We start from the raw sequence: 121,896 nt of genomic DNA on the forward strand, positions 1-121,896 counted from the left end.
ACAGCACATACTCAGGAAACCATAGCTGTCTACACTGGAAGCTATGATATCCCCAACAGGTGGTTCTCTGCCTGAGTACTCGGAAAGAAGTCCTATATCAAAGGTACCCCATTCCATTTTAGGTAGTAATACTTGTTAGAATCTGCCTTCTTAAACTGAACTAGGACCTATCCTCCAGTAGCTTCCATCCATGACCTGCCTTTGGCCCTCTTCAGGGCCAACCAGTCTTCTCTTCAACATGACATTCACCTGTCTGGACTCTCTAAAATCTTCTATTTTCTGGTCTATATGTTCCAATTCCTTCAACTAGTCTTCCCTCACAGGTTTTCTAGTTCTGGCCCTTGCTTTTCAGTCTATTCATATTCCTCTTAAAATGTGACACACAGAACCATAATGGCCAGCACAGAAAACAGGAGACCCTCATTGTCTCTCTACATCCAGACTGCAAAGGTGCCCAGCTTTTTTTAGCAGATCATTTCACAGCTGGCTTGAAGTATATGTGTGGCCCCATCTTCTACTTATACCACTGATGTTAAAATTTTTATTTTGGGGGTGCCCAGGTGGCTCAGTCAGTTAAACGTCCAGCTTTGGCTCAGGTCATGATTTCATGGTTCCTGAGTTCGAGCCCCACATCAGGCTCTGTGCTGGCAGTGTGGAGCCTGCTTGGGATTCTCTCTTTCTCCCTCTCTCTCCTTCATGCTCCCCCCTGTCTCAAAATAAATAAATAAAAACTTAAAAAAACAAAGCATTTATTATTTAGTTACAATTCTGTACTATAAAATGTGCAGATCTCAAGTGTCAATAGATAAGTCCTAAAAATGAATACACTCCTGTAATCAACACAACAGTCATAATATAAAACATTGCCTTCACCCTGGAAAGTTCTCTCATGTCTCTCTCCCATCAGTTTCCATCCTAAAACCCTAGAGGTGACCACTATTCTGATTCCTAGCCCCACAGATATGTTTTGCAAAAACAAAACTTGTTTTTGAAATTCATATAAATGGAATAGTACAGTATTGTAAGATTGTATTTTTACCTTAATGCACGGCTTTATTCCTATTAATCACATTGATTTCGATCTTTACAGCTTATGGTGAGCGTTTTCATCTTGATTCCATCACACCCATATCTGCTAATTTCCCCAACTTCATGCCATCTACAGATTTGACTATGATTCCTTCTGTCCTTAATCCAAAATAAAACTAGAACACAGACGGAGAGTGCAGCAGTACTAAACTAGAAACCCTTCAATTTTCAAGCTTAGGAGATGGAAAGCATTATAGAAGCACTGGCCAACAGGAGGCACTGGGAGATGATCCATGTTGGTGGAAAGGACTGTTCTGCTTGGAATACACTGACGGAGGTGGCAATGGGACATTCTAGTGGGGTGTGTCCTGGGAGGGGGCAGGGCTGCAGGGGAGTTCTGAGGTCACATGCATAGCTGAGAACGCTGAAATGGAAGGGGGAAAAGAGCTCCCAGGGGGGGAGACCCCAGGACCAGTCAGTCACCTGGAGCGAGAGGACCATGAAGTTTTCCATGGGCGTCTCGGGAGTCCTGAGCTCAAGTTATTGGTAGTTCTGGTTTTCAGTTTCGGTATGTTTGTTTTGTTAAATCCTAAGTGGAGTCTGGCGGCTTACAAGGAGAATTATTTTCCTGGATTTGGAATCTGCTGAAATTGTTAAATCACAGAGGGCTCTTGGTCTCTTCTCCCACTCCCTCAACTGGAAAACAGTGAGTGAGGCTTGGGGGACAGGCTGTGCAGGCTGAGGGTGGGCCTGGGGGGAAGGACAGAGGAATGTGTTGGTTCTTTTCATCTTTCAGTCAGGCGACAACTCTCCCACAGTGAAGCTCCCCTTACCAAAATGTTGCTTGCCTTTTTACTTTTTCATTCTTTGGGTTCAGCATTATAAGCCTCCTGTTTCTTTGACACACAACATGTGGGCTTAGAAATGCAGATAAGCACAGACCTGTGACTGAGGAAACCTGCACCCCATTCACTCTGCCATCCCTGGCCATGGGACCCTGAGTCTGAGGGGAGCCTCCCCACCTCATGCTCATCTATAAATGGGCAGAGGTGGGTCAGAAATCTCTCTGGGTCTCAGAATCACCCAGTCAGCGTAAAAAAATAGATGGTGGGGTTCAGGAAATTGCACTTTTTTAAAACTGTAATTCTGATATTGGTTCATTGGGTTAGTATTCTAGAAGTCTGTGGTAGGATATCTTAGCTAATCCCAAATAGAATTGGTCCTTTCTGATCCATGCATTTATTTCATGTATTTGCTTGAATCAATAAGAATGTTGATCAAAGATTGGAAAGGCTTTTTTTTTTTTTTTTTTTAATAGAGAAGCTTGAGAGAACATAGAGGGGTAGAAATAAAGACACGGGTGACTGACCATCAGGCATGGTAGAGTGACACTTGATGGAAATTTCTATGGCAAGCAAATGAAGAGATTAAAAAAGGCATTGCCAATGCCCCCATCAGGCACATAATTCAGTGTAAGCAAGGTGCTGACACATCGTCACCAATGGACCGGACTGTGTAAACTTCGAGGTAACTCAGGGCTCTTGGGCAACATCAGAGCTAACCCTGAGCTTGTAGAAGGGCAAAATTCCTTAGCTTCCTCCATTTCCCTTCCACTCCTTGTGACCACAGCTTCCTTTTGAGCCACTAAGCCCCGCTGTCCTGGCCTGGGTCTCATCTTGCTCCTGCTTGGGTTTGCACCAGCTTCTAGTTAAAAGAACCTGAGGTCTTAGTTGAATCATGTCCTGAGATCCAGAAGAAGGAAGACAGGAGCTGAGAGCTGTTCATTGAGCTCTTTTTGTCAATCATGTTGATCATTTTGCAGGTGAGAAACTGAGGCACAGAGCAGGGGTGTGTCCTAGCAAGAACACTGCCTACTTGGCCTTTGCTCCTCCAGGGATTCGCTGCATGGAGACCTCAAGGTTTCCCTTCAGGGTTGCTGGAGGTTGACTGAATTGATTTCCTGTGTTCCCTGGCAGGTGGCAATAGGTGAATTTTAAATAAGACTATTAATAGAAGTTATCCATGAGGGAATGTCTAATGAATCCACTAATAGAGAAATTGTGTCTAGTGATTTTTTAAAAAGCTCATACTGAATACTGCTGATGTTAACTTGTGCATAGATGCCAAGGCAGGAATGTTTGATATGTCAAGGCATATTGGTGGTATGGTGACCTCTTGCTGTTGGTCTATATAGAAAGACTTCATTTAAAGATGAACCCACTAAAGCATAAAGTTAATTTAAGTTTAAAAGGTAATCTGGTTCAGGGTGCCTGGGTGGGTCAGCCGGTTAAGCGTCCGGCTTCGGACGCTTAGGTCATGATCTCACGGCTCATGAGCTCGAGCCCCGCAACAGGCTCTGACAGAGTCTGGAGCTTGCTTTGGATTCTATGTCTTCCTCTCTCTCTGACCCTCCCCTGCTCGTTCTCTGTCTCTCTCTCTCTCCAAACTAAATAAATATTTTAAAAAATCATAAAATGTAATCTGGGCCTTAGCATCACATCCTGTCACAAAGAGTTTAAAAGTCCCAGCAGCTCACATATCCCCCCGAGAACAGCTTGGGACAGAAATGGGTGATTGCGAACATTAGTGCTTCTCATGCTGTAATGTGCCCACAGATCACCTGGGGATCTTGCTAAAAGGCAGATTCTGACTCAGTAGGTCTGGAGCAGGGCCCCAGATTCTGCCGTTCTAACAAGATTGCAGGTGATGCTACGAAGCCAGTGTGTGGACCACACTCTGAGTAGGGAGAGAACAGAGGAACCTCACTCCTGAGCAGAGGCAGCCAGTTTCCTACCCTGTATCCAGATACTTCCTCTGACCATATCTTTATCTAGCCATATATTATTTATTAAAAAAACTACTGTATTCTTGAGTGCCACTGAGACTTTTGAGTATTCCCTCTACTCCGAGCATCTTGGGAATCAGGTGAAGAACCCCACACCCCACCTCTACTTCCAACCCCTTCTGCTAACCCCTAGGTCCTTCTTTGCACAGGCACCCCAATCCACCCCTTATAATTTATACTTCTAAACCTATTCACTCCCCATTTTCCTCCCTCCAGAATAAGCCAACCCAATAACAGGTTGACTTCTATACACCAGAACTGTGTTTTGCGATCCGTACTGGGTTTGTAACCCAGTTATGAGGTAGTTATGATTATAACAACATCCATTTTATTAATGAGGAATTTGAGACCCAGAAAAGTCTCAGGTTAAATCAATTGCCAAGGTCATGCAATTCATAAGCGCCAAGATGTGAACCTGGACCATCTGACTCCAAAGCCCAAGTTCTTGGCCACCGTGATGTGGGAGGTTATCCTGGAAGGGTGAACAGTCCATTCTCCCTGGAATCTCAAGGGCTTTCACATCTTCTTCTCTGCCTGATTGTATCTGGTCCTAACCCACTTTGGTACTTTCATCCTGCCTTAGCCTGGAATGAAATGGCATTAGGTGCTGAATATCCAGGATAAAGGTCTGGCCTAACCTTCAAGCATCTTCAGCACATAAGAAGTTGGCTAGAGTGATCTCTGAGACCTGTAGCCTCCCCTTACTGAGCCTCCCCACTATCCTCCAAGGGACCGTCTTGTGGCCCCTCCTCCACTCTTTTCAGGAGCTTCTGTCTTCCTTTGTTCTCTACCCTCCTTTCCTTCCACTTCAAACGTGACTTTTAGAGAAAGATGTGAAAACACTTATTAGTGACTCCACATGTATGAGTTGTTTGAGGCATTCTGCATTTTAAGCCTTATCATTTAATGAAGGGAGAAAACTCTTAGGGAGCTTAGGTCTAAAGGATAAATGATCATCCCTTATGCCCTGGCTGGAAAGGAAAATGGAAGAAGGGAAGGCATTCTAGACAGGATGATCTATTCTTGCATATTGTCATTACTCAATAAATGTCTGTTGTGTGGCTCGTTTTTCTTTCTTTCCTTTAAAAAAAATTTACATTTATTTATTTTTGAGAAACAGAGTGAGACAAAGCGTGAGAGGGGGAGGGGCAGAGAGAGAAGGAGACACAGAATCTGAAGCAGGCTCCAGGCTCTGAGCAAGAGGTCAGCACAGAGCCCGACGCGGGGCTCGAACCCACGAACTGGGAGATTATGACCTGAGCTGAAGTCAGACACTCAACCGACTGAGCCACCCAGGCACCCCCTCATTTTTCTTGGCTTCACTGTCCAACCCCTTGACTTATCTGAGTTATGGGGGACCTATGGCTGCTCCTCTAAGAGAGAAGCAAGCAAGAAGACAGTAGCAAAGTCAGCCCTGGGGTGCCTTTCAGGCAGCTAGAGGGATCCAGGATTAGTTAATGCCTTTTCACCCCTGAGTAGAAGTGTGTTAAGCTAGAATAGAATGGAAGATAGAAATGTAAGGAATGGGAATTGGGGGCTGCCCTAGGATCATATGTATGGGCCAAGGAATAAGGGCTCAGACAAATAGCCAGCTCCCTTCTTATCATCCTCTGAAACATCTCCACCATCTCTTGGGTTGGGAACCAGGGCCACTTGACCAGTAAAAGTCTATGTATGAGAACAAAGGGCAAGATGAATGTGTTAGCATGGACATTTCGAAGGAAAGGTCTGAACAAGTATAAGACAAGAGCATCGTAAGTACTTGAACCAAGTCTTTTAACCACTAGAGCATCTTGCTAGAAAAACAAAAGACAGGTTCTCATTCACAGGATGTTTGGACAGTGACCTGGAAAAGAACTAGCTTATTCTAGACACAGCCAGGTTGAATATCTTAAAGCAATCTCCAGCTATTTAGTGAAATGATCATCGAGATATTAGTCTCCATGCTTACCTCTCCTATTAGACACAAGTTCCTTAAGAGTAAAGACCATGAGCCTGGCTTACTTTTGCATTCTTGATGGTAGGCATGTAATAGTGTTGGTAACCCACTGGCCTCTCAGCGATTAATAGCCAGGGGGAAACAGTCTACAGTAAAGATCAAGGACAAGAAAAAGAAGTTAAATAGAACTACTTCTGTGATACCTACTTCTGCACAAAGTTTAAGGCAAGGGAAGACCTTAAGGGAAGACCTATGCCTTACATTTGCCCTGATGAAAATCCAGCTTTTCCTCAGCCTCTGCTGCTCTTGCTTTGCATTTTACCCATCTCATTGTTGCCTAGCATTGCAGCTTTTGCATCCAAAGCAAAAAATTCCCAAGTGAGCTATAATTCTCAACACAGTTTGGTCACTGAGTCTCAGTTGGGACAAACCAACTGTACGATGTATGACTCCCTGATAACTCCACAGAGCAAATCAGTGTCACTTGTTCAGGGGTCATTTAGGAAACATAGTCTTAAGGGTGATGCCGACCAGTTCAGGAAGATCATTGGGAGAATTTGGGCTTTCACATCACTGGCTTGAAGGAGTAGCTCCCAGGCTGGCAGACCCTATGTTGCCACAAAACAGAGATTCCCCCTGTCCAAAGCAAGGAGAGCTTAAATTCTTTCTCTACAGCCCCTCCTGAAATGCTGATGACCCCCAACAGAGCTAGTGAGGGCATGGTGACACCCCAGAAATGGATGGGTCTGCTTCTTGGCAAGAAAAAGTTACCCTTTTGTCACCTATATGTCATCCATATAGCCCTGGAGCTTACAGAGAAGTTTCATTTGCTTTCTGAAAGACAACTCACAGGAAACATGAGAATAAAAACAACTGGGAACAAGGAAACTAAACTCTGCAGGTGTCACCTTCTCTTACCCCTCATTTCTGCTGACTCACTCCTTCGCCCTTCAGAGCCGAGCATCTTTAGCTCAGGCTCTTGAATGAGGCCCATTGACAGAAGGGTGATGAGCTTTCCAGGCCTGGGCCAGGTCCTCTAGCTCAAAGGCATCCTCTCTGTCATCAGGCCATTTTTCAAAAATGTAATTCACCTATCTCTCTTGACTTATAGTTAAATGGAAAAGGTTAAATTTAAGGTTAAATTTAAAAGGATGAGGACACTGAAGAAGCTAAATCCACAGAAGTAAGTATCTCAGGCAAACAAAATGCACAAACTTCATGGGCCCTTAGAGCTTGAAAGGAGCTCATGTAACGGAACCCCCTTATAAAGAGACTGAGGCCCATAGTGACAGGGTTGGGACTCAAATCCATTTCCTTTGGAGTTCAAGTTCAGTACTTCTGAATGGCACTAATTCTTCCATGCCTTGCTCAAGTGGCAATTTGTTTCCAGTGTTGGAAACTCAATTCTGGGATCCCTAAAAGTGTACCTCAAAACTAACAAGAGAAGGAAGAAGACTTTTGGGACTTCACTGTCACGTCACTAAAGAAAGAAAGTTGCCACCACAATAAAAATTCTTCATGCCTCCTCTTTGAGGACTTGGGTTTAGAGCTTTCTGACCTTAGGAGCCATGGTTGTGACCGTAGAGGTCTTAATAGGTCCTCTAAGCCTTGGGTCTCCATGGAAATGGGTGACCCATGAACATGTCTGCAGAGACATGCCCTGCAAGGATTGGCTGTCAGGAAGAAGGACCATGTGCTAAGTTACATTTGGGGGCTCAGACCTGGAATTTACGTCACTGCAGAACAAAGCAGTAGTTAAGCTGGGTAAATCCCATCAGTGTTACTTTCAAAATATATCTGGAATCTGACCACTTCTTTCCACTCCTACTGTGACCACTCTAGTCTAAGATATCAGCTCTAGCTCTCCTAGCAATACTCTAACTAGATTCACTACTTCTATCCTAGACCTCCTCAGTCTTTTCCAAAGTGATTCTGCTAAAACTTGATTATGATCATGTTACTCCTCTGCTTAAATCCCTCTGATGGCTTCCCTCTCACTCGGAGTAAAAGCTAAAGTCCTTCCTATGAACTACATGATCGACAAGATCTGGTCCTGTAATACTTTCATTAAAGTATTAATTACAGTATAAATATAGCAGGCAGACTCCCACCTCAGGGCCTTTGCACTGGCTGTTCCCTCTATCTGGGATCCTCTCCCCCATCCCATAACATGGCTAGCTCTATCACTTCTCTCAAGGTCTTTAATCAAAAGATACCTTCTGAGTGAGGCCCTCCCTGACTACTTCCATTTAAAACGTTAACACTCACTCCACCTACCTGACATTTCACATATCTCTTTCCCATTTTATTACTTCTCTTTAACACTTGCCCATAACATTTATCTTCTTTACTGTCTTCTCCCACTAGAACACAAACACCGTGAGGGATCACTGCTATATCTCCAGCAGACAGAACAGTACCTGGCACACAGTAGGTATTCAGCTAACATCGGTTAAATGAGAGAATGAATGAAAGCGTGGTTTGAGAGCTTAAGCTCATGACATGGTAGTGCTGACTTGCCCTCCAGCTGGGAATTAGGAGTCGGGCCTCCTGAAACAAGAACATTTGAGCATCCGCCTCCTCAGCTTTTTGCAACTCTGTCTCCCCAAATAGAGGATGAACGGTGATACATTCCCCATACTCACTCCTCCTCAGCCTGTCCCTTCTGAGCGTCCTTCCCCATCCAGGCCTATCCCAGCTCAGAGACCCTCCTGCCAAGTCCAGAGAACCTACCTTGAATAAGAGCAATTGTTCAACAAGTGACAGAACTTACCATGTGTCAGCCATGATGCTAAGTGTTTTATGTAGAGCACTTCATCCTTAGGAGGTTGGCAATATTATTTCCATTTTCACATGAGAAAAATGAAGCTGAGAGACTGCACACCCTCCCTTTTTCTCTTCTTTGAGAGCCTTCTACCTACCCACAAGGGTGGACTCCTACCGGCATGTTGATACCAAGAAAACCCCAGCAACTCCTTGGGCAAGGGTAGAAACTTGACCCTAGTGGGGCAGGTTCGTTTCTTTTCCCTAGAAATGAGGATTCGATATTTGTCCTCACTCCCAGGCCCTTCTAAAGCCAGGACCGGGGAATCAGTGTGCATTCACAGGTACCATGAAAGCCAATGAAGAATGAAGAAGGAGGAACGCTGGGCTGCCTCAGTCAGTAGAGCATGCAACTCTTGATCTCAGGGTTGGTAAGTTCAAGCCCCATTTGGGTGTAGAGATTACTTAAAAAAAAAAAAGCAAGAAAGAGAAAGGAAGGGAAGGGAAAGAGAAAGAGAAAGAAAGAGAAAGAGAGGAAGGAAGGAAGGAAGGAAGGAAGGAAGGAAGGAAGGAAGGGGGATGGAAAGGAAGGAGAGAGGGAGGGAGGGAGGAAGGAAGGAAGGAAGGGAGGGAGGGAGGGAGGAAGGGAGGGAGGGAGGGAGGGAGGGAGGGAGGGAGGGAGGGAGGGAGGAAGGAAGGAAGGAAGGAAGGAAGGAAGGAAGGAAGGAAGGAAAGAAGGAAGGAAGGGATCAGATGTGCTGAGAAAAGCAGGAGCAGAGAACTTTGCAACTCCAGAGAAGGAGAAAGAGGAAGAGAGAGGTCACGCCGTGGTCCCACAGTGGCTCTTCCATCAGCGCCCAGGTTTTCTGGGACTCTCTCCTGTTCTTCCCACTGAGTACTCCATTTTGATGAAGACAAACTGACTGGTTTTCAATTATTTATAGCCAAAGGGACTTGACTCAGAGAAGGTAAATAACTTACTGATGCTACATAGCCCCAGAAGGATGCAGCTGGAGCTCCAAAGCCTGCACATCTCTGCCAAACTACCCAGACGTCATCTTCCTCCCAGAGTCAGGCAGGGAAGAGGTAGGGCACTCCCTACCAGATCACGCTGTGTCCTTGTCCCTCCTTTCACACCCGGTACACTTGCCCACGGAAAACTGAGGTCACAGTAACCTCCAGGGCAGCCTCCAATGGGAAAAGAAGCAGCTCAGTGATGAGAATGTGCAGGAAGTAGAGAAAGGCAGCACCATTTTGGTGGGTAGGGATGGGGCATCGTGGCTGAGTTTATGTTTTTGCCAAGCCTCAGGTCTTTGAGGGAGCAGGTGGACCCATGTCCTTCCCTCCATGAGCACCAGCAAAACCAATGGCTGGGGCAAGGAGGGAAGAGGCCAGGAAAGGGTATGGGGACAGCATAGACTCTGGAGCGGGGACTTCGTCCATGAGGCCTCCAGGCTCAAATCCCTCATCAAGGGACTGTTTTTAGACTTGCCCCAAATATGCAATCAAGCCAGGTGAGGCCCAAAGAAAAGTGGGCCAAAAGCTTCTCTGGGCGGATCCATTAGAGGTAGCTGCTCCCTTGGTGCCACTTGAAGTCTGCAGCTCCTGGAGCTCTGTTTATTGACTCTGTTTATTTCTCTAATTTGTCAAGTACTGTCTGCAAGCTCGAGCTCGCCTCCTAACTGCTCAGCTTCTATCCTGCCTCGCAGGCTTCACCAATTTGATTAGCATTCTCTGCACTCCATCGTTTGAGTCGTTAATGAAAACACTGATGAATCCTGGGCCCGAGTCAGACTCTGGGAGGCCTCTCCTCACGGCAGTGTCTTCTTGCCTGGCCAACAACCTGGCTGGGAGGCCCCCTCTCTTCAGACAGCCTTCGCCCGCTGTTCCAGAGCTTGTGTCCCCAGTTTTCATGCACTCGTCTGTTCGATCACCCACTCGCTAATTGTGCTGGGGCTAGAGACTTAGCACAATTCCTGGCAAATGCAAATTCGTGGAAAATGCTTAACAAATGCCATCTATTTCTTCCGGGATGTGCCCCGGAGAAACAAAGACGCACGGACAGACCCAGCCCCCCACGACAGGAATGGGAATGAGAATAACAGCTGCCACTTTGGACACATTTGCCAGGGCTGAGCTAAGAATTATCCAGATATTATCCAGCCTGTGCTGCACAGCGTCCACCCTTGGGAGGCAGTTGTTGGAAATAACGAAGAGTAAGGATCCTGAGGTCAAAGACTTTATTCTGGCTCTTCTGTCTACTGGCTTAAATCTTCTTCGCTTTAGATTCTCCCTCTGTAAACATATCTCATGGGGTTGTTGTAAGGGTTTACATTATTAGATAAGATGATACAGAAAAGGTGCTGGGAGCACTGCCCGGCACATCATAAGCATTCAGTCAATGCTAGCTATAGTCATAGCATTGCATTATTTCATGCAATACAACTACCTGATATGAAGTTCTAATATCTGTGTTTCGCCAACATGAAAGCTGAGAGCTGGAGAGGCAAAGTCATTTGCCCAAAGTCCTACCTCCAGTAACAGAAGGGGTCCAAGCCCAAGTCCAGTTGATGTCAAATCCCACTTACTTTATTATTACAACCTAGAAAGGAAGAACACGTGCATAAATGACTATCTTGCAAGATAGAAAAGCAAATGCTGATGTGAAGCACAGCATATTTTCGTGATGCACAGTAGATTCTCAATAAATGCTACCAGATGAGGAGGAGGAGGATGAAAATTTTTTTTAAATGTTTATTTTTGAGAGAGAGAGAGAGAGAGAATGTGTGCGTGTATAAGCGGAGAAGGGGCAGAGAGAGAGGGGGACGGAGGATCCAAAGTGGGCTCTGGGCTGACAGCAGAGAGCCTGATGCGGGGCTCAAGCTCGGGAACCACGAGATCATGACCTGAGCCGAAGCTGGACGCTTAACCGCCTGAGCCACCCAGGCGCTCCAAGGAGGATGAAATATTAAGTGCCATCCTGAAGTTTCAGAAGAAGTTGCACAACTGAAACTTATCCACTAAACACTAATTCCCCTCTCACCCTCCCCTCAGCCCCTGGCAACCACCTTCCTGCCACCTTACAGGGTGTTTTAGGGTGACAGAGGGGAAGAGAAATCATTTCTGATCAAGGGAATAGTTGGAGCCTTCCATGACGACGGTGCCATTCGAGCAGCCTCAGCAGATGGGTGCAAGTTGAGAAAAGAGAAAAAGGTTCCCTATGTCGAGGAAAGTAGGAGAGCAAAGTCATGAAGATGGGGATATTCAGGTTGTGTTTAGGAAAAAAATAGCATTAAGTTACATTGAGATGGTGTGTGGCATATAAGAGGAAGTACTTGGGAATGAGCTAGAAAGGAAGGAGATACATGGGCTTTGATAAATGAGGCCTTGACCAAAAAAACCGACCCAAGCAGAGAGACTTCTCACACTCTGAGAGTCTCCTGAAACTCACACTAGGAAAAGAACCATAGGAAGGATTTGGGGATGTGGAATGGGATTTCTTTAATATCCAGGCATGAGTAACTTCCAGAACTCCTGCACAATAGGGCCCATGTTTGAGATAGAGGTGAGGCCGGGCCTGACATTCAGCCAACGCAAGTGCATGAATACAGGTTGTTAAAATATTAAAGTGTTTTGAACCTTGAGGACATTGTGCTGAGCGAAATAAGCCAGTCACAAAAGGACAAATACTGGATGATTCCGCTCCTATAAAGCATCTAAAGTAATCAAAATCATACAAGTAGAAAGCAGAAAGGTGGTTGCCAAGGGCTGAGGGGAGGGTAAGAAGGGAATTAGTGTTTAGTGGGAATAGAGTCTCAGTTTTGCAAGATGAGAAAGTTCTAGAGATCTGTTATACAACAATGTGAATAAACTTAACACTACTGAACTGTGCTCTTTTTTTAAAATTTATTTTTAATGTGTATTTATTTTTGAGAGAGACAGAGTCAGAGCGTAAGCGGGGGAGGGGCAGAGAGATGGAGACACAGAATCCGAAGCAGGCTCCAGGCTCCAAGCTGTCAGCACAGAGCCCGATGAGGGGCTCGAACCCGTGGACCGCGAGATCATGACCTGAGCCGAAGTCGGACGCTTCACCAACTGAGACACCCAGGCACCCCTGAACTGTACTCTTAAAAAAGGTTAAGATGGTAAATTTAATGTTACATGTTTTTCATAGTAAAGTAAAAAAAAAAAAAAAAAAAAAGAATATCACCGCCCCCCCCCCCCCCCCCAAATATAATAAAGTGCTTTCCTTCCAGCCGGTAAGTGGCACTGCTCTGAGCCACTCAAGGCTCCTTTCCCTGGACCCCTGAACCTCCCTGACATGCTATAAAAGGACTAATGTCTGGCACTCTTGAAAATCACCCCTGGGGCTGGGGGACTTGGCTCGAAGATGCTCTTGCACAACATTTTTCTTTAGATGGAAAAACACAACAAAATTGTATCAGGGAATGGGGGCGGGGGGGGGGGTGGTAGGCAGGGCGGTTGTTGGAGAGTGTTGAAAAGCCAGCCGACCCGACCACTGGACACTGGCCTAAGATATTCCTCAGGGCAAGATCCCTGCAGAAGAGAGTAAGCATTGCCTGGAACTCTCTTCCTGCTGAGTCATGGGACAGCAGCCCTGCCCAGCCACGCGGCTGTGTGTGATTTGGGAGTCTGGAGGTACTGACCCTATAAGAGCCCCTTCCTGAGTTCAGGGAGACCACAGGGGACCGCATCGGGACATAGGACACTGCCACCACACAGGCACACACATGTCCGTTGGCCTTGCGGGCTCCCAGTTTTCCTGTGGCTCCCAGCATCGGATATCCCTGATCCCTCCATGAGTTTGGCAATGCCGTGGAAGGTGCCAGAAAAAACAATTCTAAAGAGTTGCCTCTTGGCAGCTTTGGCTCAGTCATTTCTCTTCCTAATGAACCAACGGATGCTTAACTGACTGAGCCACCCAGGCGCCCCTGATATTTTTTCTTTAATAAAAGTCAGGGCCTGCCACATAGACAACCTTAACTCATTCACCCTCAGGGGTGGCTGCTATCAGAAGCTTTTTCCAAGGGGCCTCTCCCAGGAGAGAAAGGAGAGACCACGAATGGCACCGAGGACTGAAACAAGGGAGAAAGGGCACAGGAAATGGAGCGAGGGGCTCTTTACTGGCCATCAGACCTCAACCTTCCCCATGCAGTGGGTCCCACCTACTTGTCCCCAGAGAGATCCTAGGGAAACATTTCCATTTGAGCCATTTGAGTCTCCCTGCTGCAGTGGCAGATGCTCCCTGTTCTGACCACTGCTGGCCTGATGCTTACCCCCAAGTCCAGTGACTGTTAGCATGATGTAATCCCACCATTTTCCATTCCCTCCCTCCTCTCCTCTTCTCCATAAGGCCTGCCAAGTCTCAAGCCCACTGTGCTGACAGGGGATGTGGCTCAGCCCATCCTGGGCATCACCAGTGTTGGCCTGGCCATTCCAGTAAGCCCGGTCACCCCATGATGGCCCTGGATTCAGCTTGTCATGGCTGGAAGGGGGCCTGACCTATACATACAGCTTTTACTGAGCTATAGATCATCAATCTGTATTTGTGAAGAGAACACCTAATTTTTAAAAAAAATATTTATTTTTGAGAGAGACAGGGAGAGAGAGAGCGCACATGTGAGGGGAGGAGGGGCAGAAAGAGAGGGAGAGAGAGAATCCCAAGCAGGCTCCACACTGTCAGCAGAGCCTGATGTGGGGCTCGAACTCAGAAACCTCAAGATCATGACCTGAGCCGAAGAACTGACTGAGCCACCTCGGCATCCCCAAAGCATCTAATTTTTATAGAACTTCTCAGGTGCCAGGCGCCGTCCAAAGTGTTTACACACATCGCTTATTGAACCCTCACAACGGCTCGAGGTCAGTGCTACCGTTATCCCTGACTTCTGGACTGAAGAAATGGGAAGAAATGGGAAGAAATGGGAACATAAAGGTTTGGTCACATACCCTGCATGTGGGGAACAGAACCTGAGTTCCAGCCCACATGTCCAACTGCGGGGTGGACGCATGATCAAAACCGTCATGCCATGAGGCCATCAATGGTATGGACAACCAACATCCAGTCCTTTCCTCAGAGGGTCACGCAGTGATGTGATGGGTGGGTAGGAGGAGAGGGGATTGGGGCCGAAGGCCACAGAAGAAAGGGGCTTCCCTCTCCCTGTTTTCTGACCTGGTTCTCCTGGCAGAAGGTACTGTGTGGGGTGGGAGCAAGAAGGAGAGGAAACCCAGGAAGCGGAAGGCGAGTGAGCAGAGGGGGCCTAAGGGCGAGGGATGTACGCAGGCTGAACCAAGGGTAGTCCCACAGAAGCATGATGGGAGCGGGGGCTGGGGTCTGGCATCCCCCTAGGTGCTGACCCCTCTGGACGATGCCTGATTCAGGGCCACCCCGTGCAGCCTCTGACTTTAGCTGTAAGGTGTGAAAGCATTCTGTTTGTCATGGCAGCCTTCTCATTGACCAAGTTTTTCCAAAGGCATGAGATGTCCGTGGCCTCTCCCTAGGGCTCCCCAAGTGCTGGGGAAGAAAGGGCCAGGGAAGCAGACCCGGAGGCCAAACACTAAAGCTTCTGCCAGCAGGGCTCAGGGCATGCCAGGCGATGCCATGACAGGCACGGGCCAGGGGTGAGGTAAAGGAGGAAGATCACCCAGGTCCCTCAAAAGATCTTGTCAGCAGGCCAGTTGTTTTTGGAAACCACTCCAGAAAAAACAGCAAAAATGAGACAAAGGATTTCCTTCCTCCTCTGGCATGTCAGAAATTCCCTCGGGGCATCTTTCAGGAGCCATGTGTCTGTCCTTACAACAATCCTAGACACTGGTCAAAGTTTTTAATCCTCCCTGCAAACAGGAAATGGTGAAGGAAGCAAGACTGAAAAGACATGTCAGAATCTGTTGCTGTCACTGCGGGAGCTTGCCGGTTCTGGTCAAGGGGAGAAGCTGAGGAAATACAGATCTTTCCGCATTGCACTGGATAGGGGGAGCTTAGACCCACGGCTTAGAACTGGGCTTCAGAGGAAAACAGAGTACATCCGTAGAGAAAGGGGTTAGTAGGAAGGAAGGTGGAGAGAAGCAGAGGCAGACGGGGGAGGAGACTGCAGGGAAAAGAGAGAAGAGGGTGAGATGGGTAAGGAAGCAGGAGACGGGGAGGGGAGGGTGTGGGGAGAGGGAAAGAGATGGGGAGAAATGGAATCATCCGTTGACTAGTCTGTCTTCACTTCTCCCTGACTCTTCCATTCTCTAGATACTCCCGGTCAACAAGTTCTTGCCCTGACACTTCAATTCTCTTCCCTTTGTTGGCCACCGCCCCCCCCATCCCAGCCCCTCAAGCCCTCCCTCTCATCTGGACCATGTCAGTGGTGTCCATTAGTCTCTTAGCTTCAGTTTCTCCCATCTCAGGTGTTCTCAGTTTTTCCAACTCCTCTTTTTACCACTCTAGGTTTACATCCCCAAAACAATGTTTTCATGACATGCTTCATAAACCCGTCTTCAACCTCCCCTCCCCTCCCCACCTCCCCAGTTTGGTGTAATGGAAGGAATGTGAGCCTTTGTAGAATAGACCTCCGGGGTTCTCAACCTCAGCACTATCAACATTTGAGGCAGATAATTCTTTCTTTGGAGGGGGAGGACCTGTCCTGTGCGTTGTTGGATATTTAGCAGCATTCCTGCTACCCAGTATCACATCCCTACCCGCCCTCCTCCACCACTTGTGACAAACATTTCTGCAGCCAAATGTCTCCTGAGGGACAAAATTGCCTCTGGTTAAGAACCACTGACCCAGATTCAAATCCTGACTCTGTCACTTACTATGTTCCCTTGGGTCATTGATGTAGCTTCTCTGAAACTTAATTTCCTTGACATTTAAGAGAGGGCTAATAGGGGCGCCTGGGTGGCTCAGTCGGTTAAACGTCTGACTTTGGCTCAGGTCATGATCTCACAGTTTGTGGGTTTGAGCCCCGCGTCGGGCTCTGTGCTGTCGGTTCAGAGCCTGGAGCCTGCTTTGGATTCTGTGTCTCCTTCTCTCTACACCCCGCCCCACTCACACTCTGTCTCTCAAAAAATAAATAAACGTTAAAAAAAATGTAAGAGAAGGCCAATAATACTACCTTAAAGAGCCATTATAAGAATCAGAACATAATTCCAACACAGAACATATACTTAACACAATACCTAGTGCATGAAAAGCACTCAGCAAATATTTGCTCCTTTCCCTAATCTCTATTTTTGCATCCAAAGGACTTTGGTAATTATCATTACATATAGTACAAACTTGAGGTGCCACCACCATTTAGCACTATCTTGTATGCATTAGTTAGATTATCTGTTTGTCAGTATAAGGGATAAAATAACAGTGGGTTAAACAAGATGGGAACATTTCCCAAATAACAGGCCATATAAAAGCGGCCCAGTGTTGAGGCAGTGGCCATGTGTTGTCTGTGTCCAGGAGAGAAGGAAAGAAGGGTGACAGGGGAGACATGCCTCTTTCCTTACATGGGAACAACTGAAAGTCGTCCACGTCACTTCCACTCACATTCTACTGGCCAGAACCTACCCACACGACCACACCTGGAGAGCGAAGGAAACATCTTTGGGCTGGTGGCCAAGTGGTCAGCTGAACCTGTTATTCCCCTGGATGAGAGAACAGACATCAGGACATACAGGAGTGCTGGTCTTTGCATGCCACTCCATCTTCCATAATTCCACTCAAGTCACCCTGCCAATCCCAATCTTTAGCTTTCAAAGCTGAGCTCAATCCCACCTCCTCCTCAAGACCTTTCCTGATTGCCACCAGCCCAGAGCAACGTGCTTGCTTCTTCAACCTCATACAGTATTTATTAACAATCGAATTGCCCAAGCTGGAGGGTTATACAGGCTAGAATGGCCAGTCACTAATCTATGTGCTTCTTTTTTTTTCCTAAAAAAAATTGCTAACTTCCTTGAGGGCCCTAGCCCATGTTGTTTGCTTTTTCAAATGCCTACCTAAAACATAATGTAGCCCTACATTAGTTGCTAGGGATGCCATAAAGAAGAACCACAGAATGGGTGGCTTACACACAAGAAATCTATTTTCTTATAATTCTGGAGGCTGGAAGTCTGCCAAGAAGGTGTCAGCAGGGTGGATTCCTCTGGAGGCCTCTCTCCTTGGTTTGTAGATGGCTGTCTTCCCCCCATGTCTTCATATAGTCTGCTCTCTGTGTCTCAATCTCCTCTTCCTTTTTTTTTTTTTAATGTTTATTTATTTCTGAGACAGAGAATAGATGGGGGAAGGGCAAAGAGAGAGGGAGAGAGAGAGAGAGAGAGAGAGCGCTAAGCAGTCTCCACACTGTCAGCATGCACCCCAATGTGGGCTCGAACACACGAATGGTGAGATCATCACCTGAGTCGAAACCAAGAGTCAGACGCTTAACCGACTGAGCCAGCCAGGCGCCCCCTCAATCTCCTCTTCTTATAAGGGCACCAGTTATATTGGATTAGAGCCTATACTTATGATCTCATTTGAATTTAATTACCCCTTTAAATGCCCCATCTCCAAATACAGTCACATTCTGAGGTACTAGGGGTTAGGACTGTAATGTGTCTTTTGGGGGGACACGATTCAGCCCACAGCAACCACACTGTAGATGCTCAGGAAGTTAACTTCTGTGCCTAGGACCTTTCTGCAGTGTTTGACGATTGCTTTTCCTCGTGTCCCTCTTAGAAGTCAATACAGTTTTCTCCTCTTATCCGTGGTTTCACTTTCTAGGGTTTCAGTTATCTGAGATCAACTGCGGTCCAGACGCGATGATCCTCCTTCTGACCTGTCATCAGAAGGTCAGTAGTAGCCTAACACTGTGTCACAATGCCTACTGCCATTCACCTCACTTCATCTCATCACATAGGCTTCTTTTTAAATTTTGTTAACGTTCATTCATTTTTTGAGAGACAGAGCACTGGCAGGGGAGGGGCAGAGAGAGAGGGAGACACAGAAGCAGGTTCCAGGCTCCAGGCTGTTAGCACAGAACCTGATGCGGGGCTTGAACCCATGAACCATGAGATCATGACCTGAGCCAAAGTAGGACACTCAACTGAGGGAGCCACCCAGGTGCCCCATATCACATAGGCTTTTTATCATCTCCCATCATCACAAGAAGAAGAATGAGTATAGCACAAAAAGATATTTTGATAGATCACATTTACATAACTTTTATTACAGTATATTATTATAATTGTTCTATATTGTTATTGTTGTTAATCTCTTACTGTGCCCAATTTATAAATTACATTTTATCATAGATGTGTGTACATAGAAAACATAGTAGGGGCACCTGGGTGGCTCGGTGGGTTAGGTGGCTGACTCTTGATTTTGACTCAGGTCGTGATCTCACAGTTTGTGGGTGTGAGCCCCGAGTTGGGCTTTGTGCTGATGGCACAGAGCCTGCTTGGGATTCTACCTCTTCCCTTCTCTCTGCCTCTCCCCCACTCAAGCTTGCCCTCTTTCTCTCTCAAAGTGAATACATAAACTTAAAAAAAAATTATATATAGGGTTCAGAACTATCCATGATTTCAGGCATCCACTGGGGGTCTGGGAGCATATCTATCACACATAAGGGGGAACTTCTGTATTCTCTTTGGCTTCCATGACTGCACTCATTCAGTTCTCCTCCCTTTCAGGCTGCTCCTTCTCCACTCCTTAGTGAGTTCCTCTACCTCCACTACCCTTCAAAAAGTCTGTGTTTCCCAAAAAACAAATAATCCAGTGACAAAAATGGGCAAAAGACATGAATAGACGTTTCTCCAAAGAAGACATCCAGATGGCTAAGAGCCATGTGAAAAGATGCTCAACATCACTCATCATCAGGGAAACACAAATCAAAACCACACTGAGATACCACTTCACAACAGTCAGAGTGGCTAAAATTAACTCAGGAAATAACAGATGTTGGCGACGATGTGGAAAAGGAGGAACCCTCTTGCGCTGTTGGTGGGAATGCAAATTGGTGCAGCCACTCTGGAAAAGAGCATGGAAGTTCCTCAACAAATTAAAAATAGGGCGCCTGGGTGGCTCAGTCAGGTAAGCAGCAGACTTCAGCTCAGGTCATGATCTCACAGTTTGTGAGTTTAAGTCCCGCATCAGGCTCTGTGCTGACCGCTCAGAGCCTGGAGCCTGCTTCGGATTCTGTGTTTCTCTCTCTCTCTCTGCCCCTCCCTTGTCCACAGTCGCTCTCTGTCTCCCAAAAAATGAATAAAAACGTTAAAAAAAAACTAAAAAAAATCAAAAATAGAATTACCCTATGACCCAGCACTACTAGAAATTTATCCAGAGGATACAGGAGTGCTGACCCAAAGGGGCACATACACTCCAATGTTTATAGCAGCACTATCAACAATAGCCAAAATATGGAAGGAACCCAAATATCCGTCAACAGATGAATGGATAAAGAAGATGCGGTATATATACACAACAGAATACTACTTAGCGATGAAAAAGAATGAAATCTTGCCATTTCCAACATGGATGGAACTGGAGGGTTATTATGCTAAGCGAAATAAGTCAGCCAGAGAAAGACAGATATCATGATTTCACTTATATGTGGAATTTGAAAAACTTAACAGATGACCATAGGAAAAGGGACGGAAACATAAAATACAAACAGACTGGGAGGCAAACCATAAGAGACTCTTAAATACAGAGAACAAACTGAGGGTTGATGGCATTGGGGAATATGGGTGATGGGCATTGAGGAGGGCACTTGTTGGGATGAGCACTGGATGATGTATGTAAGTGATGAAGCATGGGAATCTACTCCTGAAGCCAAAACTACATTGTGTGTTAGCTAACTGGACAATAAATTTTTAAAAAATAATAATAATCTGCTTCAGAATTAATTAATAAACTATAATGCTTAATCTTCTTCATTAAAGAAAAAAAAAGTCTGTGTTTGTCAGCATTCTTTTCTCCTCGCTCCAAGCTCTTTCCATGGTGATCTCATGTGCTCCATTGCGGCCATCATCAATTGCATTCTGGTGGTTCTCAAATCCATAGCTTCCACCAAGACCTCTTCTTGACCATTTATTCAAAGCACCAAGAATTCTTTTTGGACATCCTACTGGGCCATCACCTCAATGTGCCCTAACTAGACTATCAATCCCCTCCATCATTTTCATCATGGTACACTTTCCTCCCCTACATACACACACACACACACACACACACACACACACACACACACACGCAGTCTTCCTTCTCTAAAGATCTTTATCTCAGTGAACTATGTCACTATATCTCCAGGACTAAACTCTCTCTCCTCTCTCCAACCCCCAAATCCCACCAGGATTTCCCTTCTTGAGAGCTTGTTTGGAGGTTCTAGCAGGGGAGCGCAGCTACTCATATACCCTTGACTGAAGAACGGTCCTCCTCTATCAGGGAAGGTCATCCTTTGGGATGCACATGGAGTGGTGAGGGAAGAAGGGGACACCCGCCTAGCCAGCCAGATCAGCCGAATCAACCCTGGCGATCAATGGGGTGACTGATGTTGTAGCCAGATCACCCTCACATGCCAGGATTTCCCTTCTTAATGCTTCTTTCCTTCTGCCCTTCTACCAGTTGGCTTTGGGGCACTATAACCTCTCATGTAAACTACAAAAACAACTTTCTTTCTAATCCCCCTACCTTTAATGCACTCTCTTCAACCAAAGTGATTTTCTAAGACAGAGACAATGACATCACCCCCCCGATTAAAACCTTTTAAGGCCTTAGACAAAATCCCAAATTCCTTCATCTAGCAAAAGGATTCTTCACACTCTGTGCTCTGCTGTATTCAGCTTCACCCGCCACCTGTCCTCCTATACACTATTATGTTACATTGCTTTATTCTATCATGTTACTTACAGTTTCCCAAGGAGTCCTACACTCTCTTTCAGTCTTTGGCTTTCATGCCTGTGTTTCACTCTGCCTAGACTCCTTTACTTCCTCCTCTTCTCCTGGCTAATTCTTATTCACATTTCAGGTCTCATTTTAGACATTACTTCCTCTGAGAAGCCTGATCTGCGTTTGAGATACAATTCCCCTGCACTTCCTTCCCAGGAACCAATTCCCTCCCCCAACTTACAAACACATTAACACTTTCTCTGGCAGAGATCATTTCCTATTTCCTAAACCCTGAACTCCTCTTGTACTTTGTTCATATCTTTACTAAAGCGTTTATCATGCTGTAACCTACTTTTGCACTCCTATCCACACCCCACCCTACCCCCGCTAGCATGGAAGCTCCTTGAGGACTCAGGACTGTGTCTGATTTCTGTGCTAGAAATCTGTTTGTCCTCTGCCCTACTGTGAGCCCCTAAGAGGCTGGACCATCCCAACTACATCAGTGGAGTTCAATAGGAAGAAGAGAGGAAGGTCAAGGTGTTCATTCACAAGCTAGATGAGTTCCTCAACCAAAGGTCTGGGTGACCTTTGGCTCCTGCCAAATGGCCCTATCCACATGCTCTCTCCTGCATTCTGGGAATTTTCTCTCTTATCCTTGCAGCCTAGGTCTGATAATCTCTTTCTGATGTTACCAGCTTCAGGGTACCACACTATCCCTCGTTTTCCTGTACTCTGTCCTCACTGTGGACAATAGTCTCTTCATTAAACTCTCCTCAAATTACCAATTACCCAATTTAAGTGTGCCACAACCTGACCAATTTACTCTTTGAATCTCTGACAAAGAGTCTAGCACCTAAGTGTTGAATGAAACGAGGAAAATGACCGAAGCCATGGGCTACTTCAGCTTACTCCATTTCACCTCCATTTCACAAGAAAGGGGGAAATCCCTAGTTCAGAAGTCAGAAGTGAAGTGAGGCAGTTTCAGGGTTGGCAAATAAGGGGATTGTGGGGATTCCTTTGACAGGACATGTGATGGGGAATTGGAAGAGGCTGTTGGGCAGATGCCCTCTTACATAAGCAGTCCCCAAGCCCTTCTGCAGAGCTTCCAGAGAACTGAGTAGATGCCCCCCTGTGATCATCCCCACAAGGGAAGTCCATTTACTACAGTGACTCTGTCCCTGGTTGGATGGGAAAGCTCTCAAATCTTTCTTTTCTTCCTCTTGGTCTTGACCCTAGAGAAGTACTTAGAAAAATAATTGGAAATGCTGCGTCTTCCATCCTCACACCCAAATCCAGCAGCCTGAAACTCCAGCTCAAGAGGTGTAGGAGGGGCAAGGCCCACAATTATCAAAGCTGGATAGACTGCATTATTGAGCAGAATGAAGTCAAGGCCACAGCCTGGCAGCAGGATCCTGAGATGATTCATGTACCACACAACCCTGTGGGGTCCTCCCACCGTCCAGGGCTGCTACAGCTGAGAGAGACCTCAGTGTCACCACACAGTAGAAACACCACACAGTGTTTCCACAACAGTAGAAACTGGTCACCAGGAAGAAGAAGGAGATCTTGGTCACCAAGATGACACAGTCAGTTAATGCAAAGGAGGTGCCAGAATGTATGTCCCCTAGTGAGCAAACCTACTGTCTCATTGCAAATACACCACATTGCCTTTTTTTGTTGTTGTTGTTGTTCTTTTTTTTTGTTTCACATTTTTATTTAACTTCCAGGTAAACATACAGTGCAATATTAGTTCAGATATAGAATTTAGTGATTCATCACTTATACGTAACACCCAGCACTCATCACAAATGCCCTCCTTAATATCCATCCCTATTCAACCCATTTCCTGCCCACCTTTCTTCCAGCAACCCTCAGTATGTTCTCTATAGTATGGTTTGCCTCTCATCCCCCCCCCCATGTTCATTTGTTTTGTTTCTTAAATTCCACATATGAGTGAAATCATATGGTCTTTCTTTCTCTGATTGACTTATTTCACTTAGCATTATACTTTCTAGCTCCATCAACATCATTGCAAATGGAAAGATTTCATTCTTTTTCATGGCTGAGTAATATTCCATCACACACACACACACACACACACACACACACACACACACACACACACCATCTTTATCCATTCATCAGTCAATGGACATTTGGGCTCTTTCCATAATTTGGCTATTGTTGATAATGCTGCTATCCTTTCAAATCAGTATTTTTGTATCCTTTGGGTAAATACCTTGCTGTGCAACTGCTGGGTCATAGAGTAGTTCTATTTTTAACTTTTTGAGGCACCTCCATACAGTTTTCCAGAGTGGCTGTACCAGTTTGCATTCTCACCAACAGTGTAAGAAGGCTCCTCTTTCTCTGTATCCTTGCCAACATCTGTTTCCTGTGTTGTTAATTTTAGCCATTCTGACAGGTATGAGGTGGTATCTCAATGTGGTTTTGATTTGTATTTCCCTGGTGATGAGTGATGTTGAGCATTTTTTCATGTGGCTGTTAGCCATTTGGATGTCTTCTTTGGAAAAATGTCTATTCATGTCTTCTGCCCATTTTTAAACTGGATTATTTGTATTTTGGGTGTTGAGTTTAGTAAGTTTTTTATATAATTTTGGATACTAACCCATTATCAGATATGTCACTTTCAAATATCTTCTCCCATTCCAAAGGCTGCCTTTTAGTTTTGTTGAGTGTTTCCTTCGCTGTGCAGAGGCTTTTTATCTTGATGAGGTCCCAATAGCTCATTTTTGTTTTTGTTTCCCTTGACTCAGGAGATGACCCTAGTAAGAAAATTCCATGGCCGATGTCAAAGAGGTTACTGCCTGTGTTCTTCTCTCGGATTTTGATGATTTCCTATCTTACATTTAGATCTTTCATCCATTTTGAATTTATTTTTGTGTATGGTGTAAAAAAAGCGGTCCAGTTTCATTCTTCTGCATGTTGCTGTTCAGTTTTCCCAACACCATTTTTTCCCCATTGAATCTTCTTTCCTACTTTGCCAAAGTTTAGTTGGCAATATGGTTGTGGGTCCATTTCTGGGTTTTCTATTTTGTTCCATTGATCTATGTGTCTGTTTTTGTGCCAGCACCATACTGTCTTGATCACTACAGCTCTGATTATCTTGAAGTTTGGAATTTTGATGTCTCCAGGGTTGTTTTTCTTTTTCAAGATTGCTTTGGCTATTCAGGGTCTTTTGTGGTTCCATACAAATTTTAGGATCATTTGTTCTAGCTCTGCGAAAAGCACTGGTGGTATTTTGATAGGAATTGCATTAAGTGCATAGATTACTTTGGGTAATATAGATGTTTTAACAATATTTGTTTTTCCAATCCATGAACATGGAATTTTTTCCATTTCTTTGTCTCATCTTCAATTTCTTTCATAAGTGTTCTATAGCTTTCAGAATGCAGATCTTTTACCTTCTTGGTTAGGTTTATTTGTAGGTATCTTATGGTTTTTGGTGCAACTGTAAATGGGATTGATTCCTTGATTTCTTTCTGCTGCTTCATTATTGGTGTATAGAAATACCACAGATTTCTGTATGTCAATTTTGTATCCTGGGACTACTTAATTCATGCATCAGTTCTAGCAATTCTGGGCGGGGGGTGGGGGTCGGTCTTTCAGGTTTTCTACATAGAGTATCATGTCATCTGCGAATAGTGAAAGTTTGACTTCCTTCTTGCTGGTTTGGATACCTTTTATTCCTTTTTATTGTCTGATTGCTGGGGCTAGGACTTCCAGTACTGTGTTAAATGGCAGTGCCATGTTACCTTCTGAGAACAGGGGGTTCTTCCAAGATGTTAGGCTTTAGTGGGAGGGGTAGATTCACACACACACACACACACACACACACACACACACACACACACACGGACAGACTACAAGTGTCTCCCACTGAGTGATCTGGAGAAGAGAATTAACACTGGTTGAGCCATGGCTACTTAACGGGCCCTGTGCACTATATTGGCAAGGTTAAGAGTCCTGGCTTGGGGCTCAGACAAATATGGACCAGAGTTTTATGTGACCCTGGATAGGTGACACAGCTCCTCCAAGCCTCAGGTTCCTCTTCTGTAAAATGAAGATAAACAGAATGCCTCACAGGCTTGGGGGGAAGATTAAATAAAATAATCCATGTACAGTAATAAGCCCTTGGAACATTTGAAAACTGGCACTGAATAAGCCACAATACATTTTTTTAAGTTTATTTATTTATTTTGAGAGAGAGAAAGAGAGAACGAGATGGCGAGAGACAGAGAGAAAGAGGTACAAAGGATCCAAAGTGGGCTCTGTGCTGACAGCAGAGAGCCCGATGAGGGACTTGAACTCAGGAACCATGAGATCATGACCTAAGCTGAAGTTGGATGTTTAACTGACTGAGCCACCCAGGCGCCCCTGTTGGCTGTTATTTTTATCTACAGCAATTGTCTTCTTTAATCCTCACAACTTCTTTTTAAGAGAGGGAGGACATAGGCTCAGAGAGGTAGGTTACTTGCTCAGATTCATGTATTCTTGCAAATGTATTAAGCTCCTGTCAAGAACCAGACTCTGTTCCAGACACTGGGCATTTTGCAGTGAACAAAGCAGATGAAAATCCCTGTCCTCATGGGGCTTCCATTGTAGCTGGGGAAGACAGACAATAAACAAAAGTCTAAGTGAACTGTATGCTATGCTGGGGGTGGGGGGTGGGGTGTCATAAGTGCCCTGGAGAAAAAAAAGCAAGGAAGGAGATGGGGTGAGGGCATGGAGGATTGCAATTTTAGAGACTGGTCGTGGAAGGCCTTCACTTGATGACATTGACCAAAGGCTTGAAGAAGGCAGGGGTATAGGCATGTGGATCTCTGGTGGAAGAATTCCAGAGCAAGGGAAGCACACGTGCAAAGGCCCTGAGGCAGGCACCAAGTATTAGAGGGCCCACACGGGGTAGTGCTCAGAAACAGGGGTGCGGGGAGGAGCAGTAGGAGATGAAGTTAGAAAACGTTGTAAATCATGGTGCCGGAAGCTGGGATTTGAACCCAGAACTGATTTCCAAACCCATGCTCACACACACCCCCTGCCTTGCTCAGCCCCATCACAGGCTCCCTAGATGATTGGCCGGTATGGTTAGGCAAGTAGCGGGGGTTGATTCTGGTATTTCCAGAGAGGGCTTTGTGTGGTTCAAAGTCAGACACCAGGAAGGGGGGTGAAGAATTCCATTAAGTGTAATGAAGAATTCCAAGTAAGTGTATTATTTCTATATTCAGAACCAAAAATCAGAATCTAAGTTTCAGTCTGTACATGAACTTATAAAGAAGGTCGTGATGAGGGAGCATAAGGAAAGCTGAGAGCAAAGCACAGACTAACACCCCCCATCCCCCAACCCAGGTAGGATATGTGTGACAATCCCCAGGCACTCCTGGGTGCCCAAGAACAAAGGAAAGGAAAGAAAACAAATGGTCAACTGATGGAGATCACAATCATACAGGACATGAGTCTCCATCGGTTTACAAATACCTCAGTAAATTACAAGAAAAAGGCAATCTTATCAATAGCCTAATCTTCAGAAACCTATAGTCTCAGTTTCCTGGAGCCCCAACATCACCCTCCCCTCCATAGTGATGTGGGGAACAGAGGCAAGAAGGAAATGCCAAGTCAAATTAAATTTCTTTATAACCAGCAGCCCATTGACAAATACTTGAAGTGAATATTGAGTATGGGAACCCCCTACTGTCTTTTTTTTTTTTTAATTATTTTTTAACGTTTATTTATTTTTGAGACAGAGAGAGAGCATGAACGGGGGAGGGGCAGAGAGAGAGGGAGACACAGAAATGGAAGCAGGCTCCAGGCTCTGAGCCATCAGCCCAGAGCCCGACGCAGGGCTCGAACTCACGGTTGGTGAGATCGTGACCTGAGCTGAAGTCGGACGCTCAACCGACTGAGCCACCCAGGCGCACCCCCCCACCCTACTGTCTTAATGTTAATGCTCTACTAGAGAGAAAGCAACCTTAGCTTCACAATAGCACTGCCCCTGGCATCTTAGGAGTCTCCTTTAGCACATCAAAGTCCTTCTGGAAACCTCCCTTTTGCCTTTACCTCCCCCAACTCCATAGTATGTAACCGGGCACCCTTCACAATCCCAGCGGCAGCTCTTTCTGCCTTTGGGTCCCCTCCCGCGCGTTGACGAAATCACCCCTTTTGCACCAAAGACATCTTAAAGAATTCTTTCTTGGCTCTCAGCTCCAACCCCCCTTCACTCCAAAAACAGAATATTTGAAATCAGGGCACCCAAGACATCCAGAATGTGGTCACCTTAAACAAACACAAATGCTCTTCAATCCCAAAGATCCTCAGCTGCTTTAGCTTTAGCCCCCTCCAGGCAGGAGCGCTGGAGAGCGCCCCCTTCACTGGCCCTGGGAAAGGAGACCTGGGACTCCTTAAATGCCTCCATGTACTATAGCAGCAGCAAGGTCCAAATGGACAGACAGAATGCAGGAGGGCAGCGGGGAGGGCTGGAGACCGGGTCCTGACTTCCAGGCACTCCCAGGAGTACCTTCCTCATCCTTCCATAGGAAGAGGACCTCCACCCACACCCCTCCCCCGCCCCCAGGGAATTGCTAAGAAAGATCAAAGAGAACCTCTTGAAAGGGCTGGCTCCCATTCTGAGTAATTGCCAGGTAAGCATACTGTGTCTTTACTTTGCCATGGGCCTGTGCTGGCAGAGCTGGATAGAGGAAATTGCTCACCTTGGGGAGGGGCAGGAACTCTTCTGGGCCATCACGGTCCGCTGGGTAGGTTGCCTTGGTCAAGGTGAGATGGTTCCCCGTGACTGGAAGAGTGAACTATCTTCTACTCACAGAGCGTTTCAGTTATCTGACTGGTACATTCCTCTTCTTTCTCCGTCAGACCCCTGAAGCAGTCACCACACCTCCGCGCAGACTGAGAAAACAGGAAGTATGTCGGAGAGGGTGGGAATTCACGTGGCAGGAGACAAGATTGCTCTATGGTTACAGGAGGAGGCCGTAGGGCTACCTCCGGAGAGGATCCTGTGCTGGTTCCCATCCTGGTCATTCTCTGATAGCACCCACCAGCTGAGTAACCTTGAGCAAATCAGCTCACCACTCTGGCCCTCAGATTTCTCGTATGTAAAACGAGAAGATAAGGGCTAAGTTCACGTTGGGCTCTAAAATTCTGTGATTTTAAGCCGAAGAAGAGATTGCACGGGAGCACTTGTAACGAGTGGGATGGCTCATGATCGCACTGAGATGATCCACCTGTTTCAGATCCAGAAACCCCTCCAGCTGAACGTCATTGCCACAGGCCAGACTGAGCCCTCGATGGGAATGTTCTTAGGGCGAGCAAAACCAAAACCAAAAAACAAAAACATTAAAGGGGCTGATGGGAATGTTCTTAGGGCGAGCAAAACCAAAACCAAAAAACAAAAACATTAAAGGGGCTCGTCCTTTTTGCTTGGAGCTTAGAGGCCGCAAGGAAAAACATGCAAATAGAGCTAAGGACATACACATACACAGCCCCTGAATTTTAGTATCACGAGATCGCTCTCAGAAGCTGCATCAACAACTTGGCCCCCCAGTTGGTGCCAGCTAAGCCCTCTCACTTAATTACACGCCTAGGGCACTGCAATTTACAATCCGGGCAACCACGTTCTATGCAATTACAAACGAACAAAACAGGTCCCTAATATTTTGTTAGAATTTGTCCCTGCCTTTCTCCCCCCTTCCCTGGTAATACTAATGTTCCCCACTTACAGTCCCCTGTTCCCAGTGCCTGTCCATGACTCTCCAATGTCAGCCAAGAGGCCCACTGTTGGGTGCCACTCACATCAACAGTTTTGCTCACTCCCAATCTGACCTTCCAGGTCACTGTGCTTCCATTTTTTTCCCAACTGAGAAACACAAGATTCCTGGACTGAGTGGGGACGCTGAGTGGATTTTGCACCATCATTGGCTTCGAGAGTGAGATTTCAGATTCCAGCCTCGATTCCTTTTCATTTATGAATCAGCTCTGCTTTTTCTGCCTTTCCGGGTTTCTGAGCAAAACTTGGTGCCTAAGAGACACGACCAGCCAGAATCACAGGGGACAGGGAACCCTGAACCCAGTGCGTTCACTTTTGTACATCATCTCAACCAAACGTTACCCCAACTACACACTCTTATGAGAGATGTGAGCAGCTGTGTGGTCTGGCTTGAATGTTCCTCCCTCCCCTCCTGCCCCCCCCCCGCCCCCCTGCAAATGCTACCACATCAGCAAGCCCTGGGGGTTCTACTTTAAAGATGGTGAATATTTGTCTCCCTTTCTCCACTTCCAAGTGTCACCACCCCTGTCCAGGCTACTATCACTTCCTGGGCGTCAGGCGGACAAGTGCTCCAGCTTCCTTTGACAGTTGTGACCTTTTCATTCCTCCTGTCAATCCATTCTCCACTCCGCAGCCCGAACGATCTTTTCAAAGCTCAAAGTAGATTATGTCACCCATGATTGAAAACGTTGACTTCTTTCAACTTAGAATAAAATCCAAACTCTTCACTATGGTCTGAAAGTCCTCCAGTGCAGTCCTCTCTCGACAGGCTCTGCATATTTTGGGTCTCAGCTTAAATCAATGGTTCTCAACAAGGAGCAATTTTGGCCCCCGAGGGACTTTTGACAATATCTAGAGACATTTTTGGTTGCCACAAATGGGATGGAGGGTGCCGCTAGCATCCAGGAGGCAGAGCCAGGCGCGCTGCTAAACATTCTGCAACACACAGGGTAGTTATCACAAGGAACTGTCTGGCCCAAAACATCAGTGGTGCCGAGGGTGAGAAATCTTGGCTCAAATTTCCTTCTGCAGAGAGACCTTCCATGACTACCTGTATCTAAAGTGGTTCCCGGAGCTCCTGGGTGGCTCAGTTGGTGAAGCATGTGACTTCTATTCAGGTCATGATCTCACGGCTCAGGAGTTCGAGGCCCACATTGGGCTCTGTACGAAGGCACAGACCTGCTTTGGATCCTCTGGCCCCTCTCTCTCTGCCCCCCTCCTGCTCATGCTTTCTCTCTCTCTCTCTCTTTCAAATAAATAAATACATTAAAAAATAAATAAAATGGCTCCCATTCCCCTTGCCTTTCACATCACTAACAACAATCTGTCAGTGGGTTCTTGTTGTTTACACACTTGTTGTGTGCTCCAGCAGGCTGGAGACCAAGTATGTCTTGTTTAGCTTGGTTGCCTCGGTGCCCACCATATAGTAGGTGCTCAGTAAATACTTGTGGCATGAAGGGCAGGAAGGAAAGGAAGATGGGAAGGGGAATGGGCAATCAAGGTTAAATATAACTCTTTATTTTTCTGAGAAGTATAATGCCCACTTCCATCTTTATGTAGAAAACCTGCCGTTCAGCTTGGCTGCCTGCACTGATAGTGTTACTAGAGAATAAGCCGAGTGGACTTTGAAACGTTCTAAAACGTCTGTGGCCGATGGTGGCACCAAGCTGTCAAGATTCCTTCGATATTGACTTTTTTTTTTCCCAACAAGTCCACCTGAGGGTAGGAACTGTGTCTAATTCAGTCTTTATTGTAGACCCAGCTCCTTGCATACTGCTTAGGACCCAGAGAGCAGATTAAACAACGCATACGTGAGTCAATGAATGAACGAATGAACGGCCACCAGAGGACACATGTAAATCGCCAGCCTAGAGGCGAAGGAGAGCTGATACCCCGTTTCACCCACTTCTCTAGCAGCCGATGAACCCAGTCAGAGAGCCAGCCCCCAATTTAGGCTCTAGCTCCTTTTGCTGGTGACCCTTAAAAGAGCATTGCCATGAAAAACGTCACCTCTGGATGAGACCTCTACCCTCTGTCAGCTGTTTCACACTGCCCTTGGAGGGAAAATAAATTTGGCTGCAAGTTTCCCCAACGCCCATTTATAGTTCCTCACACAAAGCCCAGACATTTATACTATTTGGTCACCAAAGGCCAGCTAAGTCTCTCAGAGGTGACCTTTTCTCCACCCCGCTCCCAGCCCCCCAACTACCCCCTCAGGGCTTCCAAGGGCCAATGGGAAGGAGCTGCAGGCTGTGAGGTTTCCAGAATGCACTCCTTGCTGGAATGAATCTGCCTAAATTTCACTCTTAAACCCCAGAGATTAATGTTATCTTATTAGCAACACAAAATGGAAAAGACTGAGCTCTTTCAGTTTAATCTGCTTAGTTTCCCAGGGCTGCAGGGAGCTGCTCCAAGGAATGTGGCTTGGCTTTTGTTACAGGACGGTTTTTTAAAAAAAAAAAAAAAAAGTCCAACATATTATTTGGCATAAATCTACCTATCTAATTTAAATTTTGAAAACCCACTGATTAAGTCCTGGGCCTTTCACTTTTTTTCCTATGGAGTCTAATATCATTGCTATTAGGAAATCTCATACTATGAAACTCGCTGCTGCAAATCTTGCTTTTATTCTCTCCCTCCCTCCCCACCCACCGCCCTTCCTCACTCTCCCTCAAATCTTCTCTATTCTCATTAGCACCATCTGGTGGTGATTCACATCTTCTAGTACTTTTAGACCCCAAAGAGTGTATGTGTATATATACGCGTTATCTCTACTATATTTATCTATCTTATTCGAAAATAAAAACCAAGAAAAAAGTTTTAATTTCTTGGTTCATTTTAAAAGGAAAATAATCAGGGGCGCCTGGGTAGCTCAGTTAAGCGTCTGACTCTTAATTTTGGCTCAGGTCATGATCTCATGGTTCTCGGGAGTGAGTTCAAGCCCTGCATGAGGCTCTGGGCTGGCAGTGCTGAGCCTGCTTGGGATTCTTTCTCCCTCTCTCCCTGCCCCTCTCCCACTCGCTCTCTCGCTCTCAAAAATAAATAAACTTAAAATAAAAATAATAATCTTATTAAATGTTTCACATAAATAACGTTTTAATGAAAAAATAACCATATTTTCCAAAATGCAAAAATTTTACGAACAGAATGTCAATATTTCACATTTTTTGTACCGCTCCTTAATGTCTGGCTTAATAAAAGACGGCCAAATTCTATATCTGCTTCTGCATTCAACCTGTTGTAATATCTTGTTTTTGCTGAAACATGTAAAGAAAATCTGGCCTCAGATAGACATGTAGTTGGAAAAAGAAGTGTGTTGATAACTTTTTCAGATAATTATGGGCATTCTTTTTTGACACTATACCAAATCTCAACAAGTTATGGCTTTTTAAAGCTTAGTTGGAATGTGGAATCTGAAATAATATCCATGGACTTTGTGTACTGTGCTGTATTCATATCCATTGGTCTATCTTGGACTTTGAATAGAGTTCTGATGCATGATTTTGTAACTTCATTCATTGTCATATGAAAAATGTTAGTTTATGAGTTATGGAGAACTTCTAAATGTTGGCACATTTCATGATATGACATTGAAAAAAATCACAGTCGTAAACATCGCTGCCAATCTCATCAGAAAAGGCGTTAAGTGTCAGGAAGCCGTCAAGCTCATGACAGACTCGAATTTTTCCAAAATCCTAATTTTCACTTGAAAGCTTGAATTTTGTCATTGGGAACAAATAGTGTCAGCTGTCTGAAGTAACAGTCTCACTTCATTCATTTTTGGGAAAATATCTGCCAAGTCGTCAAGCCTGAATAACCACAGTCTGCCTGACAATCATTCTTTCGAGTAACAACAGTGTTGGGTGAAGAAACAGCAGCTCGTGCAGCTGGCGACTCAGTCACACGCGTGCTTTCCCTCCAGACAGCCCTTGGATTTGCATTTGCCTCAGGAGGGCTTTGTGTGAACTTTGCCTTGCAGCGCATGGAACGTTAAAAAGGTGTACTCACAAAACCAAGATGCAATTACATTAAGAACGCTACCTGTTTTGTCAAGGACATTCTTCAGCGAGACTGGCATTTCCGTTACCGTGAGTGCATGGCGGTGAAGGGTGCAAACGCTGTCCAGTTTGGTGTCGCTGCCACGACGTGTGCCAAAGTGCCCCGAGTTTGCCGCACCACTCTTTTGCGCCCCTGGTGCAGATACGAACACAGTGGAAAGGTAAACAATAGTTTAATATCATTGGGAAAATAGCGTTGACCTTGACGACCTCCAGGGGTCTATGGAACAGACTTTGAAGGTCTTTCCTCTACCTCCCAACATGGGCTGCCCGAGTCTGTTATAGTCTGTCATCAATATCATTTGCTGAGAGATGGGGTCAAGACAAAGATGCCCTGTGCCCCAAACCCTTCACTCCATCTGTTATTTTCCGTTGCCTGCCCCTTTTTTGATTCTCTGGAGCAAGTCTCCTTAGAGACTTTTTTTTTTTTTCAACGTTTATTTATTTTTTTGGGACAGAGAGAGACAGAGCATGAACGGGGGAGGGGCAGAGAGAGAGGGAGACACAGAATCGGAAACAGGCTCCAGGCTCTGAGCCATCAGCCCAGAGCCTGACGCGGGGCTCGAAGATCGCAAGATCGTGACCTGGCTGAAGTCGGACGCTTAACCGACTGCGCCACCCAGGCGCCCCTCCTTAGAGACTCCTTAGAGACTCTTTAGAGACTCTCCCCCTCACTCCAGGGCAGACTAAATAGCGCAGGGGGAACCCAGCTGGAAGTACCCACACCTCCTCCCACCTGTGTTAAAATTTATCTTTTCTTTTTCTCGCCCAGTTATCACCTAAGCCTAACACTTACATAAAGAAAAGGCTACAGGAATGAAGTGCCCTGTGAGGTGTGGATAAAATAAGCAATCTGGCAGGAGGATTAAAAAGCCCTAAGGGTGGCTCAAACAATCCTTGGAATCCCCCTTACCATCGGTCACCCAGAGACTACTTCAGTCTTACTCATCTTTCAGGCCTCAACTTACATATCGCCTTCCACCTCTTCCCCGCCCCCCATGTTCCAGTGCCTTCCTTGTGGCCTTACCGGATTTTCCCCACTACTCGGTAAATTCCTAAAAGGCTTTTTTGTCTTGTTCACTCTCAGGAAGTTTAAAACACAGAGGGGATGTGTTTATGCACTCCTTTTTTTTTCCTTTTTAATGTTTATTTATTTTAAGAGAGAGAGAGAGGCGTAGAGAGGTGGAGTGGGAGAGAGAGAATCCCAAGCAGTTTCCACCCTGTCAGCGCAGAGCTTGGCTCGGGGCTTGATCTCATGAATCGTGAGATCATGACCTGAACTGAAATCAAGAGTCAGACACTTGGCCGACGGAGTCACCCAGGTGCCCCCGTATGCATTCTTTTTTTTAAGTGGATGTCTTCAGATGGTGCAGGCCCCTCCATTCACCACCGCCCATTCCGCATCCTACTGTCTTAAGAATGCATCCCTCATTGCCTGTGCCCCAACAGAATTGGAATTTGCTGGTCACACTGAATCGCAGCCCAGAGTAGGCCCTCAATCAGTACTTATTAGAAGGATTCTTCTCTTTTCAGGTTGGGAGTCAGCGTCTTTTTAATTGGCTACTGTTCACGAACCATGGCCCCCAGGACTACCTTATGTCACAGGAGTCCCATTGTGCTTGGTAACCTGCTTCAGGGCACCCCCACATCTTCCATCTCACCAGAGAGTCTATGTCCTTCTAGAAGGCAGGGTCCAGTCTCTCTTCCTTTCCCCTTCCTTCCTTCCTTCCTTCCTTCCTTCCTTCCTTCCTTCCTTCCTTCCTTCCTTCCTTCCTTCCTTCTCTTGCCTAATTCTCCCTTGCCTCCTCCCACCCCAGATTCAAGCACTTGATTAGGTTACAGTCAGCTTAGACACCTGGGTAGGTAGTGGAGAGTCTGGTCATAAAGAAGATAATGCTCTCTCAGGCAGGTGGCCTCAGTTCCTGGAAGATGAAATCTTACCAGAAATAGGGGAGGGTAGTCTTAGGGTGGGGAAGAGCCGGGGGCAGGGAAATTGTGGTAGGAGTTTGCGAAGGTAGGCTGGGAAGAGGTCAGGAAGGGCCCTCAAGGCCATGCTAAAGAATGTGGATCTCTTCCTACCGACACTGGGGTGTAACATGACCAGACCTGTGTTCCATGAGCATGTTTCCTAGGGCTGATCTTCTTCCCCAACCCTCCCCTTTCCCCTTGATCACAAAGAAGCGCCCAGTGCCTGCCGTTGAAACTGTGCAAGAGGCCCTCCTGATTGGGTGGATGCAGTGCGACCGGTGTGTGAGAGGAGGAGCAGGGCTGAGCAGCAGACAACTCTCCCTCCCCCCACCACCTAGGCCAAAACACGTTCTCCGACTTAAGCTGGTTGGACTAGATTGGGTGGGGACTGGAGGGATCAGAGGATTAGCACATCAGTCCCAGCCTTGAATGAAGCACATTCCACAGTCAAGTAAGCAGGGTGTGGTTGTACCCAACCCCAGCCCAGCTCCTGGCCGGAGGGCTGTGTGCATGTGTGTTCCAAATGTAAGGGCATGCTGTGTGCCTGCCCAGGACCTGACATTCCTAACCAGCTATGCCCTCTAGGAGACCTCCACGGTACTTCCTTCCAGAACTTTCCCTGTGTGTCCTCACTATGTTCTGCTTGCATTTTGCAGATGACTCACAGTTTCAGCACCATCTCTCAGTTGGAAGGAAGAAATGAGAAAGGATTGCCTTAGGACCGGGAAGCTCGTCCCTGTCCTGTTTCTGGCCTGGAGTCACCTTGCTGTATTGGTCAGGGCAGGGGGCAGCCTTGAAGCAAGGGGCCTGGGCTTCTGGAACATCTGCAGGAGAAGCTGGTATTATGAGAAAGTACCCCAAACTACTATAGTCACCATTCTTTTGCTGACTGTAAAAGTAGCATATAATCACTGTAAGAAACAGTCTTAAAAATTCCAAAAGTAAGGAACACTTTTAGATCGTCTGTAACACCAATCCATAAAAAATGGTGATTATTGATCTTCTATCTTTTTCATATTATGCCGATCCAGTGCATGTTTTTTTAAAGGATGAAAATGAAGTATATTTTCTGTATATAATTGGGATCATTGTTTTAAAGTCTTCTGTATCCTGCCTTTTCATTTATGAACATTTCCCTATTTCCTTATTCTTAAACTATCTAATTTTAATGGCTGCATAATACCACATATGGTTGTATCATAAAACCAGTGATAGGATCCTAGAGTGAGGTTATCACAAGGGGTCCGTTTCAAAAAAGAAAGAGACAGAAGTGTGCTGCTTAATAAGAGAGGGAGCCATGCCATGCCTTTGTGCCTTTGCACCCCTCCACCACCTTTGGACTCAACTCAAGCATCATCCTCTCCATGAAGTCTGTGCAGCCCCAGCCTGAGCTCAGGCTAACACCAATCCATTGTGCTCCCCTAAGACCATCATAGCACCGATCCCATTATATTAAACAGATGTCTTCGCATTTCACTCTTTCCCACCAGACCATAAGATCTTTATCAACTGGACTCTACCTGAGCAAGCCATGAAGCTCCAGTGTCCAGCTGGTACCTGGCATATAGAAGATAATAAATGCCTTTTAAAGAAGCAAAGTTTAAGCAATCCCCCCATTGTCAGATATATAGACTATTTCTAATTTGTAGAGATAGCCTTCACTTTCTCACTTCCCCATGTTCTCACTTCCAACATTCTATGTTGAGTGAGGAAGAGGGTGGAGGTAGACCAAAAAAATTATATCCGGGGCACAGGGGTGCAAGACCACCTGGCTGCTGGGGTCCCAAACAGACCAAGTTCATCTACTTGCCACTGACAATATCCAAAGGCAGACAAACGAGTGGTGGGAAACAAGAAATGAGATCAACATGGGGAAGACAGAGGACTAGCGTCTCAAAGACCGTCTCCAAAGTGCTGAATATATTTCCAGGTTTATGCAAGGGAAATGTGGAACAAAGCTCGGTGGGACGGTGGGTACATGCCGTTGCGCAGCGAAAGTCAAGTTGATTATTGTCTTGGGGTCAGTCACAGGGTCTTGCCGGCTCAGGGCAGCCCTTATTGTTTGAGGGGGTAGTTTCTGTTCCCTTCAGGGGATGCTTTGCCCATGGGGTCTTTTGCCTGAGTTAAAAGATAAGTTGGAATGAAGAACGTGATCAGTTAGAACAGACTGAAATCAGAATGGAGGTAGTGGAAGTCCTCTCTCAATACCTTGTTTGGGTCACTTGTTGTCATTTGAACCCTCCTGTAAATGATGTTGGGAGACTTATAAATAAATCTTTGTCTTCATCTGACTCATCTTGTGGTATAAAGTGCAGATGCCAGAATTGGAAAAATCCCAGCTCCACTATTTGATAGCTGTGTGGCCTTGAGCATGTTACTTGATTCTGACGCTCATTTGCCTCAATATACAATGGAGATAAGGGCACCTGGCTGGCTCAGTGAGTGGAGCGTGTGACTCTTGATCTCAGGGTTGTTAAGTTTGAGCCCCATGTTGGGTGTAGAGATTACTTACACACACACACACACACACACACACACACACATATAAGATAAAATGGGGTCTACTCAAGGATGTCGAGATGTTGTAAATGAGATAATGTGGATCAAGTCTTAACACAATGCTTGGCACCTTGTAGCTAGTGTTTATTACTAAACAGAACTTTTGGGCCCATGTTATGGAATTCATGCCACATGGCCAAACTGCTTTCCAGAAACATGAGCAATTCACACACATACCTATAGCATATGGCACTTCCATGGCATCTTCTCCAGTAAGGAGTTTGGTCATTTTTTCTCTTTGCTCAATGTGCCTTACAAGGATCACGTGGGTCCTGGTCAAACTCATCGTGAAGTTCAACCAAGGGTCATCTTTCTTCTCACAGTTTAAGCACCAGCGTGGAATCCCATCTCAGTCACCCCTTCTGGGCTGCAGAAGATGAGGCTAAGCTACATGGCATGAAATACAAGGTCACACCAGTAAAATATGAGGGTGTCAACACAGAAGTTTCAGAAGCTGTCTTCCGCATTCAGCTGAATGAAGAAATAGGGGACAAAGGCAGCAGAGAATAGCCCCCAACACGGTTCTTCCCGTCTGTTTTCACCCTCATCCCACCCAATATACAAATCATGGAAAGTGAAAGCACAAAGGCTGCCTGGTGATCAACTTGCTCCAGAAGAGGCCCAGAGAGGTTAAGTGGCTTGCCCGAGGTTACACAGCTGGCAAGTGCCATTGAGAGTATCAAGATGACAAGGAATCCAAGATTTTCCTCACAGGCAGAAAATCTCGTGTACAACTCCACTTGTTTGTCCTCCTAGCCCCATTTACAACTTCACCAGGAACATCAGGGTGGATGATGATAGGGGTGGGAGACAGCACACGCTTGCAGGGGCTCTGAAAGCCCAAACCCATAGCCTGTGCAGAAGTCAGTTGTGAGACGAGACTGAATCATCTCAGCAGGTGCGGCTCAGCACCATGTGCCAGAAGGGCCTCTGTGGTCCAGCTGGGAGCTCCAGGGGCTTCAGGGAGGCTTTCCCCCCACTTCCTGTTTCCTGTGCCATAGCCATGGTTTTTACTTTTCCCTACATATGGAAATCCCCCCACAAGAGCCAGTTACTTGGATATCTTGTTTAATTAAAAAGTGGGGAAAGGATAAGCTTACAAAGCACCACGGCAAACCAGAAGTCATTGTTATAACAGTTTTATTCAAGTCTGTGTGTGCTCTGGTGGTGGGACCAGGCTGAATCGGCATTACACTGTAATACGATAAGAGGTTTAGCCATTGAACCAAGCCTGCTTGGCATCCCTAGTTAACAATTTACAGTACCTTGAAAAAAAAAGAAAGCCAAAGAAAAGAACCTGGTAAGTTTCCTTCAGGACTTTTCTATTTTTAAATATTGTTGACAAATTACAATAACTTAAATCCCAAAGCAAAATGGGAATTCAAGGACACAGGGTTAGGACATATGAACAAGACACTGAAACAGGGAAGGCCTAGGGATGAAAACTGGTAGCTAATTACAGAGAAACAAAACGAACACATATGTGAACTTTCACTTTACCTAGACTCAAAGGCTCTAACAGGAAGGAAAATCCCAAAGAAAGCTTTTCTGCGAACTAAGTAAAACCCATCTCCAACTTCTTTCCTTAATCCTCTAGAAGATAGTCTAAATCTGTATGTGAGCATGTGAATATGTGAGTGTGTGAATGCGTGAATGTGTGAGCGTGTGTGTTTAGGATGGATAGTGAGGAAAATCAGAGGAGAAAGTTCACAAGTTCATCATCTCCCTTCTTTGCTACAGCTGGGTACCAAGGGCATGCAGCTCAACACAATGGCTCTTCTCAATTTCTAGCTGCAGTCGTGAGCTAACAACCCAAAGCAAGGCTACAGGCAGGGGATGCAGGGAACCGCAGGCAGTAAGAATCAGGAAGACCAGTCCTACTGGCTTCCAGGTTAAGGAAAGAGCCCGACCTTCAGAACAACAAATGACCGGGCTCCCTGAGCTGTCTAGGGAGGCCAGGGTGCTGCCAGTGCCCAAGACCGGAAATGAACAAAGCGGGAGGGCTGTCAATATCTCATCAGAACAAATGGGAAATCGTCAGCAGTCTGAGAAGATGATGAGAGGTTCACCTGACCTGCACAGCCAACCAGAAGCCCAGAGCTGGGTCAGGCTGGTTAGGCACCTAAATCCTATTAATTAGCCGTAATTAGCAGGGACTCCGGTTTCTGCCTCCTGCCTTCAAACACCAGTGCCTGAGATGCCAAGGGTCCAGTGGCAAGGCCCGGAAGGTGCCAGGGACCGAGAACTCCCAGAAGCAGCAGTGGGTTCTCCTTTCTGATGTGGATTTTTACTAATTTGAATTCCTGATCTAAGAAAGCAATGATTTGTCTGAAAGAAGAGAGCATTTAGGAATGTGTTCCTAGGACTAAATGTAGCTTGACAAGAAGCCATCCTCAGGCCTGAAGCCAAGGAGAGAGGCAAGTGGCCTAGTAGGCTGAACCACAGGAAATTGCCAATATTCGGCTGGTTTTGACCTACAACCACCCCCCACCCCACCCAACCCCCACACTTTTCTCCACAAAGGGAAATAAACTAGCAAGGTGAGGCTTATCAGTGCTGGACCCTGGGTTCCAGGACCATACATTTTAAAGTTAAAGGGCTTCGTGCTTCAGGTAGGGAAGATAGTATCATCCTCAGTTCGTTGTTGGGCTCACAGGTCCACAGAGGGGAGGAGACACTTGCAACTTCGCACACTAGCATGTGGGCAGCTCAGGTCACTGTGTTCCTGCCGTTCTTGCCACCATGGTCATTTATGATCACAACACACTGTGGTGTGGGCTGCTCTCACCCCTGACCCAGGGCCAGTCTCTGGCAGAGCTTTCAGGAAAGGCCCAGCACTACAGCAAGGGCAACACCTGCCTCTTCCCCCAAATCCTCCAAGAGGCAATGGAGTGTTTCCAACCAGCTTGAAGGCGGGGGGGGGGCGGGGGGGGGGCTCACATACCTGAGTCAAAAGCACAGGCTTAATTAAACACACGAAGAAAAGATCAAGGCTCCCTGAAGTGTAACCATTCACAGCCATCCAGCCTTTCAGAACCCGCTGTTCTGTGCTTTTGTTAAAAGCAAGCTTGAAGAGTTAGCAATGCTCAGGAGGGGTCTCCCTCCTTGTGGGGGCCAGAGGGAGGAGGGGGGCCCAATGTGGGGACTGAGGAATAGGAGTGTTGACAACAAGCCACACCTAGATGCCCTTGGGATGTCCTGTTGTGTCCCTGAGCAACCGTGGTCTGAGGGGAAAGGGGCCTTGTAAAGAACCTCACACCAGGACATGCGTCCCAAGGGCCGGCAGACCTTCTCGCAAAGATTCTTCCAGGAATTAAATAGGCCTCACTCCAGTCTCGAAAAAAACAAGACTCTGGGAATGACTCCTAAAAACTCCAAGACCCCAAACTGTCATTCTGATGCTGACTCCAGCCTCCCGGTCTCCTATTTTCCTCCTTCCTAAGACACTAATGCTGGGAAAGACCAGCCTGACAAGTTAAGTCGGGGGATCAGAAAGGAGGTTTGTAAACACCAGGTGCTGCATAAACGCAGAAGAAGATGTGCCTGACCATGGCCCCCGTTAGTCATTCTAAGCCAGCTCCAAACCACTACTCTTCCAGAAACCAAAGTAAGAAACACTAGGCAAGTCCCTTAGAGGCAAAAGTGGTGAGGACCACACTGTTAAGGTCAGCAATTTGTCCTAATGGCCGGCTGGAGCTGCATGCTTCGCCGACCTGCTCTGAAACATGTTCTCATTGCCCTTGACCGGGAAACAGGTAATGGTTGCTTTTACAGGAAGGAAATGTGAGAGTGGCTAAAAGGGGAGCCAGACAGCAAAACAGATGGTGGAAGACAGACACCTTGTTCAAGTCTTAGAGCTTGGTGCCCGACTCAGCGACCAGTCCAGGCAGCTTTCAAATTTCCCTTCCCTTGAATTTCTTCCTCTTTAAGCATTTTCTTTTCTCTACCAGCAAGTGTATCAGAAGGAAAATGATGCAATTTTGTAAAGGCCAGGAGGAAAGGTTAGCGCTATTCTGAGTTGACAAATAGAAGACATCATCATCATCTTCATCATTACTACCAGACCCTTGGGATACTAAAGGATGTGAAGTGAAGAGAGAGTAACCACCAAGCGTCTTAGAAAAAATATGAGGATAATGGAGACATCCACTCAGCCCCTGGCAGGGACCTGGATCCCGAAGGGGGGGTAAACAGAGGATAATCCTGTTTAGAATCAGTGGAAGGAGACGAGGGATCTGAGGAGAAAGGGCAGAGAGCAGTATCTGTTTCCAATCACCATCACTGGTGGCCCCTGATGCTGGGGGCCACTGGATTCCAATCATCCAATCACTTTTGGGTAATGAACACCTGCCAAGAACAGAGGGAAGGAAAGAAACGGAAAGAGAAAAAGGGATTCTGGCTACTGCTAACGCAGGGGCTCAATCCCAGCTTCAAGGCCTGCTCCTGACCGTGACCATAGAGACAAGGGAGCCTACGTGGACAACTCAAATTCTATAGGATCCTTATCCCACCAGGCCTCATCCTACAGAGAGAGAATGTGGCAGGCAGGGGCCCATCAGAGACGGGATATGGAGGAGCTGAGAGAATGCCTCTGTCTTTGCGCCAGCTCACGAAGCAGCCTCAGACTAATCCTGCTTCTGCCTCCGACAGGTGCAATTCTACCAATGGCAGACCCAGTCTTTGTCTTTCCTCCGGCTGGAGGAGTAAGAAATGGGTTCAGCCTCTTACTCAATGGCAAGTGGCCACCACTCCGTGCCCATTACATCAGTTATACTACCACTTCCCCAAAAGATGGCTGCAACCTAACAAAACAACAAAAAGTAGAAAACGGTCAATTGCCTCACAGCACAGAGCACTGCCCAGAGCCAGCAAGGTTTGGATTATGCTGTGTGCTGCGCCCCGCCAAAGGGCCATTTAGTGGAGCCAAGGGCTTATAGACACATTAGAGACTTAGGAACTGGGGCTATGGAGAGTCCAGGGAAGGGCCCAGAACACACCATCTGTGGCCCCTTCCCCAATCAAGAATGAAGAGGAGTCCCTCGGTTGACTGGAACTGTTAATAGGATTCACATTCCACAACCCCTCCCCCCCCCCCCCCCCAGCCAAGGGGTGAGGGGACAGAGGCAAAAAAAAAAAAACAAAAAAAACAAAAAACTCTACAGTCTTCACTGAAAAAAGAGGAGAGAGATGAGACACCATGGGCAACAAAACTGAGTGCCTCCCCCCCAAGATGAGGGGGGGGCCCTTGAACCAAAGTACCAGTGAGCTCATAAAACAGGGAGCCATTCGAAAACCAAGGTCACCCCTTTCCTCATTCCCGGGTTGGGACTTGATCATAGTGACAGAGAGACAGAGCGGTGACCAAACTCATCGTCTGTGCCAGCTTCACTGCTTTCCTCCTTCTGGCAGGCGGGCAGCAAATGCAGGGAACCTGCAGGCGGTCCGCCAGCGTCTCCAAGGAAATATTCCATGATAAGAGACAGGGAAGCCACATTTGGAGAGTCTGGAGGGGAGAGGAGCATGACCCAAGGCTCTGCTCCCAATCAAGTTTACGTGTCGTCCTGCACAAAGGCAACCGCTCACACTTGACACGGGAGGCCCCAGGGGAAGTGGAAATGGTGCAGGCACACAGGAGGAAGCTCCACAAGCAGCTCAACATTCCAGTTAAGGAAACAGATTCCAGAAAAGTCAGGGTTGGCCTCTGCTCTCCTTCCTACCCAGCTCAGGGTCCAGAGCCCAGCATCAGGGGCCACCTGTGCCCAGAGGCATGAGCCCTTGGTCAGTCTGCAGTGCCTGGGGCTCAAAGGTTCCTGTATATCAGTGGCTCACTAAGCACCCCACGAACATCATCGCCTCACCATATCCGTGTGTGGAAGGTACCACTGATGGCTCCGTTTTACTTCAAGGGCATCCCGTAATGGGTGGTGTGGCTGAGAAGAAATCCCCACAGTTCCAGCTCCCAGTGTCCGGGACCCTCCCACTCCCCCACCACCAATATGCTATTTTGGTGCAGTGCAGAGATATCTACCAGCCAAACACATAATCCACTGGCTCCAGGGATTGGAGGAAAGATCCAGGGAAGGGCATAACACATAATGACCAGAACAACATAACGGACCAACACAGGAACTTTGTCTCTGGCTTCAGAACTGGCACCAGTGAGTGAGTCTCCCAAGAAACTATCCCTGGGATGAGCATGTTTGTATCGGAAACTGGTCTGGCCACGTCCAGACCCCGGGTAGGAGATGGATGCCATCAACAGGTGCTGGTTTCTGCCTTTATTTGTGTGTTTCCGAAAGGAACAAGGGCAGACTCTGTTACCTTCTTTGCTGCCACTCGACTCTGTTTTTCCTAATTCCCTCTCCTCCCCCCAGGTCCCCTTACCCCTGTGGGGCTCAAATAAATAAGCGGGGCACCTGGAAGGGCAGGCGGGTAAGTACCAGGTCCCTCAACTCCTACGTCCCACACTGGGGCACCTTGCCTTCAGTCCTCCAGCGGGCACGTAAGGGCTTAGGGCACAGAAAAGCGTGTATCTCACACCAGATGAGACTCTGATTCATGGGTGCTGGGGAAGAATGTGGAAGAGGAGCAAAATCAATCACAGATCATCCAATACTGGTGTTTGGGAAGGCTGAACTCAGGGCTAACAAAAGGACTCCGGGACAGGCTCCAGACTTACCCAGGGGGCTGAGGAGAGGGGGCAGCAGACAGATTTGGCTGAGTGACCCTGCAGAGTCACCATAAAGGCGAGGAAGACTGTGGAGGGTGGGGGACATGCACGCACCCCTCCCTCCCCTACACAGCCAGAGCTGATGGCTGCAGCCCCTTCCAGTGGACATGGGTAGAAAGGCCCTACAGGGCAGGGGACCCTCTGAAGTGGCCCTGCTTCCATCCCTTCCACCTTCAAAGTGCATTATCAGTGCAAGAAGTAGGGCTGGATTTCAGGGGGTCCAACTCCGAGAAAGGGCTGTGCCAGCCAGCTCCCCCCATCTCCTCCTGCTTCCCCCTTGCCCACCCCCAACCCTTTTCGTGTTAAGACCAGAACTCTTGCTGAATCTCATAAGGGGCGGGCCTGTGTGTGTTCAGTTCAGCTCTGCACAGCGGCACGGTGCTGTCCTGACTCTGGCCCTCTGCGTCCAGGTCCAGAAGCGTCCGCTCAGCAGGGGGCAGCGGCCCCGCTTGGAACGGGAGCAGGGCCGGGAGTCCGGGCCGCTCATCCACAGTGCTGCTGCTGCTAGCGAAGCAGGAGTCCAGGTTGCTGGGTGTCTCCGTGCTGGAGCTGTTGGCTGGGGAGGCGCTACGGGCATGGCTGGGGGACACAAACCACCAAGGGTCCAGCCGTTGCCGGTTGGCAGAAGGACGTGGCCGAGGCAGAAACTCCAGGGTCTTGGGTCTCTCCAGGGTAGAATCCTGCTGTGTGTTCCAGCGCCTTGGGGTCGGGGGAAAGACCACATTGGGGTCAGGGAGACGGGGGAATTCACCTGGGTCTCGGCTGGGGCTGGGGGTTTTCAACATTCCTGGGCAAAGAGACAGAGGGAGAGGCATCAGGTGATGGCACACATTTCTAGACCAGATAGACACTGCTCCCTCCCCATACCTGCCACATCCCTATTCACCTGGAATAACACGAGCAACAAATATTTAAGCAGCACCTACTATGTGCAGCGGAGTGTGCCGGGAGGCACTGGGGATACAACAGTGAACTAGAAGGCCATGATCACTGTCTCCGATAATAAAATAAGAAGAGGACATACGGGGGTCACATCCGTAATGAAAAACCTACGATCCATGGGCCACCCTGTGGTCTGAAAAACAAGTTTTATTGTAACACAGCCGCACCTACGGCTTGTTCTCCCACGACAGCAGCAGTGTTGAGTAATTACAACGGAGACCATACGACCCCAAAAGCTTAAAATATTTACTATCTGGCCCTTTACCGAGAAAGTTTGCTGGCCCCTGACGTAAGGAAGTGTCTGTTTATTTCCAGTTCATCCATTTAATAAACATGTGAGGCCAGATCAAATCTAGGTCTCAAAAATCTGAAGATGAGTCATAAGGTCTCTTCCCAAAGAAGACACATACCTGAGTACAACAAAAAATCTAAAGCCGAAAGGGAAAATACAATTGTCATTTACACTCAAAATCTCCCTGAAATCCCAGTCGCCATCTCCTCTCCTACTGGGTGAGAGGGGTTGCAAAGTCAGGTTTCGGTCTTCTAGGGAGCAAGTGACAGTGGCAGGAAAAGACAGGGATATGGACACCCAGGTGGCTCAGCGTCAGGGAAGGCGAGCTCATGCACAGGCACAGGAATGTATCTGGATTTGGAGTCAGGCATGAACAAGGGATGAGCGATACAGGCAGGATGCATGGGAGGAAGCTTGCCCACGAGTAGGTCTGTACTAAGCTGTAATCACAGGCAAGAGCCCAGCTACGTGGCACAAATACCCCTCCTGTATGAGTGTAGCATTCCTTCTGGTAAGTTTTGTCTCCACTTCAGGGAACGAGCACAGCTCGGCTCCTGCCCCTCCTATGCCCTGAAGGCACTGCACTGTGCCCTCCAAGACCCAGGGCCTGAACAGCCTACAGGAGCCCTGGGTCCGATTCTCCCCAGAACCTGCGGTCTGCCTTCACTCCTCAGGGAAGCCCCCTGCCGAGGCACAGGACAGAGAGAAATCAGTCGGCCTGGCCATCTCTCCAACCCCAGGGCAGCTCGTCCTGGTGGGCCGAGTCAGAGGAGGAACTGTCATTCTCATTTTGCCATTCACTCCAATCTTGCCACATCCGGGAGGCCCAAGAGCAGGAAAGAGAAGAGGAGGACGGGACTCACCTGTTCCTGGGCTGGGGCTCAACCCATTGCTGGAGGGGCTCCTGCTGGCTAGGAGAGCCACTGGCTTGAGGGCCCCATCAGAAGGAGTCCGCCGGTGACCACTGGGCTGCGTGGGGGCCGTAAGGGTGACATGGGTAGGAGTCAGGGATTGGTTAGGGTCTCGCTTGAAGCGTTCCACTCGGACATTGACCAGGGGGTTGTGGGTGCAAGGGGTCAGGGGTGGGGCTTCAACCGGACTGATGGGCATCTCGTACACCACGATCTCGTCACTGTCAGAACGCAGCAGGGAGCGGGTGGAGTTGCACTCCGAGATGGAGGAGAGAGAAAGCAGCGTGAGGGAGGCAGAGGGGTCTCCTAGCAACAGCATGGGCTCCTCCTTCTTGAAGAGCTTCCGGGATGGGGGGCTGGTGCTCCGACGAGGACGGCTGGCCCTCTGGAAAAGACCCTCACGCCTCTTCTTCTCCTCCCGGGCTGGTGGCTCAGGCTCCTCTGGGGGAAGCAGCTGGCACTTGCCAGCTTCAAGCAGGTCAAAGCCCAGGCCTGTGGCCGCGAGAACAGCCCCACAGCCAAGCAGAGCCACCTCACAACGGCGGTGGTGGGTGCCACCCCGCTTGAGGCTGTTAGTTGGCGTCAGCTGAGGGGTACTGTTGGCTGAATTGACTGGGGTGGGCTCCTCGTGGACTCCATCACTGGAGGGGCCCTCCCCATCCTCTCCGCGAGGGAACGGGATACAGAGGTAGGACTGGTTGGGTGAATGCTGTAGACGACTCTCCCCACTCCTGGGACCTTCGCTGTCCTCATCCTCTGGAGACGACAAAAATGGCAGGGTGTGGGGGACAGGAAATGGGAATGAGGCAGCAAGAGTAAGAATCTCACCCTTCTCCCCAACCCTGGGCCTCCTGGTGGATTTTCAGGAGTGCAAGGGTCAAACAGTCTCACAGGCAGGATAAGGACCGGGCATTGAACCCACAGGGCTTTACCCCTCCACACTCAACCGTGGCCAGTATGAGGCAATCACTCTCCATTCCAGAGCCTATTTTCCTGTGTGCAGACAAATCTGCTAATTTCCTACTTCTTGCATTGGGATCCTCAACACAAGAGGTACAGTGTGTGAGTTTCCTAGAATAGTGGGTAGAACAGAAACATCCCTAATGTTTTTGCACCTTAAAACTGGAAGGGACCTTGAATTTCTACAACAATGGCCTAGAGGCCGGTCTCAAGACCAGTGTCCCGCAACGGACTGGAATCCTCTACGTGGGTTAAGGCCCATCTATGCTGTAGACTGACCTACTAAGACTTGGAAATCTTCAGAGAGAAGAGGACATCCTATCTCAGAGAGAGAGGGAGCCTGGAGAAGACCTTACCCATTCAGCAATCACAGGCAACTGGAAAGCTTCCTTAGAGAAAGACCACAGTGTCTTCCACCACCATCTCCTGTCTTGCAGACTCCCCACGTTAAAATACAAAGAGGCCCAAGCAGATGGAAGCGCCTGATTCAAGTCCTCACCCTCTGCACTGCCCTAAGGAGACTACAACCGGCGCCCTGGGATAGGAGGCCAAGGGCAGGCTCCATGGCAGCAGTGGGAACAAACTGTGATTTGGGAAGGTTTGATGCAATGGGAGTAGAGCCAATGAAGAGGGAATAGGGTGAGGGCCCAGGAGTTGGGTCAAAGAGGAGACAATCCCCATGAGGTGGTACTAGGAGTCCTCAAACACTCCCAGAAGCGTGGCCAGAAGTTCCCTGAGGGAACAGGGACAGTCAGGACAAGGGCCATGCTTACCCATCTCCATAAGGCTGGTGAACCCTGGCAGGGCTGGGCTACTCCTCGGGCCCTTCCCCAGGTTGGGGGCACTGGACGACCACTGTTTATATCCATCTACCAGGGACTTGAGGCTAAATAGGAGGAAATGGGGGAACTGTTAGAACTGGTGACTTCCCTTACTCCACCCTCACCTCCAGGGGCCCATGGAAACGTCTCTTTCTGTGTGCTTAATTCCACCAAAGCCCAAGAGCCTCGGGGTAACGAACATTACTGGGTCCCCTCGTGTCACAAACAGAAGTGCACATGCTCCAGGAAAAGAAAAGCAGGGCCATGAACCCACCCCTTCACATGCTGCTACGGAGCTGTGGAAAGATCTAGCAGGCAGGCCGGCAAGAAGACAGGAAGAATGAGGACTGCCCAGCACTGGCCAGGGTCTTGCCTGAGCCCACCTTAAGGCAGAGACGATCACTCCAGGACACTGTGTCCAGCACACTGCTGACATCAGAGACACTGCAATTCGAAGCCTTGTGATCCCAGGCGAGCCCTGGGCAGATGAGCTAGCAGGGATGGGCCATTTCTCAACTTCTCCTTCCAAGCTCACGGCATGCTTAGGCAACTTTCCAAGCCACTTTTCAAAAACAAAAATCAGCCAACAAAGCTGCACCAAAGCAGTGCACTTTGGGACAGACCTATGTGGGTAGTACATAATGCTGCACTCGAGCCCCTGGTTTGTCTGGGAATGAAGAGGAAAAGGGCAGGAGCTTGCTATCAAGTCCCTGTGATGAGCTCACACCTGCCAGCCAGTAACTCTGAGGATCCTGACGGGGCACCCCATCAACCCCCTTTACGATGGGGGAGTCAGAGGCCCAGAAGCACTGGTCTTTTCTCTAATGGACAATGAAGAGAGAAGGCTGAGGACTCCGTGGGTTATGGCTGCCTTGGACATACCAGGATTATAACCAGAGGTGGCTCTCATTTTAGGGCCAGGAAAAGCTGTTCAGCTAAAGCCCACTCTTCCCGGTCCATCTCGAGGGAGAGAGAGGGACCAACTTTTCCCCTCACTTCAGATCTCTATTTCAAGTGCTGTCAGAAACACCAGTGAATTCAAGTATATTCCGGCCACCATTGGTTTCAATCAAAATACACAGCCAGGGACAAGCATGCTAACCAAACCCACAGCCTGGGACTTTTAGCTGATGATCTTATAACATCACCTCCAGCTCTGAGTTCAAGGGGAATCCAGATTAGCAAAGTCAAAGCCAGTGCTAAAGTTCAAAGCATAAATAGTCATGTACTGCCCCCTAAAACTAAGGGTGCCAGGAGAATCCCCACAACGGGAATGGTCAGAGAAGTGAGGAGAGGGAAAGTCAGACCAACACAGGAATTTCCCAGGGTGCACGATGGTACTGCTTTAAAGGAAAAAAATCAGCATAGCCTTGGCAATAATGAGGTTTGAGTCTACCGGATGTGCTGTGAGGACAAGGAAATGGAAGGGGACTATTACAAACACATTTGATGAAAGGGTGAAGATTAGACTCACCCCAGGTGGAAATGTGGAGACTCTGATGGGGTACTTAAACCATTAGCTTTCTCACGTCTCTGAGGGGATCTTCAATGAATAAAGAAAATCAGTAGTAGGCGACAGTGGGTACATCCAATTCAGTATCTCCCACAGGGGAGCCCTCAAGGCTTGACTCTAGCTACATTGGTAGCTGCCCTCCTCTGGCCCGGTAAGCAAAGCCCACGCGATGAAGGAATCCTAACAAGGAGACCCAGGACCTCCCAATCTGTGGGACAAAGGTCCTTGAGCAGCCACAGCATAACTGCAGAGGCCGCGTGAACCCACAGATACCCAAGCTATCTACAAGCAAGTGCGTACGTTTCCTATAGATATGTACTCGTTTTTTAAAGGATGTATATAGTCACTTAACATTACTGAATTCAATATAGCTTTTTGTTGTTAGGGATTATTTTCTTCCGTTGATAGGGGCTAAAATTAGAAATATTATCACACAGAGGCTCCCAAAATTTCTGACGTTAAAGAAGCCTTTACTCGAGAATGAACAGAATATACTTTATTTCTTCAACAGGAATTGAGAATCATAAAAAATTCAAGTCATATTTTGGGGCGCCTGGGTGGCTCAGTCAGTTAAGCGTCCGACTCTTGATTTTGGCTCAGGTCATGATCTCACAGTTTTTGAGTTCGAGTCCCACAATGGGCTCTATGCTGACAGTGCAGAGCCTGCTTGGGATTCTGTCTCTCCTTCTCTCTGCCCCTCCCCTCCCCCACCTCTATGAACTGCTTCAATAGTTTTGAGGACAAATCTATGCAAGGAGGAAGAAAATTCAAAGTTAATATTTTGAAACATGAACCAAAGTTAATTTACTAAACAAGACGAAAAACATCTATAAATGAAGCAGAACCAGAGAAGCTACTGAAATGTCAGAAACATCCAGGGATTCAGCGTGACTGACTTTCAGACCCATCCTAACCCTACTCTACCCCAGGGCTCGAAGGAATCCAAACTGAGGGAGATCCTGCCTCTACAGGACCTAGCACAGCAGAGCAATTCACCATTCCTAAAGGACCATCATCGAGCCCTCACAGAGCTCAGGCCGTTCACCCGATGTACCTAAATTTTCTATTCCAAGGTATTTGTGATTTCTAAAGCCTGGCTTTGGAGTCAATCCTTTTTGAATCAAATTGCTATTTTCGTTCTCAGCTCAGATCTGACATGAGAGAACAGATTTTGGACATGAAATCTTCTTAGTATTCGAAGGAATACCAAGGCCACTTACAGGTTCGGGCACAAGTTCAGGAAAGTCTCTGAAAAGGGCGAAGGGGATTACTGCCTATTCTCACAGGCTCAGAAAAGTAAAAAAACAGGATTCTAGCCTCTAACACCAAGAAGAAGGTACGAAATAGAAAATGCACCAGGAGCAGGGAAGAACCATCACAGCAGGTATTACAAATGCTTCCTATGAGCCCGCTAATCTTGTATGCACTTCCCAAAATGGACTTATTTAATCCTCACATCAACCCCGGGAGATGGGTACTGGTGTAACTGCCGATTTACAGATGAGGAAACACGAGGCCACACGGTGAGGCATGGCAGAGCCAGGATTCACGCCCAGGCAGCCTGGGGTCAGGGGTTATGCTCGCCACCACTACACGGTGAGCACCTGGTCTACGAAGAACCAGGACTTGAGAGAATTTAACTTGTAAGAACACAAGCACATCCAGGGCACGAAGCCGGGTCCCCTGCTTCGCTCAGAGGACGCGCTCACACCTGTCCGTGTAGCAACGAGGTGGGGCTTAAGAGAAGCTCCGGTTGGCCCTGGGGTCACATCTGAGTGTACTCGCTACCAGGGCTGGGTCATTCCACCTGCCCTTGCTTCGGGATAAGCCTCCAAGTCAAGAGAGGCCTGTAAGCCTTGCTCTTCCTTCTCTTGGCTCTGAGCGGATGTTTTAAGGGAAGAGCCGGGTACAAGTAGGACACCTGGCTGAACTCATCACATTTGGTTCATGCTTAATGTACCTGCAACTCTGAGTCAGACCCCTATAGGTGTCGGCAAACTACAATGAGGGGGCTAAATCCTGTCCACCACCTACCTTCATAAAGTTTTACTGAATCAACATAGCCACGCTCATTCATTTACAAAGTGCCCATGGTCTATGGCTGCCTTTGCACTACAACACAGGAGGTGAGTAATTGCAAAAGAGAGGATGTGACCCACAAAGCCTAAAATATTTATTATCTGACCCTTTACAGAAAACGTATGCTGAGCCCTGTCCTAGGAGGTTCAGGAAACGAGGACGTTGGAAAACTGAAGCTTGTAATTTCTCAGAAAGCAATGAAACACAACAGAGGAGAAGGTGTTTCATATCATAGTTTTAAAAGGGTATACCCATCTTTAAGTGGAAAGAACCTCTTAACATTCTGGCTCTTACCCTTCGTCTCCCGAGGCAAGCTCCTTCTGACCAAGTGTACTTGGCCCCCACGTCCGTCCTTTCTTCTTGGGGGCCCTCTTCTCCTCCTCCTCCCCTTCTTCTTTGGGGACGACTGAGTTCCGGCCCCAGGTTTTGCTGCTTTCACCTGGTGTCACTGTGAATAAGAAAAGTTGGATGGGATCTGGAAAGAAAGATAGACAGGCTCCCCCCTCCAAAACTAGCCTCTACCTCACCAGACAGACACAGACACATGCGCCCGTGGACACACACGCACGGAGTTACAGGGAAGAAGTCACACCTCCTCAAAAACTCTGTGCCCAAGTGGAGCCTTCAAGTCCTCAGCCACCAATCACTGAGCACTCGCAAAGTACCAAACATGGAAAAACTGCCCAGATTCTCGTAAGTCCAATGCAAAGCTGGAGCTCAGGCCAGCCAGACGGCAGAGTTCCAAACAGATCTGACTTAAAGAACTTGGTTTTGTTGGGTGGGACTGGACGGGGAGGGGCAGTGGGTGAGGAGTTAGGAAGGAGAGAAAAAATATAAGGGGGTAAGGAAGACTTGGAAGTGCAGAAAGGAATTGTAGGTAAGAAAGGAAGATAATGAGGAACTCAAGACTACGGAGAAGGAAGTCAGGAGTAGGAGAAGGGGAGGGAACAGGCCTAGAGAAATATACTAAATAAGAGAGGAGGAACATTCTTCTGACATTGCTACCTTATAACAAGGGCTGAAACCCAAATGCTTCAGAGGCTTACATCATACATGAGTGAACGATTCCAGACACCAAAAAATAGGGAGCTGCGGGGACTGAGGCAAAATACGGTGCATAAGGAAACTGCCATTGGTTCTAGCCAACTGCGGCCACGTGAAAAAGGGAATCCACTGATACGAACCGATTTTTCAAGGATAGCCAGAAATCTAGGGCTTTTAAAAAAATGAAATCTCTGTCTTTAAGTTAGGGGAACTACTTTGTTCACGTACACACACACACACACACGTGTGTGTGTATAAATTCTTTTCAGTAAACACAGTGGTGAAAATAAAATCGGTCCCAATTTGGCCTATCACAAAGTCTTTGGCGAGTTTTCTTAGGAACTACACTTTGAAAACACCCTTCCCTGGGAAGCATGAACAAAAGAAAAACAGTGATGCCCCAAACATGGCGAAGAGTGCACAAGGTCTGTAGGCCAGGGTACCAAGCAACCCAGGCCAGGTACCAGGGTATCTATATCACACACCAGTTTCCAAATTGCTTTGTAGTTCACTAAGGATCCCGTCGATACCCACAACCCCCTTTGCTGGGATCTAAGAGTAAAAGGTAGAGGAGGCAGTAGTAAAGCTAATGGAGAGAGACAAGAAGGAGGGCTACGGGTTTGCGTACATATGTGCATGTATATACACATTGTCGAGGAGAGGTGGCAGAAGTTATGGATGGAGCAAGCCTGGGCCAGTCGGTGGCTGGACAGAGCAGGGGACAGGTGCCCCCGGTGTGTTCTGGCCCCAGCTAATTTGGGAAACAGTCTCACACTGGATGGCTCGAAGGCGAGGAATGATGGTGGGGCTCGCAGGAGGACTGGAGCGGCTGTTGGTGAGACTCTTCCTTTTATCCATGGTGGGGGAGGCCTGAACCGTGAACTTGTGCTGGAAATCTGCTTGGGGAAACACAGACATGTGTGTGCATTAGCATTTTCCCATACTCTAGTTCCTATGAGAAAAGTGAATGCATCCCCGCTAGATGCATTTTCCCATAATCTAGTTCCTATGAGAAAAGTGACATGTCCTGGGCTTGAGGGACAGGCCCCAGTTTCCCAAGAAGCAACTTGTTCACCTAGGAAATGTTCTCTTTCTCCCCAAAGAAGGCAGGGCAGCAGGACCAACATATGAGGAGAAGGAAAATTCACTGTCTAAGCGAATCTTATATATACAGATTTACAATAGTTGTTTAAGACATGAGACTTGTTGCGTATTCTAGGAAATCTAACTTAAAATTCTTTTTCTTGGGGTGCCCGGGTGGCTCAGTCGATTAAGTGTCCCACTCTTGATTTCAGCTCAAAATAAATAAAAACAATTCTCTCAAAATTCTCTCTCAAAATAAATAAAAACAATTCTGCTTCTTACAATCTATTAGTACATGTCCCCTTTTCTTAGGGACCAAAGCAGGGAGACTGATGTTTCTCATTGAGTGCAGGCAGGGCAGAGTAATTAGGACTAATCCTTGGTGGGAACCTAGGAAAGTGAGGGCAACGGGGCTAATGGTCCAGACTGTGACGTCTTCCAGAGGCAGTTATGGCAGAGCATGAAGAACGTAAAACTCGCAGCTCTGGATTTCTAAGTTCCAGTGTCCTCATGTATCGAGAAGCGTGAACAGCTGAGTGTTCACACCTAGGTCTCCCCACTAGATGCAGTGTTCCAGAAGGTGGGAGCTACTGTTTTCCTATGAGCCTTCCCCAGCACACGGCAGCAGCGTGGCACCACACGCAACACGTTCGAGAGGGACTCAAAGACTCCCTGTTGCCTGGCCAGAAAAAATGTGCAACAGGGACACCAGTAAACATGTCCCACAAACAAAGTCACGGAATTTCACTAAATGGATTCCCTTGTCTGTACCGAAGCCACCAGTGCTTACAATCATCGACTATTGTTCCTATTCCGCCCTTTTCCCTTGGTTCCTTACACTTCTATAGGTTTGCTTCCCAGACCTGATAAACTTAGACTACAACGAAGTTTTTTTCATCTACATAAACACACACTCACCTCCCTCCACGGGTACACTACACCCCACAAAGATTCTACTTCACAGATTCCTTTTACTTTGCATTTCCCCAAGCCTGGACGTACTCCAGATGTGCCTTTATTCACCCAATGTGCTTCTGAAAGGTTGTGCATAAATCAAATTCTTACACATTAATCCTGATCTCCACTGCTCGCACACAACTAATTATTTAAAGAAAGCCAGAGATAAGTTATTCTGCTCTCTCGTCTCTGGCATACGCACGCCCCGGAATCTGCCCCTGCAGCTCTGGGCCTCCTCACCGGGCTTGCCTCATGTGAGACGTGTCTATGTGAGCCACCACGCGACTGTCAGTCTGGACCGTGCCCGCCTGTCAGGTCCACCAGCCACCAGTCGGTCTTCCTTCACACCCTGTGTTCAGTCACCCTCAAAAACTCCCCCGGAGCCGGGTAGCTTCTCCGCAGGCCAGTCTTTCCGGTGAGCGGAACGGGCCACGTCCAACCTGCTCCGTTCTGAGCCCCAGAGCCCCATCCCTGGCCGCCCCCCCACCCCGGGTCCCCTGCAGCAGGCTGCCCTGCTCCCTACCCCCCCAGCCGCCCCCAGCCCCGCCGCTGACCGGAAGGAAGGCTGATGCGGTTCCCATCCTTGAGCTTCAGCCGGCTCTTCCTGAACTTGCCCTTGCGTTTCTTCACCCGGGGCTTCTCCTGGCACAGCTGGTGGATGATGATGTTGAGCTCCCGCTCTAGGATGTCGATCTCCCGCTCGGCCAGCTCCTGCTCGCGGCGCCGCAGCAGCTCCTCCTGCGTCTTCTGCTGGAGCGCGGCCCGCGTCAGCTCCTCCTCCCAGGTGCGGAGCTCCTGCAGCGGCAGACGCAGTGGGGAGAAGACGGGGCGTTCAGTGCAGGGGTGGAGGCCGAGGGCCCCCGAGGGCCAGTGCTTCCTGGAAACCTGGACAGCGCTCCTGTGATGCCCATACCCCCGGTCCCAGGAGGAGATGCAGGCCTCACAGGTAGCTGGTAAACGGACACCTGACCACGCTGGACGCTGGGGACAGGAAGGCTGGGCACGGCCACACTGAGGACACGGCTACCGCAGCCCTGGAGACAGGGGCTGGTAGTTCCCAGGTGCTCCCTGATTACTGATAAAAATTGCCTGTGACTGGAAAAAAATGAGGGGGGGGGGGTTGGGTAGAAAATATAATCCTGTCCTTAAATTTTACAGACTTGGGGAGCGCCTGGGTGGCTCTGTCGGTTAAGCATCCGACTTCGGCTCAGGTCATGATCTCACAGTCCGTGAGTTCGAGCCCCGCGTCAGGCTCTGTGCTGACAGCTTGGAGCCTGCTTCAGATTCTGTGTCTCCCTCTCTCTCTGCCCCTCCCTCCCCTGCTCATGCTCTCTCTCTCTCTGTCTCAAAAATAAATAAAAACATTAAAAAAAATTCACAGACTTGGTTCTATTTTAATTTTTTTCCCCATTATATATGGGACGTTTCTTAAACCGGAGCCAACTAAATGTGATCTAGCTTAAAATGTGCCCCCCCTAGAAATGAATCACCCTCCAGGCATCACCTAACACTCAAATAAAAATATATTTCCAGAGTGATTGTTCAAAAAAGGGAGTCTTCTAAACCTCTGTTCAGTTGGTGAGTGACTCTACTGAGGCATGTGGTTTGAACTCTCCTCTTATCTCAAAGGACAACCATTTGCTGTGGAAGGACCACGACAGCACAGCAAAGAGAAGAGAAAACATTTCCCAAAGTCTTTGCCAGGTGCTTGCTTTAGTAGATGGGCAAGCCCTCTTGCCTGCTTCCCCTTTTTCCTTCTGCATGAATTTATGAAGTTCCTGAGATGGGGGGTGGGGGGGAAGGGGAGGTGGTATTAGGTATTAGGAGAGGAAACAGGAATGAGAACAGAACATGTACATACAATTGTCAAATCTGGCACCTAAACTGTTAGCACTGGTTACCCAGGGCGTAAGACTGAAGTGAGGGGGCATGATGTAGTCAAACCTAAAAAAAAAATGGGCATTTCTTCAATAAAGTAGTCAGAGCAACACTTCTGTGGTCGAAAGCTACAATTTCTCCATGGAATGCTCCACTGTAAGAAGTCATTCTGGACTGTAGAAAGGGAGCCTAGAGCTAGGAAAAAAGTTTGTGAACACATATTGGCAAAGCTGAGCAGTGGGTAGAGAACAAAGAGAGAACAGAGACCTGAGGGGAATAAAATATTCTGACATTTAGGAACTTTCACTCAACTTGCCCTCTACTCTCAAGAGACTATCAAAATTGATAATAAATGTTATAGAAAAGGCAGAAGTGAGAAAAGGATTAGCACCTTGAAAACTGTCTTTACATGATAGGTGCTCAGTGTCAACACATGAATGAGAAAGGAGGGGGAGACAGAATTCAATTTTATAAATACATGCCTTTACGGGAACCCAGATTCATCCAAAGTGTCTGAGAGATGAGCCTGAACTTTTGGACTTCTCCTTCTTTAATGAAATAAGCAACTGTTGTATGCTCCCCCCAAAACCTTGGCTCTCCTTATCCCAGTACTTTGTTTTCACCACAAAGGAGAACACACACACATGGAAGATTGAGAAAAATCATTCCGGGTTGGTTGATTTTGCTGCTAGATGGGAAAGTTAAAAAGTTCAAGCTGATTTCAGCTTTCCTAAGTCATCTTCTCCTGTGCGTTCTTGTCTAGGGGATGGTTTGTGTTGTAGCCCCCTCTTTTGTGGGAAGTCAGACCCCAGTCCAGAGACAAATCCATTGTCACTATATGTGGAAGCTGTCAAGTTGAGACACGCTGAGAATGAGCTGAATCATATGGGAAACCAGGACATTTGTGGAGTACTTGCCAATGGCACCATATATCTGGAAGACTCAAACATGTGAGTCTCCTGCTTGTGAAACGCCTATTTGGGGATCAGTCTTCTAGTATGCAAATCACATTATCTGCATACAATGATTTAGTAGGAATGTCTCCAGAGAGAAAGCTCATTATCCATCTCGCCCTCACTTGCCCAACTACAAGCCTTATAATGGACAGGCATCATAGCAAGGGCTCTGGGGGCACCTCAGTGGCTCAGTCGGTTAAGCATCTGACTCTTGACTTGGGCTCCGGTCATGTTCTCACGGTTCTTAAGTTGGAGCCCCGTGTCAGGCTCTGCACTGACAGTGCGGAGCCTACTTGGGATTCTCTCTCCCCCTCTCTCTCTGCCCCTTCCCCACTTGTGGACATGCTCTCTTTCTCTCTCAAAATAAACTTAAAAAAGAAAAAGAAAAGAGAGCAAGGACTCTGGAACAAACTGGCTGAATAGTGGCCTGGAGTGAATTACCATGGGCATCATATGCAATATGGAGTTAACAGCACTGACAGCACATGGTACGTAAGACAATTATTATCTTATTGTGTAAGATTACATAAGAATTCATATTAATTACTTAGAGCATGGCACAGGGAACATGCTCTACGTATGTTAGCTGTTATGAGAATGGGTTTGGCTTTTCCTAGTAACTATTTACTGACAAAATCCAAGTTTCATTCTTCTTAGTGGCTAGTACCCTTATAATTTCATCAATCAAAAGAAAGAAAACCAAGAGTCAAATGATTCAACAGTCTAAAAAGAACCAGCAACTCTAGGTTTCTTCTAGTTGGAATAGCATTAGTAACAGGAACAAACTCGATTAATTACTCTGCTCCAAGGTCAGTGTCGGTTTCCCCCCACCCCCCAGGTCACAAAAGATGTCATAGACTCACTCCATTCCCCTGCAGAATGCTCACTGACTTGCCAAATACTACCAGGTTTAGGACTGCTATATGGCATTAAAAAAAAAAAAAAAAAAAAAGAGTTTAATTTCTTCACATCAGCTCCAGAAATGATTTTTAAGTCATTTGTTTAGGGAAACAACAATGATATTGGAGAGAAAAAGGTTTTGGAATCAGAAGATCCAGGTTCAAGATTCTGCCTCTCACTATACTGGCTGTGTGACTTTAGACAAGTCACTGACCCTCAGCCTTGAGATGAAAAAGGTAATACCTGCCCTACATGCTGGGGGCAAGGGCCATAACCCCCCCCCCCCCCAAGATAAAAATGATACAAGGTTCTTTTATCATCAGACATTTCAAGTGAAAGAACTTGAAAGACATACACAATTTTAGCTACTGTTATTATATTAAATTGCTTCCCAAATGCCCATAATGGGGAATGAGAAGGGAAAACAGAAATTAACCAAGAGACACATGGACGCCGCTTATGCCCACAGCTATAGCCCTTAGGTCCAGCCTGGCCCCTGTAGTAGAAGCAACATAGGTGCTGGTGTTAAGCTTCACTTCTGTGGATACTGGCTGCTAACCAGGCATGAAGGGCAAAGAGAGGAGCCACATAGGGAATGGACACCAAAACAAAAAGGTAGATCTTTAGTAAGCTAAGAATATCTGAACTCCTCAGTCAGTTTGGGTTTGAGCCCTTTTCATAAAAACACGCAGAATACCAAATAGTTTCAGAACCGTAGTATTTTTAGCCCATCGCTATTTCTGATTCTGATACCTGTGCTCAGTGTTGAAGTATCCCTGTAACAAGTTAACCCCTCACCCCCAGAAGTCCACTACAGAACCAAGAAACATTTCTAGAACTTTCTCATACTTTCTGCTGGCACTTACCCAGTGGTGCTCTTCCTCTGGTTTGGACAATGAAATAGATACTCTGTAAGAAGAGCTTTGGATCATGACTCCCCTACTTGTTCCTGCCATATCCCGGAAAGAAAGAAAACGTCTATACTATTTCAGGGCATACCTAAGGCCTGGAGAACTCTCTCCATGTAAAGCCGGGAAGAAAAAAGCTGCTCTGTTACCACAGACCAAGCAGGAAGGTGGTTGTGTCGGAATTTGTCCAGAGGCCCCAGTGGGGAAGGTCCACTGATTCAATGCATGGCTTTTTCTTGTTTTATTTACCTTTTCTTTGGCCCTGAGTTGGTCAAACATCTCCTGAATCTCATGTTTCCAGTCATCCTGCAGGCAGTGGAAGGAGTCCTTGGGCATTTCAAAGAAACCAGACTCCTCTATGGTAGTTAGCTGGTCCAGGATATTTGTGAAAGATGGTCGTGAGTGAGGGTCGGGATTCCAGCAGTCTGCACGGAACACGTGAGCGGACAGAAAGCATGAATGGACAGAGACAAGCGTTAAGACTTAGAATATTACAGGACCTCACTTACCAGAAGTAGTTTTCTCCAGAAACTGAAACACTGGGTAGGTAACCACAAATAGGGCTGGGGAAATAAAACAAGCTGCCCACCCTCAATATTATAAAGACTGAATGGGGAAATACAATGCCGCTGCCCCCATCTGACTCTGTTGAGTTAGCATAAGAAAAGCAAGTCCAGAGACTCTGCCTGCGTAAAGTTCAACAGCCATGACTTCTCATGTTCCTACACGATTCCAGTCTTGACAGTGGGTAATGAGACTTGGGGCCTCAATCTCCCACAAATAAATGAGCCAGCCTTGCCCACCTCTAAGGGATGATGATAAGGCAAGGATAAAAGGCACCAGGCTGGGCAGCAGGAAAAGTGAACTCTACCTACTCTCAGCTCAGACACTAGCTAATGGAGTGCACCTCGCCTCTCTCAGCTTTGGGTTTCTCACTTAGGGTCTGACCAGATGACTTCTAGAGTTCCTTTCTTCTCCGATGTTCTTTGCTTCTATATGTGTAATACGCTCATTTTTTATTAAGTAATAAAATGCTAAAGCCCTGGGTAGCAGGCTTTAGTTACTGAGCCAAGCTCTACAGTCACTGTAGATGGACAGAAGGGACATCTGTGACATCAGTGAGGCAGGGTGTTGACATATCTTCAAGCAGGTCTTCCAACCACCCACAGGATTCCTCTGTGAGTGACCAATGCTTCACCTCCTCTTTCAGTAACCGACCCAGCAGGATTGTCTGCAACGTACCCAAGGGCTGCCGAAAGGTAAACTTTCTCCAGTTTTGTTCCAGCCAGGGGTCACTTACCTTCCATGAGTTTGGCAAAAGGTTCTGGGCACGTAGAAGGAATGGGAAGAGCGAGCTTGTTCATGGCCACTCCATAAGCTACGGCTAAGCCATCGATTCCTCGGAAGGGCACCTCGCCAGTCAGGAGCTCCCAAAGCAGCACCCCGTAGCTGAACAGGGGAAGAAGACAGAAGCCACAAGGCAGTCTCACCGACAGGGCTCATGAGACCTTTCTGAGCTGCCCACACTCTTTCTGGGACACCAACAAAGCAGATGCACCAACCGACAGGGCTCATGAGACCTTTCTGAGCTGCCCACACTCTTTCTGGGACACCAACAAAGCAGATGCACCAATGGAATACAGACCGGGAGACCACGAGGCCAACCCACTAAAAGCAAAAGCTTTGGAGTCAGGCACACTTGATTTCGAAGGCTTGTTCCTCAGATTCCTCATCTGTAAAGTGCAAACAACACGGCCAGTCTCACAAGGCTGCCGTGAGATTCACTGAGCCACTCTAAGGGTTTAAATCCGTGCCGGCCAGCCACAGCTATTCTGCTGTTATCCATAACATAACACTCTGGAAGAAGAGGCAGCCTCCCAAGAATACATTTTTTGTCTGTTTTAAGAAAAGTTCAGCGTTAGCCACAGATATATTTCTTTGGTTTTAGAAAAGCAGAGACCTGACCACCTAGAACAGATTTTGCTCTTGTAACAGATTTCTTTAAATGCCCATTAGGTTGGATAGATTCCTGCCGCTGATCACTTAACAGAGACACTGTCTAATTCAAAGGGGAAAGTTGCACAAGTGTGGCCAACATGGGGACAACAGAGCAGTGTGTCAGCTGTGAGGACTTCAGTTTCCTCTCCACCTTTCAAAGCCACATGAAGAATTTCTTTTCACATGTCCTGTGAGTCAGAGAATGGGGAGCACAGAATTTAGCAGAATAATTATTCTATGAATTCACAGTCAGAAAGAGGCAAAATCATGTAGGGTTCAATCCTTCCAGGAATAACAATCCTTTCAGGACAAGCACCATAAGGCCACGAACAGTAAAGAGTGGCTCTCCTCATATTTTTAACACAAGCCTCAAATTTTTAAAAATACTCACCGGTAGTTTATAACCAACAAAGTCATGTTATTTTCAAACAAAACATAGCTCAGGTGGGAAAGTGTGCGACTCTTGATCTCGGAGTCGTGAGTTCGAGCCCCACTCTGGGCATAGAGATTAATTGGAAAACAGCCTAATATTTCATCATGGTACTTTGTACGCACAAGATGCTAAGACCTTTATAAACATCATCTTAAATCCTTACCACGAACCTGCAAGATAAATATTACCACCATTTTGCAGATGAGGAAAGCGAGGTTAAGTTTAGCAGCATATATTAAGGGCATACGTGGAATAAGTCATGGTGGGCCCTGGACCAACTCTCAACTTCTTCTCTCTAGAATCTCCTAGTACCATTTCTCTGCTTGGTGAACTATAATCGTCTTTCAAATTCAAATGCTCCACCCTTTTTTCGTTCGTTTTAAACATCTACTAAAGATTTATTGTGCATCAAGCTCACTGCAGGCCACTGGGATACAAGACACAGATCTTATCTACAAAGAGACTAACGACAGGAACAGAAAAGATGTCAATTAGCACACAGAGTGCGTCACAACAGACATATTATGAGTGCACAAAGAGACAATGATGGGCCCCTGGCCACCTAAACCAGACCAGAATGGGTCCAGGAGACAGCTAAGCCCGGACTGCTAGGCAAAAGAAGACAGGGATCGGCATATACAAAGCCAAGGCTTGCCCTCAAAGAATCCCAGGTGACCTGGCATGGCTCCAAAGGAGAGCAATGTGCCAACCAATGCACCAGGGCATCCCAGAAGATCCCCGCAGATGGTCCTCCAGAGTGGCCTGGCCAGTCTCCTTGGACAACGGCGTTCCCCCAGTGCGTCCTCCAAATACATCACTTTCTTTATGTATCTCAACAACCACAAAAAGCCTGGTAGACAGTTACAGGTCTTGTCTTGACAGGGACTTGGCTTTTAGTCTGAGGCTGATGGCAACAATGGACACTTTAGGAAGCCTTCCCTGATGCTGCCAGTGTTACTTCACCCTTGTCTGGGCTGTCGTGGACTGTGGTTGTTTGTCTGCCAGCCAATGGGCCCTGCGAGAGCAGGGATGGTCGTTTAACCTTTGCTTTCTCAGGGCCTCGTACACAGTAGGCCTCGTCTAGTGAGTGAGCTGGTGGGAAGCACTGTATGGATAGACAGTCCCGCAGGCTGCACTGGGCGCCCTGGAGTAAGCCCTGAATTCCCAGAATAGCACTGTTATTCTTCCTGCCAAATCTTTACTGTGACTCATTCAGACAGCAGTCGTGCTGGGCAGCTGCTACCAAGTGACCTCTAAGAACTGTCCGCACTGCGGACTAGACTCCTAGGCTACGGTGACCCTCAGCTTCAGTTGTCTGCTCCTGGCATCACTGCCAACCTCCACTCTGGGGAACAAAAACCCAAGGTCCCAAAGAACCCCTCTCCTGGTGTCTGAGCCCTAACTACCTGGAAAGACAGTAGAGGATTTCAAAGATCTAAACATGGGTCCTATTTGTGTCCTCGCATCTACTCTGTGATGCTTTTAGTGCTGAGTCCTAGGTGACCCATGGAGATGCCTCGGGCCACCTCAAAGAGGGTGGAGCCAGGGACTCTGTCTCTCTCAGTTTCGACGAGGGCAGCCCTGCTCTCACCTGGCTTGTTTCTTTGTTCCACTGCATTTTGTTCCATGTGAAATGCCCCACAACTAGGAGAAACGGGTCGAATGCTGCCCAAGGAAGATTCAGACAGACTTGAGTCAAATGTGTCTGCTTCACCACTTACAGTGGTGGGGCCGTGGGAAAGGAAGCTTACCTGTCCAAACCTCAGTTTCCTCACTTGTGCAACAAAGACAGCCAATTCCCACCGCACAGAGTAACTGCAAAGAATAAATAACAGTAACTACTGCTTCTCCGGAAGCTACCCTCCACAGCTAGTAAACAGTGTGTGCTTCCCCTTGGGAAGGTCCTGAAACAAGAAAGCCTCTGGTGGGATTTAGGGCGAGACTGCAGTGTCGGCCGAGAGCCTTGCTGAGGGATGACAGCAATCAGGGAAGAAGCATTCCTGGGGATGACTGAACCAGTTAGTTCTCCTCTGCCAATGTTCCTCTTTATTTCTGTAACAGAAGGTGGTGATGTAAATGAAGACTTGGCATTCCTTTGGCAGGAATAGAGTCCAAGAAAGGAACTAAAGAATGACACATTAGATGTGTCTGAGCCCCCGGGAGAGGTGGGCAGGAGAAGCCCACATGGTTTACCTCAGGTTTGACCCACTCTGATGCCCTCCCAGGGTTGAGAGAAGGTCAACAGGCCCTTTCAAGACCTTGTACAAGCGGCCTGGAGGTACCAGCTCAGCTAAAACTCTGCCTCAGTCCCTCCCCCAACGGGGAGCCGCCCATTCCCACAGTGCTGTCAGTGATTTCCCAGACGTCCTTGCAAACCTTGGGGAATGCACCCTGTGTCAATGATTAACCACCTCCAGAGGTATGGTAATGCCTTCCACCATTTGGTGGGGTCACAGGTCAGGGAGGGGCGTTCTGTGTTCTCAAAGTGAGGAAAAGCATCAGAGTAGATAGCAACCCAACCAAAGGCACAGCAAATCCACACCTGAGCTGGACCAGGACTATTTTTCTTATTAACCTATGTTGTCTCTAAGACACACATCCTGATAGGAGAGGGTGTCCCTTGAATGGGCTTCTGCACTTGGTAATTGGCTGCGACTCCACATTCCAGAAACCATGCTATTTAATAATTGTTGGTGAAGATAGTTGAACTACCACATATGAAAGCACTCTGTAAATTGTGAAGTAACACAAAACTGTTCTTGTTGTTGTTGTTAACCAGACCTCATTCAAAATGATGATCTATTTGTTACTATATATGTAATATATAGATGAATACATTGACATGGTAAATATTTACTGATATGGTAATATGCGTATGCTATATTACATTTTTATTATTTTTTTTAAGAGAGAGAGAGACAGACAAGCAGGAGAGGGGCAAAGAGAGAGAAGGAGACACAGAATCTGAAGCTGAGCTGTCAGCACAGAGCCCGATGCAGAACTCGAACCCGCAAACCGTAAGACCATGACCCGAGCCGAAGTCAGACACCCAACAGAGGTGCCCCTGTATTATATTCAAAAGCAGCTTACAAAACAGAATGATCTCATTTTAAGGGACGAGTAGATGAGCACAGGAACAGAAATAAATGCACCAAAATATTAAACAGAAGTTATCTTTAGAAGTGAGTAATGGGTGATTTCTTTTTCCCTTTTTTTTCTTTTTGTTTATCCATATTTTCTAATTTTTTTTTCCTACGGTGAACACATTTTACTTCTATAATTTTATTTTAATGTTTATTTATTTATTTATTTTGAGAGAGAGCCAGGTAGGGGCAGAGAGAGAGGGAGACAGAGAATCCCAAGCAGGTTCCATGCTGTCAGCACAGAGCCCAATGCAGGGCTCGAAACCACACACGATGAGATGGTGACCTGAGCTGAAACCAAGCATCAGACGCTTAACCCACTGAGCCACCCAGGCGCTCCAAGTTCTATAATTCTGAAAACTTAACATCGCCCCACAGCAGGCAAGAAGTCATTATAGGAGACCACTAACCACTGCACTCTGTGCACACACAACCAAAGGGAAAGGTTTTGTCAATTACTCCTCCTGAGGTGGTCTAATCCAAGCACATCAGGAAACACATGAAGTCGAGGATCTGGGCCGTGATCATCATACCCTCCATCACAGCATGTGGAAGAGACCCAGAGACCTACACTTGAAAAGCAGTAAGACAAACTCAGCTGGCCCTCGGCACACAGCAATAGAAGAGGCCCAGAGGCCCCAGACCTTGAGGAGTTCCAGGAGGGGTAGAGGACGGACAAAGGCCCTGCCCAGTACCTGGCACACAGTAAATATTCCACAAACATTTCCTGAATGAGTAAATGAGTTACAAGTCGATTTGTGAACAAACGTTGTCCAAGCTCCTGGGCATGTGTGGGCCCTCTCTGGGACATCCTGCTGAGTCCCAGGCCTAGTGGGCCAATCATCCCGGAAGAAGCTGCCCGAAATGCAGGCACAAGGGTATACAGATAGCAATATGGCTACACCACAAAGTTTTAAGAGACACATATTTAGTTCCTTTTTTTTTTTTTTTTTAACTAGGCTTCACACCCAGTGCAGAGCCCAGCATGGGGCTTGAACTCACAACCTTGAGATCAAGAGTTGGACATTTAACTGAGTCACCAGGCACTGCTCTGATTCTAACCACAGCTTTGTCTCTACCACCTGGATGAACTTAGACAAATGACTTAAACCATCTAAGCCTCGGTTACCTTATCTGTCAAATGGAAATAATATCCTCTACTTTTGGGGATTCTTGTGAGGAATAAAACGAGATAAAATAGAGGTATAGTGGGGTGCCCGGGTGACTCAGTAGGTTGAACGTCCAACTTTGGTTCAGGTCATGATCTCGTGGTTCGTGAGTTCAAGCCCCATGTCCGGCTCCGCACTGACAGCTCAGAGCCTGGAGCCTGCTTCGGATTCTGTGTCTCCCCTTCCCTCTGCCCCTCCCCTACTTGCACTCTGTCTTTCTCTCAAAGAAAGAATAAAACATTAAAAGTTTTTTTTAATGGGGTACAGTATTTAGCATAGAGCCTAGTTCATAAGCATTTGTGTGGGTAGCAAATACTGTCACCAGTGTATGCATATTGTACATACAGCAATGGGCACAAGTTTTCCTCGGACAAAGGTTTGAGATCATTTGGAGCCACTTAGGTAAGTAGGCTCAAGGAGTAAAGGCCCATCTAAGGGGTTCCAATACATTGTTCCTTGCAGGGAATACTGCAGCGCAGAAGCTAAAACAGCTGGAGGGAGCACAGTGAATTATGTCTTCAAACCACATTCCTCGACCGAGATGAGTCAGGAAGCTGAAGTCCTGGGAACAACTCTAAACTGAAGACCTAGTGGCAGAGCAGACCACATGACCATTTCCAAGCCACCTCATCCAAAGTGCTACTGATTTGGAGTTTACCTCCAAGCCATTCCCTTCAAAGAGCAGAATAACTTCATCAGATGATTCACCAAAGGCTCCTCAAGCCTGCTTTCAGGATCTGTGGTTGAAAGGCAAGACCTGGAGGTTAGCCTCAGAACAAGGACACTTTGGGTAAAAGATGAATGGTCCTGCCCTATTCCTTCCATGATGGACAAACTTCTACAATGGCCTTGCTCTTCCTTGCCGGCCACTTCTGTCACCATGAAAAGACCTTACATTAGATATTGGGGCTTTCGCTTCCCACTAAGAATGTGCCTGCATACCTGCAGCAACTCTGTCCAAATCAGTATAGCGACAGAAACTTTTGGCGTCTGTGGCAATAAAATCTGCACAATTTCAGGGCCAGGCTGGAGAAGAAGCCTAGCAGGAATACAGGAAGTAGAAAACAGTAATGTTACTGAGAAGTCATGGTTTCCTAGGAAGAAAGATAAGATCAAGTTGAGTGTGGCAAGTAGCTGATTGTCCCCCAAATCCACTCTCCCCTTCTTCCATCATAAGAGTTTTAGCTGGACACACAGTTACCCAGCTAGAGCCTACATCTGTCTCCCTCTTTTGGAGCCGGGTGTGCGCATATAACAAAAGAGCAGGAGATGTACACAACTGCTGGGTTGTCTCCAAATTAAAGACAACCTGCTTGTCATGGATAAGCTCTCTTTCTCTGTTTCTGCAAAATACAACGTGGAAGCAACAGTCACTTAGATGTAACCATTTAGATAAGAACAATGCACTGAGGGACCCGGAAAGAACCTGGGTTTCTGAAGGATCTCACGGGGCACAGCTACCCCACAGCCTGGACTGGCTGGACTACTCTTTGAGTACTACTTTATTTAAGCCACTGCATCTATAGGTCTCTTTGTAATAGTAGCTTAGCCTAATTAATATATTAGCTATTCTCATTTAGCCTATAGTCAAGTAATGAAAGCGTTAGATTGAAGCCTATGAAATTGCTGTTTTTGTAGGTCAAAAACATTGGAATATCACTACACAGTTCACACTGATGAAATCTGGCCAGATATTTTAAGGAAAGAAAACTCTTTTCTGCATGATAGTCACTTCACCCTATAATTAATGCTTGGGGATATACAATGCAATACACAGAAGCTACAAAACATCACTAAAAGAAATTAGACAAGGTCTATGTGAATAGGAATATATCTCATGTTCATGGATTGGAAGACTTAATGTTGTTAAGCTAGCAACAGTTCCCAAAGTGACCTACAGGTTTAACACAATTCCCATCAAAATCTCAGTTGCCTATTTTGGAGAAATTGACAAAGTGCTCCTAAAATTCATTTGGAAACGCAAGGCACACAGAATGGCCAAAATAATCTTGAAGAATAGCAAAGCTGGAGGACTCACATGTCCTAATTTCAAAACTTAGTACAAAGCTACAGTAATTAAAACAGAATGGTACTGGGGTGCTTGGGTGGCTCAGTTGGTTAAGCATCCAACTTTGGCTTAGGTCATGAAATCATGGTTTGTAAGTTCAAGCCCTTCATTTGTCAGGCTCTGTGCTGACAGCTCAGAGCCTGCCTTGGATTCTGTCTCCTCCCCTGCCTCCCTCTGCTCGTCCCTGCTTATGTTGAAAGAGAGAAAGAAAGAAAGAAAGAAAGAAAGAAAGAAAGAAAGAAAGAAAGAAAGAAAGAAAGGAAGACTGATTAAAACAAAAGAGTCATACTGGCATAAGGATACACACATAGACCAATGAAATATAATTGACAGTCTAGAAATAAACCCTTCCATCTGTGATAAATTACTTTTTGACAAGGGTGACAATTAGAAAAGAACAGCCTTTTCAACAAATGGGGCTAGATACAGTAGTCCCCCCTTTATCCATGGGAGATATGTTCCAAGACCCCCAGTGGATGCCTGAAATTGCAGGTGGTACAGAACCCTATAGATGTTTATTCCTATACACACATAAATATGATAAAGTTTAATTTATAAATTAAGCATAGTAAGAGATGAACAATAAAATGGAATAATTATAATATATTATAATAAAAGTTATACAAATATGCTCTTTCTTTCAAAATCTTATCATTCTATACTCACCCTTGTGATGATGTGAGATGATAAAAAGCCTACGTGATGAGATGAAGTGAGATGAATGATGTAGGCATTGTGACCCAGCGTTAGGTAATACTGACCTTCTGATGATAGGTCTGACCTTCCAGACTATGGTTGACCATGGGTAAATGAAACCATAAAAAAGTGAAACCACTGATAAGGAGTGACTACTGTAGTCACAGGCAAAAGAATGAAGTTAAACCCCTTACCTCACACCACATACAAAAATTAAGTCAAAATGGAACACAGACCTAAATGTAAAAGCTAAGAGTTTTATAACTCTTAGAACATGGGTATAGATATTCATAAAACTTGGGGATGGTTTCTTGACTATGACACCAAAAGCCTAAGCATAAGCACTCAAAGCACAAGCAATCAAATAAAAAAAATAGATAAATTGAACCTCATCAAAATTAAAAATGTTTCTGTTTCAAAGAATACCATCAAGAAAGTAAAAAGAGGGCAGCTGGGTAGCTCAGTCATTAAGCATCTGACTTCAACTCAGGTCATGATCCCATGGTTTCTCAGTTCGAATCCCACATTGGGTGAGCTCAAGTCCCGCTTCTAGTGAGCACGAACCCCACTTTGGGTGAGCGTTGCCTCTCTCTCTCTCTACCTCTACTTTTGCCCCTCCTAGGATTCCTCTCTCTCTCTTTGCCCCTCACTAAAAAAAAAAAAGAAAAAGAAAAGAAAAAAACAAGAAAAAAGAAACCCATAGAATGGGAGAAAATATTTGCAAATCATGCACCTGATAAAGGACTTATATTAAAAATATATAAAGAACTCTTTCAACTTAAAAAAAAGACAGATAACCAACCCAGTTTCAAAACTAGCAAAGGATTTGAATAGGCATTTATCCAGAAAAGATATACAAATGGCCAATAAACACATGAAAAGATGCTCAACATCAGGAGTCATTAGAGAATAAAATCAAAATTACAATGAGATACCACTTCATATCTAACTGGATAGCAATAATTAAGAAGACATATAATAACAAGTATTGAGACAATGTAGAGAAATTGGAACCCTCCTACATTGCTAATGGAAATGGAAAATGGTGCAGCTATGGTAAAAAAAAAAAAAATAGTTCGGTCGTTCCTCAAAAAATTAAACACAGAATAACCATATAACTTAGCAAATCCACTTCCAGGTATATACTTAGGGGAACTGAAAATCTATGTTAATCTCTGTTCACACAAAAGCTTGCACAACATTGTCCACAACAGTATTATTCACAACTGCCAAAAAGTGGAAACAACTCAAATGTTCATCAACTTATAAATGGATAAATACATTTCCATAGGATGGAATATTATTCAGGTATAAAGAGGAATGAAGTTCTGACTCATGCATGCTACATGGATGAACCTTGAAAACATGAAAGCAGCCAGAAAAAGACCACATGTTGTATTGATCCCATATATAAGAAATGCCTGGAATAGGCAAATCCATAGAGACAGAAAGTAAATTAGTAGTTGCTGGGGACAGGGGGAGGCAGGATTGGGGAATGACTACCAACAGGTATTGGGTTTCTTTTTGGGATGAGAAAAATAATTCTGGAAACAGATAGCAGTTGTAGTGGTTTGAATGGTAGCCCTAAAAAGATACATCCATGTCCTAATATCCAAAACCCTTATGTGGAACAGAATCTCCCCCAAAGTCTCAGAGGGGGCATAGCCCTGTTAGTACTGATTTCAGACTTCTGGCCTCCACACTATAGAGGTCTATTGTTTAAAGCCACCAGGCCTGCGGTAGTTTGTTACAGCAGCCTTAGCAAGCTGGTAACAATGCCGAGTGGTACAAAGTTGGTAAATTTACTGTAAACCATCGACTTCTACATTTTGAAGGGTGAACTTCGTAATACATGTATATCTCAATAAAGCTGTTTTTTTTTTTTAATACACACATTCTTCATATACACACACAAGCTCACTTTACAACTCACCAGGAAGACACAACTTCATAGACTGAAGTCCAATGATAACCATGGCCCTTTCTTTTGGTGTACCAAGGTGATGCTACTTCTCACAGCCAGGAGGATGCACCCTCTGCACAAGCTCTTCCTCCCATCAGTGGGGATTAGATTTTTAGATCCATGTCCCTATGACCTCTTAGGCTGACATTTACTAGGGGAATGGCTAGTCTAATCTGTGACTCTGCAGTTCTCAGTACATGCTTGAGACCCATCTTTTCCCATTTCTGTATCAATGTTCAACAGATAGTGCCCTGACTAAAAGGTTAACCATATAACTAGAAAGCATAATTTCCAACCCACCAAAACAACAGAGATAGCACAAAGAATACTCATCAGCTGAAGAGCTTAGAGTAAGAACAAGTCCAGCAATAACAGCCGCGGTTGCTAAGGAAGCCAGGGGGACCCCGTGGAAGGTCAGTCCCCAGGAATGCCTGGGTGCCCTCACCACCCTACAGTCAGAGATGGGAGTACACACTGCCCCTGGGATCTACTGGTCTTTCCTACGGAGCAATCACTAACACATAGAGGCGGTACCTGCCACAGCACTAAAGGAATTTTGGATAGATGAAGGCGTTAGAAACTGTCCCATGGCAACCTGGGAGTTACTACAGATTGCTGTGAAGGGGTCACTTAGACCTACTTGGGGTGTTTGGGAGTCTACGCATCCTCAGTTCTCCAAGTCCTGAAACACGTGTGCAGCCAAAATAGACCAGGGCGGCACTGCCCCTGACCCTTTGGACCTTACCTCCACACATCACTGCCTTTGGAAAACATGGAGGCACGGATGACTTCGGGTGCCATCCAAGCATATGTCCCTGCTGCGCTCATCTTTGTGGTTCGGTGCCATTCTCGAGCCAGGCCAAAATCAGTGATCTTCAGAATCTTGTTGCTCAGGTCTCCATTCTCCACCTTCTGGAGGATCAGTACTGGGAAGAAAAGGAACATAGAAGAAACCAGAAAGTCTGCATTAATCACAGGGAAACCACCAACCACAGAGCCCTCCTGCCAGATTCTTACCCTCTCCTCTAGGCTCCACTGTGCAGCTACCATGGACTGATGGTAGGAGCCATCATTTTTGGTAAGATGCACCTACGATGCATCCATTTTCGTGGCAAGTCCTTTATAGGCATTATCATTAACTCACAACAACCTTATGAGGTAGGTACCAGTGCCATATCCTTTTTACAAGATGAGGAAACTGACATAAAAAATCAACTAATAAGCCAGGACTGACACAGGCAGCCTGACTCAAAAGCCTTCCCTCTTAACCTTCACAGCACACAGCCCATTCACGCCCTATGGAGGGACCCGTGATGTCACAGCTGACCCTTCTGAGGAGAGACTCCTTGGGCTTCCTATCTGGCCAGGCACCCCTGGGCCATAACCACTCTCAGACCACAAGGAATGGGGTGCATTTTGGAGGAGCAAGGAATGGATTTTCAAGGTTCCAGGCAGTGCCTGCACAGTTCCCATGAACCTCTCCCAAGTTAAGTTTGTAAGAAAGCTGTCTCTCGGGCACAGAGATTTTCCTTTGATCCAGGAATTCCCTCCCCCACCCCCAGCCACTGAGAACTGCCTGACAAATTGAAGAAGTCAGAGGATACATGTATGTTCACAACCATGAATCTCTCTGTGTGTATGACCCAGGAGAAAAAACTAGTTCACTGAATCAGTAATACTCTGGGCCTGTCTCCCAAGTTCTAACACCAAAGCACCACAGTGTGGAGCCATCTGGGCTCTCCTAGCACAGTAGCTGAGGCGGCTACCTCACCTACATGACAGCTCCAGCTGTCTGCATCCCCTTGCAGGAGTCAATCTTCCTAAAAAGGGCAAACACGCTAAGGGGCACCTGGGTGGCTCAGGTGGGTAAGGGGCTCAGGTCACGATCTCACGGTTCGTGAGTTCGAACTCCCCATCGGGCTCTGTGCTGGGAGCCTGGAGCCTGGTTCCGATTCTGTGTGTCTCTCTCTCTGCCCTTCCCTCACTTGCAATTTCTCTCTCTCTCAAAAATAAATTAAAAAACAAAAAAAGAGCAAACACGCTAAGTGACTGAAGTGCCGTATGCCAAGCCGAGAAGCTCTGAGCGGGCAGAGGGTACGTGCGAGCCAGGCCTCCATTTCCACAAGCAGGAAGGTTCTGAAGGCCTCATGAAAGCACAACCTCTCCCGGGCCGGACGCTGAACACCTGGGATTCAGAGCTTTATACTCAGGACTTCAGAGAAGGTAGGAAGAGTCTCTCCCCATCCCTGCTCTCCAAGTCCAAATGGGAAGGGGAGGGAAAGGAATCCACTGAAGACAGAGTAACAAAAAAGTTGACTCGGTTCCTCCAACCACTCTGTCTAGGTAAACAATGAAAAAAATCAGTTCTGAGCCCTACTGTGCTGGGTCACACCCTCCCAGGGTTGACTTTCCAGTGACCCTCGCTGAGGGCCTCTTCAGAAGGCTTTACCTTTACCTCTGAGAGGCAAACTCCTTCAATAAAGCAATGTGTGATGGTGGTACTCTGGGCACCATGGAGGGGTTTAGGGGTGCTTTTTAGGGCACAAGAGCCTTAGGCAGTTCCTTCAAGTCACACAGCTATACTTTTCTCATCCTGCCCCCAGCCTGCAAATGCCCACTGGATTGTTACCTATTGGAAGGATGGTTACCTATTGTTACCTACTGGAAGGACAAAGATCTTTCTGTCCTAAGTGCTTCTCAGAAAATCAGCAGTGAAGAGGGGATTACAAGCAGCTATAGAGCTGGAAGCACAAAAGAAAACAGTGCTGGCCCCTCCCTAGATCTAATGGACTAGGTCTCCTTCCTCCACACCCTCTCCCGGACTCCCCTGACACACCCCTCCCCACTCTGAGCTGAATGGATCCAAGTCTCTAAATGCTTGGACAGATTTTAAAAAAACTTTCTCCATCTCCTCGAATAACAAACATCTTTCCAGATTCTTCTGTGCCCCTCTCCCCTTCTCTGCCGGCAGATATAACAAATATGCCCTCAAATTGCTGGGCCAGTGACACTAAAGAAACCCACCATTCCCCGATTAGAGGCAGCCGCCAGCTGCTGACCCTCTCTCTCTAAGCCACCCTTAAACCAAAGATTCAGAGTGAGCCCATCCCCTTACATAGCTAATGGGATTTAGTCTTATCACCCAAACTCCAGGTGCTGGGACAGGGTGAGTGGGAGGAGGGCAACAGTTTGATGATGCATCTAGAACCAGCTGACCTTCCGCAGATCCTAGACTGGAAGGGGGAACAAAGAAGTTTAGGTTCTGTTACAGGACATGGGTTTAGAGAGAATGAATGGTACAGCAAAGATATTTAAATACATTAGCCTGCCAGATGGTTGGAGAGGGATGGCAGAATGATGGAGATGGGGCAAGAATCCACCCAGGGAAGGTCTCCCTGAACACGAATGCCTTTAGACAGTGCAGGTCCAGCCTAGTTCCACCTAATCCCCACCACTCCCTGCTGACTTCTATCCGGCTGACCTCAGACACAGATCCCCATAGATTGGACCCGTGAAGGCATCAGAGTTAGAAATCGCCAGCCATGGGGTCCTGACCTCAGCAAAGAAGAGACTGTCATCAGAAGCCAGCTAGTGATCCTGGCTACATCTATCTCTGTCTAGTTCCAAAATATTTTTCATCCAATTTTCCTTTTCCAAAAGGAAATCCATACTCATCAAGCAATCATTCCCCATTCTCCCCTCCACCCGACTCCTAGCAGCCACCAACCTGCTCTCTCTCTATGCATTTACCTATTGTGGATATGTTACATAAATGGAACCATGCAATATATGACACACTTAGCATAATGTCCTCAAAGTCCATCCATATTATACCTTGTATCTGCACTGTATTCCTTTTCATGGTTGAATAATATTCCACGGTATAGACGCACCACCATCTGTTTATCTCTCCACAACAGACATTTCGGCTGTTTCAACCTTTTGATTATTGTGATTTAGTGCTGCTATACACACATATGTACATAAATATATTCATTTGAGGACTTGTTTTCAGTCCTTTGGGCTATGTACACAGGAGCGGAATAATGGCTATAATGGTAATTCTATGTTTGCTGTTTCCCACGCCAGCTGTGCCATTTTATTTTTCTTAAATTTTTTATTTTTAATTTTGGGGAGAGAGAGCATGCATGAGCAGGGGAGAGTGGCAGAGGGATAAAGAAAGAGAATCTGGGACGGGATCCATGCTCAGCGTGGGGCCTGGTGCGGGGCTCAATCCCATGACCCTGAGATCATGACCTGGGCCTAAATCAAGAGTCAGACACTCAAACAACTGGGCCACCCAGGTGGCCCTTTTCAAAAAAATTGTTTTAGTTGTGCCATTTTACACCCCCACCAGCAGTGTATGAAGGTTCCAATGTCTCCACATCCTCAACGCACTTATTTTCCTTCAATTTTTTTAGATGATAGCCATCCCAGTGGATGTAGAGTGGCAGCTCATTGTGGTTTTGACTTGCATTTCTCTAATGACTAATGATGCTGAGCATCCATTCACGTGCTTGTTTGCTGTCTGTATATCTTCTTTCAAGAAATGTCTTTTTGGGGCACCTGGGTGGCTCAACTGGTTAAGTGTCCAACTCTTGATTTCAGCTCAGGCCATGATCTCATGGTTCGTGAGCTCAAGCCCCGTGTTGGGATGTGTGCTGACGGTGCAGGGCCTGCTTGGGATTTTCTCTCTCCCTCTCTTTCTGCCCGTCCCTGCTCATGTGCTCACTCTCTTTCACTCACTCTTATTTAAAATAAGTATATTTTTAAAAAGTAATGTCTTTTTGTTTTGAGTTATAAGACTTCTTTCTATATTCTGGATACTAAACCCTTACCAAATATATGATTGCAAACATTTCCCCCCTTTCTGTAGGCTGTCTTTTTCCTTACTTGACAATGTCCATGGATGCACAAAAGCTTTTACTTTAGATGAAGTCCACTTTATCTGTTTATTTTGTTGGTCATGCTTCTGGTGTAAGAAGAATTCTATGGCCAAATCGAAGTTTATAAAGATTTACTTGTATGTTTTAAGAGTTTTACAGGTTCAGCTCTTGTATTTAGGTCATTGATCCATTCTCAGTTCATTTTTGTATATCATATAAGGGTGTCCAACTTCATTTGTTTGCATGTGGATATCCAACTGTCCCATTTGTTAAAGAAAATGGCTTTACTTTTAAAAACAGAACAGAGTAGCTGTCTCCCAACACACTTTCCCCAGGGAGGAAAAGGTTTAATCACAGCAACTCACTTATCTGTACCGCTGCAGTTAGACCATTCTGAGTTTCTACCACTGACAAACAGCCACAGAACTAACGAATGATTGTGCTTTACTTCTTAGAAAACTTAAGAATGGTTTATCAAAATCTACTGAAGTCCATCCAAGCGTGTTGTGTGGCCCTCACCTCTCAAGGCTAGGGCAGTGGAACAAATCCTGAAATCAACAAGTCCAGGCCTAAGTCAGTGGAGGTGCCGGCCAGTGTAAGGGGAACAGGGGGAAAAAACCAAAAACCTACTGGCTAACCAGATACAGAGGCTTGATGGAGAAGGGGGCGGGGTTCCTGTCTTTCAGACATGCGGGACAAGTAGAATAGAGGTGTTGCGGACTGAAGTTGAGAGGCACAGCTCTTTGAGGAAGCCAAGTACAGTTTGGGAAACATCATGGGTATACGGTGACAGTAACAAGAGTCAGTGTGGACCAAACAAACTAACAAACCAACACCCAAAAAGCAGACAGTTTAAATCCCAGGCTTGACACTCCACATAGGACCCTGCACAAATTTCATAAACTCTGCATTTCTATTCTCGTTTCTGTAAAATGGGGATAAAGATTAAAGGTGATGTAGTAACGAATCACGTGGCAGAGGGTCTGACACATACACAGCCACTCAGGACACTACAGCTATTATGATTACTATCATGATTAAGCGTCTCATGCATAAGTGGAAGCCATGGGACTCGGCGTTAAAGGTACTGAGGACACTGGTGGGGAGTCTGGGAGTCCCTGATAGATGATAGCCATGCAATAAATTTTCCCTGTATAAATAAATGGAATGGTTGATAAATTAATAATGATAGCTACCCATTATTGATCACTTGCTATGTAGAGGCATGATGCTCTTTACCTAACGTATGTGAAGAGCTTTACATAAATCACCTTAGTTAATTCTTAAATCAACCCTATGAGGTAGGTGCAAACATTCTCCCAATTCTACCCATACTAAAACAGATACAGCAAGGCTAAGTGAGGGATGGAGATGGGACCAAAGCCACATCTCTCTTCATGTGCTGTGCCATCCAGAGGACAGTAAGGAATCCTATGTGTCTTTAAGGCTTATCTCAAGTTCTGCCTGATCCCTAAACCGTCACTGGTTAACTAGTCTTCACTGCTCTCCCTTTTCCTGAATTATTCCTTCGGCACCCAAAATCAGTATCACAATTGAACTTTATATACTTCTTTTAAATCCTTCCCAACTGCTGCACGTAGGTGTGTCTCATCATCCCTGGAATGTGATGGATAGGACTCCTTGAGGACAAAAACCCCATTCTCTTTCTTCTGGAATCCACACCATTCCGTCTCCGGGAACCAGAACAGAGCCAGACTCTGCAAGAACTGACCCTTCACTTATTTCACTGAAGAAGTATCTTGTACATCTTCTCAGGCAGTCCACTTCCCCACCCTATGGGCACCGGGGGTGACATCCTCCAGTGTCATCCGTCCTGAGGCACAAAGGGGAGCCGATAAGGACCAGGCAAGATAACGAGACTGAAGAAAGAGGAATGCTGTAGCCAGGGTTTACTGATGAATAACACATCCACATCTGGCTGCTTCCAGGTCGGGTGGGGGTTTACAAGGAAAGAGAAGCTAGAGATTCTGCCCTTAAGGGCCTTCTACGTACTGAATGGAAAGATACAAGACAGGGGCGCCTGGGTGGTTCCTTCGGTTAAGCGTCCAACTCTTGATTTCGGCTCAGGTCATGATCTCATGGTTTGTGGGATCAAGCCCCGCATCGAGCTCTGCACTGACAGCACAGAGCCTGCTTAGGATTCTCTCTCTCCCTCTCTCTGTGCTCCTCCTATGCTTTCTCACATGCATGTGTGCATACTCTCTAAAAATAAATAAATAAACAAACAACAACAACAACAAAAAGAAAGATACAAGACAAAATTGACTATCAGGTCAAGACAAAGGGAACATCAATGATAAGGGCCTACATTTTGCTACAAGGATAAGCAGGAGAAGCAGTCTTCTGAACCTGAGTAACCCATGGACATTATTCTTGATTATTTCTAGATCAGGATACCACTTATATACCATTAACTTAATAGTTTTCTTTACAGTGACTTTTTAAAAATTACTAAAAGAAATTTTATATTGTTATAAATGAAAAACACAAATATTCTCCTAATAGCAGTTAACCTGTACAAATAAAACAAACCAAAACAAAAATCACTGTTATTAAGTTTCAGTAGACCCTGTTACAGGTCAAACTCCTTTTTTAAGGCCTTCGATCTCCATTAGAAATAAGTGATTAGAGGTGTTGGAGAGTGGGGTGCCCGGGTGGTTCAGTCATTTGGGTGTCCGACTCTTGATTTTGGCTCAGGTCATGAACCCAGAGTCATGGGATCAAGCCCTACACTGGGCTCCATGCTGTGCATGGAGACTGCTTGGGATTCTCTCCCTCTCCCTCTCTCTCTCCCTCTCTCTCTCTCTCTCTCCCTCCCCGCCCCGCCCCAACCCCGTTCCTCCCCTGCTTGTGTGTACACTCTTTTTCTCTAAAATTAAAAACAAACAAACAAACAAAAGGTGTTGGAGAGGAATCAAGAAAGGTAACTAGTGCCAAAGTGAATCTTAATTCACTTTGAATTAATATGAATATGAAGAGCTTGAGTGACTTTCTATGGAACTCAGTGGTATTTTAAACTGACCACCTAAAAGGCCAGCTCCGATCAGGTTATCAGAGGGAGAAATGAGTCAGGCAGGGGAGGCCACAGAGGGCTCGGAGTCTGACCTAATATCCTTTAGCTGGAAGCCAGGCTCTCAAAACTTGGCACAACTGAGGAGACACTCCCATATGTCGTAATGGCAAATTTAGCTTTGGTGGATGATTTATCATTTTGAGATTTCTTATTTATTATTCATCGCCATTAGCACAAGGGGCTCTGACTTGCTAAATGTTCACCTTGGCGCCAAGGCTCCGTCCCCAGGCCTTCATTCGCTACGAATGATTCAGCACCAGATTAAGCAGCTGGTCTAACTCTGTTCTGAGTGTTGTTGTGTTTTGCTTGGTCTAGTCTTTTTTTTTTTCTCAAATTATTGTCAAATGTGTAGACACATAGGAGAGTGTACAGAACACGTATGTAGTTTAAAGAAAATGAGAGGACAACTCCTATATCCCCATCTAATCTCCTAGAAGCTCTGTGTGTCCCTCCTAGTCACATCCCTTTCCTAGCTTCTGTCATTCATTCTCTTACTTTTATTTTTTTTGATTATTTTTTTAATTTTAAAGAATTCTTTTACTTTTTTAAACTTTACTTTTTTTTTTTTAAGTTTATTCATTTTTGAGAGAGAGAGAGACAAAGCACGAGCAGGGGAGGAGCAGAGAGAGGAGACACAGAATCTGAAGCAGGCTCCAGGCTCTGAGCTGTCAGCGCAAAGCCCGATGAGGGGCTTGAACTCACCAGCCGTGAGATTATGACCTGAGTTGAAGTTGGACGTTTAACCAACTGAGCCATCCAGGGACCCCTAATTTTGAAAACACTATTTATTTTTGAGAGAGAGAGAAAAAGAGCGTGAGCGGGGAGGGGACAAAGAGAGAGGGGAGACACAGAACTGGAAGCAGGCTCCAGGCTCCGAGCTGTCAACACAGAGCTCGACGCGGGGCTCGAACTCACAAACTGCGAGATCATGACCTGAGCCGAAATCAAGAGTTGGGCCGCTTAACCGACGGAGCCACCCAGGCGGCCCTCATTCCCCTACTTTTTATAACGTTACCGCCTGTGTATACATCCCTGCAGGAGACGTTTTGCAAAGGCGAGTGGCCGGCACAAATGCAGCTGTGTGTAACTAGTTTCCCAGGGCTGCTGTAAAATGGTCACGACAAATTTGGTGGCTTAAAACAGTAGAAATTTTTTCTGAATTCTGGAGGCTAGAATTCAAGTCTAAAACCAAGGTGTCAGCAGGGCTATGCTCCCTCTGAAGACTCCAGGGAAGGAAGAGTGTTTCCCTGCCTCTTCTAGCTTCTGGTGACTGCTAGCAATTCTAGGTGCTCCACGGCTTTGGGCAGCGGTAACTCCAGTGTCTTCATCTGGCTGTGTGCCCTGTGCGTGTGTCTGTGTCTTCCCACGGCCTTCTCGTCTCTGTGTGTCTGTATCCAAGTTTCCCTCTTCTTACAAAGACACCGGTCGCTGGATTAGAGCCAGACTTCATCCGTGTGGCCTCATCTTAACTTGATCACATCCGCAAAGACTCCACTTCCAAATAAGGTCACAGACACAGGTGTGAACTCCTCTGGATTTTCTATTTCTAAATTCACTTTGACCTACCTCTGCTTCTCCGGTTGGGCAAAGAAAACACTTGTCTATCCGGTAAGCAGGGCAAGGAGGAGCGCCCAGGAGCTTCATCAACACATGAGCAAGACAGCTGAGTGTAGATAAGAATCTGGACCAGGCTTCCCGCAGGCAGGCAGGCCTCAGGTTAAATCAATGTAACACCAGCAGCAGCCGAGGTGGCGATGTCAGTCCTGACTCACACTGCAGGATGTCAACTGCCCAACCTCTAGGTCTGGGGCACAGCCGTTCTCCTGTGCTCTTTCTTCACAGTCTGCAGGGTTTTTCCTTCATTTCCTGCGGGGTTTTTCCTGCTGTGTTAATCCCTGGGTCCTGCAGGGACAGGACACTCTCTCTCTCTGCTGGTTTCTTCTCTGGCTTGAGTGGTGTGCATTCTCCAGTAGCTCCTTAGAAAGAATGCACGGAAGGTACTTTGTTGTTGTTGTTTGAAAATGTCTATATTCCATCCCCATACTTGGTATAAAATTGGAGATTTCCGTTCACAATTTCGAAGGCATTATGCACCATTTTCTTGCTTCCAACACTGTTAAGAAGCCTCAGGCCATTGAGCCTCGTGATGCCTGTAAGTGATGTCTTTTTCCTTTGGGAAATTTCTCCTCCTTTCTTCGTCCCCTGTGGTCTGAAATCTTAGAGGGATGTGGCTTGAGGCGGGAACTTTGTACTTTGAAATCTGAGCACCCATGTCTTTCAGTTACAGAGAATTTTCTTGAAGTGTTTTACTGTTAATTTCCTTGCCTGTATTTCTGTTTTCCCACTCTAGAACCTCTATTATTCAGATATCGGGCTTTCTAGACTGGTCCTCCAGTTTTCTTTTCTCCTCTATTTTCCCCATCTGTTTTTTCTTTTTGCTCTTCTTTAGGAAACGTCATCACTTTACCTTCGAACTCTTCTATTGGGTTTTGCATTTCCCTATCATGGTTTTAATTACTAAAGGAGCTCTTTTTCCTTCTCTGATTTTTTTTTTTTTTTTTTTTTTTTTTTGGTGCTTGGCATCAGGTAGCTGTTTTTTTTGTTTTTTTTTTTTTAAATATGGGCACAATATCTTTTCTTCTACCCCCGTGTATTGCCAATGGTTCTTTTTTTTACTTCTTTGTTTTCTCCAGTGCACTTTGCCTCAGCTGCTTTTCCTATCTGTGTTTTGGCCTCTAATGCACTTTCACTCAGACTTATAGCAACCCTTGGTTGTCTGTTTGTGATTAAGAACCAAACGGTGCTTAGGTTTAAAACAAATTTTTTTTTAATGTTTATTTATTTTTGAGAGAGAGAGAGAGAGAGACAGAGTGCGAGCAGGGGAGGGGCAGAGACAGAAGGAGACACAGCATCCGAAGCAGGCTCCAGGCTCTGAGCTGTCAGCACAGAGCCCGATGTGGGGCTCAAACTCACAAACTGTGAGATCGTGACCTGGGGCGAGGTTAGATGCTTAACCGACTGAGCCACCCAGGCGTCTGTGCTTAGGTTTTAATCCTGGGGCACCTAGCTAGCTCAGTTGGTGGAGCGTGCGACTCTGGATCTTGGGGTTGCGAGTTCCAGCCCCACGTTGGGTGTAAAGATTACTTAACAATAAAATCTTTAAAAATAAATAAAAGTAAAAAGTCCTCATATTTTGAAGGAAGTACTGAAATAGTTACTGAAAATATGAAATGATGCTACAGATTTCCTTCAAAATAATCAAGGCTGGGGAATGAGCAGGGTAACAAAGGAAGATTACCTTCGAGCTGGCCAGTGTTGAAACTGGTGAGTACATGGGTGTTCGTTATGCAATCTCCCTTACTTGTAAGTTTTCCATAATAAGTAGGCAGGAAAAGGTGTGAGGAACCATAAGCTGACTAGAACCTCTAAGCACACAGGAGGAATCTGTCAACTTTGAGCTTCACTGTGGGGAAATCCAGATAAGCCTAGAAAGGAATATCAGAGGTCACTCCTCTTGAGCTGGTCAGCTCTCAGGGAGTTCTCTTCCAAATGGCTGGGAAAGGAAAGGCCTGGCTACCAAATGTGCTGGGAAGCCAGTCGTGAGGGCCAAGGGGGTCTCAGAATGCACACTGCAGTCTGTAAACGCTTACTTCGTCCCTCCTTTTTTTTTAATGTTTATTTATTTTTGAGAGAGAGAGAGAGAAAGAAAGAGACAGAGCATGAGCGGAGGAGGGGCAGAGAGAGAGGGAAGCACAGAATCCGAAGCAGGCTCCAGGCTCTGAGCTGTCAGCACAGAGCCTGACATGGGGCTCAGACTCACGGACTGCGAGTTCACAACCTGGGCCAAAGTCGGACGCTTAACCGACTGAGCCACCCAGCTGCCCCATCCCTCCTTTTTTTAAATAAAACACCCATACCCTCCACTGTGCTTAGTCCCCCTGTCTAGAAACTGTTAACCTCTTCCAAATGGAAAGGCGGTCGGTGGAGGAGTGGAGGAGAAAGATCCATGGGACTCAAATGCATTGCACAGCACTGCTACCCAATCTTGCTCACTTTAGGACCTCACTTGGCCCCAGCTTCAGAGGTGCCTGGGGCTGCCAGTTGCTAGACTTTTTAGGAGTCTGTGATATAAACTGACTGGTTCTTTGCTTTTCTGTCCGTTTAAAACGATCTTTTTCAAATGTCCTACGTCACCTAGTTACCATTCACCCCCCTGTTTTCCAGCTTCCAAAACTTGGTTGTTGCGGCCTCCTCTCCTGCCGGCCTGGTGAGTTCCTGCAGTTTTAGCTGGGTTTTAAGAGTGAGCACCAGAAGATGCAGTACGTGTACGTGTTCAATCTGCCGTCCCAGCCCGGGATCCTGCCTTCAGTTTTGCTTGTTTTCTTGGTGTAGGGAGAAGGAGCTGGTATGGTCTGTACCCAAAGGTACCTGCAGGGGCTTCCCCTTTGCTTGGCTTCGTTCTTCCACCTCTCCAGTTACGGAGGTTCTCCTGCGTCTTCCCGCCAAAGCCCAGACCTACGTCACAGCTTCCCCTCTCTCCCACCTTAGCAAAAACAACCTCTGAGCTGCAAAAAGGCAGAAAGAAAAAAAGTAACAGTTGAAGAGCCAGAACGTCTGGGTTCTGGCTCCACCACTGCGGATCTGCACCAGGCCCCCGTTCCCCCTGCTTCTGACATTCCGAGTCTGTAACTCCCTGAAAGCAGTGTCGGTCTTTCCTGGGGCCAGCCAGGCCCCACCACCCATCCGAGTGGAGTAACAGCTAAACCAAAGGACAAAGAGGAGTCCGGCAAGATGACTGTACCCCAGAGAAAAGTCCCATTCACTAGACGCAGCCAGGCCTTAGGGCACCTGAGTCAGTGCGTGAGACATTTGCCTCCTGCGGCCCGTTGTCTCCAGCGGAGGAAGGAAGAACTCAGGCTCTAGCCCCACCCAGCAGCCCAGAATGCCAACAGGTCCGTGGCTAACATGGAGCCACCTCCCTGCCAGGCTAACTCAGCAAGAACCACGCGGAAAAGCTTGCCTCACGGACCACTACCGTGCATGCATCCCCTGGCCTCTCCCGGCCCCTGCTGACCCTCAGCCCACTCTGTCCCTCCAGGCAGGGCCAAGAGAGGCCAGACTCGCTTACTGAGGCAAATGATTCACCACCTAGACTCCCCGACTCTCCGCCTCAGCAGGTGCGGCGCTGCCTGGAGACGGCCAGGAGACGCAGCCTCAGAGGCCCCAGCCAGTTCAGCAAGGTCAGCAGAGCTCCGCTGGGTTCCACTGGCACGACCGGCAAAGCTGTGCTTCCCGGCAACACTCAGCGGGGGCAGCCGAAGGCCCCATCAGAAGTGCAGAGAGGTGAGAGAACCAGGTCCTCGAGGACTTAGGATCCGCCCTCTCTTGGTGCAGAAGAGGCAACCGAAGGAAACAGAAGAGGAAGCCCTGCCGGAGCAGCCAAAGAGCACTCAGCACAGTGACCTTTGCCTGTCCCAGAGCTAGAGCAAAGCTGAACCACGATGGCTTCCTTTCTATGCCTGCAGCCTGAGGAGGCATAATAGGTGCTCAGGAAGGACTTTTCTTGGTTGAATCAATAAATGGATACAGGGCACCTGGGTGGCTCAGTCGGTTAACCAGCCGACTCTTGATTTAAGCTCAGGTCACGACCTCCCGGTTTTCTGAGTTTGAGCCCCACGTCTGCTCTGCATGCTGACTGTGCAGAGCCTGCTTGGGATTCTCTCTCTCTCCCTCTCTCTCTGCCCCTCCCCAAATAAATAAATACATTTTAAAAACTTAAATAAATATATAAATACATACATGCAAATCATCCCAAAAGGTTTCTGACTGAATCAGTTTACATGGTGGTCCCCAAACTTGTTTGAGGGCTGGCTATGTCGGAATCACCAAAGAAGCTACAGCAATGGCTCCCAACCTCTTGAAATATGTCCTTTCACCCTTAGAAAAAATGCTATTATGATGACAGATGTACCTTTAATGTTGATTAAGAAGAAAATACGACTCAGAGCTAATGTTCATGGGAGCTTCAGTGTGCCGTGCACTGGGCCAAGTGACTTACATCCATAATCTAACTTCGTTCTCCCAGTAATTCAGGAAGGCACTTTCAGATGTGGAGACTGAAATCCAGAGAGGCTAGTCCACAGGCGTAAGAGGCAGAGCCCGGACCTAACCCAGGTTTGAATGAAATCACATTCAGTGCCCCGACCACCCTGCCGTATTAAAATATTCACTGAGAAAAACACTTTCAATCGAATTTGCATTCTATCAACACAACAGCACCTACACACATTTGAAAAACAGACATGAATGTTGACACTCTGCAAACACACTTAGATTCAAAAAGGCCTTGCAGTAGCCCCCTCCCCAGAGGGCTACAGCCCATCACTGGGAACCACTGATCTCAATGATGTCACTGGAAGCCCACCACGCACAAAACAGAAGGCTACTGCCCTTGAGGAAAAGGGCAGCCAGCCACCAACTCATATCCAAGCAGGTGTCTCAAGGCCTCTGACTCCAGAGGAGGCGATGGGAGAGAAATCTCCAAGGAAGGGTTAAAGCAGAAGGACAGAGTCAGCAGCGTTCCATGAGAAACAGAAAACAAACTGAAAACACAGCAGAAAAGAATTGCTACATTAGCAATCCTGGCAACATATCATGGAAGGACTAACGAGGGATTAATGATAGGAACAGAGCCTGAAAGCTGTGACCCAGACTGCTAGTCGCCCTTCAATGGTTATTCTCCCCTCATCCCATAGTAACAGAACCCTCAAGTGCATGATGGGCACCCGGCCACATATAACATTAATTATGTTTCCCAGTATCCCAGTTCGAAAGCATAGCCAGGTGACTCGGAAGTATCATGTGGCTGCCTTCTGTAACTGGTCTTAAAGGTCATCAGCTCAAGGCCTTTGGCTGTTCTTCATCCCTTCCCACATCGTGCTGCCTGGAACACAGACGGGATACCTGGAGATCTAGCCGCTACCTTGGACTCTGAGGATAAGATTCTGCCTGAAAGTTGGCAGAAGTGTGAAATGGAAGGAGTCTAGCGCTTGTGGAACAGACATGTCATGCTAACCGCGGGCCGTCTCCTGCCAGACTTTTACATTTAAGACAAAAAGATTTCTTAGTTCAGCCACTGTTACTTTGGGTGTCTGTCTCGCATCAGCTAACCTAATCTAACAGGTACGAAGTTCAATTCCACTGCTACAAAATCTCTTTTAGCAAATAGATACATTAAAATCGAAAATCTAAACCCAAAGCAACAATTCCAGTCAATAAAATCTCTGTACAATACAGCCGAAGATTTGGAAAACCTCTCCAAGCTTCTATAAAATGAATCCACTTGACACGTTTCAGCTGCATGTTTTTTAAGTAGTATGTCATGTTCTATAATAAGTGTTGACTTAATTTTTTTTTTTAAAGAGCCCCCTGTAGAGAGAGCCCATATGTACTGTGCTAAGTACAATGTGTTCAACTATAAATTAAACTAGTACTTCCTCTCAAGATCACTAGCCAGGAGGAAGATTCAGGGAGTAAGAAAGGCTAGAGCAGGAGATCTTTGTTTCTTATTATTAACCCTGTGATACAATTTAGCTTTTTAATAGGTACTGTATATGCACTTTAAAATACATATAGAAAGGGGCGACCGGGTGGCTCAGTGGGTTAAGTGTCTGACTTCAGCTCAGGTCACGATCTCATGGCTCATGGGTTTGAGCCCCGCCTTGGGCTCTGTGCTGACAGCTCGGAGCCTGGAGCCTGTTTTGGATTCTGTGTCTCCCTCTCTCTCTCTGCCCCTCCCCAGCTCGTGCTCTCTCTTTCTCTCAAAAATAAATAAACATTAAAAAAAAATTTTAAATACATACACAAAAAAGATGTAGCAAGCAATAATATATATGACTATACTTTCATAAAACATTAGTATACAAAAATACATGGTTTGATCAGATTTCTTTTTGTTAGGAATATGCTGCCTGTTTACCAGACAGAAAAACACCTGAAGGATATATACCTAAATGTTAACCATAGTTACCTCTGGGTACCGGGTTTTGGGGCGATAAGTTTTTCTTATATTCATCTAAAAATTTTTTTTAATGTTTTATTTATTTTTGAGACAGAGACAGAGCATAAGCAGGGGAGGGGCAGAGAGAGAGGGAGATGCAGAATCCAAAGCAGGCTCCAGGCTCTGAGCTGTCAGCACAGAGCCCGACACAGGGCTCGAACTCACAAACTGCGAGATCATGACCTGAGCCAAAGTCGGGGAGGCTCAATTGACCTCGCCACCCAGGCGCCCCTCTTATATTCATCTTTATTATGAAAAATTGTCTACATTAAACGGGTATTCTTTGTTAATATTTTACAAATTAAGTCGTTAGGGGTGCCTCGGTAGCTCAGTTGGTTAAGCGTCCAACTCTTGATTTCAACTCAGGTCATGATCAGGTCATGGGTACAAGCCCCATGTTGGGCTCTGTGCTGACAGCTCGGAGCCTGGAGCCTGCTTCAGATTCTGTGTCCCCCTCTCTCTCCACCCCTCTCTTGCTTGCACTGGCTCTCTCTCTCTCTCAAAAATAAACATTAAAAGCCATTTTTTTTTTAATTACAAAAAAAAAAAGAGTGGTTTTCCCAAAACCCTGTCAAGTTGATGGCTATGTCTTAGTGGTAGGGAGGGACAAGGAGGAAAACCTGCATTTAGAACAGGAGAGAAGCCACCAAAGTAGGAGTCAAACCTAATTCTACCTGTGTGCACACTGCCCTTTTCACCGGAACTCCAGGGTCTCAGACTAAAGCCAAACCACCTGAGTAGTGCTCTGTATCCTTGTAGGGAAGGGAACCAGCTTTTTATGTTTAAATAAGAGTATATTAGAAATAAAGACTATATTTCCAGGAAGCTCACAGACCCACAGCAGGACAGCTTTGGCAAGGAGTGGTGGCAAAAGCCTGCTGGTGGGCAACATCTCACCAGGCATTATTTAGGGAAAATGTGTGCTAAAAGCGCCACGGCCGAGACAGTACATCAGCTTGGGGGCACGGGGAAAGGTGTTGATGGGGGCAAGACAAGTAACTGTCCTACACCAGGTCTGAAACTGTTTTAGAAGTCGTGAGTCTTGCGGTGAGTGGTGCAGGCTGGACCCTGCAAACTCAGTAGCACTGGTCACCTTCCAGTCACACCCCCCCAGATGGTAACTCAGTGAAGCCAGTGGGAGGGCTGACTTCACATTAAATGTTCAAACGTATGAGGATAGGAACTAACAAAGCAGGGGAATCCTGGGGCCTTAAGTCCTATTCTCTCCACTGGACCTTCACCCTCAAAACAGGTATGTATTTGGTGCTGAGCAGTGGCAGGAAGGTCCAATACAGCTGTTCAGCAACGCCCAACACAGAATGTTGTTGTTGTTGTTGTTTTTAATGCTTTATTTATTTATTTTTGAGGGGCAGGGGGAGAGAGAGGGAGAGAGAGAGGATCCCAAGCAGGCTCCTGGCTGTCAGCACAGAGCCCAATGTGGGCCTCGAACTCACAAACCATGAGATCATGACCTGAGCTGAAGTTGGACACTCAACTGAGCCACCCAGCTGCCCCCCCAACACAGGATGTTCTTAACCCAGGATCTCTGCTTTGACTTACAGAATCTTCTCCCACTGGCCCTGCAGACACTAGGCCATAAGAGCTATGAAACACCCTAGAATGACGAGCCTCCAATTTCCCATCCAGCACCAGGGTCCTGTTAGTTGGTCCAGTGCCTAGGTCACTACCTCACAGTGGGACCTTCTGTTCCTGTCCCCACCCATGCCTCTCTTTTCCCTTTTTCTAAAATGTGTGTCTTACCAGGCTAGCATAAAGGGCCTCCGGAGAGGGGGAAAAGAGGTTGAGGTTATATATCAGAAGTGCAAACAATATGGGTCAACTCCAAAAGCTCTGTACCTCAGCTCCCCTGTTCACCAACAGCCACAATCCACCATGGGAGAAACATTGCTCACTGCTCATTTACCTCAGGAACGACCATTCTCTATATCCCCAAATGGAGAAAGGTTATTTTAGAGAGGAAGATTCTCCTCGCTCTATCACAGTCCAGGGGCCAGAAAGTCTCCCCTGTAAGACTAGCCTGGTGCAATTATAAGTGGGCAAGTTACGGGGCAGAGTTTGGAAGCACAAGGGTCAGCCCTTCACTGGAGGGGCCCAGGCCCCAGCAGGTCAACTCTTAGGGTGCTGGGCGTGGCCCACAGACCATGAGGCCCCACCCTGCCTAAGTGCAGCACCCACCCTCCTCTCGGGGAAGAAGGCACCACACCATGGGTGAAAAGGGATTCGGGGTTAACTAAAGCCTCTAAAATACAACCAACATCCAGGATCAGAGAAGCCAGGATGTTACTCAAGAGAGCAAAACTCCTCCCTGGTAACCCTCCTGCCCAAGAATCTGCGGACTTTGGTTAAAGATACTAGCTGTGTTGCTTAGGCCGGCAGTCCCCTACACGGGGGAGAGGGGGAGAGAGGAACGAGGAAGAGTTGGTCCTATAAAGGAAAACAGGAATGGAACCTCCTTCCCCCTCCCATCCCCCCCTCCCATTCGTTCTGGCCATAAGTCGCCCCTTATAAACACGGCCATCAGCGCTGCGAGTATTTATGGAGCGCTAACTACATACCAGTCACCGTGCTAAGCAGCCTACATGCACTACCTCCATCAATCAATCACCTCAGGAAACGGGTACTGTTTCATTTCTGTTTACAGGTGAAGACACTGCGGCCGAGCGAAGTGAGCACATTCGTCAGTTACACAGCCAGGACGTGGTAAATCTGGGACGACTGGCTACCACTCCCACGTTCGTGATGATGATCTTAGTGTACCCCACACGCCCATCTTGCTTTAAGCATCTACTGTGGAGAAACGTGGACACGAGAGACGGAAAGAAAATCCTCGGAAGGAGGTCACAGATTACACAGCCACCGGGGCTCCTGGGTGGCCCAGTAGGTTAAATGTCTGACTTCGGCTCAGGTCATGATCTCACAGTTCATGAGTTGGAGCTCCGTATCAGGCTCGCTGCTGTCGGCGCAGAGCCCGCTTCAGATCCTCTGTCCCCCTCCCCTCTGCTCCTCCCCTGCTCACGCTCTCTCTCTCTCTCTCTCTCAAAAATAAAATAAACTGAAAAAAATTTTTTAAGAAGACACAGCTGCTGAGCTGTGAAGAAAGGACAGGGCTTCATCCAAGGGAAAGAGGCAGGAGGCCACTCTGAGCAAGGGGAATAGTGTGGTTTCAGGCCAAAGGGAAGAAACCCCGACACATGTAGGGAAGAGGAAATAGTCCCCGGTAGCTGGAGCAGGACGTAGCGGCAGCGAAGGGCTGGGGCCGGACCGGAAGACTGCAGGCCACGCAGACATGCTGGGAATCTGTCCCGGAGTGACGGGCAGTTTGTGAGCAGGGAAGTGGTGTGGTTGCAGCGAGACAAACAGAACTGAAAGAGCAAGAGACAGGCAGCGAGGACACAACAGTGACCTTTACAGTTACCCAGGGGAGGTGGCGAAGAAGGAACCACGGTACTGGGATGGAGATGACGGGCCAGCGAGATGCAGCGATTAATCACACGAACAGGGAAAAGGAGCGGCCAGTGAGTCCTGGGAAATCTCTCCAGCTTCACAGCACCCACGTGCTCCGGCTGGGTACCTGTATGTAGGTCATCGATCTTTCGGGAAGGTACGCGCATTCAGCGAGGACGGGGGCTTTGGGAGGTTTCACTGCCCCTACCTCTGTGCCAACACACGCCCACCATCTCACAGCTTCCGATACAGACTGAAGCTTCCCATCCCCTCCCAGCTCTCCATAATCACCTGGGAACACGGTTCCTTCACTTCCAGGCACAGTCACAAACTCACACATTACAAACTGCCACGGTCTGGACCACATGCAGTTCCACGGCCCTGACATGCTGGCACCAGACACTATTTGCCAACGTAGCTCAGTCCCGCGTTCATCTGGGACAACGGGCAAGCCCCAGATACCAGTGCTCTGTGCTTCACGATGTCAGCCAAGGGCAGGCAGCAGAGAGCTCGGAGAATGGCACGGGCTGAGAATGAGGCCAGAATTGATAGATGGGCTTCCCGGGACTGCCTGTTGAGAGCCAGTCCTCCGGCACCTGGGCCGTAAGCACAGTGTTCAGACAGGCTAGTTAACAGGACTGTGATACTGGGGCCTCGGTCCAAACCTGGAGGGCGTCCAGGGCTCCAGGCCACTCCCAACTCTGGCTGGTTTTCTCGCGAATACGTGCACAGGGGACAAGGGAAAAGATGTATACGTGTAAGCCAGCACTTGAGAGACAACTCCAAGCACCAGCCTTCCTGACGTGCCCACATCTGTGCCTGCTACATGATTCAACAGCACGAGGGGTGGATTTCTGCTGCTTTGTAGGGCTGGAGGATAGAGGGGACATGAGCGAGAACTCATATATTTATAGACTAACAATGGCTGGTCTCAAGAGACACAGCACAATTCATCAGCCTTTTTCAAGCTATTTTTCAATGACCCCTTTAACCAGCCCCAGCTTTCCATGGGAACTTCACTTTTATCTCTTCTCTCGACGCAGTGGCCCCTTACCACCTCTCTCACGCTGCCGAGTGAAGGTTCTCTCACAGCCAAGCTTCTTGTGATTAAAACACAAATGGCCACCGCCACCTTGCTGGCCAAACTTCCCAGCGTGTGTTTGCAGGACACCTTGCCCCCTGCCACATCCTAAAATAGGACTATTTCAACTCGGGCACCTACAGCCATTGCCACCTTGTGCAAATTAAGCTCAGATAACACAGCTGGGACTCTAGCCCTGAGCTCATCCAGACACAGATATCACCAGCAGGAAACGGAAAGGCAGAGGCAGAGCTTTTATGCAGCCACTTTCCTTATTAAAGAACATCTCCACAAATACCTGCCAGCTCTGACCATTCCCACCACACTGTCTCACCCTGACCGTGAAGAGCTGCCAGGTCTCAGTCATGCCTCAGCTACAAACTGGATAAAAATGATCAGGAAAGAGGCAGCACATCAAACCTTTGATGATTCTGTCAACAAAAAGCCATTCTTCTTCCTTGGCATGTGGACATGGGGCGTTGCTCCCAGGCTCCCCACGAACCTGTGTCCCCAGGCTCTGCCACCAGAGTCCCCTTGGCAGGCAGGGCAGGTGGCATTTTCAAAATGGCACAACATCTCCCACCTTCTATGCTTTTCTCCGATGTGATCTGGACACTCCTCCCGCAGACAGGCGGGTCTCTGTCCCCTCTGAATCGCAGCGGGCCTGAGACTCCCGTTAACCACCAGAACGCAGCGTAAGTGACACTGCATGACTTCTGAGCCAGATCAGGAAAGACGACACAGCTTCTGCCTTGTTCACTGCAACACTTGTGCTTGAAGCCTTGAGCCACCGTGTCAGAAGGCCACCAGCCCCGAGCCAGCCACACTCGGAGGGCTCACACGTGGGCACCATCACCAGCAGTCCCAGCCTTCGAGTCCTCTCAGCCCAGGCACCAGACATGTGCGAACAAGCCTTTCTGAAGAGTTCCGCCTCCAGCTGCGGCCTCAACCAGACCCTCCAAATTGTTCCAGCTGAGGTTCCAGACATGGAGAAGCAGGAACAAGCCATTCCTCCTGAGCCCTTTCTAAATTCCCAGCCTGGTTTTCATGAGATAATGAAATGATTCTTGTTTGGGGCGGTTTGTTCTGAAGCAACAGTAATGGAAACAGTTGGTGACACGCTTGTGAGTCTATTGTCATATCGGCTGCTACCAGAGAAGCAGCTGCTCTCGGAGACGGTATTCTTAAAAAAGAATGAAAAGCTCCCTTTTATTGAGCATTTACTTTGTGCCAAGCATTATTCTAAGGGCTTGTGTGCATAATTTCATGTAGCATTACAATGCTATGAGTAAATACTAGGATTATCCTCATTTTACAGAAGACGAAATGGACTCAGAGGTTGAGGACCTTGCCCAAGCCCGATCTGCCTGACTCAGAGCCTAGAACACTATATCATACTCTGCTCCCCAGCCGCTTTGAGACAGGAGTGGTTTCTATATGGGAAACTTAAGTACCTGGGGACATGGCTTTCCTGTTCAGTACTCCAGGTGTGGGAATTTCCTAAAGAATCTAGTGACAGAGGCACAACATTGACCAACACTTGGCCATGGCTGAACTGGGGCAGCCCCCTCCTCTGGAAAGTCACTGCTGTGGCCAACCATCCTTTTATCAACACCCTCTCCGCCCCCCGAACTGCTTTAAGACCTAACTCCTCCATCAGTGCCTGCCAAAGAGTTCTCCCTTCTGTAGACACCATCTCATGTACCCTTGGCACACTATTCCATACTGCATCATACTGTTCTGGTTGTCCGGGTGTGTTTATGCCATATGGCTCCTGAGGACGGAAAGAATGTGGTCGAAGTGACGTCTACATCGCATACATAATAAAGGGATGTGTCGCATTTCCTACAGCACCTATGCAATCACAGGCATGTCAGTTTCTCATGAGGACCTGCTGGTTGAGAATCATAACCCACGCAAAATGCAAACACCCCAGGCATCACCCAAGGCATCACAGAGGAGAAAAGATTTTATTGTGGAGGAAGAAACAGCACGACCCACCACAGCTGCCCATCACCATCACCATCACCTTGTAGCCAAGGAAGCCCGACCGCAAAGGCTCAAAACAATGGGAGTCGCCATTTTGAACCACAAATCCTTAATAGTCCTGGAAAGCTAAGAAAAACACAGTAAAATTTCCTATGAGTCATTTCCCAACTTCTCATCTAAGAGTAGGGAGAGGCCAACCTCAAGTAACACCTCAGGCTAAGACTAGCTTTGTTCTGACTCACTGTCTTCCTGTCTATGCTACGGATGCCTTTCTGAGTACCCACCTTCCACCTCCATGCCCACTGGGATGGGTGAGATGAGGTTTGTACCTGTACCTTCCTGGCCTATCTCCAAAGATGACTCTTGAAATCCAAGCGATAGAGTTGAGCATCTTACTATGGTTGGATAAAATCACAACCACACAGGTTCTCAAGGTGGTACATCTCTGTTCCCAGAGGGAGACCAGTCTGTTGGTTCCTTCCCTGATACCTAGAAAGGTAGCCATAATGGGCATACCCTGAAACTGCCAGGAAAATGTTCAGATGTCTTCTTTCCTGCCCTCAGGGGACCTCCCAGTGAGGAAAGGTCTTAGAATATGTCCCTTTTCCTGAGCAGGGACATTCTTACTCTTCCTATAAGGTCATTATCAGTGACCTTCTCATTCCCAGCCTCTCCTTCAGTGTACTACATATCAAATCAAACAACAAAAAACTTATGAGGAGCCTAAAATTGGCTGGATTCATGGTCCGTATGACCTAGAAGGATGCACACAAAGCCAGCCTCATGGGGCATCTGGGTGGCTCAGTTGGTTAAGCGTCCGACTTCAGCTCAGGTCATGATCTCGTGGTTCGTGAGTTTGAGCCCCACGTCAGGCTCTGTGCTGACAGCTCAGAGCCTGGAGCCTGCTTTCAGTTCTGTGTCTCCCTCTCTCTCTGTCCCTCCCCCATTGGGGCTCTGTCTATCTCTGTCTCTGTGTCTCTCTCTCTCTCTGTCCCTCCCCCACTGGAGCTGTCTGTCTCTGTCTCTGTGTCTCTCTCAAAAATAAATAAACATTTAAAGAAAAATTAAAGCCAGCCTTACATGCAATGATCACGGGTGGAAAGGTGTCCAATGGCAGGGGCGGGTGGGGGGTGGTGGTGGCAACATCCAAAAGTAAATCAAAATTACATAGACTTTCTACTTATTTTGCCAGGCATTAGAGGATTCATGTGTTCCACAGAAACACTTCTGCAGATCCCCCTTTTTTCTCCTATTTGTTGTCCTCACATAAAGAAACTCATGAATTTCCTGCTTAAAATTCCTTTTTAAAAAGTGTTTCTAACGTGGGGCAGCCTGGGTGGGTTCGTTGGTTAAGTGTCCGATTTTGGCTCACGTCATGATCTCATGGTTCATGTTCGAGCCCCGCATCGGGCTCTCTGCACTGACAGTGCACAGCCTGCTTGGGATGCTGTCTCTCCCCATCTCTTTCTGCCCCTCCCCCGCTCCAAAATAAATAAACTTAAAAAACAACAACAAAAAAAGTGTTTCTGTCAGGGTGAATTTGCTGGATTCCAGTCCTTGTCCCCTCTGCTTGCCTTCCATCACCATAGCTTAAAAATACCGGTGGCAACAAACTCAAAATTCTCTTGGTGAGGCAGGAGAAGGGAAGAGCTGGGAGGCTTTACTCGTAGTGGTGGGGTGTTATTTCACCAGCAGTCAAGTCAACTCAGAGCATTAAGGAATGAAGGCTGGAAAGCCCCATTTCTCTTTCATGATATTAATCTATGAATGTAAGTCAGCACTACAAAGCCTGCCCACCCGTCCTCCATAGGGAATGGAACTGCCACATGGGCCCAACGCGATCCATCTGGTTACAAACTCAGTTTGCAGGGCGCTTGGGTGGCTCAGTCAGTTGAGCATCCGACTTCGGCTCAGATCATATCTCACAGCTCATGGGTTCAAGCCCCGCATGAGGCTCTGTGCTGACAGCAGGGAGCCTGCTTGATATCCTCAAGAGTCAAATGATGTGGAAGCTTCTGTTATGGTCCAACTTTTGGATAGCTTTATATAAGCATAACTTGGATTCACCCTGAACCCTAACAAGAAGCAAAGCTGAGGCTACAGAATGATGGCTAAGATTCATACTGTGCTCCTGGAGGGGCCCTGGGGAAAGGGCAAAGGAGAAAGTAGCCCTCCGCTCCTATGCATTTTAGGACCACCAGGTCTAGGGCTGTCAGGTCCCTGGGTTAGAACAGTGAAGGATCCCCTCCCTGCAATTCCAGATTGGGGATGATCTGCCCCACAAGGACCCCAAGACCAGGTTTAAAGCCACGGCTAGCCCCAGCGCACCCAGAGTCTGGTGAGTCACAGGGTCAGTCCTACAGAACAAGCTGCTAGTATGGGGTCTCCCACTGCAATCTGCTCCCGGAGGACAGAGAAGAAAGACCACCACACGAGTGCTGGAGGGCCCTGGACTCGAGTTCAGGCCCCACCATTCTCTAGCTATGTGTTCTTGGGCAATGCATTAAACCTCTCTGAACCTCAGTTTCCTCTACTGCAAAATGGGGTTACCACCACCTCCGCCTTGAGCATCTGAGACAGATACTGCTCCAAATTAAATTCTATAGCACCAAATACAAAATATGATTATTCTTCATCTCATCTCTAGGAATACTGGGGGGGCGAAATGGAGGGCATTTATCTCTGTCACCATGAATAATAAGCTAAGGAAAGAAATCAGATAATGTCACTAATAATCTTAAATCATCAGGCTTATGTGGGAAAGGCTTATGAGAGGCTTATGTGGGAAAAATTTAAGTTGCTTTTCTATTACCATCCATGGGACTTGATGGGCCACCCTTCCTTGTCACCAGCTGCCATGCACTTGGAAAGGACAAGCTAATTTATGATGAATTTTATGATTTTGAGGGAGAGGGGAGAACTGGCAATTACAGAGAGATTGTTAATGACCCACCATGGGATTCCTATCCCTAAAGACAGATAGCTAGGAGCTGACTATTTAAAAATGTTTTTCAATCTGATCAGAACATGGGCGGAGGCCCCTCTTTTCCAAAGAAGACAAACAAATGCCCAACAGATACATGAAAAGATGCTCAACATCACTAATCATCAGGAAGATGCAAATCAAAACCACAATGAGATATCATGTCACATCTGCTAGGATGCCTATTACCAAAAAGCAAGAGATAACAAGTGTTGGGGAGGATGTTTAAAAAAAAAAAAGGGAATCTCTGTGCACTGCCGGTAGAAATGTAAATTGCTGCAGGCACGGTGGGAAACAATATGGATGCTCCTCAAAAAATTTAAAAGTAGAACAACCATATGATCCAGCAATTCTACTTCTGGGTGTACATCCAAAGGAAATGAAATCACTATCTCCAAGAGATATCTGCACCCCCATGCTCACTGCAGCATTATAGCCACGGTATAGTAAGAATCAAGTGTCTATCCACGGACGAATGGATAAAGACGACGTGCTGTACATACATATACGATCAAGTATTATTTGGTCCATAAACAAAGAAAATTCTGCCATTTGTGACAACGCGGATGGACCATGAGGGCATTATGCAAAGTGAAATAAGTCAGACAGAGAAAGATACGTACTGACTCTAAAAAAGAGGCAAACTCAGAAACAAAGCAGAATGGTGTTTGCTAGGGGTTGAAGGGTAGAGGAAATGGAGACACGCCGGCCAGAGAGCGCAAACTTCCCGTTAGAGGATGAGTAAGTTCTGGGGGTCTAACATACAGCATGGTGACTATAGCTAACAATACCGTACTGGGGTGCCTGGCTGGCTCAGTCGGTAGACCATGCTACTCTTTGTCTCAGGGTTGTGCGCTCAAGCCCCGCGTTGAGTGTAGAGATTACTAAAAAATAAAATCTCTTAAAGAAAAACGCAAAACCTATTATATATTTGAAAATTGCTAAGAAGAGTAAATCTTAAATGTCACCACACCAAAAAATAATTATGTGAGGTGACCGATGTGTTAACTAAGCCTGCTGCGGTAACCATTTCGCAATATATATGCATATCAAAACATCACATTGTACACCTTAAACTTATGCAATGTTACCTGTCAATTATATCTCAATACAGCTGGCAGGGGTGGGGGCGGGGGGTGGAGAGGAGGAGTCTTTACTGTTTTTACTTCCTGAAAACTAAAATACATGGCAGAGCTTGAACAGTGGTCTCTTTTATATAACCCAGTGAAGACATGATTGTTAGTGGGCAGGAAAGATGCAGACTTTGCTGCTCAGCTTAAAAAAAAAATTTTTTTTAACGTTAATTTATTTTTGAGACAGAGAGAGACAGAGCATGAACGGGGGAGGGTCAGAGAGAGGGAGACACAGAATCCGAAACAGGCTCCAGGCTCCGAGCTGTCAGCACAGAGCCCGACGCGGGGCTCGAACTCACGGACCGCGAGATCATGACCTGAGCCGAAGTCGGCCGCTCAACCGACTGAGCCACCCAGGCGCCCCTGCTCAGCTTTGACCTCTGGGGCTATAAGCAAGGCATCCCTGATCCCTTGGATGGTGCAGATGCCTCAGATGCTGTCGCCCATAATACTTGGGACCTAGCTGGGAAACATGGCAGAGTGACAGGCCCCACTGTCAGGGGCTGGGAGTGCCTGGAATAAAAGACCTGTCACTGGACCCAGGCAACCCAAAAGCCTGACTTTAGGCAAATTACTCAACGTCTTGTGGTCACAGCTCTAAGATTCCATTAAGCTCTAGTCTAATCCATAAACACAAAAGGGAGTTATGAATGACTGGAAACTGGAGACTATCACTGTTTCCCCCAACTACAGCTTTCACCTTCCTCTTGGATTCTGAAGGTTAACAGAATGCAGAAACAAACAAAAATAAAATGTATCCAGATGGCATGCACTCCACGGAGGGAAGTGGCAGGAGATGAGGTATACAGACAGGAATAGGCAAATCACACAGAAAGAAAACACAGTCGCATCTGCACTGTGCAATCTGGGATACCTCTTTTTCTTTTTTTCAAGAATACCTTTTCCTGTTACCTTGCCTGATCGGGCATATCAAGTTGCAAGCAGTCACAAGGATCTGCAGAGAAAGGTCTGAGTTCCTAGATCAGTCGCTGCCAGGGCCCCACAGACCCACTGTGAAGGCTCAGGCCCCAAGGTAGACAGATGGGTAGAGAGTCAGAGCCTCCACGGCTGGGCAATTCCAGAGGCAAACATTAGGCTTCTGACTTTCTAAGCTCCAAGAAACACCCTCTTCTAGAGTCCTAAGCTCCTGAAAAGTTTATGAAACAGAAATGGACATATAAAAGCAAAGCTTGATGACCGCAAATGCAGTTTGTTCAGTAGAGGAGTTTGAGTCCACCCAGAAAGGAACTAGGGGTAGAAAAGGCAAGGCTATATGCAAAGTCCTATACTGGGGGTGATTTGTGGGAAAGGGGAGGCAGGGAGCAGGAGAAAATGGAAGAAAGAAAAACATTACCTCTGCCGTCAATAATTCTACTGGGATTCCTGGGTTTTCACAGAAAAAAATTATCGAAGGAGACAACAGCAACAACAAACCCCACACATTAATTACATTTACTTCTAAAAAGTAAACTTAGGGTTTCGGGTAGGAATAAGATGAACTTTTCTTTGTATTTCAGTTTTGAACTATTCTTACCTTCTGTACGTATCACTGTGTCTATAACTATAAATATCTACACTGCAATTGGAGAACAGGACTAAAACACTTAACAGCCAAGTACAAGACAATTTATACTTAAAAGCAGAAGATCACAAATCACGGATCTAAAGACTGAGGAAATAAACGTAGCCTCTGGAATTACAATAATAATGATCGATATGTGGAGCACTTACCGTGTGCCAGACGGTGCTAAGCGCTTCATCTAGATTATTTCACTGAATCCTCACCTCTACCCTATAAAATGAGATGGGTGCAATTATCATTATTCCCATTTAACATTAACAAAAACTAAAGCACAAAGAGTTTATCATTTGTGCAAGGTCCCAGCTATCAAGTAATAGAGCCAAGGCATCAACCACACCTCACCCAGAGCTCACGTGGGCTCATCTCCAATGAAAGAGGGGGTTCACATCCTAAATGTGGACTCTAAAGGAGAGCGGGGGCATTGTTGAGATAGTATCTTGGGCTGAAGGGAGACGTTAACGCATGGGAACAGGCACAGTGCTGGAATCTGTGATGACCAAACCCACAAACATTTCCTGAGGACCTACTAAGTGCTGGGCCCAGCCAGATGTGCAATAGCTATAGGCAATAAAGCTGCTGCACAGAGATGGGCAAAGGGCAGCGACGCGCCATCCTCCTACCAAAAGAAGACCGCAGCATTCAAAAGAAAATCTCTTCAGCCCGCCCTAAATATTCCAGTCTTAAAAAAGGCCGTGCAACAATCATGCTAAGTTGACTTGGGGAAGAAGCCAGGAAGAGGTGTGAAAACGGCCTTCCCTTTGACCTTGGCCGTGGACTGGTGCAGCAGAGGAGAGAGAAATATACTGCCTTCCTCCTGGGGCAAAATCATTTTAATTATCAACTGAGAGGCCAGCAGAGCCATAAAACCGGCCAGCTGTCCCATTCATTCAGGCCAAAGGCCGTAACAAGACAAGGCAGCATTTCTCAGGGGGGTAAGCACTGTGAGTTAAGATAGGTCTGGAGACAGTGAGAGAGACACCGCCTTCTCTACAAGAAGCCCAGACATGGCTGGAAGCGGCTGGGGGGGTACCAATCTCCTTCTGCGGCTTCAGCTGAAATAAATCTGCCTTTTACAGTAAAACTACCCCTGGCCGACTTGGGAAAAGTCAACTCAGGGCTGCCTAAAATCCTCAGGCTACTTTTTTGTTTTGTTTTAAGTAGGCTCCATGCTCAACATGGAGCCCAGCGCAGGGCTTGAACTCACAACCCTGAGATTAAGACCTGAGTTGAGATCAAGAGGTGGATGCTTAACTGACTGAACCCCCCAGGCACCCGTCCTCATGCTACTTTAAACAGGGAAAGTGAACTATATCCTGTGTACATCTAAAATAACAAGGAATAGAAAGAAGTTTCTCCTACTCCTTGGAAAGAGGAAAAGAGCACAGCTTCGTTACTGAACATGGTCCCTATGGGGCACATGGCACACACTGTTTCATACCACCTCTTTTTTTTTTTTTTTAAAGTTTATTTTGAGAGAGAGAGAGAAAGTGAGAGTAGGGGAGGGGTAGAGAGCGATGGAGAGAGAGACAGAATCTGACAGTGCAGAGCCCTATGCAGGGCTCAAATCCATGAACCGCACAATCATGACCGGAGCCAAAGTCGGATGCTTAACCGACTGAGCCACCCAGGCGCCCCTGTTTCATACCATCTTAAAACAACACTGCTCTTTTCTGTAATGACTACATTTTGCAGATAAGGATCCTGGAGCTCCAAGAAGCTACCCACATGTCCCATGTCAGGGCTCAAGAAGTAGCTTTAATCCAAGTCTCTCTGACTCCCCAGCCAGCGTTCCTTCCATGTGTGGAAGGACCAATGGGGTTCCCAAAACCAAGCATAGGGGGAAATGCTTTCTTCTCAGATCAAAACCTCCAAGTTTCCTACAGAGAGCAAAAATCCCAGGAACGAGCAATCCTCAGCTTTAATATGTCTCATTTCTAGACCTCTCTGTCATGCTCCAGCATCTGCATGAGCACAATCTTCCTGCAACTCTGTTGGGGAGGGGGACGGAGGCACACAAACACCTGAGTGGTCTTGAGCCCCATCTGTAAAAGCCTAACGTCAATTCAGAGAAGTGGGGATGGGAAGCTGATAGCAAAGTTCTGAGACACCAGGATGCCCCTCATTCAGTCCCAAGGACAGAAATGGCGTTTGACGAACTGCATCCTGCCTCCAGGATGAAGGCTGCCCTTGGTTTATTGTGAATCCCCATCATGATTCATGTGACCGGAGCATCTTCTCTCGGCAAGGCCATCTGTCATGCCCTGGGCAGCAAAGGGGCAGGGAGCTCCTGTGAGCTCCAGTCAACTGTGTTCTCACTAAACCACTTGGAGAATATTCCCCATCAGGAGCTCTGGCCCCTGCAACAAAAAGCCAGAAAGCAGGGAACCCGGGCCTGTGCAGACCACGTAATCACCACCTTCTCCCAAACACACATTCACACTTTAAGTCACACAATGTCAGTCTGGAAGGGACCTCAGGGACCATCTCGTCCAAACCTTTCATTTCACACTCGTGGAACCTGAGGCTCAGAGAGCACAAGATGTGCCCAAAGGCAACCCAGCCAATCAGTGCTGAGGGTGGCACGTGGGTCTATGCTCCTTCCACTGCACCCATTCCTTCTTCCCTTACTCACAGGCCCAGTTTAAGAAGTTGGCTGTAACAGGGGCACATGGGTGGCTCAGTCGGTTAAGTGTTCGACTTCGGCTCAGGTCATGATCTCACAGTTTGTGAGTTGGAGCCCCGCGCCGGGCTCTGTGCTGACAGCTCGGAGCCTGGAGTCTACTTTGTATTCTCTGTCTCTTTCTCTCTCTGCAACCCCACCCCCCTCAAAAATAAACATTAAAAAAAAAAAAAGAATAAGAAATCCTCTCTAACAGTGTTGATTCATAACCTTCTCAGAGTCTTGGATTAGTCAAAGTAGTACACCCCAAATGAACCTATACACATTCTGCATAGACTCCAAGGGATTCAAGGGTGCTGTGTTAACAACCTGTCCCTAATAAGAGCAACAAATATGGCTCAACAAGAAGCTGATGGGGGACTGAAAGGGATTCTAAGGTAAAGAGATGGGTGGCCCGGGGAAGAAGCTACATTTGTCTCTCGACTCAACAAGACCACGCACATCACACCTCGAGTTTCACTTTCCCTATCCATAAGTAACCCTGAGCTACCTCACAGAAATGAGGTAAAACACCGGGTCAGGAATGGAAATTCTTCCAAGAGGCGTGGAGGAAGGGAGAGCCAGGCAGGCTCTGGTCTCCTTGGAGCCCCTGAAGCACCAATCTTGACCCTGAGTGGTGACAGTGCCACAGACCAGCTGCAAAAGGTTCAGGTCACTACTTAGCTGTTACCAGGCTTGCCTGGGGAAAGGTGTAGGGAAGAGAAGACACAGTAATTTGGCTTTCAAGGCAACAGCAGCTCAAATCAGAGGAAACAGAGATAAAAGGGAAAACACTAAGGAATCTGGAAATCAGAGCCCGCACACCACTAGAAGCCCTGCTTGCCCTGCAACTGCACCCTCACTGAGGCTGTTTCCCCAAGATAACAACTCAGGGTCCAGGATACCTACCAAGATCCTTCGCACAACACCATCTTCTGCTCCAACAGCAACGCAGGCTTTAGAGGTGCCTAAACATTGCCCAGGGCCCCACACTACCTCCTACACCACTGAGTAAGCTGCAGAGAAGCCCCAGAGCCACCAAAGGTGAAGGAAGGCACTCCAGAGCAAGCTTGGGGAAAGGATGGCAAAGAGACCAGTTTCCCTCCTGATCCTTCTCAGCAGCCCCTCAGCCCCACCATCCACAGGAAAGGACCCAGGGGATGTCAAGGGCACTTGCCTCTTGTGGGGGGTGGGGGGGGCATGCTCTCACTGGACATTTGTGCCTGCTGGTCTCTTTGCCTGGACCGTCCTGGCCTTAGCTACCCTCACTGCTTTGTCTCATGAACTCCTCCCTACTCCCTCCGGAGATTCTCAGGCATGTCCCTTTATTATCATTCTCATGGTACCAACATCTGCCCTGAACAGTATGCGCAGAGTCATGACTTTACATTTTAGGTCTTTCCCCCATGACCCCCCGGGGAGCTCTGTGAGGGCAGGGCAGGTGTCTGTTTTCGTTTACTGTTATATTCTCAACACCAAGCGCTCCAATTGACACACAAAGAAGAAGCATCTTTGTGCGAAGACGGCCACGCCCAGGGGAAAATGGACAAGCAAGGTTCCCAGGCAAAGTTAAAGAACTGAGGTCTGCAACCCAGACCTTCTGGCCTCACCCGCTTCTTCTGCCGAGTCGTGTTCACCTGGCTGGTTGGTTGCTTCGTCTCAGCCTCATCCACGTATGTCTTCATTTTGACTCGCAGAACATGTCTCTGTGTTCATGCAAAATGCTACCCATCAGCTGAACAGAATACTCTGGTACATGCCTGGTGGCTGCTAGCTAACCTTAGCTATTGCCTCCTACAACCAAAATGACCCCATTCATTAAGCACTGATATGCTTTTGCCAGGAAAAAAAATCCTCAAAACATGTCCATCATCCTCCAATTCCAAAAGAAGGAGCTTGAGGAAAGAACCACAAAGAACAGAAATGGGAAGAAAAATGGAGAGAGAGCCAGCAGCACCCAAGCCAGGTACTGTTGGAAGTATCTCACTGGGGATGCATTCCTGAGGCATAAAAAAGGCATTTACGCACCTCTTATAAAGGACCGGGAACTGGGCTCTCTAGCCCATACTTTGCTGCCTCCCAGACCCATCCTGGGGATGTTTTATAGTTTATTTTGTGCTCTTATAGGAAAAACTGCTGTTATGGCCACTCTTCATCCTTTTCTAGGCAAGTCCTTCCTGCCACATTGCTCTTGGCCAGGATCCCTGTGCCCTACTTGCTTCTTCCATTCCTTCTTTCCTGCGCATAGGAACGCGCTCTACCTCAGTGTACAGGAGGAAGGGCACCAGAGAGTGGAATCCAGTGGGTCAGACTGTTCCACAAGCCTTGCAGCTGGCATGCTGTCAGTCTGGAGAAATCCTCCCCAGGAAACACAGTCGGGGCTGTGGCCAGTGTCTAGTCCAGGTGTAAACCAGGGCTTAGATGTTACAGCCTGCCTGAGGTCAAGGGCAAGACAGAAGCTCTGTCCCCCTGACTCTTCCAAAGAAAGCAAGTCTTCGGCTTCCTTATCTTGTCAACTCCGGAGAGAAGGCTGAAGAAGGGCACCAAGTGCAACCGAGCAGAGACACCAGAGGGAGAGGTGCTACTCAGGCCTTGAGTCGCAGGGGGAGCAGCCAATCAAACTCAACAAAACTAGAACTGAGACTGTAAGGAGCACAAAAGGGGATTCACAAGTTGGGAACACAAGGATCGCTGAGGTTGGATGGAACGGACTGGCAGTGGATGCAGGCAGCACAGGGGCGGGGGGGGGGGGGTGCTGCTCCAGCAGTATCCGGCAGCCCGCAACTGGCTGCAGTGGAGACACTGGCCAGTGGATTATTCGGGGCTGGCATCCAGGAAGGGTGCAGGGAAAGAAGAGGGCAGAGGCACTGGAGGACGGCAACAAATACACGGCGAGAATACCACCCTCGGCACCGGAAACGATGGCGAACTCGGACATTAGGAAGGGGGTGAGGGCCTGGAGATCACACGGAGGATGAAAAGCGACATCTGTACCAGGGAGGCAGGAGGGGCGTCCTTTGACAAGAGAAGCGGAAGCTTTACATTTTGAGATCCTGTAAGCAGGCCAGTTCAAGTGATACTGCGCTCGCTCATTTATTCACTCATTCATGTACCTGGGAAGCTAAAGACACAAAATCCGTTTGGAGGCAGAGCGGATGCTCCTGAAATCATCGCCAACATAAAGAGGCCAGGGGATGCAGGCTGGCAGCCGGCTACAGGCCAGCAGTGCTTTGTTCCATTTTTCAACGGCTCGCGCTGGATGGAGCACGCACTCCCTTCATCATTCCCACCAAGCCCTATAGCTTCACACCAGCGGCTTCACAGACGTACTGACCCTGGAAGACATCTGAGCTTGCCACGCTAATATCCTCTACGTGCTCTCAGGTAGCGTGTGTTCAGCACGAGGCGACTACTTAGCAATGACCACAGTGATGGACTGTCGGGAGGAAGCGGCCAGGTTTGCGCTGAGCACAGGAAAATGGGTAAGGTTTGGACAGGCAGAGACACGAGGCAAGGCCACCCCGGGAAGCAAGGTTATTCCCATGGCAAGGGTGTAATGAGGCCTCAGTGGCCCGGAAGCACAGAGTGTATTCCAGGGGAAAGAGGAAACCAGCTTGGCTTAAGGGGAAAGTGCCTTTAGAGGAAGAGAGAGATAAAGGCAGCAAAGACCTCATGAGAAGTTTCGGGTGACATCCAAACCAAAGAAGGCGGGTGTGGTTAGTCCCAACCAAATGCAGTCCACCACTCACCTCTGGTTTTCAGCTATGAAGCTAAGAGTAAATTGATCAGCTCTTAATGAAATGTGGCTGCTATGGCTCTATGAGTAGGACAGCAATAGCATTCCCAATTCTATAAAACAAAAGCACTATAGGGCCACATGAAGCAATTCAGCGAGACGCCCCAGCTGCCCAAAAGCAGTGTGCCAGCAACAGCGTGGTGACTGGGAACACAAGCTGAGGGGTCAGGCCTGGGTGCTAAGTCTGCTCTTAGGCCTGGAGGTGAGATCCTAGAGAAATGGATGACCCCTCGGAGCCTCAGTTTCCTCCTCTGTAAAATAAAGACATTCATAGTCTTTACTCTGCAGGGTTGCTGTAAGAATTAAAGCAGAATCTACATGAAATGCTCGGACAGTGCCTGACCTAAAGAGAGCACTCATTTTATATAATATATATATATATATATATAATATATAATATATATATTATATATATATATATATTTTTTTTTTTTTTGAGAGAGAGAGAGAGAGAGAGAGAGTGAGTGCATGCACTTGTGGGGGAGGGACACAGAGAGACAGAATCCCAAGCAGGCTCCACGCTGTCTGCGCAGAACCCGGCAAGGGGCTCAAACTCACAAAACCATGAGATCATGACCTGAACCCAAATCAAGAGTCAGACACTTAACCAACCGAGCCACCCTGGTGCCCCAATCGCATCAGTTATATTATTATTGTTACTGTTATTACTAAGGCTTTGGTTTAGTTAATATAGCATATCTAAGTAGCAGAAGACTGTACAACCTTTAAATACCTTGCGGTGGAAGAATATTTATTTATGTAACAAGTCACAACAAGGAGGGCAGCATGAAAGCATGCTACACGGTTATTAGGATTTCCTGTGTATGATTCTGGGTAAAAAACACACATAAATGCAAAAACTGGAAAAACTGCTTTACCTCTATGTTTTTCTGTATTTTCTAAGAGGAGAAAAGAAGTGATTTAATAATAAAAGTAATAACACAACCTTCACTTTGGGCAAGGCTTTTCAATGTCCAAAGCTTTTTCCTATGATCTCATTTTTACACTAATGTAAGCTTGAATGACCGCTATTAAACTGCTATTCTGCCAAATGCCTGTAAGCCAAAATCCAGAAATCCATCTCCTTACCCCCAAAAGGGCAATCTTTCCACTAAAAGACCATCTTTCACTGACACCTTTGCTAACCATCAAGTCGCTGGTTTTCCCCAGTGGATGGAGTGAGACACAAATCCAATTATATAGCCAAGGTTTTCTGCAAGCAGTTTAAGAAGGGATGTTTAAGTTAATGATGCAACATGGTAAAGTAGTATAAACCATTAGTTAAATCGGGGGACTGAGCCACACGTCCCAAGGCCTGGCTAACCTTGTTTGGCTATATGATGCTTAATATCTGAAGTAATAGTTCTTCCCAATGCATGTCCCACATTAAGATGCCATGGTAAGACCGCCAGCTGCTTCCACCACCGGCCTCCCCTGGCAGCAGACCCTGATTACTAGCTGGGCTCGCTGCCACCCAGATTAAAGCCCTGTCTCTCCCAGCCTCCTCTGCGCCAGCCATGGCTATATGATTACATTCTGGCCAATTAATGCAAGCAGATGTGTCTTGCTGGACTTCTGGGAGGTTCATGGGAGCCAACTCAGTGTCAGGAGCACCTTTTTCTGGGCTTCTGCTTTTTGTCCCCCTTCAGGCCTGTTACTTGGACCAAATAACTGGCATTTCAGCAGCCATCTTAGACCATAAGGCAAGCCTAAGGATGCAACCCATGTATTGGGCTGCCGTGAAAAATAGGAGCCTGGGTCCCTGATGACACTGTGGTGTTCTTAACCCTGCAGACTTTTTTTCAAAGACAAATGAATGTATACTTTGTTTTAGCCACTGATATTTTGGTTTTTAGGTGATGCGCAGCCAACCCTAAACTTATTGAGGATTATGGACCAATATAGGATGCTATACATGTTCCATTGCCAGGTAACAGCACGTGACTTTTAAAAGTAGGTGACTAGGATAATAAAGCATTTTAATAAATCACCTTTTTACTGAATCTTTTGTAACATATGTTTGTCACCAACTACTTTCTTTTTTCCACAAAGACAGCCCCAATAGATACATTCTCTTTTCTCTAGTGGTTCTAAGTCAACTAACACGTAGGATTCATAGCATTCTGCCCTCACATGACAGCGACCAAAATCCAACTCTCTGGAACCAAGAAAAAAACAGGCCAGTGTACCCAGGTCTGCAAAAACACTAAATTCTGACTCTCCAACTGGCGGGTAAAAACTAGCACAACATTATTTTAAATGATTAAAATGATTTTCAAGTCACGCCCACAGAGCAATGGAGTAAAAACAACAACGTCATCAAGGCTCATATTGGATTTATACAGTCCCGGCAAACAGCCACCACAGACAAATTTCAAGAAGCTACCCCAGCTCCCATGAGAGATATACAGCAGACATCAATATCAGCACCAGCCACACAGCCCAATGGACTATGCACGTTTCTGGGCATCTGTTACCGTGAGGAGGTCAAGGGTCATACTGCCCCATGTAAGTCCAACTCTCATCACGACATGGTACACCTGAGGGCTCCACCTTGGCAATCCTAAAGCCCCCTAAAGACAAAGAAAGACCAGGGTTTTGTCTCTCAGATGACAGAATGGCATTGAGGTCTCTTGCCATCTCCTGCAGCAAGTAAACTTTTCCTTCACAAGAACCTAGATTTCCATACATAATCTCACAAAAGGTAAATCCTTGTGTTTAGCTTAAATTACACCCAAGTTTGAAACTTCTTGGAGGAAATGATTGACTTTTACAGTTCCATCATCCTAGCCCAAGTTTTTAAGATAAGAGCACTTTGCCTACTTCTCCTAGCATGATAAGAAAAAATAAAGTTCACTCTCTACATTACATTTTCTACCAACTCATCTGCTTATTCTTACCCCATCATCCAAAGCAAAGTCTAGGCAGAAATGTGAAAAGGGTCACCAAAAGTTTTAGCTTATTTAAACATTTACAGAACAGAATTTGAGAGGAGGGATGAGAATAATCGTATTTTATTTTATGGAACTTAAATCCCTTACGTGCATTATATCTAATGTTCCATGCTTTTGCAAGGATGAATTTTTCTTTTTTCCTTTTTTTTTAAAAATTTTTTTTTAAACGTTTATTTATTTTTGAGACAAAGAGAAACAGAGCATGAACAGGGGAGGGGCAGAGAGAGAGGGAGACACAGAACCGGAAGCAGGCTCCAGGCTCTGAGCCATCAGCCCAGAGCCTGACGCAGGGCTCGAACTCACGGACCGCGAGATCGTGACCTGAGCTGAAGTCGGACGCTTAACCGACTGAGCCACCCAGGCGCCCCAGGATGAATTTTTCTATTGTTAAGGGTGAAGAAGGCTCAGGTAGAAGAGATAAGGGTAAGAAAGGCTATCTTAAAGTAAATTAGAAAATATATATTGGGGTGTGTGTGTGTGTGTGTGTGTGTGTGTGTGTATTTACTTTAAGGGTAAGAAAGTCTATTTTAAAGTAAACTGGAAAATATATTTGTGTGTGTGTGTATTTACTTTAAAAATATTTAGAAGGATATGTCAAATGTAATACTTATGCTTCCTGAAGGAAAACATTATGGGTTACCTTTTTCTCTCTCTCTTTCTTTTTTATCTACACTTACTAACTTTTGTACAACAAAAACATGCACTACTTATATAATTTTACTTATTATTTTAAAAAATTTAAAAAGTATTTTTTAAAGTAAACAGATTCACAGTAGTATTAACAGAAAAATAAACCACATCTGGAACAGCTCGGAACAAAGTCTGAAGGATTTCTGGGCTCAATGCTAAGGAAAACAGCGAAGTTCCGGGGACCCACACCACTCTCCAAAACCCTAACTCCCTCCTCTCTGGACAGGATGCTCAAAGTGATTTATATACCATTTAACAAATTTTATCCTCTATACCACACAGTTCAGGCAAGAGAGAGCACGACTCACCACACAAAAACAGCATAGTCCCAGCACCTGCCGACTCTGCCAAGGAGACTGGTTTCTACCAACTTACCATGTAATTATGTCTAACACTTGCTTTACAATCCAGTTTATGGATTCTGGATGTTTAATAAACAGTTACTACTCAGTAACTACTAGGTAGTTACAACAATTAATTAATAATACCCGTACGCTATCAGGAGTCCATAATACTACCAGCTGGTCATGCTCTCCCGGTTGACATTATCATCTGGATCGGCCTCGCAGCTCAAAGAACATGCTTTTTTTTCCTTATGGCCCCTTCCCTAATGGGTACCTCAAATTGGGGTGCTCAGGCAGAATGCATGCAGGCAATATATATTTGCATTATCTGCTGTTCCTCCAAAGGGGAAAACCCCTTTTGTAATTACAGGCACACTTCCCTCAAGTGGAAAAATAAATCTATGTACATATGTGGATTTTTGCACAGCATATCAGAATTATACACTGCCAACCTTGCCTGCTAGTATGAGCTCAAAATTATCCCAAACCCCTGAGCTGCCTCATTCTTCTTTTCCTACACCAATTTTTTCCCGGCACTCATTGTACCCCTACGTCTCAACTCAAGGATGGGATGGTTTTAAGCAAGGAATTTCACTGCCCACTGAGATTCCATTAGGAATCCACTCCCACCAAGCCATGGACTGAGTATAAAAAGTGTTCTCGAGCCCTGAAGCCCCATCTCTTCATACTCACTGTTACTGGACTTAAGGTCGCGGTGGATGATGGGGACAATTGCCTCATCATGTAAATAGTTCATCCCTCTGGCAATCTGCACAGCCCAGTTCACCAGGATGTCCGGGGGAATCCTTTTCCCAGATAACACTCTATTCAAAGGCCCTCCACGTGCAAACTCCATGACCAAGCAGAGGTTGGGTTCCTTCAGACACACACCCCTAAGGGCAATGATGTTGGGGTGCTTCAGCATGGCAAAGAGCTTGGCCTCCTGGCGAACATTCTCTATGGTTTGGCTGATGTCCTCATCGGGGTCGTGGCGAGCTGCTTTCACGGCAACCTCATCCCCTATCCAGAAAGCACGATAGACCTTCCCAAAGCCCCCGATGCCAATAATCTCTTCCAGGGTTAGCTCCGCAAAATCAATCTCTAACACTGAGAAAGAAAAGAAAAAAAGAAGTCAAAAACATTCTGAAAACACCCTTGAATCACCCATTTACCTGGAGGGTTAACAGCAAGTTGTCTGTTCACTTGGCTTTTTTGTCTCCCCACTGTAAGGAAAACTCCAAAAGGGCAGGAAATGTTAACTTATTGCATTATTCTTAATGACTAGCACATAGCAGGCATTCAACAAATATTCATGTAATAATTTCTATTTGGGACATCATACAGAATGTCATACCAAGACAAACCATTTTAACTAAAGGGAACACAGAAGGAGATCGTTTTACTGTGTACTAGATGAGGAGAAGCGTACAACCCAGTGACAAGGCAGCCACACAACAACCAAACCACGGTGTGAAAAGAACCTTTATAGCAGTATAATCAGATCAGGAAAAACACCAACTCCCACTGCAGGACAAGGATTAAGAGGGTGAGTGGGAAAGGATTCTCAGGGAAAGCAACATTGGGAATGCACCCTAAAGAATGAGTCTGCTAGAGGGGAGCACCTGGCTGGCTCGGTCAGTAGAACATGCAACTCTTGACCTCGGGGTTATGAGTTTGAGCCCCATACTGGGTGTAGAGATCACTTAAAAATAAAATCTTAGAAAATGAGTGGGAGGGATCCCATCAGGCAGTGAAGATCAGGGGTGGGAGAAGGACAATCCAAGCAAAGGGAAGGTCACGAGCAAGAACATGGGGCATGAGAGTATATGGCATATTAAGAACTGTAGGGAGTCCAGTATGGCTGCATTAGATGCATTAGGATACAAAATGAGGCTCAAAGTGTTGTTGGGGTCACCTAGGCTGTGAAATGTTTTAAAAGTCATTCTGAGAGGCTTGAACTTCACACTGTGAATGATAGGACTAGCACATTTTTAAGTAGAGGAGTGCTTTTAGACTGGGACTTAGAAAGGACATCGACTCTGGCAGCCATGTGGACTATAACCTGGCGGATGGGGAGCCTACTGCAAAAGGTACCACTAAGGAGGCCACTGAAGTAAAACCCAGGCATGCAAACACCAAGGTCTGAATAGCAACAACAGTGAAGACAGAGAGTGTGCAGTAAACTGGGAGGATATTTTCAAAACGCGGTTCTACCAGGACCTGGTGACTAGGATATGTGGGAAAGGAGCCTCCCAGGAGACATCTTACTCCAGAAGTCACCTGCTCCACAGCTCTATCCTGATTCTCCCAGTACCACACCCAACCGATCATCTTCTTTCCAATGCAGAGTTTGAATCTAGGGAACCTGATTATATCTTCCGCTCTGTTTGGAAAGGCTTCCATGGATAGATAATAATAGCTATCAGTGATTATAAATCTTGAGCTAGATAAGGTGTTGCTATATGAGTAAAGTGCTATTTTATGTTTCTCTCATGAAAACCCTGTGCTGTGTCTTCTCAGTTTGTCTTTACCTGGCTGACTCATATTCAACCCTCAGGTCTCAACTTAAACAAAATCTCCTAAGGGAACTTTTCCTAACCCTTGCCTCAATGAGGTCAGGCCCCCATCAAACATATCCATAACAGTCTCTGTTTGGCAAGACTCAGCAAGGTTTAATTACTTGTTCAGTGCCTGCTGTCCTGCTAGATTGTGAGATTCACAAGGGCAGATTCTGTCTGCTTTACTCACCACTGTACTCATCCTGCTGAACACTCAGCAGGTAAGTGATAGTCAAGTAAAATGGGGGCAAAATCTAACTCAGTAGGGACTAAACCAAACTCAGACAGACCTGAAAAGTTGAAAAAAAAAATGCATTGGACCTCCTGAAACAGATAGAGAAAATAAGGTTGCTAAAAAACAAAACAAAACAAAAAAAAAAAACGAAGAAAACAAAGATACATTTCTGAACTTTTGGCAAGATCAGAAGAGGAAATGCCCACTGCTGTTCTCTTCCTTCCTCAGCCAGCTCCAGGATGCCTCCATCTTCCACTCAGATGCTGGCAGTCCTCAAACCTCTATTCTCCCTGAATTAGAGTATTCCTAGCCTATCTAGGGCTAACATTCATTTGTAGTTTACAATGCAACTGGCAGTCTGCACAAAGGAATACAAAAAGTTACACAGAAGGTATAGCCCATCTTGACCCAAAAGTTTCAGCTGTTCAAACTTTTCATCTCAATCTGGCACTCTTCTTGAAGAATCAATGGTGTGGCTGGTCCTGCAGACAAACAATCAACATCTGCTCTACAATTCTCTACATGATCTTTCAGAGGCCCGAAAGTTAAGAACTACATTTCCCAGACTCCCTTACCGCTACTGTTCTGCTTCTGCCAATTAGATGCACAAGATAGGGAAGGCAGAAGTGAGATGGACACCATATTCTTGCTTTTCTCCTGGCAAGCATGGCTGTGGAGAAGTAGGATTTTCCTGCATGTCAGTCATTAGCTCTGGGCAGATGGAGAAAGGAATGTTGTAAGGTCAAGTGGTTGCCTAATCTCTGGACAGTAACTACAAGAGGGTGTTCCTAAGATTGACAGCTTCAATGTCACCCCCTGATTCTGTATGTTTCTAATCAGAGAAGTGGTGGCTTGCCGGGTGGGCCAGGTCTGCAATGTTCTGAGAGTTGTTCCCACAGATCCAGCTAAGAGCCCCTTCTCCCTGCCCTTCCAACACTTCTGTAAGCACTCATTTTCCTGTGCTAACTCACTTTCTGCTTAAAATAGCTTAAATGTTTCTGGGTCCTAAAATGAATCCTGATTACTAATTCTTGTCTTATCTCATTTATATGAATGAGAAAAACATGGGTATATTAAGGGGCTGTTAGAAACTGTCTTGGAAAGGAGCGCCTGGGTGGCTCTGTGGGTTGAGTGTCCGACTCTTGATTTCGGCTCAGGTCACGATCCTAGGGTCATGGGATTGAGCTCTGCACAGAGCTCTATGCTGAGCGTGGAGTCTGCTTAAGATTCTTTCCCCACCCCACCCCCGTGCACCTCTCCCTGACTTGTGTTCTCACTCATACACACACTCTCTTTCTCTCTCCATCTCAAATAAAAGAAAAAAAAGAAAAAAGAAAAAGGAAACCCTCTTGGAGAAATATGTAAGTTATGTCAGGACTCTCCTTGGTCATGGAGGGAAGGAACATTCACTTTTCTTTTCTTTTTTTTTTTTTAAAGATTTTATTTTTAAGTAATCTCTACGCCCAATGTGGGGCTTGAATTCATGACCCTGAGATTGAGTCACAGGCTCTAATGAGCCAGCCAGGTGCCTCAAACATTCACTTTTTCTAACAGCTTCTACACTGATGAAAAGATATGTCTCTGTAACAAGTTGGCATTTACACATCTTATTTCCTCAACTGAATATCTGAATTTTCCTTAAGGGAATAAACCGTTCAGTATTTTGTTTTATACCCTCCCTTCTTTCCTCTGTTCTGAGGCATAGTTGTAAACACACAGGACGTGTTAAGTACTTATTTAAACGTACAAGGATTTAAAAGAAGGGATTCTGAATCAGGGTGCTGAAAGGACAGCTCCTCAAATGGCATTTCACAGAAGACGGAAAACCTCTGTGGGGAAGGGAAAGTGATAATCTCTCTCTGGTAGAACATAAACTCTCAGGTTCTTGCTAACTAGCTAAGGAAATAGTATGACCAGCCTTCAAGAAAAGTATAGAGCACAGCTTGCAAGCAGATAGAAGACAGAACAGGGAGGACTGGGGGGGAGGGTACTTTCTTTTCTTCTCCCTGTGAAGATTCCTTTGGGTAGGAACTAGACCTTCACTGCAGCTGAGAGAATGTGGGGCTCTCCTTTCCCCCTCCAGTCAAGACCTGGTTTTAAGTAAAAATCAGGTCAAGTCACATTCAGTACATTTTTCAGTTTCTGTGGATGGATATTTTCAGGAATATCAAGAACAAAACCTTATTTCTTTCGTTTTTGCAGTCAAGATGTTATTCTCTCTCAATTGTATTCTTGGAAACTAAATGTATAGGCACATTCTGGTGGGTTTGGGTGAGTGAATGGTACACACGTGACTCATTTAAAAATCCCAAGTATGCCTGAAAATACATTCTTATGTTTCTAGTAGATGTAAGAAAAAAATGTAAATTAGCAATAACCTTAATTTCTATCCTGCTTGAAAACAGACACAATCCTCCCGTAAAGAAACTGTTGTTGTTTTTTTTAAATAACCTAGGGCTATTTATCTCTCATGATGATAAATTTGGAACTGTACATTTTTCCTCTTTCGCTAAAAAAAAAAAAAAAGATGAATGAGTTCCTAGGTTATTTGTATTTGTCAGCTCCATGGAAAGCTAAACTTTCATATCTACATTGGTGGGGATAACTGCACTATGTAAATATTAGATGATTTCTAGTATCACTATTTTTTTTTAGTTTGTCACAAGGTTTGGTAATTTCCCCTCTTTTGTTTTGAATGAAGTTTGAAACAAAATTTTCAGTTTGAAAAGCAATATTTGAAACTAAAACTGAACATTATTACTTAACTAAGTGTCTGCTGTTCTTAATCTAATGTCACAATTCATGCCTCAAAGGAGAAATTCAAAAGGGTAACTGGGGAAAAGCTGTCAGTGGCTCAATTTTATTCCAAAGTCTTTGGAGACAAGGTTGCCAATCACCTTTATTTTCTGAGTGACACTAACTGAACTGGTGGACACAGGAGACCCATCAGAGCACCTGTTAGCAACTTCCCATGTTCATCTTTACCAAAGCACTGCACTGAAATGATGTATTTACATCACCAATCTCCCTCAGGCATGACTTACAAGCACCTCCGTATCTTATTATTTCTTTATCTCTTGGTATTTAACACAGTATCCATCTTTCACAAGGCACTCTAATTGGTTTTTGGATGAAATTAAAATTTCTGAATTATCAAGAATTAATCCCATTCAAGTTCAGAACTCATGGTGAGACTAAATAAAATAAGTTACCAGGACCTTCAAAAATCATGTTCTTCAAGTCAGTTCTTTTAAGAAGCACAAAGTACTCCCTACTTTCTCATCATCTGAATTCTACATACAGGAATCTAGTCTACCCAAGGTAACTTTTGTTACATTAAAGATTAAGTCCTGGCTCTGTGCTGTCAGTTCAGAGCCTGGAGCTTGCTTAGGATTCTGTCTCCCTCTCTCTCTCCCTCCCGCACTCACGCTCTGTCTCTATCAAAAAATGAAGAAAGGATAAAAAAATTTTTTTTTAAAATTAAGTCCTGGGCACCTAATGGAGGAGCTGCTAATGTAGCACACTGTGGACACATCTGGTGTTCTGCAGATGAGTTCTTCCAGCCCAAGTCATATTCACTCTTGACTGCTCGACAGCTGGAAGTACAGACATTAAAGAAACCGAGTCCCTGCTCAGGAGCCTCACATAGCTCTCCTACTCTGACATTAGCTGTAAAAAAAAAAAAAAATCACAAGAAGTCACCCACAAAGAAACTCACAATTTGACTTCTGTTTAAAACTACACTGTGTCTAATATGCCAGGCCGTTCTTCCAATATCTCTTCCAATATGTGACCATGTTCACCTTCAACACTATTTCAGACCCGTATGCTAGGACCCTTAGCCTACACCTTCCCAGTACTACAGGCAAAAAGATTTAACACTCAGAAACAATTTAAAGTCATTTGTCCCCTCCAGGCTTTATATAGATCAAATTGTAGAAACACGAAGTTTTAAATTGAATGAGAGGGAGATAAAAACAAAGGGAACTAAGGATTTGAACATCAATTTGATAGTCAAAACACCAATAAAAAAGGAGAACAGAAAAATAAGGAAAGAGGTTGTGACTTTCATATTAAGTGATGGTATTTTATAAACATCTTAAATAAAGTAACACAATTCTTCAGGTGAAAATAAGTTATAGGACCAGAAAGATAAATGGTTTGTTTCAGAAAGATAAATGTTACAAATGAAATTTAAAAATTCAATGCCTGAAGTTGGCCCTGGGAATGATTTTTTTAATTGACTAAAATGCAAAGTATACAAAATCTGGAATAAACAATAATAAATATGTATTAACAAAACCTGTATTAGCAAGAAAGAAATTAAGAGAACCCTCAAATATAAAACAGTGTAAACTGCACAGAAGATATTTACATCTTTCTTCTAAAACCACCTAGCAGAACTGATTAAGGGATTCTAATGGCAATTTAACTCCTTTAAAACAAAACAAAACAAAACAAAACAGGGAATTTTATAGCAGGGTGTGGAACAGGGGGCTCCTGGGAAACTGATGAAAACCAGGACACTGGAAGAAAGGCCCTGGGAGGGACCCGTGGGCATGGTCCGCTTGAGATTTGGCAAATACCAAATATAGGCAAGGATCTAGGATGAGAAGAAAGGAGAAATGTATTATGTGAACAGCCTGGGTGTCAAGAGACTGGGATTTAGCCACTCTCAAGGGGGAAGATCTTTTTCCCTCTCTAATCATTTCTCACCCCATCACCTGCTTCTCCACACACTAGACCCTGCTCAGTGAGACTCCTAAAGGTACAACTTCTGAGATACATGATTGCGATCCAAGAAATAGACAAGACGTTTCAAAGACACTTCCGACCCGAGTTCACGCAGGCTTCCGGGACTTGAGAGCCGGCCCAGCCAGCCCTGTGGGAGACACCCCCATCTGCTCCCTAGCAAATGCCTTGAAGGGGCGGGGACAGGCGGCAGAAGAGGTCAGGAAGGTCCCTGACTTGGGGACTAAGGTTAGGACAGAAACTACCAGCTGGCCTGAAATCCTTCCACAGTTGGGGGGAGCGGGGAGTGGGAAATGGGGAGATTCTCACGCTGGGGCTTCAGGAGGTGGAAAGCAGACGCTGCCGCTGAGGTGGTCAGATGAAGGTTAAGGAGCCCGAGCGCCTGAGGTTCCAGGCAAGGCCTGCGGCATCTCTACCTTACCCATCGCACCCACCAAAGCCCCTACAGCGCGAGCGCGCGCGCACACACCCACCCGCGGGTCAATCATTCCCCACCCGTTACGAGACCACCCCTAGGCCTCCAGCCCCCGCTCCCCGTCCGGCCCCGCGGCCCCGCCTTCGCCTTACACTGAATGGGCGGGTAGCAACTGGGGTCCTCGCCGCCGTGCTGGCAACGACTGGAGAAGGCGCTGCGCGGGGTCACGTAGTTGCTGGGGAAGATGCCCACCCGCTGGTTCAGCTGCCCGGTCCACCAGCCCTCGTCGCCGGACACCTGCGAGTCCTTGGACAGCACCTCCACCACGTCGCCCAGCCGCAGGGTCAGCTCGTCCTCGCCTGCAGCCTCGTACTCGAACACCGCCGTCCAGTAGGGCAGCGGTGCTTCGGAACCCAGCTCCCCGGGGGCCGCCGCCGCCTCCTCCTCCTCTTCCTCCTCCTCCTCGGCCGCGGCCCCCGCTCCATCCTCCCCCGGCGGGGCGGCAGCGGCGGCGCTCGCCAGGCAGCCGAGAAGCGCTCTGGAGGGCTCCATGGAGCGGCCGATCCATAGGGTGCGGGGCTGCCGCCGCCCGCAGGAACCGCCGCCGCCTATTGTTCATGCGGCTCCGCAGAGCTGGGGGGACCCCCCTCCCCCGACGGCGGCCGCAGGTAGGGCCCGGGCTGGCGGGGCGGGGAGAGCCGGCTCGCTGGGGCTGGCGCGGAGCGGCGACAAGTGCGCCGAGCGCGAGTGCTCACCGTGGCATGGGGGCGCGGCGGGCCCGAGCCCCCGCCTTCGCGCTCGCCCCCCCGGGGCGGCCTGGCCACCTCCGCCGCGGGTACCTGCTCGCGCAGCCGGTGCCCGCCACCGCCCGCTGGCCGCCGCTCCCCTTTCCGCGCCGCGCCCCGCCCCCAGCGCCGCCCGCACGCCCGGGACCACCTGACGCGGACCTGGCTCCGCCCCAGCCCTGCGGACCCGAAGGGGCGGGGCCGCCCGGCACCGGACCCACCCCCCACACGCCAACCCGCCCTCCCATTGGCCGCGGCCGACCGTCCGCAGGTTCCTCCCGCCTGCCACCCGCCCGCCCCTCTCCACCCCCGGCGCCTACGTGTCCCTCCCCCGAGGCCCCGCCCCCTTTTGCGGGCTCTCATTCTCACCCCCAGGTCGACCCATTTCCCTCTCCCATTGGCCCGCGGCGGCTCCAACCATTGGTCCGCGCTACCTGTCCATTTCTTGCGAGAGTTCAACACCTCCTGGCTGGAGGAGGCTGCGGCCTCATTGGGTGCATGCGGAGGGATGGGTGGACCCAGAAAGGTAAGGCCGAGCCTCCATTCAGACCAAAAAGGCTGTGGGAGGCTGCGCCCTTTGTTTGCTTGCGTAGGGCAGTGGCCCCGTTGGCCAGCACCTGTGCTCTTGATCCTAAAGTGAGATTTTGAGAGGGAGCAGAGGAAGAGAGCTGGGTTGTACCTCCCCCGCCAGAGCCCTTTCTTCTCTAGCTCCCTCCTGCAGTTGGGTTCTCCCCGCTCTTGGATGTGCGTCTGCCCCTGTCCAACCAGGTGGATCAGCTTCCGCTCCCAGCCCCACTCCCACCCAGGAAACCTTTAATCTCTATAAGGCCTTTAGGCCCATTGGAACGTTCTTTAGAAGCACTCTTAAAACTACAGTTCCCGCCCTTTTCACACAGTTCCCGCCTTTGTAAGAGATTCCAATCTTTTTAGACTTGGCACTTTTTAGAATTCAGAGAGAATGAATGAGAGACCACCTTACTGGGGCTTCAAACTGAGGCCGGAAAGCTCAGTTTGAAAACTATCCGTGAAGAGAGGGCTTGGCCTCTCTGAAGAGACTCGGTTTTTCTACTTTTGCTCGAATGAATTGCACCTCAGGTCATGCTGATCTCTAGAAATCAGATTAAGAACCAAAGTAGAATATACACACGGACCAATGCTACAGTTCATGATCAAGGACCAACCTTTTCCTACATCTTTTTCTTATCCTCCATTTCTCAAACATTAGGAAAGAATGAGGTAAGTGGCCCCGAATACTTCCTCTTTGTTGTAATCCTATCATAGTAATGTAGATTTCCAAGGAGAAAGTTTTCTGACATTTCAAAACAAGTTAGCGCTAAAAGGTCCAGCCCAATCTCTACCAAACCGTGTACCCTTTTCCCTGATCAGTGGCACGAGTAAATACAATTTGCTTGGCAAGAGTTGGTGCTTCATTGAGTATTTTCCGTTTAGTTTTAGGTGGAGGTTGATTGTTAGACGAGCTGGAGACAGTGGAACAATCAATCTGTAAAGGTAATCAAGGCCGGCATCTTCAGCCCTGTCCCAACTAGCTGCATGATCGTGGGCAAGTACTTAACACTGTAGTTCAGCCTGCTCATCCTTTAAGTGAGGGGGACCAACTGGAAGATCTGTGTTCTTGTAGGCCCCACATTCTGTAGTTTTCATAAAAGTATGGCTACACTGTATACCTAGGCATCCCACACACTGGAAGTCTTGGAACTTCTGAAGAGCATCCAGGGTAGGTCTTGAGGAAGGACTTCTGAGGAAACACCATAAAACAATGTTCAGATTCTTACCCGAACATCGAACTGGAAAAGATATGGATGAGTCCTTGAGTAAATTCGCTGGGTTTTGTTCAACCTCGAACAAACTATTCCACCTTCAAGCAGAAGAGCAGGAAAGTGGGGGCGGGGGGGGGGGGTAGATGTATTCGGTTTTAAAAAAAAAGACCATAAGAAAAAAGATTTTTCTTGATCATCTTGGAGGGAAAATAAATTTTTCCTAGACACACACACAGAGAAATAGAAACAGAAACAACTAGGAAGATAGAAAGCCGTCAGTGGTAGATGTCTTTCGAGTAGTAGGATTTTTGACGTGGTTTTGGAGTGGTGGGCATCCGGAGCTGACGGCCAAGAAAGAACTCTTGAGACATCTTTGGTGCAAAAAGGTGATTTCATTAAAGCACGGGGACAGGACCCGGGGGCAGAAAGAGCTGCACTGGGGTTCTGATGGGTGACTGATTATATACCTTCAGGCTGGGAGGGGGTTAGGGATAGTGAAAGTCTAAGGAATTTTGGATGCAAGGTTTCCAGGACTTTGAGGGGGCTAGCTGTTGTTAGGAAAATGTTATTTATTATTGTCTAATAAAACTTTAGTCATGAGACCCTTAAGATATATATCAGTGAGGCATATGCTTGGAGGATGATTGCCAACATATATCTTGAGGGCGGCAGTAAAGATAAAGGAAGTTGCCAAAGGAATTTTTATATGTCAAAGTAGACTTACAGGATTCTGGGGGATGAGGATCACGTTAAGCTAAGATTCCCTTTTGCCCTTAGCAAAGTGTCATCATCGAGGCAGCTGAGCTCCTAGAGGGAGATCACTCTGCCTGTCTCAAGGACTTGTCAATGGGCTGTAAGCGGTAAGGGAATTTAATTTTTCATTTGCCTGTTTCCTACATCATTATGAGTGATTGGGCAATTTTTATTGTCATTTTGTTGATTGGTAATTTTATATGTTTTACTGTAGCTTTTTTGATCTCCACTCTTCTCCCCCACCCCCACCCAGAGAAGAGGAAAAAAAGATCCTTGATCCCTCTCAGTAGGAAAAGTCTAACTCCTTATATAATTTAAATCTTTAATACATAGCATGTGTTTAGGACTTCATGAAGAGTCATTCATCAAACATTTCAAGAAGTCATTCAGTAAATATTTGTCCAATGGATAAGTGCTAGAAATTCAAATGAGGGAAGATCCTTTGGGTTCAAGTTGTGGAGCAGGGTTTCATGGAAGACGTGGAACTAAAGCCAGTCCTGGAGGGGTAGAGGGTGGAGCAGGGAAGAACCCACACCCAGGAAAAACAGGAGAGTAAGGGCACAGCCACAGAGGCGGGAATGGAATGAGTAGGCTCGTCTGAATGGAATAAAGGATGAGAAGGAACTGAAAATAGGTTGAGACCAGATTC

General features: G+C 46.8%; 1 protein-coding gene across 2 annotated transcripts; it reads right to left on the reverse strand.

The window, feature by feature from the left end:
- Positions 1-38,935: 38,935 nt before the first annotated feature.
- On the reverse strand, positions 38,936-118,832 carry MAP3K9 (mitogen-activated protein kinase kinase kinase 9). Of its 2 annotated transcripts, XM_027066057.2 has the most exons (12): positions 118,084-118,832; positions 110,665-111,078; positions 72,002-72,182; positions 61,087-61,235; positions 60,036-60,211; positions 55,699-55,939; positions 53,878-54,000; positions 52,355-52,508; positions 49,943-50,011; positions 48,421-48,533; positions 46,640-47,443; positions 38,936-45,329 (listed from the first exon to the last, which is right to left on the reverse strand). In XM_027066057.2, exons 1-12 carry the CDS (start codon positions 118,481-118,483, stop codon positions 44,845-44,847), a joined length of 3,309 nt encoding a protein of 1,102 aa, XP_026921858.1. In that variant the 5' UTR covers positions 118,484-118,832; the 3' UTR covers positions 38,936-44,844. The 2 variants fall into 2 exon arrangements, with proteins under 2 accessions (XP_026921858.1, XP_026921859.1); XM_027066058.2 differs by lacking the exon at positions 49,943-50,011 and having other exon boundaries at positions 118,084-118,831.
- Positions 118,833-121,896: the final 3,064 nt, after the last annotated feature.

This window comes from Acinonyx jubatus, chromosome B3, assembly GCF_027475565.1.
Source record: "Acinonyx jubatus isolate Ajub_Pintada_27869175 chromosome B3, VMU_Ajub_asm_v1.0, whole genome shotgun sequence".
Taxonomy (NCBI): Eukaryota; Metazoa; Chordata; class Mammalia; order Carnivora; family Felidae; genus Acinonyx; species Acinonyx jubatus.

What these genes read in the sequence shown, in the direction of transcription:
- MAP3K9 (XM_027066057.2), bottom strand. Translation starts at nt 118,483, where the DNA reads ATGGAGCCCTCCAGAGCGCTTCTCGGCTGCCTGGCGAGCGCCGCCGCT. An exon ending in TTGCTACCCGCCCATTCAGT is followed by an intron (nt 111,079 to 118,083) that starts GTAAGGCGAAGG and finishes TTTCTTTCTCAG; the next exon opens with TGTTAGAGATTGATTTTGCG. An exon ending in CCGCATCAGCCTTCCTTCCG is followed by an intron (nt 54,001 to 55,698) that starts GTCAGCGGCGGG and finishes TTCCCCAAGCAG; the next exon opens with ATTTCCAGCACAAGTTCACG.